Source organism: Dicentrarchus labrax, unplaced genomic scaffold (genome assembly GCF_905237075.1).
Source record: "Dicentrarchus labrax unplaced genomic scaffold, dlabrax2021, whole genome shotgun sequence".
Taxonomy (NCBI): domain Eukaryota; kingdom Metazoa; phylum Chordata; class Actinopteri; family Moronidae; genus Dicentrarchus; species Dicentrarchus labrax.
This window is the reverse complement of record NW_026136701.1, coordinates 2,812,644-2,949,548: the sequence shown is the minus strand read 5'-3', so window position 1 is coordinate 2,949,548 and position 136,905 is coordinate 2,812,644. Positions and strand designations below refer to the sequence as shown.

Sequence of the window (136,905 nt, the reverse complement as noted above, 5' to 3'; positions counted from 1 at the left end):
ACATGCAACAAAAGCAAACATCAAACAACACAACTTGTGAAATGGTTGGATTCTGTCAATCAGTCAATACACAATGAACTAAATACAGCTATCAGTATGAACTGCTTAACCTTCATTTGTGCTGTATGCCAGTGCCATTTGTTGACACCTCACATTGTTATAAGTGTTTGAAAAAGAAGACTTTACTGTTCTAAAAAGGTAAAGATCCATTTTCCAGCATGACTCAGTGTTCTGTCATACTATATATGGCCACAAGGTGTCACAATATCGCTGTTTACTGACTCAAAGAGCTCTAAAGCAGTCTTTATCAGGGAGGTAAAGTGATCATACACAGGAACCATCAACATGCCCGTATACACAGGGCTGTTAGTCAGAACTCATTTCTCTAATGGTAAGAAATGTGGTGAATCGCTACAATGCTCTCATCCTCACTGATTTACTGTAGATCCAAAACTCACTTTATGGCTGTCCAAAGTTTGTTTTCTTTGGTTCTGTACCATTGGGTTTGCAACAGAGAGGAACCATACAGCTGCGATCACTACGGGAAGACCTTCAGTGCTCTGTCTGCATACAGAGAACACACATTCATTCACACCGGAAAGAAGTTGTACCCCAAATGTAAGAGTACTTTCAGTTCTGCTGCTTCTTTTAGACAACACCAACGTCTCCACAGCAGGGAGAAACCATTCAAGTGCCAACGCTGTGAGAAAACCTTTGTTTCTGCGGCCGAGCACTCAACCATACAGCTGTGACCGCTGTGGGACCTTCAACAATCCGTCCACATGCAGGATGTTCACACTGCAGACTCCAAAAGTGGCCCAAATCTGATTTATTTTTTCTCCAGGTAAAAGCACAACTCACATAGACTCTGATCTGTTCAATTCTGATTTGGGCCTCTCTTATACGTGGTCCAAATCAGATGCAGTTCTGACTTTGTCAACAGTCCTATCTGAATTCATGTGACTTTTACGTCACTCAGTAGTGATGGAGGTAGTCAGTGGAGGGACAGTGAGGTGTTAGACCTCTGAAGTATTCGGGGTGACACTTATGTGAGAGGTCGAATATGGTATGGTGACCTGTTCACACTGGAGACTGATATGGGACACATTTAAAATGAAAGTAAATCTACCTTTCCTAAATACAACCATCAAACGACATCCCTGCTTCAAAAACACAGTAATCTCCACAACTCTGACAGCCTGGTGGAAAGTCATCAAGATCTTCAATTCCACTCCAGCGCCATGTAAATACACGCCAATATGGCACAACCCTGACTTTCAACTGTACAACAATCCTCTTCACTATCACACATCTCCGCCATCTTTTGAACAATAATCAGTTTATAGATTTCAAGGACCTCATACAGAACCACGGGACTTGAACCTTCTGAAATAATTTACAATCTATACAGACTAATATTAGCTTCAGATGATTCAATAACACTCCCAATAGCACACTGGAACGCTGATTTGAACATCTCTCATCTCACATCAGACTCTTGGATAGATATAAATAAAATATATTTGCCATGACATCCAATACAAACCTTCAGTTAATCCAATACAAAACCATCCACCGAACACATATCTCACAATATAAAATGGACAAAATGGGACTATTAACCACAGACATTTTTAATTACTTTCACGCACTCTGGGCTTGTCAACCGGTTCACTCTTTTTGGAACTCTGTCACAAAAACCTCTCCACCATACTGGACTGCAGAATCCCTTCATCCCCACAGCTCTGCTTACTAGGAGACACTTCAGTACTCACCATACCAAACAAATACAAGAAGAAGAAGAAGCTTGCTCATTTCTCTAACTGTCGCCAAGAAAACAATTCTCCTAAATTGGAAATCAAAAAACTCAATAAACATCAATCACTGGATCAATCTTCTCTTGGAACACATCTCTATGGAAAAAATCATTCCTCTCCTCGATGGACCTGTACCTGCACCAGTGCCGCACACATTCCTAACACCTCAAAACACATCAGTTTTTTTTCCTTTTTCTCCTGGTTTCTTATTTCCCTTAATTAAAATATTCTCTCTTCCTGTTTTTCTTTTGCTCTTCCTTTATTATTATTACTATTATTATTATTATTACTATATTATCACTATTTTCATTATTACTATGTCTGTGATAATTATTATTATGATGCTCATTTTGTTGATTGTGTTTATGAATATTATTAGTACGAATATGCTTATGACTGAAAATTATGATTATGATTATGATTGTTATGATTGTTGTTGCTATTATCGTCCTGTCACTGCTGTCTTGTCTGTCTCCCGCTGGGGCTCCCGACTGGGCCACTTAATATATTAGTCTTATGATAGTCATTGTCATGATATATTGGTTTACATTAGGTTATGTTTACATATGTGTATATATGTATGTCTGTTATACCATATGATCTTATATTATGTTATTATATATTACATTGTGCTATATGACATCATGATATATTATATTATAATGTCTCGTATTGCCCTGTATTACATTATTATATCTCACATTATCCCGTCACACTATATGAGGTTAAATCATACTGCATATTATATTATAATGTCTTGTATTGCCCTATATTATCTTATCTTATCTCACATTATCTTGTCACATTATATTAGGTTAAATTACATTGCACTATACTATGTTAATATATGCCATATCGTATTGCAGATTATTATTATTTATTTATTTATTCTTCTTCTTCTTCCTTCTCTTCTCATATTTATACTTTATTTACTTATTTATTTTTATTGTATCATCTATCTATGCCATATTATATCTGTATATAATACCATACCATCTGCCTCTCATCCACATGCACGCATACATGCACGCACACACACATACACACACCTATACTACCTATATACAGTACATATCATTGTAACTTTACGTTGTCTTCTGTTATCTGCACTGTATGTCCACTGTCTGTACTTGTAGTCCACGTGGTGTGATGTATTTGTCCCTCATGTCACCTTGTCTGTCACTTAATTTCACCAATAAATAAATAAATAAATGAAAGTAAATATACAAAAGAATCTGACTTGAGCAATAAATCTGAATTAAGCACTCTCAGATAGAACATTGTTATTATTATTATTATATATTATTTCTAGAGATTGGATTGAAGCAGCACAACTGTGAGAGGGGGATGAAGTGGAAGAAGACCAAAAGAGAAACATCCTGTTGTTTAACGGATGGCTTTTGCTGCCATCTAGTCACAAATGAAAATAATTACAACACTATGAGATCCTGATAGCAATGATACTGTTAATACTACAGACAGGAAGGAATGTCAACATTATTACTGTCATCACACCTGATACAATCTATAGAGCCTGGTCTCATTTATTTTTATAGTAAGTATGAAGTAAGTTATGTTTATGAATAATGGCACCTAAAGGAAGTACAGTAAGAATTTATGATTATATTTATTCATTTATTTGTTTTTTTCTGATAGAAAGAACCAAACTGGTAAAATGGCTACAAAACCTCCGTTGCTGGTAGTTACATAAAGTCCCATATTAACACCATACAATACATCCAGTCCATTTAAAAAGGCCTATACTTTCTATCTGGTTCCATAACAAATAGGCAACACAGCAAAAGTAGCTAATTTAGGCTATTTAAATGATGTGATCAGAAGATTATCAATCAACGTAACCAGCACTACTTTCCTTCGTTGTGTAACGGGTAAAAACATATTTCTATAAACTCATGGGGCACGGGTAAAAATGTACTAAATGACTGAAGAGTTGTTGTGTTTTTCCCATCTACATGTATGGAACAAATGCAGCGCTAGGCACAGTGCAGCTTTCAGCTAACATCAGCTAACCTGTCTGCGTCAGATGGTTTGTTAAACAGAAACATCTGGGAAAACAGTTTGGAAAAAAATACTTGTCAGGTGATTGGAAGAACCATCTGTCTATCGCCATCTATCACAGGCGAATTTCAACCAATCAGAATGAACCACACATATACATACAACCATGCAGTACAACGTAGTCAAACTCTTCCTGAAGCCAGCTGTTCTTTGCTCTCCTTCAATAAAGAAATACTCTGCAAGGAGAGTTTATCACATGCTCCTTCAAGCCAGATTGATGAGTTACCTTGAGGACAACATGGAGTTCATGACATCACAAACATGTCAGTGCGCCTGAAGACGTCCACCAGCCCACTTAAATGATAATGAAGTTGGATATCAACCTACACCACACCTATTGGCCAACAGCAGCAACAGAAGCTGAGGAGCCTAGAGACCTTGCCTCCACAGGGAAATGCTAACCCTCTCAAAGATCATATGATTCAGCTTCCCAACACAGTAAAGCTACAACCCAGGTGAGTGCACATTCTTTATCCAGCTCCAAGGACCATGTGATTGTTTACTTTGAGATGCTGGCTTGAAAGCTCCTTTAAGGACAAGGATGAACGGAGGGCAGGGAGAGTTCAGTCCAAATAAACTTTAAAGAGCACTTGTTGGACGCACACATTCATACCCACACATCCATGGCCTGTATTTGCCCAACGAGTGATCATTAAAGTTTAGCTGGATTGAACTCTCCGTGCCTTCTCTCTCTCTCTCTCTCTCTCTCTCTCTCTCTCTCTCTCTCTCTCTCCCCAGAGTCTGTGTTCTTAAAGCCAGCAACCCAGAGTTTATAACTTTACCACACATGTAGTAGCTGCCAGGAGTCAAAGGGCTCTGACTGATCCAAACCACTGTGGACACAAGCACGTAGCATGAAGATTCTTGGATTCTTGCATGATTTTATTAAATGCTAGCATGCAAACTGTTCAACATAACAATGCAAACATAAGCAGGTATAATGTTTACTGGGTTCACCATGCTGACATTTACAAATTTGCAAAGGATGGAGGATGATGGAACTGTCGTTAGTATTGCAGGCATTTGGTCATAAACCAAAGTATTTGGTAAAAGCTTTATCTGATGATGATGCTAGAATCATCAAAGTGATTACAGTTCAACGAGGTGGACATGAGTGTGTATTCCAAACATTACAGTAATCCATCCAACAGTTGTCTCACAAAACTCAATGTCAACCTGCTGCTGGCTCTAGAACAAATGTCTGTAGGATTCAACCCTGTAGGGACCACAGAATGTTCGATGCAACCTATCGAACAGTTGTTAAAACATTTTTTTGTCTGGACCAAAGAGGCTGACTAACTGGCAGACCCACATTACCATAAGAGCCCTGATAATGGCTAAAAACAAAATCACATAAATAAATTTGTACTGTATGCTGGGAAACAGGATTATGTTGTCAGAGAGAGGTCCCTTGATCTGACAGCTGAGCATCCAATCTGTGCCGAGACAAAACTGTAACATGGACAATAACAGTGACACTACAAAAGGAACCACTGAGACGAAGACAAACAGAGTGCATCTCTGCGTCTGGCCTGTGTCTGAAAGAGAGGAGGACTGACAGCCACACACAGAAACAGAGCCACACTGAGCATGACTCATGCCCTCGGAGCACTGAGCCTTAATACTGATGGCAAACAACATGCAGCCCACACTGGGACACAGCAGCTATCTGCAGCAGTGCAGGCTGGGTTAAAGCAGGACAACAGTCTGTGTCACTGCTCAACAACATGGAGTCATGGTTGGGTTTTTCAACTTGGAACTTTAATGTCCCAGGAGTTGTTGGGTAAACAGTAAAGCCACTGTAAAGTTAACAGAAGATACTGCAGCGTCTAACTGAACCTAAATGTAATGTTCAGCAGACCTTCGTGGTTTGGTCAAAATTGGCGTTTTTTAATCCAGAACAGGTCATTTGTGGGGTTGATGTGGATCTGATGATGTTGACTGTGCCAGGACAGAGTGAAATGGAAACCACCCACACCTCTTGTGTTGTTGGTGGTTTCTCTTTTTGACTTTTTTTGCATGCAGTAAGGTAAGAATCTCTCGCAGTAGCGTTGGGATAACCTTAATTGGTGATGACATGTTAAGCTTGGGACTGTTAATGAGATATGGCTGAGTTGTTTTGATTTGGCAAACTCCAACGTTAGCCATCACAGTTTCGATGCAACATTAGCTAGCGTACTGATTATTCCAAACTCCACAACATTACTGAGTTAGGGCTCTGGGACTAATTGTTACCATTTTGAGACGACTACAACTTCCAATAACTCCTTAGACAAAGTGCTAATTTAATGTTAATGTTTGGCCCTGATGGTTCCATTTACTTTGTGGTACGATAATATTAGCAAGGCTAATGCTGTCATAACCACAACATAATAAAACACTTTGGTTTTGGATTTGTTTTGGAAGAACACAACCAGTTAAATTCTTCAGCAATTCCTCTGCAATCTTTTTTATTTTATGACTCAACTTACTATTTTTTCAAGGAGCACGAAGGGTACTATATCTAAATTTCATTCTACAACCTTGCAGTGTAAATGACAATAAAATAACCTTAAATTCTTGAGACTACACATCGGTGTAGACATTTAGCTAAAATGGAATGCTTTTTTACAGTAACCCCATATTTAGTTAAGGAGTTCGGTCTAGACCTGCTCTATTTGAAAAGTCTCCTGAGATTCTGTTATGAATTGGCGCTATACAAATAAAACTGAATTGCATTTATCAAAATGTATTCTCTCTCTAGAGGGATATCCATCTTTGTCATATAACCAAGGAAGGTAACACTTCTAATTTTTACCTGCTGTATGTTGGCTAAAGAATGGTTTATTTTATCAGCTGTAGCCAATAAACATTAGTTCCATGTTGTTGGACACTACAAAGTGAAAATGTTCAACTTTCTGCAACAGTATGGACTGGCCTGGACTTTTGTTGGGCCTTCTGGTTAGCCTAAGGGCCTGTCCTCACGAATACGCGGCCTCACCCAATACGATGTCGTTTCGAAAAAAATCATCGTCTCCAGAAATATCTGCGTCCACACGGATTCACTGACAATGACCCAAAACGCTGTAGAACATATGCCAGGCCTGTATGTGGCGCTGTGACGCCGCCACACCAATACACTAAAACAAGAAGAGAAGCCATGGAGCATGCGCTGTTTACAAACAAGTAGTAGTAGTCCGCCATTGTTGTTGTTGTTATGACGCGTCTAGCGGCGGTGGCTGAGGTTAAAGGCTAGAGAGGCGGGGCTAATACGTCACCGTTTTGGGAAAAGTCTGTTTCGTCGTCCTGACGACTCCGAGCAATCCGGCGTTTCTGGATTTTCCCACTCTGGGACCCGTTTCCAAAAAATACCATTTTCACACCCCGAAAACGCCGTATCCGTCTGGACGCGAGGCCAATACAATAAAGTATTTATCCGGATATTTTAAAAAATGTATTCGTGAGGACAGGCCCTAAGTGTCCCACTAGTTGCCAAAAGAGCTAGTTCAACTGCCTCCTAATGATGTGCGTGTGCCCTGATATGTGTTAACTCAGTTGGGGAACTAGTTGGAAAACTTTGATGCAGTCTTGCATTTAAGGCTTGTCACTATTTCTTACTTCACATCGTGGCACACTTGTTTTCCTACACAGTTTCAGCTGCAGCAGAGACGGTACACATCATCTATAGCCCACACACTCAAGCAACAGTCAGCCATCTCAGACCATACAAAGAGAAAAAGCCTCATCATAGTATGTGGATAGAATGATCACATCAGAGAGTAACTACTGAACAACCCACCACCACTGCACTGAGAAGGAAAAAGACATCAGGAAACTGGAAAACAGTGTCCCAGATGTCAAACAGGGTAACAACCAATACAAGATATTGGACCCAAGTATAGACTCTGAGGCTAAGCTTGTGCAGGTTCAACAGCAAGCAACAAAATACAGGCAGGAGATGGTCAAAACCAGATAATCAGTCCAAGGGAAACAGCCAGGCAACCCAGAGTCCTCGGGGACTCACACACACTGGGAAACATTTGACGAACTGACAAAAACGAATTAGCAAGTGAGACAAAGGAACACACAGACTTAATACACTGGTGAAGGGAGAATAGCTAGACACGAGTGAATATAATCTGGTCAGGGCAAATAATCTAGATTGATGGGAACACAGACAAAGGCCGGAGGTGAAGTTATACACAACACATGGAAGATTTTATATTTCCTGTCAATATAAAAATAACTGAACCAAAACCCAAAACAGAAACATTGCAAGTAACCGCCGTCCAGACAGACAGGCCTGTCTGTGGCCTCCTCGCCTGTTTAGTCCAATGCAAACTAACAACCTACAACATTTTCCTGACAATTGGCTTCTTGTGGTCGCATGAGTAATTTCTTTATCCAAAGCAAAGGTGGAATTAGCGTGATATCATACAGTAGCAAATTCTCTTTGTTTAGCATTGTTTGCATGACTTTGGGCCCAATGCACACAAATGGTACAGCAGTCAAACATAATGGCGGAGCGCTTCATTGAGCAATACCCTGCCATCCAGGCAGCTTCAATGGACCCACGACTAAAGAAAGCAATGGACAGAGACAGGAATAGATTATGGATTAAAATTTTTTTTACACTGAATTAGATTCGGAGACAAAGCATGAGTCATGTAGTTTTGATTTTCTGAGTGTCAGATGGTGACATCTGCAAGTGTGAGGACTTCACCAACACCATGAGGGTCCTTTACAAATCTACTGCCTGTGTATCTTTGGACACCACAGGGCAGATCCTCCCCATCCCAAACTAAAAGAAAAGTTTAAGGTGGAGGAAGATGGTTCTGCCTTCAAGATATATATAATGAGGCGAGCCCATGTTACACAGTATGTAGTTCATTGATAATCATGTAATAGTTCATTCACTTGTTAGTGCTGCCATCTATTTAAAATGTAAAATGCATTACCAAATATTTTGCAATATAATAATAATATTGTAGAAATGGTTAGTCTTAGGATGAAACAAAGTGATTCCTTGAGGAGGCTACTGCCCTGGATCCTCGATTTAAATCCAAGGTATGAGGCTGTTTGGACCCACTTGGACCCAGAAACAGTTTGTTCATGATGATAAAGTAGACTTATGTGTTTATACACATATATATACAGTTTTGATTTACTATTATTATTTTGTGTTGTTTAAAGGGTGGAGCTGTGACCCAGGAGGAAGGAGAGAAAGAAGAGCTGGTGCAGCAGCAGGAGGAGAAGTCTACAGAAGACAGTGGAAGATATCTAAGATATGGACAGTACTGCCATACTTGCTCTATATAACATAATAATGCTTAAATTAGTCATGAGGCCTTTTTCAGTTTTCAGCTATCACTGCATGAGTCAAAACTTTCAGTTCTTGGGGAGCTCTTTGAAGAGGAAGACCAGCCTGTGACGGAAACTGTGATGGTGGCTATCTGTGGCCCCTCAATTGCTGAAAAGGTGAGAAAGAGGAACAGGTTTACCGGAGCTTGTCCCGAGTTCATTCAGACCCTATCCTATGGTGGCGGCAGAGGAGGGCCAGATGCCAATACTGGCTAATTTGGCAAAACATTATTTATGTGTCCAGGCGTCTTCTACACCCTCAGAGCGGGTTTTCTGAAGAGCTGATATGCTGATCTTTCTAAAGAACAACTCCCTAGAGTAGTTGTTAAGTTGTTTAAGTTGTAAAATACAATTCCTTTGTTATTGTTACATTTTAATTTATTATTTATTTAGGTATACATTTATTTATTTATTTATTTTCACCCTGTCCATTGTTCAGCTGTTGTATTCTTTAAGCTACTACTTTTCCCTCAGGTCTGGGAGGGGACAGAAAGGTAGGGAGGAGGGGTTTTATTTTGTCTAAAATGTTCTAAATAAATAACATTTTCTAAACAAATAACAATGTTAAAATTGAGAAGTTTAGACTTATTTTTTTAAACTGAAATGACATATTTGTTAATATTTGTTTATTTGTTAATTTGTTGAGATCATCAACTTAACTTCCTTAAACACTAGTAAAGATACAAGAAATGTGTATTAAAGTCCACTAGCTGGAGGTTAGCACCCACCCTATTGAACCCAAAGTCTGCCAGCGACAGCTTTCAGTGGGACTGTTAGCTTTGCATTGGCCAAAACTCACACTAGACTGTGACTATCTGAAAACACTGTATTAACCCAAAATAGCAACAGTAGACACTCATGGTATTCACAACTTCAGTATTACCCATGGCAAGACACAGTGACCAAAGTAACGTCCAGGTTTACATTAAACAGGTAAAAACAAACTGCTGTCACACACTTGCTTCTGCTGTTCTCCCGCCCTCCAGACAATCAGCAACTGAGGAACTTGACATTGACTCATGACTGACTAATAGGAGGTAGAATACATCAAACAGCCAGCTAGGTCCAAACAGTGTTTTCAAGCTTACATTACATATTATATGACTGTACGTAAAAACTAAATATCCTAGGGGGTTACATAATATTCATAGCTATGTTTTCATTAGTGTATAATCGTTACTTTAGAATGAGCTGTTTTTATCTACTGAGGGAGCCGGTCCTCTTTTATGGAGTCCTCCATGTTGAACCACCATGTTTCTACAGTAGCCCAAAACGAACAAACCAAATACTGGCTCTAGATAGAGCCTTTCACCGCCACTGTAGTTTCTCCCACACACTTGGTTGAGTCAAGGGGTTTCCGTTGGTTGCAATCTGCAATCTCACCACTAGATGTCACACCTACCTACACAGTGGTCCTTTAAGGTAAACAAGCACTAGTTTGTCAAATAAGAGGGTTCCCCCTGTCCTCGGAGTGTCTGTGCACACCCCTGCCAGACAGTACAGAATCCTCTGCAGTCAGCTGTCAGCACTGATCACTGATTGGTTGAACTGCTGTCCTGAATCCTGACTGGATCTCACACTTCCATTGTGTGTGTGTGTGTGTGTGTGTGTGTGTGTGTGTGTGTGTGGCTCCAGTGTTCTGAACTCATACTGAGCTCTCTGGCATAGTTGCCATGGTGAATTTCTGACCAGCCAATCAAAGCTCTGTCTGCAGTGCGTGTGCAAACACAGAAAGTAACATGTAAGCACATACTATAAAAAGACACACAAATAAACACACAGATATTGCATTTCTGCTAAGAGACGTGTAATAACGCATATCTCTGTCTCCCTCCCCTCTCTCTACTTCCCACCACCACTCTTTTTGGTCTCTCTGCTCTCCTCCATGTTATTGCCATGGAAACTCAGCTGAGATTGCAGGGTTGCAGCAGCAATGAAGGGGAGTAGGTAGAGATTGAGGGTGAATGAGCAAAGCAGAGAGAGAGGAGGTAAACTGGGATAGAAAAAGATAGTAAGAATATTATAAAGGGGATGTAATATCTTTTGTTTTAAATCAACAACCCAGTGAATGTCTAAGTCATTATTACCACATCCCCTCTCTATCCCTTCCCTCCAAGTGTCTGCCTTTTCTTGAGTCTCTGTATTCAGGTCATCAGTTATCTGACTTTCCTGCTGAACACAAGTCTCTGTCCCCTCTGTCTGTTGCCATTTTACCCTGTATGCTTCTCTTTTCCAACCAAAAACCCGGATGCTGTTGCACTACTTTCACCTACAGTCTGAGTTTAGCCTCAGTAAACATCCCTGTGTTTCTCCCTCCCAGTAGTGATCAAGAGTGATCCAGATTTAAATGACCTTATAATATTATAACTAGGCCTTAACACTGTCACTCAAATTGCTATTAATAGTCTCAATTGCTCCTATTAACACAACCACTTCCTTTTCCCTCCTCCTCCTCCTCTGTCACAGTCTTCCTGGAGAAGATTTTTTGACATGGGAACTTTAACGTGAAAGCTTCACTACATCACTTTGAGAAGAACCAATGACATTTTTGCATTTTTATTATCCTTTTATCCCCTTTATTACACTATGTGATAAAATAGATTAAAGGTCTTCTTACTGTGTGATGACCTTTACTTATTAAAGCCCCCTCCAGTCAGAAATCAGTGTATCTTCTTGTTCCTACAGTGTGCTGTTTGAATAATGTCTGTGCAGAGTTTGACACTAGAAGGATGTTTTCACATTCATCTGCTGAAAGTGGAAAGCTCCCTGCTCACTGAAAAGCTGATTTGAAGGGGCGGGGCCTACCAGCAGGATTTGTGACATCATAAATAGTTAGGAAGTCAGTCCTGGTCCAGTATGCAACTTGTACAGTGGGATGTAGAAACTTGAATCCTCCAGTGCACATCCACTGAGAATGGACTTTACAGTGAAGAAGGAGACATCTTGTGTCCAGCAGGAAAACTTTAGAAATCAACATTTGCATATTCAGAGATTCTTTTTTGCAGAAAAGACTATTTGTGTATGTCTTTAAATTTGTGATTTAGATTTTTTTTTTTTTTTAGATGAGTGCTAGCTTGCTTCCAGACCTCTGAATCACTGTCTCTGATTCACATAAGTGTTGTGCTCAGTGACGAGGCCCTATTTAAAATAGAGACGTCATCCTCTTACAAGGCCCAGCGCATTAGCTTGTAGCACTGAGCTTCAGTCAACAGATTCATAACTTTACCAGTGGACCTATGACCGATTCATGGTACATCGACCCAGGGGTCAGCATACCGATGCGTCTATACTGTTAAAACGCAACTGTAGTCTTTACACCTCTAATACATATGCTTGGCTTTTGAGGCTAATATTTGTTTCAACTTGAGAATAAAACTAAGTAAAGGTGCATTTCCTACTTGCGTCTAATTGCTAAAATGTCTGGTTAAGACAAGAAGTCAGCAAACGTGACTGAATGGAATGTGGATAAAATGTTAATACATGACCTCAATCATATCAAATAGTCAGCAATGGTGGTTGTTTAACAATGGTGACAACAACTCCCATGACCCCATGCTACTTCACAACATCATCAAACCATGTCTTTTATTATTGTTTTGACGTGAGAAAAAGAAATTCAAAGTGAAAATCTACTATGAATTTGGTCTGAGCACATTTTTTTTGGTGGCTTTTCAAAATGTTCTTAGGTGGGTTTAGTTTTGCTGGCAGGGGACTCTGTACTGGAGCTTTGATTCTCGGCCCAAACCCAAACCCGACCTGACTCGTCGTGTTTGGGCCCAAAACCACTGCTGTATATTGGGCTCGAGTACTTTGTACTCTTGACCTCATTATTTTAAAAATCCTTCCTGGCTACATCCATGAAAAGTAGTGACAAAAATGGAGTCAGTTTGGATGAGAACAGTGCAGTTGTACTTGTTGCTGTAAGGTGACTTTTTTTTTAATCATTTATTGTGAAAAACATAAAGTTATTTCTCCTACAAAATGCCACTGCAGCTTCTGTGAAATTTGTGGAATAGATACTGCTGACTGGTTAGAGAAAAACAAAACAAAATACCCCCAAACAAAAATGAGCTAACATAAACACAGTGGCTTGAGTGTATGCAGTTGAAACCAGAAGTTTACATACACTGTATAAAAAGACACATACGCTTTTTTTTCTCACTCTCTGACATGAAATCAGACAATCACTTTTCCTGTTTTAGGTCCGTTAGGATTACCAAAATTATTTCTATTTGCTAAATGCCAGAATAATGAGAGAAGGATTCTTTTTAGACAATCAGAAGTTTACATACACTAAGATTACTATGCCTTTAAACAATTTGGGAAAGCCCAGATGATGATGTCATATCTTCTGATTCGTCTGATCTGACAACATTTGAGTTAATTAGAGACACACCTGTGGATGTATTTTAAGGCACACCTGAAACACACTGCTTCTTTGTGTAACATCATGGGAAAGTCAAAAGAAATGAGCCAAGATATTATACGCAAGTATAAACACCATGGGAGTGTCCAGCCATCATACCGCTCAGGAAGGAGACGGGTTCTGTGTCCCAGAGTTGAACGTGCTTTGGTCCGAAATGTGCATATCAACCCAAGAACAAAAGCAAAAGACCTTGTGAAGATGCTGGCTGAAGCTGGTAAGAGTGTGTCATTATCCACAGTGAAACGAGTACTGTACTGACATGGGCTGAAAGGCCACTCTGCCAGGAAGAAGCCATTAATCCAAAAGAAACATAAAAAAGCCAGATTACAGTTTGCAAACGCACACAGGGACAAAGACCGTAATTTTTGGAGACATGTCCTGTGGTCTGACAAAACGAAAATCGAACTGTTTGGCCATAATGACCATCGTTACGTTTGGAGGAAAAAGGGGGAAGCTTGCAAGCCTGAGAACACCATCCCAACTGTGAAATACTGGGGTGGCAGCATCATGTTGTGGGGTTGTTTTGCTGCAGGAGGGACTGGTGCACTTCACAAAATAGATGGCATCATGAGGAAAGAACATTATGTGGAAATACTGAAGCAACATCTCAAGACATCAGTCAGGAAGTTAAAGCTTGGGCGCAAATGGGTCTTCCAAATGGACAATGACCTGAAGCATACTGCCAAAATGGTTACAAAGCGGCTTAAGGACAACAAAGTCAATGTTTTGGAGTGGCCATCACAAAGCCCTGATCTCAATCCTATTGAACATTTATGGGCAGAGCTGAAATGGCATGTGCAAGCAAGGCGGCCTACAAACCTGGCTCAGTTACACCAGTTCTGTCTGGAGGAATGGGCCAAAAGTCCTGCCAACTATTGTGTGAAGCTTGTGGAAGGATATCCAAAACGTTTGACCCAAGTCATACAGTTTAAAGGTAATGGTACCAAATACTAATGAAATGTATGTAAACTTCTGACTTTCAAGAAAGTAATAAAAACATTGTCTAAAAGATTCTCTCTCTCATTATTCTGGCATTTAGCAAATAGAAATAATTTTGGTAATCCTAATTGACAGGAAAAGTTTAATCTGGTTTAATGTCAGTGTACGTAAACTTCTGGTTTCAACTGTATGTAACTTCATCAAAACTACTTCATGTTAATCCCAAAGACACATATAACAATGCAAAAGGAACACTCTTTCACTGCTTATGGAAATGTAATGTGGTCGCTTTTGGATGGAGGTTCTGGACATGATCTGAAAATCCCTTGTCTGTTATGGATCCTGGGAATCTATCTAATAATGTCATTTCTAAGAAGAGTTACTCTGCATTAATAGACTTACAAACTAAGAGAGCAATAGCTGCAGAGTGAAAAAATGTCAACAAATCAAGTATGAATCCTTATATTAAAGGTCCAGTGTGTAGGAATAAGATTACAAAGTGTATTAACCCATCTGTAATTACTGTAACATCTGTATATTCACCTCTGTTTTAATTACTGTTTTTATTGACTTGCCATTTCATTTTATAATAACTATCTGCTGCCAAGATTGACCATTACATTTTATTAATAGCCAAAGGTTGTTATAATCAAAAGCCTCAATAAAATATAATTAAATAATATGAACAAAGTGTGAGGCTGAGGGGAAATAAAAAGGAAGTTGAGGGCAGGTTTATATTAAAAGCTAAAAGTAATTTAAATCCAAGGAAAATTGTTGTAGCTTCTGGAATGAAAATCCGAATCAAAACCCAGTCTTAGATGATAGACTTTTCGTATTTTTAAATTTTTTTTTCTCAGTACTTTGGAACCTATTTCATTAAAAAACGTAATGTAGTTCATATCCATAGCTGCATTAATCCCTGGATTCTTGTAAATTCCATTAGCACTAGGAGGAGCCAGTACTACTTGTACTACTGTCAGCATATATTTAATATTTATAAAATGTACCTACTGCAGCTTTAAAGCCGTTACTATGTCATGCCCAACAGAGTTTCAAGTAAATGAGCCCAAACCAGTTAACACCCAGTAAACCCAGAGCTTTCAGGGCCCCTAGAGTTCTGTTGGTTCCCAGTTGGTTATCCAGCCATGCACAATTTCAAAATCCCATGCTAAATTCTAATCACTGGACCATAACATTTTTAGGCTTCCATGTCTCTCTCTTCCAAACCTTTTCAGCCTTTTGACATTTTGTCTTTCTCCAGACAACTAGTCATATACAACAGAACCAGGAGCCAGATATGTGACAGTGACAGGGATATAAAAGGTCAAACAGGTACAAATTGAGACAGACACATTTGATATCAAACTTTTATTTTGTTACAGAGACACCACTGGAAAACAGATACTTGTTGGATGTCTGTCATTATCAGTACACTGTCACTCTTGTACGTGTCAGTCAGTTCAAATGTAACAGTTATCAGTCACACTGCAGTCAGCCCTCAACGTAGCCCAAATATGATGTGATAGCACAAAATAATCCCAGTCCCAATGCAAGTCAATATTACTTATAAAACATGCCTCGATTCAACACTTCTGTTGTCCACACATGATGAGCGGACTGTGTTTTCTTGTGAAATGTAGAGCGTTACAGTCAGAATGTATGAGACGACTTCATTTCAGTAGCTATCGTTACATGTACATATTATCTGGATCCCAGTTACGGCCAGGATTCCCTCTGATTCCAGGCTTTATGCTGAATAAGGCTAGCTTATATACACTATATCCTATAGAAAGCTGCAGGGATAGCGTGTTTTTGTAGGCCAACTCAGAAGTTAACATCGTCCTGTTTACTTCAACAACATTTTTCCATTGGATTTTGGTTGTTGCAGAAAAAAATCTGATTCTTACATGTTTTGTTCAGCAAGATAATCTTGACAGATGAACATGACTTTTATGATTTTGAAGCGTAAATGCGATTGCCAGAAGTAAAAAGGAACTTTTTTTGGGGGGGGTTAGTTTCATTGATTTCAAGGGAAATTCAACTGTATAAAGGCACTAAGAATAACTGTATATAAATGCCAATCTTCTCTCTGATGGTTGTGTTTGTTAATGTAGTTCATATAGAGACATCAGTATTCAACTGAGACTGTCATAACCAGTTAAAAATTGAAAAAAGTGTTCAGCGTACTGACGTTTAATATCATCATCAGCCTCTGTAGTGTCATTTAGCCACTTGTTACCAACTGCCTTTTTTTAGACATGTAAAAGCTTCAAAATTGACAGGTGGGGTATTTACTGACATTTTTTATGTTGTAGAACAAAACGTGAAAATCTCGTCAGTTGTGTTAACTCTAGGTCACTTAACTAGGACTCATTCCTGCAGCACTCTATTAGAGTAACTCTCTAAAAGGGTATGGTGCATATAAGAGAACCAACAATGCCAATACATTTACTGTACAACACAATAAAATATACAGAATAGTGTGAACAGTGTACATGTAAACATAGCAGCTGACAGTGACCACACGGATACTGAATTCCATAAATACTCACTGAATATAAGTTGTGACATTTTATCTCCATCAAGTGACATTTCCTCTTGGCCTCACTTATCAGGCTGATTTACTCATTTCTGGGTCTCGCAGCAAAGCCTGTCTAAGCTATACTGAAGACCATAGCTATAACTGCAGTGTGTATCAATGTTTCCTACAACTATCGGCATGATCTATAACTTTGATAGGTTTATAACCACGTTCCAAAACTTTAAAAACTTCAAACTTCCAAAAAAGAATACTTGTCAGGACTAACATAGACAGCTGTCTTTCAGGATAACCAGGCTTGCGTTTATACTAGGGCTGTCACTTTTTCCAGAAATCATGTTCAAACGACTTTTGAATGACGCGCAATTCGTTTGAATGAAGTTAAAAAAATATCTTAAAACACAAAGTACTGTACGACACCACTTGGGAAAACATAATGTAAAGACTGTACTAAAGGATAAAACATTTGGTCTTACCACACCAATGGGCCACATATCTTTGCATATAAATTGTGCTATTTCATGGCATTTTTACGAGCCTCTGGCACAGCTCTGCTGAAGCGAGTGTGCCAAATAGTAGCAGTCAGACGAGGTTTTACACTTGACATTGCTCCGCTCGTCTGCGGCTCCAATGCCTCACTTGGGTGAGGATTTGTTGTAGTTGTAGAGTTAGACAGCTGCATTGTATGCAAAGTCAGAAGCACACTGCTTCTCAGATACTTTGGTGTCGCGAGTGTCTGCTCTGAACAGCTTTGCTCGCTACTGTCCTCCATATTTGTAGTAAACAACATAACATTATTGGCTTAGTTTACTGAGAGGTCAACAGGGCAATGCCATAGGTCGAGCTGATTGAAGCTGTGTGAAGGTCATCACACTTTGAAAATTAACCATGTTGAAACAAATTTTCTAATTTCTAATAAAAAGTGACAGCCCTGATGAATACAAACAGGCATTTTTAAATGAAACACCGGATTATGAAACAAAGTGGAAAATTACACCTAAATAGGAGTTCCAAGGCATTCACATGACAGCAGCTTTTTTTGTAATAAACGCTTTCTATTAAAATGTTAGAAGTCTTGTAGTGTACCAAACAGATGTGAGGCCTGGGTTCAATCCACTGAACGCTAGAATTGGAATTCAAAATGTAATTACAGTAACATTTGTGGCATGAGACAGCCATATAGCCAACTAAACAGTACATAAAAATCAGTGGGCTATAGACTGGACACTAGTATCTGTTCAGGTTGTGGATGGATGGACTTGAATTGGCTCCAGGCCTGGTTGAAAATGTCTTTTAGTCTATGCTAAACATTAGCATTTCCCACCGAGCTAACGACCCAAACCATCAGTCTGGGTTCACGCACAAGATATACTGATGAGTATAAAGATACAAATGTCTATTTACAGCAATAGAAACAGCAAACCATTACTGTTGTTGATCATTATAAACAGATAGTAGCTCATGTCAACTGATTATAAATCTGATAGAAAAAAAATACAACAACAAACCTAAACCTACACCAAGAATTCAATTGGACAGTTTTACAGAATCAGTTCTGTATAATATTTTGTAACCACTGATGATATATAATAGTATTGTTTTACATTTCAGTAACATGGTTACAGTCTTGCTGGATGGCAGATTGTATTAAAGAAATAGTGCCACACTGTCGGATATACGCTAATTTACTTTCTTTCCAAGAGAACTGTTGTTGCGTGTAACTCTCCTAAAAACTACACATTTTCACATTTCTCTTTGTGTTTGGAGTTACGTAATCTGGTAGGTGTGTTTTTGAAATCTAGACGGTCCCAGGCTAGCTGTTTCCCTGTGCTTTTAGTCTTTATACTAATCTAGGCTAATAACAACCTGACTCCCTCCTTGCTGTGTCACTACACTCAAATTCTGCTGCCTGCCCTTTCGGGCTGCCTCTTTCTGGAGTTCTCTCTCCGGATTGGGACACGAGAACATTTATTCTGTTTACTGCAGAAATTAGGGTCTTGGAGATCCATCTTACTGACACACTCTTTTTTACTTTAACAAAAAGTATCTACCCATATTACTCTCAAAGAGAACACAAATAAGTGTATTTCCCTGAATGTTGAACTATTCCTTAACATTCTTTACATGTATCTTATTCCACAATGGATCTCTTCGTAGTGGCGGAATCCTTTGTCTGATGAGAAAAACCAAACTGCTCTCTCGTGTATCAGTGTGTTTTAAGAGCATGCAAGACCTACAGCTGATCTGACCTGTCTGCTGTGAGGCAACAGTGGTGAGTCACAGAAAGTCATAGAAAATGAACTGAATTCCAGCAGCTGGTTTCCTGACTGACTTGCAATAGAAATGCAAAGTGTCAATCATGTTTAACTGCTTTCAGGATCCTCAAATGACAGTTGCAGAATAGTACCATCAGTGTTAAGATTTCCTTCTCGGCTGGCTATAGCACTAACTGTAAGGTTTAACCGACCATGCGCTCATATGAGTGCAACTGGTTGCCATGGCAATTAGCAATACATTTGACAAGCAGATATAAAAAGTTCTCTTTCACATATACTAATCAAAAATATCTATATATATATATATATATGTCATATCAATAGAGATTCAATGAAAGAAAAGACAAAAATAGCTGATTATTAGTAATAAGACATTAACTGTGGATCATTCACATTCATTCTGATTTATTTTTTATAACAAACTTTCACCAGCTGGTTAAATCTTTGAACACCAGGAGGCCATTAAAGCTGCAGTAGGTTACTTTTATAAAAATAACTTCAGGTTCCTCTGGCTCCTCCTAGTGCTCCTAACGGCATTTACAAGAATCTAATGGACCTTGACAAAAACAACCAATCAGAGTCTGGAAAAATATAAAGACGCTTTGGGTTGGTGGCTTGAAGATAGTTGATTGTTGAGTCTCATTCCCAGAGTCCCAAAGCGTCTGTATTTGATGCCCTGGGAATGAGACTCAACAATCAACAATCTTTCTTGGCTCTGATTGGTTGTTTTTGTTCGGTCCTGGTGGATTCTTGCAAATTAGGAACCAGATTTTTTCACCGATTATCCGTCTCAAGTACTGCTGTCAGGATATAGTGAAAGTTGCAGCAAATATATGATATAAAAATGATCTACTGCAGCTTTATTGTGTAACAATAGGTAGTATGAAGGCTAGCTATGTAGCTGCTAGCGTAACAATCCAGGTACCCTTAATATGCAAGTAAGCTAATAAACTGCTACCCCCATTCAACTAGTTCATTATCAGTACCATTTCCAAACTAAAGACTTCAACATCAGATAGTTCAATCCCTTATCATATAATAGTAACAAGGGCTAAATTGAAATTTGATAAGTTAAGGCTGCAAACATTTTTTACTGGAGTTCCAGGGTGCACAAGCTGCAGTTAATAAAACAGCCGGCTAACGACAATGTGAGCTTCAGAGATATATACAATATCATCTGAATTTCACAGAATATATTTCTGTAATAGCAAATTGCACAATACAACTAGATCTCATTACTATACACTCAAAAGCCAAAGTAAGAGGACGGAGCAGAAGTGGTTTTCCTCTGCCCCTGATTTCAGCTGCTGGGCCTTACTTTGGTGGCAGTAATGATCAGGTGCAGTGACATTCTTTCAACAAAAAGCTAATTCTTGGGCTCACCATGTCATCATGTGCCGGGAGCTGGGCAGATTGCACATTAAAGGGGAGTTTCAATGCAATCACTGTACTTGAAACTTTTCCATTTCCATTTTGGTATCCACAAATTTGCTTGGATTCTGGGGTTGCAATGTACATCCTCTTACTCAAACCATCAAATCCAGCCATCTTTCATGTAAGTTGTACTTCCCATTATCTTCATTCAAAACACATTAGTTAGCAACCATGATTTTAAACATACCAACGCTGAAACTGCAATTAGGTAACAATGTCCACAATGAAAATGGCAAAAAATACCATACTAAAAAAAGGAATTCAGATGAGAACCATAGCTTAAGGACATTACAACATAAGAACATAAACATGCTGTTAGCTTTTGCTGCCAATACTCTGACTATTGATGGTTTGCCTTTCTTAATAAGCTATAATTCAAAGGTTTCCCTTGCAAACACAATCAGACACATCAGTATACCAAAATCAACTTCTCATTTCCACTACACCAAGCTCATTCAATTTTCCTATCAAATTAATATTTGTTCCTCTTGCTAAAAGCACACAAAACCATACTCAAAATGCAAAATTTTGAAACTAAATATGAGTAAGGGTAGCTTATTGAACTGAAATTATACTCCACTGACATGCCTTTCACATCAAATTAGATAAAATGTTTTGCGTTTGATCACAAACCACATTCCACAACATCTATCATATCAAAATATACTTCTCTCTCCAAGGCTATACACAGGGATAAATAACACATTTGTGGATGTGATTAGTAATTTTTAAGGGGACTGTTTTACTGTCTATCTCAGTATTCATGTTAAACAGTCTCACTGCAAAACATGAATTGCTGGAAATGGACTGGAATCGAACATATAGGCCTCACAGAATGTATGCACAGATTAGTGCAAAAATAATGAACTTTTATGGGAGTATCAGATTCATTACATTCCTCCGGGCTGTGTTAGAATAATAATACAACTGTATCCTACCATTTACATGTGTCAGAAGAGAAGTGCAAGAGTTTGTAAATGATTTAGGCAGGTAAATCAGCTTTGGATAAGGGGTGCATTATGTGTAGACAATTTAGACTGTTAAATGGTTAAGACTTTCTACTACATGACAACTAAACAACATCTGTTTCTAAAGTCAGCCTGAGGGGTGAGAACCAGAGGGTCATGAACCAAAAATTGACCACACTTTGTCCTGCTCATTAAAGGTCCAAGTGTGTAACATTTAGGAGGATCTATAGGCGGAAATAGAATATAATATTCATAGGCATGTTTTCATTAGTGTATAATCATCTGAAAATAAGAATTGTGTTTTTATTAGCATGAGCTGTTTTTATCTACAGAGGGAGCGAGTCCACCATATTGAACCACCATGTTTCTACAGTAGCCCAGAATGGAAAAACCAAACACTGGCTCTAGATAGGGTCATTTGTGTTTTTCGTGAGTTACGTGGCCACCTTAATTTCTCTTACAAATTTCTCAGCCCTCATTCCAAGGTCGTCGAATACATGACGTGAGCAGTGTTCAGTTAGGTGTAATTACAGGTGATACACAATTTTTCCAAAACAATTCCAAATTGTCTGCCTGTTCTCTCCAAACCTCCAGCTAAAAAGAATAATGACAGCAAGAGAACCAAAAATCCAAGAACACACCAAACTAGATCAATGCAAGAACGAGCACAGAAACCTTCTTGAATGCTTTCTTCAAACATTGACAACGTTTCTTGTTGACCAATCTGTGTCCATTCTTTCATGTTAAAGGGAACAGAATGTAAAGGAGTTGAGTTGCCAATAAAACGCATTTGTCACATTCAAACATATACCTATATCAGCTTGTTTAACCAAATTACTCCCTATAATAAATGTTGAACCATTAGAATAAGTCCTGTCCTGTTAACTATCGTGCATTCCATTAAAAACAACACAGCTCTTTACAACGCCATTTGCAGGGCCATCATCATCTCCAGAAACATCATCATGTGGCAGCTTACAGAAATGATACAGATATGTACACAGCTATAAATATCCACTGTCATCGAGCTGCAGCAATTGTGCTTTCTCAAATTCTTCAAACTCTATGCCCAAGGCAGTTTTACATTATCCATTACAGCCCTGCACTAACACAGTATATCTATGTGACTAGCCCACAGTCACATGACTTTTCTTTTGATGGCACTTGGGCACTAAGTTAAACAGAATGTAAACACTGGGCTCAGAAAATGATAAGTAATGTGTGTTAAATAGTCCGAATCGTGTGTTGTGTCTGCTAATCACTAAACATAACATTTTAAGGTTATTCTTCTCCAATATTCATGAGTGGAAATGTCAGAATGGTTTGTACTTCATAATATCAACCACTCATGCAAAATACCAAGGCAAAGTTAGTGAGGAATATTATGCTCCCACTGATTTTCAGAATAAATTGGTGAGAAAAAAAGTCATAATGTTAGAAAAAAAGGTCATAAGAGTATGAGTATTAAGGTGTAATTTCGCAAAAACCTTATAATTTGAGTAAAGTCCAGAAAAGAAAGCCACAATATTATGAAAAAAATATTATTTTCTAAGAAGAAATATAAATATGAATCATATTTCGAGATTGAAATTGTAAAATTATATATTTTGATATTCATATTCTATTGTAGAAAACAGGTGAGTTGTTGAGGATCTGAAGTTATAATATGCACCAAAGATTTTAGTACAGACATGTCAAGTCTGCAACAACATGGACAGCTGGGCAATGCTAAAAAAAGCTAGTAGACATTTTGTTGCTCTTGAAATATCACAAAATGTTCTCAAAATAATGACTTTATTCTTATAATGACTTTCATGTACAATTGCAACTTAGTTCTTTTCTCATATGATTAAGAAATGATTCTTGTTATATTATGACTTTTAATGTACAGTTACACTTGTGTACATTTTGTTTTCTTAAACTTTATCTTGTAGTGTTATCCTATTTTGTAAAATTGTATTGTATCATACATTCTTGTAGAATTACACTTTATTCTTGTAAATTATAAAAATGTTTAAACTATTTTGACTAAAATTAAAGCATTGTCTTGTAATGTCATTACAATAAAACTTTTGTATTGTAGTATACATTTTCGTAAAATTACACTTTATTATTTAAATATTTTTTCAAAACTACAATCTTTCTTCCTGTTTGTTAGGACTGTATTCTTGTAATATTGTACTGTGGCGTTGAAATACATTTTATTATTATAATATTGCAACCTTTTCCTCAAAATATCATGACTTTATTCTATAAATATTAGATGTATTTTTTCCCAAAAGTTTCCCTAAAACTCAACTGCAGTAACACCCACTCTGTAATGCTGGGAGACATGATAACTTCATAAAATTAACCAAAATGAAGAAAACAAAACACTTCACTTCCTTCAGTCTTTGGACGTGTGTATAGTCTAAGTTTGTTCAGATGATTAACATGCTGCTTGTGTCGGTGTACAGTACAGCTACTACACAGTAAGGATAACTGATATACTGCACATCATTAAAACACAGCATGTAAAAAACAGAGCGCTTGTTTTACTATATTTAAACACAATGTATGCCCCATCATATTGTTCGTATCCAACACAAACACAATACCACCATGAAGTAAGAGATACCATTATTGCCCAAAAGGGACTCCTTGTAGCCCAGACACAATCAAGACCGTGGGTTTTAATTTCCACCGTGGCAACCCACAATCATATGTACAAACACAGCACAGTTATGGGCTTTGAGTTCAAATTTCCATCTAATGTGGTTACACTGTAAAGGTTTACATATCAGTCCCTGTGTTTGACACCAGGATAAAAGCTGAGAATATACTGTGTGTATGAATGTTGTGATAAGAATGTGATCCCATTTACAGCTGACCTAGCAGTCAGAGGAGTCATTAGGCTGAATCCATCCTCGCTGGCAGGGAGCTATGGGACAGACTGAGGAGGCTGGAATCTCTCCTTCAGAGTGAGTCAAAGGACAATCAGTTTATTTAGCCCATTTTCCTTGTGCCTATGAAGCAAGTGCACTCAATTTATCACATTTACAAAAAAATTGGTGTACACAGCAGTCCAAGATAAAAAAAAACCCATAATGTTGAATCAAACTCACCCCAAATATGTTAAGCCTTAACTATAGTCCTTTCTTATTGGCCAGTTGGAGACTGGGGATGGGGATAATTGTGTTTGTACTTTCTATGGCTTGTGACTCAAACTAGATGGTGAACCTATTGCTAGTAGGTTTTATGAGCCTTCAGTACGTCTCCTAGTAAGACAACATTTATCCAGCTGGGGTGCTGGGGCGGGGAGACACACATATTGTGCCCTGATTGGTCAGGTGAGAGGTTGTGGGTAGGATTTGTGGCCACCCCTTATAAGACAGATTTAACCCAATTTCCCTTCATTTCTGAAGTTCTGAATGGCCCAAGCAGTATCTCCGTTGAAAGTAGCACACATTGTTATCACAGGTGTCGATGGATGAACTTAACTCTGTCATTCTTTATAGGCCAGGCCCAGAGTAGGAGGTGGAGTGTGAGTCAGGATGGGGCGGGGTAAGGTAGGGGGAGGGGTTGGACTGGGACGACCAAACATCCCCTGCATCTGCCTGTTGGGGTGGTTTGGCAGGTTAGGGTGGATGGGGTTTTCCTGAAAACTTCGAAGGTTTTCGTGGAAACGGTTGCTGCTTTCATTGTCGGGGCGGTTACCGTCATCACTGTGGCGGTAGTTGTTGTGGAGGTCGGGGGTGGGCCCTCGCTCAGGGACATGGACAATGTGGGAGCCGCTCTTCCTCCTCAGGGTGGACTCACGGCTGGACGAGGCGACCGACTGGCAATCTGAGCCGCCGTCGCTGCTGGCGGCCGTTCCCTCCACCGGGGTGACCCTGATGGTGGTGATGGCCTGAGGGTGGGGGTGGAAGGGAGGAGCAAAGCTGGCAGGGGGGGTGAACGGCATGTTGGAGTTAGGAGAGTTGGGGTTGAAGTTGAAGTGAGCGTTATTAAAGTTGGGATTATTGGGATTGTTGGGGTTAAAATTGTGATGTAAAGGGTGTACAACATGTGGATGGTTTATGTATACACCTCCTCCTACCCCTCCCCCTCCTCCTATTCCTCCTCCCCCTCCGTCTCCTCCCCCTTCGCTCTCTGTTTCAGTCCCTGTCACACTCCTCCGCCCATCCACTGACCCTCCATCCCTTAGAGAATCACAGCTGTCCGTGTGTCTGTTCAGGTCATTGAGGGCGAAAGCTGACTGTCGAAGTGAAGGTCGTTGTTCTGGGGGCTTCCATCGCCAGGAGCCACTTCCATCGGTGCTCGGGGGTTTCACCACGGGTTTGTGTGATCTGGACTCTGGGTGAGCTTCAACACGGACTATACTGCCAGATCTTTCCAAACCTCCTCCTGAGAGAACAAGACCAAATAAATCAATAATAATCTTATTATCTCTGTAAGGATAAGGCTGGCCATATTCTTCATTTTTGAAAAAAGTGAGTATTTGAGTATTTGGGGCAGCAGGACGGTGTGTGTAGAATTAAGTCAAAATAAAACTAGTGTGTGTTTTCGTGGTAATAAAGGAAACTGTCACCCAGTGCAACAGTGTGGCTCATTGATGTTTGTATATATTACTCTATTAGAAGCACAGACCTCCTCCTCCCACTGCTCCGGTGGTGGAGGCCGGCGGTGATGGATCCTGGTCCGTCAGAGCTCTGTACCGAATGGATCCGGTGCAGCTGACAGTGCTGCCACCATCCTCCGACCGAGGAGAGTGCAGCAGGCCCTGCTGTTTGGATAAGGTTATCACCTGGAACAGGAGGATGACGGTGAAATGTGAGCTATTCCAAATGTTGCTGCTGGGACACTTACTCATTACGGACTAACCTGCTCTTCTTGTACGTGGGGTGCTACTGCTCCAATTAAGGTTTCAGCAAAAGGCTATGACTGCAGCTGTCCACAAAACATACAGCCTGCATTGAAATTATACAAATTTTACAGTGACAAGAATAAATTGCTGATCTTATCACATAAATTGTTGAATAAGCCTTTGAAGCATATTGACTTTAAGAGTTCAAGGATATAGGTGACATCTTGTAGTACTGCAGCACTAAAGCTCTGTTTATTTGCACTACTCCATTTGCAACAAAATCCAACTGAAGATGCCAGTTCAGTGACTGAGCATTCCATCTGCTGATGAAGACTGCAGAGTATGATCAACCATCAGAACTGTCTACTGTTCGACACAGTAAACCACCAGATCCTCCTCTCAACCCATAAAATGTTGGGGCTCTGCACTTTCTCTGTTTGTATTCAACCTGACAAGTCACTCTTAGTAGAAAGGATCAGCGCCTAAATGATGCAGGAACAGGTGTTCCCCAAGGTTCCATCCCGGGCCCTCTTCTCTTCTCCTTCTACATAAGGATGTCTGGTGTTTTCACGTGGCTTCTCCTACCCCTATGCTGACGATGTATGTATGACATCTTGCCTGGCACGTAGTGTATGTCAAGGCATTACCTTTAGCTCAACCTGGACAAACCTGTGTTCCTTCAGGTGAAAGGAAGCCTCTGCTGAGACCTGTCCATCACCACGGATAAAAGTGTGCTAGCCTGAAAACCCAACGTCTCAGACTTCACCTCGACCTTGACCTGCTAGCACTTAAAATAAAAATAAAAATTGTTGAACTCCAATACTCTGGACATGTTTTTGGTTGTTTGAGAGGGATACACTTAGGATTTTAGATGACATCTAGCTCTTGTACTAGTAATGCTATGAAAAAAGCATCTTCTAAATCAGGTAATGTAACAAAAACTTGAATTGCTTTATTAATTTAATTTGTTTCTACAAATAAAGTTTATCATCATTACGCAGAGTGGAGAGAAAAGTATGACATGCAACGAGGATCCGAGCCAGATTGAATCGGGACGCAGTTATGTGGTATGCATCCTAACCATACAGCTACCAAGGAAGGTAAAGAAAAGAATGATTAACCTGCATTAGACGAGGCTGTCCTCCAGCACTGAGCGGCCTACAGGGGATGGTGGTCTTCTCAGCCACTCTCAGCCACTTTTCCCTCACTGACCCGCCCCCATCCATAATACTGTCCTCTGATTCACTCTCCTGATCTCTGCTGGTGAAGTTTTCCTCTTCAGGAATGTGAACCAGCTGGGAAGACCCAGGTCGTGATTGGATAGACACTCTGGCCCCACCAGCCAACCCGGTGCTGCCATTATGTGCCAGGTGATTATGATTGGCCATAGGAACAGAGCTTGCTGCTAGTTTCATGTACTGAGCTGGGATGTGGGCCCCAGCACGCAGCTCTGCTTCCTGACCAGTGACTGAAGGCAGGTGTGTTCCACCACGGAGCTCTGCCTCTAGGCCCATGGCAGAAGGTTCAGAGGAGCAGCGTAGCTCCATGTTCCTCTGAGGAGATGAGGAGGAGGTTGGTCTTATTCCATCCATCACCTGCAGGGACAGCTTCCTGTTATCATTTTTATTCTTCCATTGGCTGAGCAGCTGTTTGGATCGAGTGGAGTCCATTGAGGTGTGGATGGAGGCGTGACGCCGAGGAATGCGTCCCTCCTCAAATGAGGAGCCTCCGTGGGATCTGGGGGAAGGGGCAAAGAAACGTAATGAACAATAAAGAATATGAGAGTGATTTGCTCACTGTTGACCACAGATAGCTAGCTTACCAGTATGCTAACCACAACAACATGATTAGCTAAAATGAAAGGTTCTATTATGTAACTTTCAGAAAACTGTGCAGCCAAGTCACAGCCAGCCAGCCAGCAGCAACCAGTTCAGCTTAGGCTACATAGCTGGAGACCTTGCATCGCTCTTGGCTAGTAAATTGTTAGCTTTGTACCATTACATCACCTTTTGGCTAAAATCAACACTGTTTGTCATAATACATAAGTCATCATGGACATTAGCTGGTCAAGTAATTTTGCAAGCTAACGTTAGCCTATCCACTCAGATTGTATTTTACTAGCGAGCAAGCAAGGAAAGGTTAGCCAGTCAGCCGCAATCCAGCTAAAACCATAATATCCCATTATATTTCACAAGCAATGCAATAATGTGAGCTCAGACTGTGGACGTTGTTTTGTGGTGGATGTTTGCCGTATGTGTACGTTAGCTGACTTCTTTTGTAAGCTAACATCAGCTAGTATTGCACACTGTTGACATTGTAGGGAAGTGGAGAGAGAACACTGTGGAACCCGCATAATTGTAGCATCCTTTGGATTTTCATGTAAAATCCACCCCACATCCTTACATAGAAACACAAATCAATCCACAGGCAACCAGGAAGGTTCGGTCTTATGTTCTGAGTTACATTCACTCATATGGAACCTTTAAATGGTAAATGGACCTGTACTTGTATAGCGCCTTTCTAGTCTTTACACTATATGAGACATTCGCCCTTTCACACACATTCACTCAGTGATGGCAAAGCCCATCGAACAGAAACTAACACTCATACACATTCACACACCGATGCACAGCATAGGGAGCTCTTCAGGGTTCAGTATCTTGCTCAAGGATACTTTGACATGTGGCACCAGGAGCCAAGGATTGAACCCACAACCTTCCAATTAAGGAACGACCCTCTCTGCCTCTAAGCCACAGCCGCCCTAGCAACAACCACAATAGAAGATTAGTACAGAACCTGGTGGTTGTTGTGGCGAAAATAAAATAAATCATCTGTGCACATAAATGACTAATTCATGCTCTGACATTAATAAATGTTCTCTCGACTTAATAAACTTACAACTGACAGAAACTGACTGAAATGAATTTTTGATCTCAAATAAATCAACATTCTGTAGCCTTTCATTCCTTAAACATATGATAAAAGGTTAATAATATTGTTTAAAGTTATGTTATGGTAATTCCTAATTCTAATTAAATTAAGATTTTTTTGTTTTCCATGTGTGAAAAGAAACAAACACACTGTAGTCAAGTCCAGTTTCTTATCCACATCTGTTGTAGTCTGTTAGTGTCTGTGAAGAGCTAGTACCCAACACTTAGTATTAGCTCTAGTAGTAGATCAGTGCCGCTCAATGCGCTCATGCTGTGAGTTGCTGAATTTTTTACAGGCTTTTGGCAATTTTGAGGCCAGTGGCAACTACAACACAGTTAGAAACAGAGCAGGGTATGGAGTGTGGTAGAAGGCCAGTCATGACAAATCAAATCCGCTCTTACCCTCTCTTTCAAAATCAGTGCACAATGTACCAGAGCACTTCAAAATTTGAGAAAATTACCCAGCATTAAAGCCATTTCCTCTGATTCCAGACTATGTGCTAGTATAGAGATTTTACATCTATTTATTAAAAAAGTAATTTGATGATGGAGCCAAACAGGACCACAGGGACACCAGAGGCATGATATCCTCCCGCCTATCACTACTGACAATGTCCGGCAAGTGTTGAGGATGAAGCCACTGCAACAACTCTCCAGTCTTCACCACTTTGTACCTCTCTTTTTCTCTCTTTGTGTGCTCCAGGAGAATGCCAGAAACCCTACCACCCTCCATAGAGCTCTTCAAGTTTCTATCAGTGCAGCTCTAGTGTGGTGCTTTCCAAGTATTTCAAATTAGTTGTCTTCTCAGTTACACCCACACAGATACTTTATTTTCCTTCCTCAGTTGAACAGGCAATTCTATCACATCTCAAATCTCTTTTCCTACCGGTTCCTACCACAGACAAAGATGATGGGTGAACAGACAGATTGCTCGTGGTAATAGAAGAGCTGAAAAAAGCTGTGAAAATATGATGCATGTTCAGTGTGTAACATTAAGGAAAGAAGATCTATTGGTAGGCTCTGTCAACTAAACTTGATTTCTAATACCAACCCTGTCTCCTAGAAATAATACCTGCCTGGATTATGTTCAGAGACAACGTTTAGAGTTGCAAGGAGGTGGTTGGGACGATACCAGGAGCACAAACCACATTCCAATTTAGACTCCTGCAACAAAAGCACTTTGGTTAAGGTCTAGGAAAGACTGTTATTTTGGTTAAATGTTAATGAAAGATCTTATGTCTCAAGTCACTGCTGACTTTTTAATAATGCTGCTACTACGAATGGATAGAATTGCAAGATTGCCTATTTCGGTGGAAAACAAATGAAATACTTTGTAAGTATACTTTTTTTTTTTTTTTTTTTTTTTTTTTTTTTTTTTTTTTTTTTAAAATTTTTTAAAAAATTTTTTTTTTTTTTTTTAAAAAATTTTTATTTTTTTTGTTTTTTTTTTTCCCTCAAAATATATTTGCTGATTGCAAATCAGTTGTATATAAATGTAATTTCTATGGAGACAGTGCCAATACTAGTTGACTTAGCCACTGTGTGGGATATTGCTAATAAATGAACAGGTTAGCTGAAAGGACTCATCATCATGAGTTAGCTTTTCACCCGCCCATATGCTAAGGTACAAGGCTGGTTCTCCCATTCCATCAGGAAGTCAGGGCCTTAAAGTCAGTCTCCAATTCACATCATTAAAAGTCACAAAACTGAAGAGAAGTTGTTCTGCAGCCCTGCAGTATAATCTAATTAACCGCTATCTGCTCATATGCCCAGTAAATCCAAAACACATACATACTTTTACTCCACTATTTCTAATTGAAACACTTCTGTAAAATCCTCTCAGGCCTCCAGCTCTTTCACTTGCCAAAAGTCTGGCTGTGGTGTATGCTCCCCAAATGAACCACCTGATAAATCCTTGGATTATCCTGGCTGTAGACCCCTACAAACCCCACAATCTACTTGAACACACCTCTGAATGTATTGTATCCTGTTATATTACCAAATCCGTGCTGGGAGACACCTACAGGATCCCAGGACTTTTAAAGTATGTACACCATATGTATTGAAATATGGATAATTTCTCCAAACCTCATTAATGACATTCAACACAACTGTCATATATATATGGTCTGATCTTAAAGGTCCAGTGTGTAACATTTAGAGAATATAATATTCACAGGTATGTTTTCATCAGTGTATAATCACCTGAAAATAAGAATTGTTGTGTTTTTTTTAACCTTAGAATGAGTTGTTTTTATCTACAGAGGGAGTGGATCCTCTTCTACAGAGTCCGCCATGTTTCAAACAAAACACTGGCTCTAGATAGGACCATTTTTCAGCAGTCTCACAGCCACCATAGTTACATGCTAGGAAGGTGAGTACTATTTTATTTATTGCAATCTGCAACTTTACGACTGGATGCCACTTAGACGTACACAGTGGTCCTTTAAACTGCCATTACTGCAGTAAACTGGATCAACTTATTACCTGCAGTGGTCTCTTCCAATTGCTGTTGATGCTAAAAAGGTATGCGAAATGCAGTCTTCTATCCCTAACATAGAGCAGTAAAGTCTATTGCAAGATTTAACAGGTGGAGCAATATGTTACAGTTAAACATTTTGTATTATGTGTAAGCAAAGTTCTAGCACCTTGTTTTCTCACCCCCAACCAAAACCTTGATGGATAAAGAATTCGCTAAAAATATTTACCTTGGTAATGTGCTGCTGCTGAAGGTCATCATGTTGTCATGGTTGCCCATGGGACTAGACGGAGTTATCACCTCCACCTCAGCACTTGCTCTCTTCAGATTGGACATAGAGGGCTCTCGGTAGGAGGAGCTTCGTGTCAGGATGGGTTCTGGCCGGTGGGGGGACAAAGTGTGGGAAGAGGTCCTCGTGATGATGGGCTCTGGTTGGCTTGGAGCAAGGGTGTGGTGACCTATAATTGGATAACAGGGGAGGGTATAAACTGCTAATCCATTCATCCATCCATTTTCTTCCCATTATCAGAGACCGTGTCGCACAGGCAGTAAGATAAGTATCCGCAATCTTCTTCATTCATTACCCAAAGCTCATGACCACAGACGAGGGTTAGAACATAGAGCCACTGGTTAACTGAAAGCTTTGGTTTCCGGCTATGGTCTGGTTCAACGCCTGTGTTAATGCTGATGCCACACCAGGATCCCAAAGTAAGACTTTATAGTAAGCTTCATTAATAAATGGTATATCTCTCTATAAAAGCAAGAAATCTCTGTCTGTGTGTGTGTGTGTGCCTCAAGTATCTCTGCAGATCAGGATCAGACTGACCTGAGAGTTTCAACATGGCTGCTGTGTGGTTTAAGGGTGTGCAGCGTCTGGTTTGTTTGGACTACAAAGATACCATTAAAAAATGATTTCATAAATGATTTACGAATTCCACTAACATTGTCAACCATAGCCACCATAGCCACGTGCGCACCAGAGCCAATCACTGCAGAGCCCACCCCCAAGACACACCTTAAGAAACACGCTGGTCTACAGCGGATTTTGCTGCCTGTTTGGTCCCGTTCTGTGCATCTAAACTGACTGTTGTGGATTACTGACACTGAACGAGACTGAACGAGTCCGGACCGAGTCTTTTCCGGTCTGAGGAGATCCGGATACGCGAGGACAACAAACTGGAATCGGAATCTGTGGATGTTCGTCTGTAGCTAGCTGCTACACCTTCAAACACAACCTCATTTGGCCATCCATGAAAAAGCTACTTAACCTCCCACTTTTCTATAGCAATACATACTTCCTACGGTCACTGCACTAGTTAATAGTTAAATAAACTAGTTAATAGTTTTATTATTCAGTTCAATAAAATTTTATTTTTAGTGCCATTTCATGATCTTAGGACACTTTTTAAATAGAGTAGGTCTAGAGTCCCAACAATTCCCATCATGAGCAAGCACTTGGCTGTGGTGCAGAGGCAGAGCGGGTTGTCCCCTAATCGGAAGGTTGTTGGATCCCCGGCTCCTGCACGCATGTCGAAGTATCCTTGAGCAAGATACTGAACCCCAAATTGCTCCCGATTCTGTGCATCGGTGTGTGAATGTGTATGAATGCATTAGTTTCGATGGACTTTGCCATCACTGAGTGAATGTGTGTGAAAGGGTGAATGTGGCACGTAGTGTAAAAGCGCTTTAAGTGGTCGGAAGACTAGAAAGGCGCTATACAAGTACAGGTCCATTTACCATTTACCATTACTTGGTGACAGCGGCAAGGAAAGGGAAAAAAAAGTCCTTTTTACTGTTAACAAACAATTAAATTGATAATGAATAATGTTTACTAACTATTAGTAATGCTATAATTGATGCTATTTTATCATTAGTATGTTTAATATAAAACAATTAGTTCAGGATTTATATATTTTATTATTGCTGATAAGAGATGATAATTACATTAGTAGAAAATGTATTGACAGTTGCACACATTATAAAATTTTACATAGTATATAAAGTATATAAAGTATATAAATACCAAATGATTTGTCAACCTTTAAGAAACTGCTTGTAAAACATCTATAAACATTAAATAGATGGATGGGCCAAATATTTCTTTGTTAATGGTTAGTAATTAGCTTGTTCAAAACATAGATCTTCAGATGCACTGGAACACATCAATGATGTATCCTGGGGATTAGTCAGAATGAATGATAAAAATGTTTTAGCATAGGAATATATATAAAAGAAAAGTAAATGCACTCTTGTTAGCACATTTATTTTAGTCCTCAATGACCTACAATTTGATGTCTTGTTCTCTGTGCTTAGCTTTGTCCAGATTAATTGCAAGGCAAACATTTATTTTCTCCTTGGAGTTGTTGTTCATGGCATTTCACCTTGTTCAAAGTCAGTGCATTGTTGGTACACAGTGTGACTATGCTCATTAGCATGCCCAAACTCAGACATCTGGGACTGAACAAAGCTGAACCACAAGATTCTCCGTTCATATCATAATATGGGTTATGAGTAGCATTTTTTTTCTGGAAATGTATTGCAGTAGTTGACATATCAGGGTGATGTAATGTGTAATTCTAAGAGACATCTGGCAGGCATGGTTTTACCTTGGTGGCTGTTGCTAATTGCTGATTGGCTGACATTGGGCAGGGAGGAGAGGGGGGGCTCCCTCAGGGTAGGGGCAGGTGGTCGACTTCTGGACCGATCTTCACTGGGCTGGAAATTCCCCACTGCATACACACCCTGCATACCACCACACACACACACACACACAGTGAAGTCAGAGGAGCATGCAGCAAAGTCATAAGCATACAAAAGAGTTTGACAAATCCTGTTTCAGGTGGCTGCCATGTCAGCTCCTCAGTCCTACACCACAGCCTTTTCACAGTGAATTGACAGTTAGAACCTCTTTGTCTTCAGTCAAGTGATGTATCTGGATGTGAAATTGAATAAGTGAGTGGAGTTACTGAAAGGATATTTTCAAAGCGGGCGTGGATAAGCAAATACGTCAATGAGATATAGAGCTGAAGTCATACACATCCATGAGAGAGATATGGAGATAGTGAGCTGCAGAAGACTGTTGGCCTCCTTACACACCTTCCACAGCTGCCTTGGTAGTCCAAGAGAAGGGGGTATGGGTTAAATTAAAAAATAATACCTAAACCACATCCTCTGTTTTCAGAATCAGTCGGAATTAGGTTTATTGCCAGGTAGGTTTTTACACATACGAGTAATTTGTCTTGGTGCATTGGTGCATAACATATACAAATCACACAAAAATCACACAAGATTAAAGTACTTTTTAAATATAAATAAATAAAGATAAGAAAGATAAGAAAACTGTACAGAAGATGGGAGTGCATTAATGTAACACATATATACAGGGTGGGTTTAAGAGTCAGTGGGGGTTCCGGGCCTTGTTAATGAGGCCAGCTGCAGACTGGAAGAAACTGTTCTTTCTCCTGATGGACCGCAGCCTCCTACCAGAGGGAAGTGTTTCAAAGAGTTTGTGTCCAGGGTGGGAGGGGTCAGTCACAATCTTGCCTGCACGCCTCAGGGTCCTGGAGGCATTCAAGTCCTGGAGGGATGGCAGATGGCAGCCAATCACCTTCTCAGCAGATCGAATGATACGCTGCAGTCTGCTGTCCTTGGCTGTGGCAGCAGCTTACCAGATGGTGATAGAAGAGGTGAGGATGGAGTCGATGATGGCGGTGTAGAAGTGCACCATCATCTTTGGCCGGTTGAAATTCCTCAGCTGCCGCAGGAAGTACATCCTCTGCTGGGCTTTCTTGGTGAGGGAGCTGATGTTTAGCTCCCACTTGAGGTCCTGGGTAATGATGGTACCCAGGAAGCGGAAGGACTCCACAGAGTCAACTGGGGAGACACACAGGATGATGGGGGCGGGTGGGTCTGGGTTCTTTCTGAAGTCCACAACCATCTTTACTGTTTTCAGAGCCAGGTTGTTCTGGCTGAACCAGGTCACCAGATGGTCAATCTCCCATCTGTAGGAGGACTCATCTCCAACAGAGATGAGCCCAATGAGGGAGGTGTCATCCGTGAACTTCAGGAGCCTGAAGGACTGGTGACTGGAGGTGCAGCTGTTTGTGTACAGGGAGAAGAGCAGAGAAGAAAGAACGCAGCCCTGGGGAGATCCGATGCTGATGGTCTGATGGTCGTCCACAAACAGGATCCTGGCATAGGTTCCTGGGAAATCCAGATGCTGGAGGGTGAAGTGCAGGGCCATGTTTACTGCATCGTCTACAGACCTGTTGGCTCTGTAGGCGAACTGCAGGGGGTCCAGGAGTGGGTCCGTAATGGCGTTGAGGTGGGAGAGCACAAGGCACTTAAAGGACTTCATGACCACAGAGGTGAGGGCAACAGGTCTGTAGTCATTGAGTCCTGTGGACCTTGGTTTTGTGGGGACAGGGATGATGGTGGATGCTTTGAAGCAGGCTGGCACATGACATGTCTCCAGTGAAGTGTTGAAGATGTCGTTTTTGTTTTACAAGCTACTGTTATACTACGTTTTAAAGATGCAGTGTGTAACATTTAGGAGGATCTTTTGGCAGAAATGCAATATAATATTTAGAGGTATGTTTTCATTAGTGTATAATCACCTGAATATAAGGATTGTTGTGTAAACCTAACCAAGTGCCACTTGGTTAGGTTTTAACCTAACCAAGTGCTTTTAAAATTAGTCAAGTAAGTTTAAAAAACTTCTCACAGGGGATTCAAACCTCAGGGTCTCTTACTTAATCCATTTAACCACCACTACTTTCTTCCTTTCCTTAGACTTTGGTGCTATTTATGCTACGTTTAAAGCTTTTTTAATCCGTTTTTTGTATGTCACATGACAAGCATGCGCACCTGGCCAACCCTAGCGCTTGAATGCTCCGCAGGGCGTGTCTTGGCTAGAAAAGCAGTGCAAATCATAGTTCCGCTCCACAGACGGGGCAGGTCCTCTTCCACAAAGGCCGCCATACTGAACCACCACACTGGCTCTAAATAGGGACTTAAGCATTTTTCATGGCAACTGTAGTATCCTCTACATGCTTGGGAGGCTATTGGTATTCAGTTGGTTGCAATCTGTAATTTAACCGCTAGATGCCATTAAATCCTACACACTGGTCCTTTAATGTAACAATACAAGTGAAAGGGTTAATTCAAGTAGCATGATGACTACTTTTTGAATAAAATTTAGTAATAGAGAATTTTAAATTAAAAAAATCTCCCCCAAGAATTATATGTAGTTGACATACTGTTAGAACTGTCTTACTAAAATAAAAAGTGTTCACTGACAGAATAAGAAAATATTTGCAATCAGCAGCTTTCCTGCCAAACCTGACCCAGTACAGTACTGATGCACTGCAGCACAGAAACAAGTGGAGCCTGCCAATCAGCCTCAATTTATCTACTTTACATTTCATTTCTCCTTTGATGATAGATGATACGCCAAACAAAGAACCTAAAAATAGCCCAATAAGTCCTGTACTGTGCAAAATTATTGCCTGGAGAACAAATGTGAATAATCATCATCTCAACAAAAATCACATCATCTTAAGTTAATCACAGAGATCCTTTCACTCAGGTAAATAATTCTCTATTTACATAAAAATAAGGGACTACTGGTGAAATGTGACTTCTTTAAACTGCGTTAAGTAACTGGTGATTCTGCATCATCTGATGGAGGGTTGATGTATCGGAGCACTACCTCACATATCTGTAGCCAACGTTTCTCCCTGCAGGAGAAGGCAGAACAACAAAAGTGTAGGCAGCTGAAGAGGGCTCTGTTGGTGTGTGTCTACTCAATAGTGTAACTGCTCATGTCCGTTTGTGTGCATGCCGGACTTGTCTATCTGAGTGTGTGTGGGCTTGAGGGTGATAGTGTGTGGGAGGTATCAAATATACTGTGTGAATATCCACCAGTTTCTACACAAGAGCTGAACATCCTCATCTCCTTTCAGCCCATAAAACTGTATTGAATAATACACTGAACCATGTGTACTGCAATCATCTGCCTAACATGCCTTCCATAAGAACCTGTTATCTCTTTCAAGGGCAACCTAGCACAAGATGAGCAATATATTGCGATATACTGCAACGCTGTAAGCAAGGCGATACATTACGATAAAAAAGAAGCATAAAATCTGAGTAAAAAAAGGTTGCAACCAAAACAATCGGATCTGTATTTATCACAGTCCCTGTAACATCCAACACCATAGCCCACAGTTTACAACACTGCTATCTAGCAGTTGGTGGCTTAAATACAAAAACTGAGATACTGTCTTTGAGAATAGATTTCTCCTACATGGCAGAGCCCACTAAAACCTACTTACTGGTCCTTTAACGCTACTCACTGGTTGCAGAATAAAGTTAATGCATAAGGTACATTTTTTGCTCGGTTTTGCTGATGTTATGCTTCTATTATTGGCATTTCAACACAATGGAAAAGATTATTTCTAAGAGTTACTACAATATGTCTTCTCACAGTTTAAACTAGACAAGAAACCTTCAAAAGTATCAAAATGCTTGTAACTGTGTTACCAGGTAAACAGCGATGGCAGCTCCCAGTAACCATCCGCAATAGACGTCGACAGGGTGGTTTCTGAACTGGATGATCCTGGTCAGCCCGGCCAGGATGGCCAGCATGACGAAGGAGAACACTAGGAGAGGCTTCAGCAGCTTGGCCGAGTCTGTCAGCACTGTGTTGAAGTACATCTGAAACACACACAATTTCACATGAGCTAGTCATTATCTGTCAATCCTGTGAGGGTCAACTCAGATTATTAGATTAACCATTCTAAATGATTTAGAACTGAAACTGACAACAACTTTAGCTTCCGTGGCAAAATTTTAGGTGGCAGCTACAAGTCTCTTTCTACATGATAGAGTATATTAACCACTTACTGAGATGTAGACAGCAGCAAAGGCAGCCAGAGTTGCATGCTGGGAGGGAAAAGACTTCCTATAAAGAAAGAAAGACAGAGTGTTCTTTCTGCTAATTATCATGTTCAGACAGATAAGGACAATGCTGAATATTCATCTGCAACAGAGAAGTGACTTTCAAAGAAACTTGGACGTGTGTGTGTGTGTGTGTGTGTGTGTATCTGGTGGTAACTCTGCCCTAGCAGGTGTTTAATAAATGCAGTGTATGACTGACACAGGTAGGCCAACACCTCCAGGCATCTGACGTATGCTGTGCTACTTCATAGCTCAAGTATTACAAAAGTATATCCTGGTAATAAACTAAGGTTTTTTATATTATGCTGATGCTGCAGTGTATGATGCACAATTATCATTGTTTTTGATTATTAATTATAATGAAGCATTAATTAATAATTAATTACACATTATTGAATGAACTACTACTTACAAACAGTAATATTTAATAATATTTTTTTGGTGAGTTTTCACGTCTACTGTAGTTTCTCTTACACACTTCACAGCCCTTTCTCATTCCCAAATCGTCAAATACAGACACCAGCGGTATTCAGTTAGTTGCAGTCTGCAACCTCACCGCTAGATGCCACTTAATCCTACATGCTGGACCTTCAAGTTGTATTCATGTTGCAGGAGACACTGACATGTTACTCTGGAAGATAAGGATATATGTTCAGTTAGGCTACAACTACACCTACACTAACCTGTACTACAATAAAATGTCTTTCAACATCTTTGACTCCCATTATTTTGTTTACTATAATGATTAAACAGGTTACATTCGGCAAGCCATATCTAATTACATATGCACAATAATGTCACAACAGCATGAAGAAAAGCAACAACTGTCTAATCTATTTACACATTTGCATAAAGAAAGCTCCCTTTAAAAATACTGTTACATGACAGGAAGAAATCTAATTTAATTATGCAGAGGACATGGAGTTTTGAGATTTAATAAAAAAATATCCTGAGATTTTTGAAGAGCTCAGAATGTATCCTGAGGACGCCTGCTACACTACAAACTAAGAATCAGTGTGGAACAGCTCACCAGTCTGGCGTGGAGAGAAGCACAGAACATTCTGTGCCATTTGGCTAAAGCCTGCTGTCAGAAGGTTTAATTGAAGCATTCACACTGTTTAGGTTGTGCACAATTGTGCAGTGTTTCAGTAAAGTGTGCTTGTGCCTCTGCCATCTAATGCTATGAAACTGCTCCGTTCACTTTACGATAAGAGGTCATTTAGTAGGCGGTAACACAAGCAGCAATGGATGACAAAATTGCACTGTGCTTCTTGATCTCTATATGCAGCTGTAGCACTCAATCCACCTTAGTGCAAGTAGGTCATCTGATGGCACAAAATTAGCCCACATCCACATGTTCTAGACTTGTCTATGTTGAAAAGACAACCACATTTTGAAGATAGTTAAAAGATAAAAGCAACAGCATGGTCTCATCCTCAGCTCTTCATCACTCAAAATAGTATTTTTTTAATGAGTTATTAATTTATTAATTAATCAATTTTACTGTGAATTCATATATACATATATATAAATATATAAACACCAATCAGCCATAACATTGGGAGCACTTACTGGTGAAGTGAATAACACTGTTTATCATACCACCTGTCAGTGGGTGGGGTATATTAGGCAGCAAGTGAACATTTTGTCCTCAATGTTGATGTTAGAAACTGGAAAAAAGCGGGATTTGAGCGACTTTGACAAGGGCCACATTGTGATGGCTAGACGACTGGGTCAGAGCATCTCCAAACCTGCAGCTCTTGTGGGGTGTTCCCGGTCTGTAGAGGTCAGTGCCTATCAAAAGTGCTCCAAGGAAGACAGGGTCATGGGGGGCCAAGGCTCATTGATGCACGTGGGGAGTAAAGGCTGGCCCGTGTGGTCCGATCCAACAGACCAGCTACTGTAGCTCAAACTGCTGAAACAGTTAATGCTGGTTCTGATAGAAAGGGGTCAGAACACACAGTGCAACACAGTCTGTTGGTATGGGACTGCAGAACATTATGACCACCAGGGTGCCCAGTGGGTCGGAATGTTATGGCTGATCGGTGTTTATATATTATGAGTAGCATAAAGGAAACTACCTGAATGTCATCTACAACCCTGCGTTGTAAACAAGTGTGAACCTATCGTGACGTCACCCATTAGTTGGTGGAGTGTTTGTGGAGCACTCATTGGCTGTGCCATTTTGACTCATCCGTTGCGGGAAACAACGGCAGCTCGCCTGGTCACACAAAAGCTTGTATTACAGCTAAACAGTACACTAAAATATGTTTCTGAAATGATTTTAAGCGAGAAAAAGGCAACGCAGTAACAGAATCTAGCTTCGTATTTGATCAGCACTGTTTGACAGTTTGATCTGAGTTTTGTGCACTGAGCTGGACAGAGTCACTGAGAGTGACCTGTCAATCACAAGGTAGCCATGCCCTACAGCATACCCTGCTTTAGGGTCTATTTTACCTATAATTTACTAAATGAACATCATGCTGTATGGAAGAAGACAAAAAACGAGAGAAAATTGAGACCATAAACTCATTAGAAGTTCATAAATCAAGCCAGAAGTCGGCTCATTCTCCATTAGAGTGAATGGTATCAGTATTTTATTGCAGCCAATCGAGCGCCCTACTCTGCATCTGATTGATACCCTAAACGTAACTAATCTCACTCCTCATGCCTAACCCTTAACAACCAAACCAATGAAGGCAACAAGTAACCAATCAGAGCCAGAGTAAAGCATGTCATGATTATGCCAGCTTGGGGAAAAATAAACTGGCGTACAGGAAAAGAGAAAGGTGACCAAGGCAACTGTGATTGGAGCACAGAGCAAAAAGGAAAAAGAGACTTCAAATGCAAGAATGCATTAACTCAAAAATGAACTGAAGTAATAACTCAATTGTTTTAGTGAACTTAAATGCAGCTTAGTATTGGTGATACAATACCTCATTTTATAATTGTATTTTTTTGCAAATGAACCCTTATAATATTGTCACCCATACAAGTTTTTTTTTTTACGAGATGCATAATGGGAACTATCTGTGTATTATTATACAACCTTGCGCTGTAAATGACAATTAAATAACCTTGAATTCTTGAACATCTCTTATTTTTATTGCTAACATTTAGCTAATTAGCCCACTAATGACTGATGTAAATTAACTAGCTATCAACCAATGTAGATTAGCTAGCTAGTTAGCAAAAGGTTTGCTAAGATTAGCTAGTTTAAGATGTGGCTTTATATGTCGCTTTTATCTTTTAATCAACTTGAAAACGTCGGTCTTTTCAACGTTAGACGAGCGTATAGTATACCTACAGGAAGTAGTGCAGGAAGTGAGGAAAGCAATATTTTTTTCCCCAGATTGGCAAAATCATGAGCCGCCCTACTCTGCCTCTGATTGGCTTACCCTGACATTGTTACCCTAACCAGTCTCACTCCGCATGCCTAAACCTTACCAACCAAACCATTAAAGACAACAGATAGTAGTAACCAATCAGAGCCAGACCAGGGTATGTCATGATATCACCACCCTAGGGGGATAAAAACTGTATTGTAACCTGTATCCATAGATTATATCGGATAATACCAGAAGTTTGTCCTGGATATTGTCTGGTCTGATCCGCTTCATTTTCTACATTCAGTTGTTTCCTACTCTACTCCTTATGCATACAGTACATCTATGAGTTTAGCTTCCAACAAAATAATTCAATATTAGATTAATAATAAAATTCTAAAATTCCATCATTTATTAGCGAGTGGGGCCAGTGGGAGAAGCACTACTGTACATATCCAATGGACCGCATAACCAGGAAGTAAACCCCAAAACTAGAAAACTACTTCTAGCTTCTTTTCTAGCTTTTCTTTTTCTCATTTGATTGAATAGGCTCCATTTTATTACTTCTAAATATATATTCATGGTGCATTAAGTAAGCTAGTTACTACATGTCCTACATGTAACATTAAAGTCTGTGTAAAGGAAATTCTGAGATTTCTCTCTAAACATTATACATTTCATAAAATAATTGCTGAAAGCATTACAAAAGACTGTTACGATGTAGTACTGAATTGTTAGACCGTTAAAGTCGTTTTCACCTGTTTTGGGTTCAGGATGATTTGTATGGGGCTAAAACTATGGTTCGATGACGCACTGGAGTCATACAGAGTATAACCACTCCCCTAACGCTGTAACGGTATATAAACAGGCTGTGCTTTAGCATTGGTGGTTCTTCTCATTTTCAACTGTTTCTTCAGTTTTGTTACTAGCCACAGCCTTTGCTAACTAGCTAAAGCCTTCAAAATCCCGCAAATGCATCTTCCCTGAAAGCAGCTCGGTCACTTTATATCCAAGGGATGATGCTATGAGGAAGAATATTTCCTTTGGAATTTGGTCATGGTAGAGCAGCCATGTTGTAGCACATGACCTTGGCAAATGCGTGATGTGCAGTGTCCTACTATCAAGCTCCTATTTTCTATGTTTCAGTATTTGTCCCAAGAGCAGCTTTGTCACCATAACAACAGCAGAGAACTAGTCTAGGACCGCAAGCTACAAGATTATAGCCTGTGCGTGTGTGAGTGTGTGTGCTAAAACTAAACATTAAAAATGACTCCATAAAGACACACTCACAAACACCCACACACATCCTCTGGCACACTCACTAGTTCACTCCCACACTGACTCGCTCGGTAGAACAAAGCCTTGTACCTCCCAGCGTTGATGAGCCCCATGTCTTGTCCAGAGCAGATATCCTCCAGAATAAAAGCCTCATCACAGGTGGACATGTTAATGTGGGTCAAGTTGGGTTTGCACACGTCCAACCAGTAGGGGGTGTGTTGACCGGTGGACAGCTGGAGAATATCCGTTATCAGAGCAGTCACACACAGGCCAAAGATATGGACACCTGTGAAAAACAACACGTTTTACAACAGCAGACAATGGATTAGTAGAACATGTCACCTTCTTGTCACATGCTTTTGTTTTTATTCTGTACCCACCAATATTTTGACAGCACATTTTTTACAGTTATGTTACTATTACACTTGTTGTCATTTGCGTGTTTCAGTCACTGAAAACATGCATGTACCGTAAAATTCCAATAGTCCAGGCTTTTATTTGCTTTGATCACTGAACTCAACCTGCCATTTGGAACAGACCTTTAATTCCTTTTGCACAAAACTCTTGCTCAACAAATATGGCAAATACGATCAAATTGTTTATTAAAACCAGTATGAATAATACATGTATAAAAATGAGGCTATCGAATAACATATCAATTGCCAATCCTTCATTTGCTGCTCATGGTTTCTGTAAAATGACCTGGACAATTGAATTGTGGAGAATTTAACTGATCTAATGATGTTGAGCAGTCTATAGCAGTTTGTATTTGTGTAGGCGATCTAAGCAAACAACATTCAACCTTTATTAATACATCCAAAGCATCTCTAAAAATCTACACTAGGCGTCTAATTGAGACCTGTGTTTATCCAAATGTGTAGCCACACCAGGCTAGTAAGAGAGACCTGTGTCCATTTGGCACCCTGCTTTTAATTAAGGTTTTACAGTAATCACTTGTGGGTATGATGCATGTGTCCTCCCACCTATGAAGCGCACAGCCCTGCGAATGTAGGAGTTGAAATTACACCCTGCAGCGTTGATGTTGGCCTCAGTCTGCGTGGCTGATGACCTCCTGGACAGATAGCAGTACAGAATGGCCTCTCCTATCAGAATCTACACAGGAAGGCAAAGAAAAGACTGTTGGCAACGCTGATTTGTTTATTTATAAAGATATAACATAAAAAGATATAAAAGAAAAAGAAAAATCCAGATGAGGAAGATACGGTTGAAAAAAGCTAGTAGTACATTTTTCAACCTACTGCTAGAAGGACTTCTCAAAATGTGAAAAGTCGTGGCAAAATTAAGTTCAAATGCAAAGAAGTTAAGATGTGCTGAATGCGAAGAGGGTCTAAGGCTTGCAGAATCTGTGACATCTTATCAAATAAATACTGATTTTCCTGCAAGACTACAATCAGGCAAAATAAACCTACCGTTTGGCGGCTGTAGCACCAAAAACATTTTAAGTTACCTTCTTGTTAGAGAGGACCTCCTACAGGGGCCATCCAGCAAAGTCAAGCAGCACTACTTGTTCACAGTGGAACTAAAGCTTCTTCCATTTAAAGGGCCAATATCTGTTACCAGACAAGAAATCATGTAAATGTCTGGTTCTCAAACTACGGTACACATACTACTGCTGGTACACAAGCTCCCCCTAGAGTTACGTGTAGGAATCTCCAAAATATATATCTTAATGAAATACATCTATTTAAAAACAACACTGTCAAAATACAAAATTTAGAATGAAAATACTTAAAGGACCAGTGTGTAAGATTTTGTGGCATCTAGTAGATTACAATCCTCTCGCCTCACCCTCCTGTTCCAAGTGTGTAGAAGAAACTAGTGGCTGAGAAACTAGGGAAAAAGGCGAAAGGCCCAATCTAGAGCCAGTGTTTGGTTTGTCCGTTCTGGGTACTGTACAAACATGGCAGTTCAACATGGAGGACTCTGCCAGAAGAGGACCCGCTCCCTCTGTAGATAAAAACAGCTAATTCTAAAGTAACGAAAACACTACAATACCTATAATCAGGTGATTATACACTCATGACAATAAATACATACTATGAATATTATATTACATTTCTGACAATAGTGCCTCCTAAATGGTACATACTGGACGTTTTAACTATAATATGTAATTTCAAATCCTGTAATGTTTTGTTGTTGTTTTTTAACCAGTTACGTGGTCACGTTCATGCATGTAGCGCACACATACATGTAGCATACATGTCTGTGGCTGAAAACAGTCGAAGATAAATAATCTTATTAGGAATAAATCTTCCTCCAACGCAGGCTTGGATAGGATTACATGTAAGTGAGTTGCGTAATCAGGATACAAAAAAGCTAACTGTAATCCATTTCACTAAAAATGGGGATTATACAACAGCATATATCAGTGTTTCTATCAAAATACACAGAGCAGAGGACACATTTTTTATGATAAAAATCTTGGTTTTCATGTTATTTTCTAAGGTTGCCTAATATTTGGTACGTAGTGTAAAAAGATTGTGAAGCACTGATGTAAAGAATGGAAATAATAATGGACTATGACACACCATTGAACTGGTTTATTGGCTACTATATTGTTTGTAGACATATCATGAGAGTTGCCAGCCCTCCAATTGTGTTTTGATATGAATAAAAAAAAAACATAATTTCTTTATTATAAAGTCTTTATTATGATTTAAATGTATTTAATTATTTTGATATGATTTTGCATTTTAATGGGAACAGATTGACAGAATTTAGAATTAGAATTTTGTGAGGTATTAAAGCACATGTGAGGTTGCAACACTCTGGAAACATTGTGAGAAGACACTTACAGGACAAAGACAGGAGAAAACCAAGTTATTTGGCATTTCAACGGTGAACCATTACTGTTCAAGAGTCATGGCTTCCAAATCATGGCCTACAAAAAGCGTTGTTCAGTGTTGTGCCTCCAGCAGACACCTGGGTGAGTAGTGAGGGCCAAATCCTAGCAAAGACCACAGTCTCTCTTACTTTTCTTAATCCATATGATTTAGCTGGTAGGCCAATGCTTATTAATGCTGGTTCTTGCTTGAATCACTCAGACAGTAGATAATGTATCAGATTATGTTCAACACATACAGCAAACCAAATGATCTTTTTCTGTTCTTGCAGGACGCCACACTGAACCTGTTATCTCTGCAGTGGAAGACTGCAAATCAGATGGAAGGAAGGCAAGCTTCAAGAGAAACTCAGAAGAAAGACTTGAAAGAGAAAACAAGAGGAGCAGACACAGCCACGCAGTCAGTGGACTTACATCAAGTAAAGGTTAGATGAGATAGAAATCATAGAAATATTTATATATATATATATTATGTCTGTTTTCTGTCAAATAAATGCTAAACTAAAAGGAGACATTCAGTCAAACCTCCGTATGAGTGCATTTTGTTAAGCTGAGCCCACTAACCAAAGGCTGAGGTCTAAGTGGTCCATATATTTATGTGTCTGATTGGTCTGAATACCACTGTGCACAGTTCGGTATTAACTCCTCGTATCTCAACTCTGAATCCAGTAAAGCAAACATGCTAGTTTTTCTTGGCTTTTTTCTATTTTTGTAGATTGTAGAGAAACCCAGAGTCTCTCCGGACCTTGCAATGCGGCTGCAGCGGGTACTTCGGAGAAAAAGACCAGCAGCGAGAGGATGTCAACCGCCAATGAGAGCGAGCAACGTCCAAGGAAGAGAAGCAGCGGGAGCTCCAGTTCTGCTGAGGACCACACTCAGACCGTCAGCAGCTCTTCCCTCACTGAGGATGCCCTGACAACCACACCCATCGACGTCAGCGGTGAAGCGGAAGTGAGGAAGAGGAAGTCTGAGGAGACAGAAGGACCCAACAAGAGGAGCAGAAGGACCCCTAGTCCGGGTGAAGGTCCCAGCCACCTGGCCACCAATGAGGTCCCCTCCTCCACTGGCAACCCTGGTACCTCATCGTCAGCAAACACTGTCCCGCCTGACAGCAGAGGTTAGATGTGATCGATATACTTACTTTTGTTACCTTTGGACAGATTCAGGCAAGCTGTTTCCAGTCTTTGTGCTAAGATAAGCTAATCAGCAGCTGGTCTAAATGTCAAAAAGGTCAAGTTATTCTTAAGGTTAAGAGTTAAGGTTCACCCTTGGGCTTTAATAGGATTCAATTTTAAATCATTAGGGGTTATTATTGGGGGTTAGTTTATGTTTGTGATCAATTAAAGTTGTGAACAAGTCTAATCAAACTGTTTTGGTTTGTATATGTTTCTGCAGCTGCCTTTGAGGCCAAGTACACAGAGGGGGTAATGCTGGGCGAAGGAGGCTTCGGGTCAGTCTATGCTGGCTACCGCAAAGACGACAATCTGCCTGTAAGACTCATAAACACACACAATGATTCTTGTATCCTCTCTGTGCATAGCATAAGCTAACCAAATTGTCTGTTTCTGTACTGTAGGTGGCCATAAAATATATCCCACAGATATCGGTTGGCCGCACATCAATGGTAAGTGTTTTGTTCTTTGTCCTGAAGTTAGTTTAACTGAAATTTAATTTACAAAATTTTGTTTAACTCAAAAAATTTGGGTCAGGTTTTGAGTTTTAAAACAATTTGGTTTTATACTGAAGTTGCGATGTTGCAATTGCAACAATTAACCTAAATTCAACCAATCCGTGTGTATTCTGCACAACCTTCCAATTTGATCCTATCAATGTAGTCTCCAGCATAAAACATTGAGTAGAGACATTCCTATACCATTTTTTTCTTTCCTCATACTGATTCCTATACCTGAACTTTGCGTATTGGCCGATACTGAGTACCGATACGATATGTGTTACTATTGTTTAACAAGCATATACTACTAAGCCTGTATGATTTCTATCATTGTATGGCCTGGCTCAAGTTAAATCCTTTGTCAAAGTCAGAATCAGAGTAGGTAGGACATGACTTTGTTACGTTGGAAAAAAATGGGGAATGGGATACTGCGGTGAAGTAGCAGGGTCTAATAAAATACATGGTAACTGATCTGTGCACAGACACCTGTACTACCTTGTTTCTATTTCAGTCAGACAACTCACGTTTGAAATGTTTATTACAACGGTATAGGATAGGTAGATTTTGATGTCTAGGCTCCGACCTCATCATTCCCCACAGATATGTTTACATAGAGATATTGAGGAGTGATGAGCAAATACCTTAAACCCCTAGCTGGAGCCTACAGGTGGATGCTGGGGTGGTGGTGGGGCTTACAGCGCAGCAGCAGCAATGCCGATGCAGGGCAACAGCAGCATTGACAGAGCAGAGGGAGAGCTGGGAAATTGTGCAGTTTAAATAGACCGCCAGATTGGAAGGGTGCGCTTGGTTAGTGATTATGGAGTGAGGCATGTGATGGGAGTATATCAGTGCAGCACGAGTTGACTGCCTGAACTAGCTCGCAAGCTTCGCTCCATTTTTGAAAATGCAGACCATGCAGACATGTGCGGCACAAACGTCTCATATTTACCCTCATAATCCTACCCTTTGGACAGATTTTTGAACACTCCAAATGGGTACACGTGTCACAATTTTTTAGAAAAGCTTCTGTGAAATCAGGCATTTTAGGCCGCAACAATCCCAAAAAAACACAGCAAAATCCTGAAGGGACTGAGTACAAAGGGAACATATGGACATGTTCATGTTCCTTTTGTACCTCATACAGACTAAGAGTTAGAAACTTTTGCATGCATGAAGGTTTTAGTAATTGTTATCTTTTGCTCCTCTTTTACTATGTATAAAGTATCTGGGTGGGAGACATTGCAGGATCCCTATGGAGGTGGCACTGCTGCTGAAACTCAGACCAGCAGCAGCAGAGACCAGTGCAGCTGTGACACTATTGGACTGGTATGATCTGGACGATGAGCTGATTCTTGTCCTAGAGAGACCAGACCCCTGCATGGACCTGGTAGACTATATGAACTCTAGAGGGTCCGCTCTGCCAGAGCAGGAGGCTAAAGTAAGTAGCTGACGTCCGTCATGTCTTGCGCTTCTTTGCACAAACTTTACCTTGTAATAATTTCACATGCACAGTTATTGTCATGCACTGTTTAAAATATTCTTGCACACCTTATTTCTTGCTGCATACTGCATATAGTGTATATATTTTCATTATAGTCTTTATATTTTCTGCTATATCTTTTATTGTATTTTTATACTTTTGCACTACATTTCCCCTGTGCTGCTGTGTGAACTTGAATATCACCCACAGGGGATCAATAAAGGAGCATCTCATCTTATGTCACACAATTTACATGTCTCTTTCTCTCTCCCTCAGATAATAGTAAAACAGCTGGTTGATGCTCTCATTGAGATCCACTCCAGAGGTGTGTTCCACAGGGACATCAAGATGGACAACATCCTCATTGAAATCGGCAATGATGTCCCACGTGTCAGGCTTATTGACTTTGGCTGTGGCACATATCTGTCAGAGGGGATTTACATTAAGGAACAAGGTAGGTTGTCTTTCCTATAGTCCTATGTTCTCTGAGCCAACCTAGCATCTTTGCTGTCTCTGTCCTCTACGTGTGTCCCTCACCATTAAACTTTTGTCTCTGTGTGTATTGTAGGAACCTACATCTACGGTTCCCCTGAGTGGTTCCTTAATGGGTTGTACAGGGCCGGACCGACTACAGTATGGCAGCTCGGTGTAGTGCTGTATGGAATTCTGCATAGAGCTCTCCCCTTCCAAAACAGCACTGAGATCATCTATGAAAACCCTCCCATCAGAGACGGTCTTTCCTTAGGTAAGTCACAAAACATACAGTAGAATCAAGCACACACAGAAAGACACAGAGAGCACAGTGTTTATATTAAAAACTGACTGACTGTTTGTCTGTCCAGACTGCCAGGGTTTTCTATTGAGCTGTCTGGTCAAGAGTTCAACGGCCCGACCCACCCTGAACACACTGAAGCACCACCCCTGGCTGATGTGATTCAGGCTGTGCCTCCAAGGACAACAAATTGACCTCCCAGGACCACAGATAGAGAGCCGGGACCACAAACAGACCGCCCAGGACTGCAGATGGACTTCCAGCACCCCTTCATCCAGGATCAATGCTGCTGTAGTTCCCATGTGTGGTTCCCTCTTTGAAGCAGAAGAGTGAGACCGAGGCTGGTGGCCACAATGTGTATGTTGTTATCAGTTCAACGTGGACACAGCTACTGTTGTGTCAGTCTCCCTCTCTGACAACGCTTCAAGCACACAGCTGTCCGTGGAGAGGGGATCACTCTTTGAATTGCCTCTCCCAAGGTTTCTCCATTTTTCCTTATGTACGAAGAATTTTAGGAGTTTTTCCTCGTCTTCTTAGAGAGCTTGGGCTGGGAGCTTACTGATAGCGGCCTTAATGATTCTCAGGGATGCAAACACACAGGGGCATCACCATGCATGCATGTAGATTACTATGGCAAAAAACCATAACGCGATGCATATAGTTAGAGCTACCGCAATTAGACGACTTTGTTCAGTGACATTACTAACCTGTGACTTATCAAGTTTGCATAATCAACATATTATATTATTAGGAAAAGAAGTAACATTAGTGAAAGAGTTTCTCTCTCCAGATATTCATGTGTGGTACGCCACACACACATGAATATACACGAATCCTGAAACTGGTCTGTGTGTCCCGCCATCTAGTGGCAAGTTGTGATGAATTTGTGACTGTTGCTGAGAGTGACAGCAGCATGGGTCGTTAGATTGATGACGTTACGCAGTGACCCCAGTTTCTGATGAAGGTACCTTATATGGATGGTGATCCAAGGAAAGGTTCAAATTTGAGGTTATTATATTTGTTGTAAAATACCCAACACAAGATGGAGTCATCACACAATGAGGGTGATTTTGTGGTCCTCTCACTCAAAAGTAGAAAAAGAAAGGTCCTATAAAGGGTCCAAGGGGTCATATTTTTTTTTGTTTTTCAATGAAAAGAATAGTAAAACCCAACAGAGTTAGTGTGCAAGGTTTCTGTGTGTAGCAAGTTTAATATGATGATGGATAAAAAAACGCATACAAAATGCACCATGCCTTTGCTTTTAAATTTCCTTAATTGATATTTTGTGAGTTTATTTGTTAATTAAAGCTTAAAGAGCTTGTGAAATGTAGCACACATACATGTGCAAATATATTGGCAGTTGCTGGTTGGTGGGCTGATGGTTGCAAGATTTTAACTTATTTTAACTTAACTTAGAGCTAATGATGTTAAAAGTCATGGCTATATAAACTAAATAATAGTAATAAAAAGATTTTCTGAATTACCAACTGAATGCATGTAGATTTACATGTCAAAAAACCAACACAGTTCATAAAGTTTGCGCTACTGTAATTACACAGCTTTGTTAGGTGACTTATTTGCGTAACGTATTCCCTCAGCTGAGAGTCGATGTGATTAGCGAAAAAAACTTTTTGGATTTGGATGATTCACTCACGATTGATGTAAAAAATGTGACATTCACAGAAATATGAGTTGTTTGCATCCCTGTAGTCTATACATGGGGCTACAAAAAATAGACCCTGGATGAGAGGATTCAGCACTGAGCCCCACTGGATGAATCTGATGGCTACTGGATAAAGACCGGAAGAAAAGTTAATTTACCTGAGCACAGCACAGGAAGAAGCTGAACCTGCTGACCAGCCCTTCTGTCTGGACTTTACATTTTCTATAAGTATAAAATATAAATAAATCTATAATAATTTTCTTCTTGCCTCATTATGCCATGGAAACTTGATACAATTATATTTTCTGTACTATTACATCTTAATGTTACCATATTGGATTGCATGAGACTGTACAGGTATTCATGATATTGCATCTGTTGTAGTAGTTAAGCTGAAGAGGACACTCCAGAGCAGTGACCATTTGCAAATCACGTCTTTATAAGACAAACTACTGGAAATGTATAAACAATGATAAACAAAAATTGTGTATGGACATGTTCCCACCAGACTCAAGGTGTGGCTAGATTATCCCTTCCAATATTTTTTGTTTTACAAAAAAGTTTTCCTTTTTGACTCCATGTTGTATTTTTGATAATTATTTTTATTAAGGTGGAAAAATGTTCTTTGTATTTTTATATCCAAATCCTATTATTTTTTCTTCCTGTTAAACACAGTGTGATGTTTTCTTCTGTAAATGTGATCCAATCAATTTCAACAAATAATATTGTGACATCCACCTGTCAATCAATCTTCAAATGTTAGTGACACAGAGCTGAGATTTGTTAGCTAGCTAGCTATCTAGCTAGAGTGTTTATTAGCGCCAGGCCTCAGTGATTAATGTGAAGAAAAAAAAACTGGGTCATATTGTTTGGAAAAAATAGTCTGGTTTCCCCTCTGACGTCCTCTTAAGCTCTGTTTGTGTTGCGCCTGGGTGTAACTTCTACACCTAGTATGGAGCAGGCGTAAGCTGGAAGAGTCAGACCTAGTATCCGTGGTAATAAAAGCAGGAAAAAATTTGATCACAAAACCAGGAAAGAAAATCAACTATGGCAGTGTGTGAAAGGGCATTAAGATACCAAAGAGTCTTCCGTGATCACTCACACCCGCTGGACATCTATTCAGAGAGTGAGCCGACTGAAATGTTGTGCTTTGGCAGACAAGCCCTCTTCCAGTTAATTGAAGAGACAAGAGCATGCCACTCATAAGCTTTAGTGAGAAAAGATTATTTAGAGTATGTTACCATGGTAACTGTGAAAACATAAGGACACTGAATAGCAAAATTTGTCACAATCACATAGCAATAGTAATCATAGTTTGCTAGCGAACAGCGTTTCACTAAATACTTCTCAAACAGGCAAAAACTTCTCTCCCACACATCAGTAGTCAATAAGTCCGCTGCTAATAACAGTCACATCCACTGGCTTTCTGTAGCTCCGTCTAACTGTCATGGCATTTTCAACTGAAAATAAGAATCGTGTTTTACCTTAGAATGAGCTGTTTTTTATCTACAGAGGGAGCAGGTCCTCTTCTACAGAGTCCGCCATGTTTCTACAGTAATGATTTAAATAATAGATTTGATGTCTGACTTATACTGTTTTTATTTTTGTTAAAGTAAACATTAGAAAAACATTAATATAACAGGTGACCTCAAACTCTTGAGCATGTGTCACACTTAAATTTGTTCATAAATGTAATTTGTTGTTGTGTAAATATTTGCTGTTATCAATTAAAACAATGAAATGACAGGTTTAAGGGATTCATGCCATTTATTTTAAATAAACAAACCTATAATTCATAATACAACTTGTAAGCCTTACAAAATTACAATTATTTCTAATTGTCTTATTTCTTTTTGTGAAAAAAGAAATAAATAGTAGTTAATTTTATGTAAAAAATAAAATAATGGTAAACATATGCACTTTACAAAATCACAGATCGGTACAGTCCCGGATGTGTTTGGGGAGAGAGTTCCAGAAGGAGGGGACAGCTATGGAGAATGCTCGGTCGCCCCAGGTACAATGCTTGGTCCTCAGTAGTGCAGACAGGAGGTTGGCGTTGGAAAAGCTTCAGGAAGAAGTGTGGCGATGGAGAAGGTCTGCGAGGTAGGAGGGGGCCAGGAATGGTCAACTTTACCCCAACCTGAAGCCACGATCAGGAATCACCTCATCACCTGGAACCCTGTTGAGGAACCCTGAGTCAGAGGTCATGAGAACTTGTCGCTACTCCTTCCTCCATATGCTGGAGGGATGAACATTATCAAGCCACAAGGTGCAATGGCAACCATGAACTTCACTGTGTTCTGCCCATAGTAATGACTAAAGGACTCTCCCCTGGAGGCAAGGTTTTGGGGCTTCTGCGGGCTGGTTTCTGAACGGTCAATTTATTCAGGTTGTGCCTGGATAATGGTCTTTGAAACACTCGGGCATTGTTTCAACTATTGTCTCCTTGGGCAGCCATGGGATGTAGCTCCTCATGTGGTTCTCCATCAGGTACAACATTAAAGTTCTCTACCAGGTATTCCTGGAGCGAGTTGAGCTTGAGCTTCATCAGTGTCATCAGAAGCTGATCAGTTGGGTTGAGCTGAAAGCTGGCACTGTACGAAGGCAAAAGGTTTTGTGCCAACAAATGAAAAGTTGAAAGGGGCAAGCAGTATGGAGAAGACAAGTGCATCTGTGTGCAGCAAGCCTTTGTAAAGGGGTTCCTTGCAACACTGTGTCCCTTTGTCACATGTGGTGGATCTCAGTGGCATTAGGCACTAATTGTGGTTGCTAATTGTGGAATCTTCCCACTGGGTCAGCGCATCTTTAAATCTGGGTTCCTCAACTTCCACAGCTACTGGTTTTGCTGTGGCTGGCTGTACATCATCATCTGTGATGAAGAAAAGTACAAAAAATACAATGTAAAACAAATATGTTTAAAATTGTATGATGGAACATTTGCTCATAGTTTTTGGATGTTAAAGATAAAAAAAGTCAAGACAAATAATAAAAACTAATTTAGTATAATAATAATAGTACATTAGCATCACCATCCTCATCGGTTTAAATGTTCAACATTAACAGAAAAGAAAACAATAGGAACATGTGGGCCAAAGTAATGGTCAGTATTATCATCACCTGTTTTTACACATTTAATTTGTAATATTGTAAGTTTGTTGTATTGTAATAAGTTTGCATAGGAATTATATAATTACATAATAATATAACTTATATTGCTCTTTATCAATACACCATTGTACATCCTCAAATCATTTTACCTGTATTTGCTAATGTTATACTGTGGAATTACTGTTCTTTAGTAGTAGTTCAGTCAAGTCTTTTTTATTAACTCAGTTGACCTGTATGAAAGTATTAACAGTAGTACACTGACAACTCCAAAATAAGATCAGATTATTTTCGTGAATTATAATTGTATCTCTAGGTAACAGTGTTCTGTTTGAGGCAGCATTACATTTTCCGGACCATGGACAGCTGCTAGAAGATGCACTTGCTAACGGTACATAAATAAACATCCATAAAGCAGACTCACGTGTTGCCTGCTCCAAAACCCTCCACGGCTTCTTAACGGCTACTTTGTAGTCCAGGAACTTTTCGGGAAGGGGGTGTTGGTCTGTTGGTTCAACTGTTCTTTGTCCCTCGGTGGTGGATGTAAATTGTACGGGGGACCACAACATTGTGAACGGATCAGAGGACGATGAACAAAACATTCCTGATTTAAAAACTCCTTTCTCTTCCTAAAGTTCTTGTAGCATCCTTTCAAAGAACAAGCTTCTGGCAACTAAACGGTGAGAAACTCAGAACAAGGCTAGCGTTGCTAAACAGTAACAGCACTTCCACTCTAAAACGGAAGTACAAATACAAAGCGCCATAATGTGAAAGTACCCTGGTTTATTCACAGCATAAGGTGAATAGTAACAATAAATAGTTTTCCCTACAGGTGAATGACACATTGTCTTGTTCTGACAATTTGTATCTGCTCTGCTGACTCTGGAGAAGTTTAATTTCTAGTTTCTGTCTTGAGTTTCCTTTTCAACTAGGATGCACTGCAGCTCAGAAAAATCCTTCTCTCATTTGGGGGGTGTGGGCCTAATTTGGGATTCCTTGTGCGTCATCATCCAGGTTGTGGGGCTTGCCTCCTCTCTTGGCAGTCACTTAATAACAATGTAGTAAAAAAGTCATTTACGGTAATGTTACTCTATTAATGACCTACCACAGCTGTCACTTCTGCACAGGACTGGTCCAAGTCCTCCACTTCAACCGTCAAGGCTGACTCTGAACGGTCAATGCCGTTCAGTGACATAAAAGTGGGGGAATTAATAGAAATGTCATGACATAAAGTCCCAATCCGACAACTCTATCAGCATTGGCCTTACAAGATTCAGCGTGATTTAAAACAGGAGATAGTGTGTTCAAGAAATGAAATGCAGATTTTTAGAAATTAGATGAGAATGTCAATATTAATGCCGTTATTGATGTGTTTCGTCACTGTTCAGTCAATTTAGTTTACAGCTCAAAAAACATGTTTAAGTGTGCAGAACAGTGACTGTTGCTGATACATGTTGCTACTGCTTGATGACAGAACAGTGGTTTAAACTTTTCTAGTCTTTTCCCCATTTATTCAACAAGTTTTGTAGAACCAGTGACCATAACATTGTATTTCTTAGTGTGTAGGGGTGCTCCATATCACACCGCTCATGATAAGACCGCTCTTAAGCTTAATGTCATAAAGAAATGTCATATCATGACGACACTGTAGCTTGTTTTGATATTCACATCATGACAATGTTTTGTAAAGTAATTCTGGTATAGATGCTAGATATAAAACATTTATTGAATGGTACTAAATGTTTTTTAAGAAGCCCTGTAGGAAAAAATACAAAACTAGCAGAAACTGAATCAGATTCTACGACCTCTGTGAAATCATGGAAATTCTAATAAATTAATTCTCATCTGAAGAACATGATTTGAAACATTTCATGGCTGTATTTTTATGCTGCATACCACAAGTGAATTGAAATCAGAGAAGAAATTATGACTGAGAACTGCACTAGGCAATTTCACTCAACAAATGGCAGTTGGCTGAAAAGAAATCTAGTCAACATGGTTAAAATGGCTGGCTTATTCCCATCGAATGTTAGTGTTGCATGGAAACCACTTAGTGCTTTCACTCAGACTCCCACAGGCTCTGGTCAGACTCCCACAGCATTATGGGCACATTTTTAAATCTGCAATGTGCAGGAGACCACTTCATTCGGAAAGATGCTTTTCCCATTGAAACATAATTTACTACATATATAAGATAAGATAAAATAAGATAAGATATTCCTTTATTTGTCCCACAATGAGGAAATTCCAATGTTACAGCAGCAAAGTGGATAGAGAAAATCAAACAGTATAAAAAACAGTAAGAGTAGGGAAATAATAAATAAAATAAAATTACTGGGAGCAGTGCTGGTTGTTTAACAGTCTGACAGCAGCAGGAAGGAGGAAGGACCTACGATATCTCTCCTTCACACATTTGGGGTGAAGGAGTCTGTCGCTGAAGGAGCTGCTCAGTGTACTGATGGTGTCCTGCATGGGGTGGGAGACATTGTCCATCAGTGATGATAGCTTTGCTATTATCCTCCTCTCTCCCACCACCTGCACTGAGTCGAGGGGGCAACCCAGGAATATATATATATATATATATATGTCTATAAATGTCTCTACACATTTATTCGCCAGGGGAGGAATAGATAGTCATCTGGGGTTATCATAAAGGTTTATTTATGGTAACAGAGTAGTTCATAGAAACAAACTGGGTCACTAACATGTATAACCACAGTCTCTGAAATCAGACAGAGACAGGGCGTGTTAGCCACATGTACATACATACACATGCCGAGGTCCAGTGTGGAGTCCGAAGAGGCTTAGAGGTTTACTTACGGTGGCGGTGGGAGCGGCAAACGCCAAGCTGAAGAGTAAAGGCAGCGGGCAGACTTCCTGTCTGGGCAGGATGTAGGGCAGAGACAGACTGCGGTCATTACAAGTGTACCCAGAATGCACCGGCTGGAAAATATCCGTCAGTTCCAGGAAATAAAGACTGACAACCGAGGAGGCCAGGATAGGGAGCTGCAGTAAAGAAACAGCAACACAAAACGATTAAGAAAATTCTTCAATAAATCAAATGTAGTTCATCTAAAGCAGGGGTCTCAAACTCATATTAGCTTGGGGCCACTGCTGGTGTTGCCACTTCAACATTTAAGTACAAAAAGAAACTGCAGTATAACAATGTATATTTTTAAAAGTTTTCTAGCGCACCTTAAAATCAAGAAGGCCTGACGGACCACCTATGAAGCTTTGGCTATAATATAAATTAAATATTCTAATTTATTGAGAAAGTGTTTGGTCGAAGAACAAGTAAAAACTATGGATGCACTGATACTGAATAACAATATGGCCAATAACCAGTGCCATTGTTTTTTGGTTGTATCATCTCTGCCTTGTTGCAGCTTAGTCTGTTTCTCTTCCCATCAGAGATGTGAGACTCCACCCACTCACTTGAATGGAAAGACGTGCATTAGAAACAGTGAACTCAGGTAACAAAGTATTAGTTAGGCAAGAAAGGTGCTCAACTACTACTAAGCCGATATAACATAGTATTTTTTAAGTTTTAAAAACTTAAATGACAAATAAATGACCTTGATTCCTTGAATGTCTATTGAAACACTTTTACATTTAGATATTTGAGTTTTTTTCCAGTTCACTTCAACATAGTTAAAGTGTTCATGGAGAAGGGAGCATCTAGTGGCCATTAGAGGAACTACCTGGAGCACTTAGATGGCTTCAACACTTTACCAAGGTAGCTGGTGGTTGAAATCATCACTATCACGTGAAATCCAAATGTCTGATTTAGAGCAGGTTAAGGACTTTCCATACAGCGACTACACAATATAGTCTTTCATATCAAGGATGGACCACACTGACAGCAGTGTGTCTTGCTCTCAGATTTTTCAAAAGGAATGACACATCTCTCTCCGCTTCAATCCATCTTACACTTGTCAGGTAAGCAGCACAGACACACAGACAGAAGGACACACAGCTGCAGTGCAGATTGAGGATTACGAATTTAAAGTCTGAACTTTCCGCACAAGGCCAAATATTCACACTGCAAACCGATGATATGAGCAGAAAGAATTTTATTTACTGCACTTTGATACAAGACGATACCAAGCCAGTGCTGTAATGATCTTGCTAGGACGCTAGACTCGCGAGATCATGGGAGAATTCATCTTGCAAGGTCTCAAGCTAAGCGCTTGTGTCCAACCACAGTGGTTTGGACCAGTTAGTGTCCTGTGAGAATCATCGGCCATCGGAGAAAAAAAAAGGTATTTGTCCCCGATGTTAGCACTAATGAGTCTACACAGGATGTCCTCAGGGTCTTAAACAGTTTAAAATCCAATTATCTGCATTTTAGGCCTTTAAATGTCTTAAATATAATTTTGAGATATAGATAATTTTTGATATCCTTTATAGTTGTTTTTCCAGTATTGACGTAAAATACAAGTATGTCTTAATTTGCCTTTATAATAGACTTAAATAAATAAAAAAAAGTAATGTCTTAAATTTAAACAGTTGAAATCTGTGAAACCCTGCTACAATACAACACTTCACCAAGGTAAACAGCACCATACACTGTAACGTGCTGTTAGAAACACACACTAATTACAGCACTGCACAAACACAGCGTTGCCATTTCAGTGTCGTACCTTTATCCTGAAGTAGTACGTCCTTCCACAAGTCAATTATCTCAACAACCTTGTGTGACAACCTTAAGGCAATAATGCACAGTTGGTAATTTGCTTATCTAAAAGCTGCTAAGTAATGTCACGTCTACCCTTGAAAAATATGTAATCCGAAATTTCTTACCCAGTAGAGCTGAAAAGATTAAATTAATAAATTAATTTGATCGAGTCAGTTATCAAGAGAAAAGGCGGAACATTGCCTGGTCCCAGCTGCTCAGGTTTTTCTTAATATGTTATTGTAACTTGAATATCTTTGGGTAGGACTGTTGGTCAGACAAAGGAAGCAGTTAGAGGATGTGACCTCAGGCTCTTTTTTTTTTCTTTTACTATTTTTTGTCATTTCTTAGATAAACAACTTAAATTTTTTATGTAAAAAAATGTCTTTAAATATATAAACATATTTTAAAATAAAGAAAATAATTGTTTAGGTGCAGCCCTAATTTGTGGCACTGAAAGCAGAATGATTGCTTATTTCCAAACTCTTCCCTGGACCCCTGCACAGATGTTCACTTTATTGCTCTGTACTAGCACGATTACAAATTGCAAAATGATGGATAAACGATGGATGTATGACGGATATTGCCTAAACGTGTCTGTTTCTGGAGTTAGAGACTGCATCCTGCCTTGCTTCCCTGCTGTTCAAATTATCAACTACATGATCTGCCTTTTCGCCTGAGGCGCCCACATTTCCCACTGCAAGAGTTATGTAAAGACCTGTCATTGACTATTTGCACATCCTACAAGCCAGGATTACCCATCAGGGATGCTATGAGTTTCTCTTCAGTCCTACCATTACACATTTACCAACTCTTACCTTTCAACAGCATGGCAACACCACACATTTAAAGTCAGTGTGCCCGAGAGTCAAACAAAATCTCAAAGTAAAGATGTAAATTTGCTTTGACAATGTCATAACCAGACAATAGTCTACAGCCATGCTAGCAGCTCTGTGAGGTTGTGCTCAGGCAAACTGGCGGTTTGAGCGAAATGTAAAAGGTCCAGTGTGTAACATTTAGGAGGATCTATTGTCAGAAATGGAATATAATATTCAAAGTTGTCTTTTCATTTGTGAACAATCACCTGAATATAGGAATCATTGTGTTTTTGTTACCTTAAAATGAACTGTTTTATCTACAAAGGGAGTGGGTCCTCTTCTACAGAGTCCGCCATGTTGGACTACCATGTTCCTACAGTTGAGCTGCAACTAATAATTTTTTTCATTATCGATTCATCTGCCAACTATTTTCTAGATTATTCATTAATCAGACAATAATAAAAATGTCCACCCCAGTTTCTCAATGTCCCGGATGAGGTCTTTTGTCTTGTTTTGCCAGTTCAAAGATATTCAGTGTAATATGATATAAAACAGCGAAAAGCAGGAAATCTAGCTTGAAAAATGACTAACAATAAATCCATTGTCAAGATAATTCAAGATTATTTTTCATTGATCGCTTAATCGATTAGTTGACTAATCGTTGCAGCTCTAGGTAGGAACTTTTTTTGCTGAAGGGGAGGGTGAGGCAAGGGCATTGGTGTTTAAAAAGTATAACGTTTACCATGTTCAACATCTTATTTTAGTGAGGTGCTAACATTTGCAAATTAGCAAGAAATACAATACAAATACAGCTGAGGCTGATGGGAATGACATAAGTTTTTTATTTGGTCATAACCCGAAGTATTGGGAAATACTTTTTAAATCATGGTGGCGATAGAATAGTCAGTAGATCACCAAAGTGATTCCAATTCTTCCTGAGGGGAACATGAATGTCTGACACAAATTTCAAGGCAATCCATCTAGAGCTCTGACAAATTGACTAATTCATTAGTAGACTGAAAGAAAATTAGCTGCCAACTATTTTAATAATCCCTTAATCATTTAGCAAAAATTCAAACATTTCCTTGTTCCGACTGCTTGAATGTGAGGATTTCCTGCTTTTTTTTTTTGGCATTTATGATAGTAAACTTTGACAAACAAAAAGGGCAATCTGAAGATGTCACTTTGGGCTCTGGGATTTTTTCACACTGTGTAGACTAAACGATTAAACGTTTAACTGGTAATTGTAGCCCTAAATCCATCCAGTAGTTGTCGAAATACTTCACTCAAAACTGCAGCCATTGGGATTCATCCTCTGGGGACCATGAATGTTAGTAAATGGCAATTCAAATAATATTTCAGTCTGGACCAAAGTGGTGGGCCCAGCACCCAACTGTAAGACCACCAAAAACTAGGGGTGTAAGATTCTCGAGAACACTATTGATTTTTACCCTGGGACTGATTTTACATTTTTTATAAGAACTGTCATTCTCCAATACATTATTTTTGACATTTCTGTATTTATTCCCAGTGAGAAATGAAAAAAATCATTCAAGTGTAGGAGGCTTTACAAAACAGTTGGTTGTCAGTCAGTAATACCTGCAGTAAAGCTTGCTTCCTGCCCCGAGGAGCTGCTCACCCACCTACGAGAATTTCAATACTCTGCCTTTGACAACTCTGGGGGAACACTTCATACTTGCCATTTCTTCATGGAAATAGCAAAAAACCTGTAATTGTTGCTACTGTTGTTGCTGTGCACCTGTGTCTCTCTCTCTCTCTCACCCCAACTGGTCGAGACAGACGACCACCCACCTAGAGCCGAAGGGTCTGCCCTAGGTTTCTGCCTTTCAACAGGCAGTTTTTCCTTGCCCCCGTTGCCAAGGTCTAGCTCATGGTGGTACTCTTGGGTCTCTGTCAATAATGTTATAAAGAGTTCGGTCTAGACCTGCTCTATTTGAAAAAGTGTCCTGAGATAACTTCTGTTATGAATTGGCGTTATACAAATAAAATTTAATTGAATTGAATTGAACAACCTGAACATGATGACAGTTTGGACACGACAGTCTCTAGCTTGTCGGAAGTAAACATCGTTTATCAGCAACGTTTCAAAAAATTCTTGTTCATGTTCTATATCTCAAATTATGCTTAAACGATTTAGTATCATCTTTCAGCTTTTGAACAAAAGAAAGATAAGAAACGAAAAATAACAACTGAAAGCTAGTGGGAAGCTACCCAGGAAGTGGGGCAGCACTGTGGCTCTGTATTCCACAGCTTCAGTTCATTTCAAGCCAAACAGATGTGTGCAGCAACGAGCCAACAGAAGACAGCAGACTTCCCTGGTGTTATCAAGGTCAATGATGGGACTCAGCCCTTTCACTCTCGCTGAATGACCATGTTTATCTAGGCTTACCAATAGGTCTTTGCCCTCTTAATATCAAATGAATAGGTAGGTGCTAGTATTCCATCCAAGCAAAAGAAGCCAGAAAGCATCAGGTTGTGAGCATTGAACAATACTAAAAAAAATTTTTTTAATAATAAATAGTCAGATAGAAGCCTGAAAGATTTCAAACATTCTGTCAACATCATTAAGTTGTTCTATACATTGACTGAAGTTGAATCTTAGAAATGATAAAAAGGAAAATAATCTATGGCAAAATACATATATGAAATCTGGAAGCTATCCTGGGAATGTGGCAGCGCTTACATTAGCTGTCTACTACATAGACTCAACGAATGTTATGATCAACACGTGTTGGAATCCAACTGAACTGAAGACCCACAGGACAGTAATGTCACTGCATTAACAGTCATGCAGTCGCTAATGTTTACTGACGTATGTTTGAAAAGCTCCGGGATGTAAATCCTCTGGGGTTTACTGTGTCATGCATAGCTGATGAAATGAATGCATCGCAATGATAATTTTAAAGACATATTAACCAAAGCCTTAGTGGACTCTGAACACACAGAAGAAACTAGGCTGCAGTAGGGATGTTTTTCTCCTCTTAAACGTCTCTAGCCCTGAACACACAGATATAAAAATACACCCCATTCAGAGGGCCATGTTGCCTAGCAGCCAGTTAGTGGGTAGGATGGTGTGACAGCGTGCGAGATAGAAAATGTAGGAGACATGGAGCATCTCTGTCAGGAAGAGAAAGAAGAAAGGAGTAATAATTACGATAGATTCAGGATGTTTTTTTTAACCCAGAGCAAGGAAAATCCAGCCTGTGATCACCCAACACTAATAAATACTGATGTGCAATTTCGTGTTCTCGCCAGACAATATTGTTGATTGTGGAAAAACAAGCCAGGCTGAAACTATCTTTAATCCAATGCTCTGTTTACAGTTAACATGGCAAATTTTCAAGGAAATCATAAAATCAGCAAAAACTACGTGCCAACAGGCTTTTCCCTCATTAGGCAGTTATCCATAATTCACTGTGCCGAACACATAATATACTGCCCTGCCTGTGGCTCAGTGGGATCATGGTTGGTTGATCTAGAGCTTTAATCAAATAAAATATTACACTGTTATACATACATTGTATATATATATATATACATTATATTTCAATCTAATTCTGTCCGAGCCCAACCTACGGCAGCATTAGTGGTGCTAATGAGCAGGCTAATAAAAAGCTCCAGGGAGGCCAGAGAGACACTCCACCATCCATCGACACGTCAGACTGTAAACATATACTGTGGCACAAAAACATGACAATGTGCATCATGCAGCTGAGAACATTAAGAGTGGCGTGGAGCGGGGTCACCTGTCAGTGTTCTCCCGTCCCACCTGACCAAGATGCAATCAGATTTAGCCTGCTTTGACCACTGTTTTTTTTTCTTATAGCCACAAGCAGCCAGTTCCTGACTGATGGTGCAGACACTGGAGATTACATCAAATAACGACTCTGTCTGTGACAGCTCAGACAGTCTGATTCCCAGACTTACCCAGAAACTCCAGTTCCACTTATTGTCCCCAAGACCCTCCTTGCCACTCCAGTTTTTGCATAGTCATGAAACTCAGGACAGAATTTTATAAATTTCCCTACCATGTTGAATTATTATCAACAACTATTAACTGTCATTTAAATATCTAAAGTGACAGTAATGGTGCTTTTAAACTGTCTGCTACATCTGATAGTAATGCTAAACATGTACTGTTGTTCTGCCACCAGCAGTTGATTTTAGAACAGTAGCAACCACTACTACTGCAGCTGTTGCCTTAACTGACATTGTCAGCTTCCATCCCTTTTGTCACATCAATGTGCAGGCAAACACTGACAGGCAGCTCTTATCTACTCCCCAAATGCCCTTGCTGTTGCATTATCTGTAGGTATTCTCCGTATTACAGCTGTTTTGTTTCTGCTTTTGTTTCATTTAGTAGAGTTTTTCTAAGATCAGTTTACCATTAACGATGTTAGCCACTATACATGTTGTATAGGTGTATGACTGTATGCTTGTTGTCTTAGCTAATGGGTCGCTAATGCAACATTCTAAAGTCTAAAACACATCACTACACAGCACGACATATGACGTGAGTCAAGCGCCACTACTAGCACAGATAGGAAGCGTTGCACTGCCACTATTACTACTATTATTACGACTACTATTATTGCTATTGCTATCATACTAAAACTGATGGCACTAAACTAATAAAATGACATTAGCTTAAAATCATGTGTGGACACCTCTATGTAAACTCACCTGGAGAGCCAATCTCCAGATCTGTGCCTCGCTACGCAATGAATGTCCTGGAGAGCCAATCTCCAGATCTGTGCCTCGCTACGCAATGAATGTCTTTTATGCCAATGTCTATATAATGACAGGATTGTGGGTCATATGACTCAGGATATTTCTAGATCTCAGTAACTAATCTCTCCTCATACACTGTTATACACATGAGCATGAGATGAGCAGAGGGCGGGAGCATCGACACAGGCCTGATGACCTGGTGAGCTATGGTGGCAAACCAAAGAAAGTTGAGCCATTATCAACTCAGACAGCAGCATGAAACAGTCACCTCTCTCCATGCTACTGCCTTGGCACATTCACATTGGACATAAAGGTGGCCGCGGTAGGAACTGCTCGCTGTTCAAAAGTGTCTTTGTAATTTCATCAAAAAGAAAATCAGCTAACATGTACAAAACCCCTCCATTTTGCTATTGTTTTCTGTTAGCTTGTAGACTACTGCAAAATCCACCCAGGCATTAAAGAGTGGCACGATTTTAAATGTCATTGCCAATTTTCTAGTCACTGCAAGTACTACTTAGGCTGTATAATTTCTTCTGCAGCTTTGTAGGGAGAACATCAAAGACAAATCAGAGAAAATACACAAGAAACACAGAAAGTCTGCACTACTAACCAGGGGCGTGGATACTGAACTTACTAAGCATTAAAATAGAGCTAGATTATTTGATAGAAATTTGTCAACCCTCAGAGATTTCTCTATGCCTTTTACACAAAGATAGCGTTTTCCCTTAATATATTTGGTAAGGCCATTGTGGCCAACGTTGCACATCAGTGAGTAGAAGTGCTTTAAGGCGATATTTGATTGACTGGATTGTTGTATCTAGGTCTGTTGTGTATATAAGTCACTGGATAAGACAAAACACAGACATTCCCATCTGTTTATTTTTCTGTTAATAGTTTCTTGAGGATTATTTAGGGGAAAGGGGAAATATATTCACTTTGAACCACATAAATGCTTAAATTTACATATATCACATTAATGTATGTTGCCTGGTAAATCAGTTATTTGTCAGTCCTATCTTGGACAAATAATTTGGGCAACGGCCAATGTTTCGGGGCTTCTAGTGGAAGTTTGGGCCAAGACTTCTGTCATCATTTACTCTCCAATTAGCAATCAGAATGGAGTTCCATTACATTACATTTTGGGTAAGCTCTACAAACAGATATCTGAATATGAATGCAGATACATTTTTAAAAAGCTAACTCATCGTCAGGCGACAGCCGACATGTTCTGAGATTGCATTTCAGCCAATGTGTTTGGCCTCTTTTGCTTTTCACACCAAAGCCTGCTCAAATGTGATCAATACCACTTGGACTACAACAGAAACCGGAGCGCAGAGCTTCTGCATTCATATTGGCATGACCAAAAGAGTGCTGTGTCCTGAACCATCCCTTAGTTATGCTGCCATAAGCCTTGACTGCTGGGGGACTTTCCTTGCCACTGTCGCCAAGTGTTTGCTCATGATGGGAACTGTCGGGTCTCTGTGAATAACTTTATAAGGAAAACATTAACAATTGCCTTCTAACAATCAAGAGTTAATATTAGTCACTAGTATAGTAGTTAATATTAATAGTAACAGTAGTAATAGTATAGTTGTGTAGACTTTACCCAATTTCTTTTAGAGTGTCATAGCTGGTAAACGTGCTGAAATCTACCCAAACAAACAAAGTGAGTGCAAATTGTTACCTCACGTTTACTCAGTACATTCTATGGGTTGTTATCGACAGTGCAGATATCTGTTTAAAGAGATTATTTATTTGTACCTAAAGCTCTTGTTTTGTATTTGTCACAGTATGTCCTGCCAGTATATTTTCAGTACACTCTGTTGCCTGTACCAAGACTCTATAACAGTAACCAATTTCAACCTTCAGCACCTGATGATGCAAGCAGGGGCTGAGCAGTAGCAAGCAAGACTCAATAAAGTCTTTTGAACATCCATACCATTTAAAACTGTCCCGATGCTGCTCAGCCCACAGTTGCCAACAGAATTTGAGTGGTCTGCCACTGACTTACGTTCTGTAGTACACTGCATAAGCATTCAGTCTGAGACAAGGGTAAGAATTAGGCTGACACTTGTTGAAATGGTCCATAAGTAACACAGAATAATAGCAATAATAACAGAACTTTATACAGAAGTTAGAGAGATATTTCACCTCTATAAAATAGAGGCAGCAGAGTGACGATGTCCTTGGTCTCATTCCCAACTTTCTTTAACAAGGTAAATACTGCAAAATCACAGGATTTTAATCATGCTTGCCGTCACACATCAGGGCAGTAACTCTGCAGTGATACAGAACCTTCTGATACTGTGTTCATATTTCATTGTACTATCATGGTATTGGAAATGTAGCTACAAGGACATGCCATTTTAGCCTGTCAGTCACCAGTCAGTCAGTTGGTCAGTCAGTGACACCCAAGCAGCCTGCCAGCCAGTCAGTTCCCTGACATACAATGCACCTCGACAAAATAATGGTATTTTAATGTAGATAGATAGATAGATAGATAGATAGATAGATAGATAGATAGATAGATAGATAGAAATTCCATGTTTTTTATTAGGCTTGCTGTCACACTCCAGGGTAGTAGCTCGGCAGTGATACAGAACCTTCAGATACTGTGTTCATATTTTATTATACTATCATGGTACAGGAAATGTAGCTTGCAGCCTTGTCCAAACTAAGGTGATCCTAATGTGTCACTACTACCACGACTATTACTATCGTAATAATAATAATTCAAACGTTGAAAGAGGTGCACTTGTCGAGCCTACGGGAAGGCTGCTCCATAGTCAGTCTGGGGGCGTATGAACCAAATGCAGCATCACTGCGAGGCTTTAGTCCTGGGGCGAGGAACAATTACTGTGAGAGAATCAGTGGAACACAGTGATCTGACAGGGACAGGCTGAACTGGGGCCATTCATTTCCTAATAGTGATGATTAAATGGATATTGTGTCTAAATTGTGTTAGCATTGAAGCACATGCTCATATTTGGGTAGTTGTCATTCACTGACATCTATAAACACCGTGGCTCTCCTCACTCTTTCATTATCAACGTGTTTGACTGATGATACACGGACGATGAAGCTGTATGAATCTTTGCATACAGCCCCACAAAACTGCCGTACACACAGGCATTATAATATCCTGTGGAGACTGCAGTGTCTGTGGCTGCAAAAAAAGAACAGGGTAAACAGGGTGAGGTGAATACAGATTCTTAATATCAAAGTGCATGGGTTTGTTCAGGATTACAGGCTGCCTGGCTCATTGTTGTGTGGCATCTCAATATCTCTGATTATTATGATTATGATCAATGATAATATTTATTTGCATCATTAGTTTAAACTGATTGTGGTAGTCGGTGTGTTTGCTTGCTCCCAGGCCACAAGGAGTTTACATGTTCCCCAGAAAAAGAGCTGCCAGATGCCTGACCATCATCTGTCAGCAACATCCACCTCTCTGTGCTGCCCCTACTTCAAAACCAGACGCACCAACAACAGATACAACCTGACTGACTGAGAGCATTGATTCATCGGCTCTAATAAATGTTATTTTAGACAGTCAGTCAGTGGCAGCAATAACCAGCTGACCAGTCAATCAATATATCAGTCAACCAATATAATCAATCAAATAACACAATGCCAGCCAGTCAGTTCCCTGACATACATTTGCACCTCTACAAAATAATGGTATTTTAATGTAGTCGACAGTCAGACATAGACAGACAGACAGACAGACAGACAGATAGATAGATAGATAGATAGATAGATAGATAGATAGATTTTCACCTCTACAAAATAAAAGCACGGCAGCAAAGTGACGCTGTCCTTGGTCTCATTCCCGCCTTTCAGCCGCTCCTTGGCACGAGACATCACGAGCGGCCGGTGGTCTCTCCCGTTACCGGGAGACAGGGAGCTGTACTTGATTCCCGTCGTAATTTTGGCGAAATTTTGACCGAGTCCGGTTCCCCCCCTTAAAAAGCCCTTTAACGGTGGACCTCCATCCCCTCGGCGAGGTGAGCTCGAACTGTCGTCGCCTGTTACCGTGAACTGTCCGCGGTCGCCCCTAAAATGCGGTTTTTTGGGGGGGCTTCAGAAAAAGGTGCAGGCGCAGGACTGCCACTGTCTCCCCCAGAAGCGTTCGCCCTGTGTGCTGACATTAAAGCGGGAGCGAGAATTCATCCGGGCCATGAAGATGTGTGGTGCGTTCAGGGGGGAAGATTTACTCCAGTCACCCCCGGGAGCCTCACTCACTGATGTTCGTCCTCTCACTCTCTCCTCCAGCTCCGCTCTGCTGCAGCAGGTGACTGCCGCCAAGTTGGCCAATGGAACCACTACCATTTCCTGTCGCGGTTTCCAAAATAAAACACGTTTTTACTATATCTATTTCTCTCTTGTTTCCTGTTCAATCAAACATTCGGACGGACGTTTGAAACAACAGTTGTGCGAACCTAGCTATCCTTTTCTAGAGGAGTTTTGAGTTTTTATTTTAATACTAGAATTACACTACAAAAATAATAACACAAACATCTGGTCTGTTACGGTTAATTTCCGCTAACTTGACGCATATCAGCAGATGCAGGCGGCGGAGGAGAAAACTAAGAAGAGATAAATTTAAAGACGTCTCACTCTGTTCCTATTTCAGTTTCATATGGCGACTTGCATTCACACACTTTGTTGTGAAGCCTTTTAATTGGGAAGGCTTTTTGCTAAAGTACATGGGTGGATGGAAGAAAAATCTACCGATAATGTGACAGTTATATTATTATAAATGTTGGGGATAATTAAATTACAGCCAATACATTATCTGTCCCTAATAATAATAATTTATTTTGAATTCTTATGCAAGATAATTGATATACTTTATGTTCTATGAAAACCAAAGTCTGTCTGTGAAGTTTTTTAAAAGAACTTTACTAGAAAAAAAATGGAACATTTGAAGAGTTAGATTTGGTTAAGTCAGAGCTGTGGAATATGAAATCATCCATCTATGCTCTCCGTATCTTAGCTTTTCTTACCATCAGGTGTGTAAAACTAGAGGTTATAAACTACTTTTTGAAATCCAAAAAATCTGAAATTATCAGCCATGAGAAGCAGGTAATTATCGGTTATCGTATCAGCTGAAAATAAAATCAGTATTGTGCATACACTTGTTATCTTGTTCATTTGTTCTTTAATGAGATATTTCAAAACAAATTCCTAATTTAGACAATATTAGACCATTTTATTTTGGCAAATCCCTGTTTGGCTCTTTGTGTTGAGGCAAACAAATGAATAACTTGGGTTTCTTTTGTTAAATTGGTAAATTTAACTAAACAACAGTACCAAACATTAAAAAGTATTGTTGTCTTATCAGTACTGAAACTCAGGAATCAGCATTTATTGGCTCAACTAAAGAATTGTAATGATTTGCTGTAGTGTGGACATGAGTTGAGAGCAGTCACTGAGTGGTGTCTCAGATTCATTTGGGTTATTTTCAGAAGGACGCAGTGGTGAAAGTATCCAATACTAGAATATAATATAAGGAAAAGGTCCCTTTAATCAGCCCTCCTGGCCCCAACAGTAAGAACCACCAATAAAAGCTACATTATGGACCTCGCTGTGAACAGTAATATCTATATTTTTTATTTTTCCCAAGATAAACAATGACTGTATATGAATATACAAACAAAAGGCGGATATAACAGTAATAAAGTTAAGAAAAATAATGATGGTATTTAAATAAATAGAATATATTTATATTTATTTGATAGAATTTTTTTAGAAAGGTGTGTGGATGTTTCAATGTTTACAAATTCATTTTTTGGGGGTGAACTGTTCCTTTAACACCCACCTCTTCAACCTGGCATTTAAGGTATGGATTTCACTTACAGAGTGATTCATCTTCTCAATATACAATCTTTGGAGGAAAACCAAAACCGATCGATGGGCGTGACGTCACACGTGTGCTAAAAACCTATTTTCCGCACGGGTAGCGCGCGTGAGTGTGTGTGAACGCCCCCTTTCAGCACAGCGGAGCGGGGACGGTATGTGGGGACGGTATGTGGGGCAGCAGCCCTCAGGACACAGAAAGCACTGTGCCATGTTACGGCCCTGGGCCACTGCCTGCAATATGTTGTCGGTGTGTTGATATGCTGCAAACATACATGTGATCGGTCCTGTCAGTTACCCTCACCTCCTCCGGTCATGAAGAAATAGCGAACAAGGGATGAATATGGTCAGCCTATGTAAGTTATCATTGTGTTTTTATATGTAATGTATGTATGTATAATGTTATCAGTGGGACTAAATGCCAAATATAGCCTATCGAAAAGCTTAAGAAATTAAATGAATAGATATTACCATATAATAATAATAATAATAATAATAATATACACTTTATATAGCACCTTTCATAATTAAAATGCAGTAAGTTATTTACAGGAGAAAATAAAATCAATAACATAAAACAATAGGCAACAGGTGATAAAAAATAAATAAAAACAAGTTAGTAATGATGAAAACATTCTTAAAGTACTAAAATACTTTTAGCCCTATTTTCTATAAATATATATAAATATAAAAACTATATAGACACATGAAAATAGACATTTCTTAATCATCAGCATCCAATATTTCAAACAGCTGCAGTAGGTAACTTTTATTAAAATAACTTTTTGTCATAAAACAATTCAGTTCCTCTGGTTCCTCGTAGTGCTCCAAATGGTATTTACAAGAACCCACCGGGCCTGAACGAAAACAACCAATCAGAGCTGAGAAAGATGGAAAGATGCTTTGGGTTGGAGGCCTGAACATAGTTAATTACTGAGTCTCATCTCCAGGTTGTAAAATATTGATGCTGGGAATGAGACTCAATAATCAACTCTTTCGTGGCTCTGATTGGTTGTTTTTTATTCAGGTCCAGTAATGTTTTGGTTAGGGTTATGTTTGTTTAGGGTTAGGGTTCTGATTGTTTAGGGTTAGGGTTCTGTTTGTTTAGGGTTAGGGTTCTGATTGTTTAGGGTTAGGGTTCTGTTTGTTTAGGGTTAGGGTTCTGATTGTTTAGGGTTAGGGTTCTGTTTGTTTAGGGTTAGGGTTCTGATTGTTTAGGGTTAGGGTTCTGATTGTTTAGGGTTAGGGTTCTGATTGTTTAGGGTTAGGGTTAGGGTTGGGCTGAATTAGGGTACTGGCAACTTTTTTGGTCCAGTTCAGGCACTGGTGTAAACGAATTATATCTTGTGCGCACGCAATAGCATTTTAACCATTCAATGTAGTAAAACATTCTCTCTATGGCCACTTTGGGGCTCTATATAACATATAGTAGGAGCATAACACTACCAATAGCACCAGAAAATTAGCATGTTACTGCAATGATCTATAATGATTTTTAATGTCACATTTAATTGATTTGATATAATCATCACTATCTGGTTTGATTTATTCATTTTATGTGGAACTGCAAACTTTCACTTCGGTGTACCACCTTGTGTATAATGATGAATAAAGGCTCCTGATTCCTTGAAGAGCAGCTCCTGTGTTGGTACAAAATGATACAGAATGTGGTAGAGCTGTCTGGGTAATTGTAGACAAATGTCGGTGTGTGCGTGGGGGGAGGGACACTTCCTAATTATATTGAATTATTCATCAAATATGAATAAATCCCTTCTGGCAACAAATGACAGGCTCTACACCAGCTGGAACATATGAACCATGTGGTCCATGTTTTGCAAAAAGATACAGATGGACTGAATTTCCTTTGATGTCGTTTTGTGGTATCACATTTTCTACATGTTGGTCAGCTGTTAGAAAGACTCAGGGTTTGTATTAAATACCTGGTGACACTGCAGGCACAAGTGACTCAGATCTGATGTTTTCATGACAGTGTGAACAGCACAAATCACACTGAATCTGATCTTTTTTATTCGGATTTGGGCCACTTTCGGTACGTTTAGATTGCGGGTCAAAAGTGGCAATCTGAACACCACAAATTAGATTTTTCGGATCCGATCCAGGCCACTTTCATATGTGGTCCTAAATCGAATACATATCTGATGTTTTTCAAAGTGACCTCAGTCTGAAGGGTCATGTCGCATTTCATCCAACTTTTACATCATTGAAGTGAGACAGACGTCACAATTCTGCACCGGAGGAGGAGGAACGTGGCAATATCATAATCATCATTATAATTTTGTCGGCTTCGATCGCACAAATAATTCAAAATTGATTGTGTGACGTCACGTCTTCTTCTGCGCATGCGGGTCACTTCGGGGCCATAGACTGTTCACACTGGAGTCTGATGGCGGTCACATTTAAATTATAATGTGAACAACCACGCAAAAAACACGGATCTCAGCTAAAAATCTGAATTGAGTGTTAAGACCTGCAGCTTGACCATAGCCTTTCATATCTGGTCTTTGCAATGTGACCTCATTATGAACAGTCATATCAGAATTCATAAGACTGTTACATCACTCTACATCTACCAACAGACCTGTTCACACTGGAATCTGATACGGGCCACATTTGAATATAAACAGGTTTGTGCAATAAATCAGGTTTGCAGGGTGAATGCAGTCTTCGGGGCCAATCACACAAAGATGCTAGAAACACGTCGCCTACAAAACCTTTGCATTTATTTTGTCTTGCACCATGCAGCGCCGTTTTCTAGCGGTTTTTAGACGTGCATAAAAGTTCAAATAGTCACAATTTTTCAGCACATGGTGCAGTCCCGCTACTCGTCAGTGTCACACTTGGCCCAGACAGCCGGTGAAATCAAGAAAATGGTGGGCTTTACTACTTCCTTCCTGTTTTGATGGCAGTAAATAGGTTAGCTAGTTAGCTGCTGGAATGTGAGAGTGCTACAGAGCAGGGGTGTAGTGGGGGGTAAATCCAAGTAAACTCAGTTATCAGTTATTAACATTATATTTGATTGCATCCATACTTGTAATAATGATAATGCATGGTAAATCAATCCATCCATAATTATTACACACAGTTTGATGGTTATGGTGTACTTTAAATCAGACCTGTTGTCCTCTTCTGACATTTATGAGCATTAGATTGTAGTTGCCAGTGTTGTCCAAAAACAATTCAAAACACGTCAGTGAGCCACACAGTTGCACTGGCTGACCATGATCACACACACACAACAGTAATTTATTTGGACTCAGTCACACTTACACCGTCCTGCTGACCCAAATACTTACTGGAGCACCAAATGGAAATGAATCTGCGAGTGAAAATAGTCCCCCAACAAATACAACAAATTGCTCCTGTTTGAGTAACGTTTGTTAAAAACTTTTTTACGAATGAACTTATATATATTTGTCTTTTATGTTTTCAGTTGGAAAAAATGGGCTTGGAGCCGAGAGCCACAGACAGAGAAGTCAGAAAGTATTTAGAGATGGACTAACACGTTGTTGTTTTTAGTATTTTCATGGGATTTGTTTATAATATGGAAATATAGAGTAATGTTATTCTTATCCTTCATTCCTCTCTCTGGTGTGGTACTGAATGAATGAAACAGATTTCAACTAAAGTCTAAATGAATATAATGAAAACTTTCTCTAGTTTTTGCCTGCAAAATTATCACACTAGTTATCAGTCCTAAAAAAAACCATCAAACAGATGATTAGAAATCAATTCAGTGAAGCAATCTGAAGGACAGGCATGTAAATCCATCTGAACACATTTTCTCTGTAAGTATCGCTCTTATGCTATACTATTGAAGGGAGCTGTAAACTGTGTACACTGCAACCTTTAAGCCTCCAAACACTAAAACCTGATGAGTTAGTTCAACTCAAACTGTTTGAGGAAACCAGTTGCCTTAAGCTGTTTAAATTTGATTTGAAAACAAGTAACTAATTTATTGTTAAGGAAAGGTAAATTAAGTTAATTGTATTAAAAGTAGTAAGTATATTACACTGATATGCAGCATTTCTCCAAACTTATTTAAAATGTGTTAACAGAATTTATCTGAATAAAGTAACATAAATGCATCTTCTTTATACAAATGTTACCACTTAAATTTACTACGTTTTCTTACACCTAAGCAAATCATTACATTACCTGTGAAAATAGCTGACATAAGATTTAAAAAAAAACAATTTACAATTAATTAATAATTATTAAAATGGTAGCAATTTAATTTTGGGACTTTGGGGTTTACATTTTGTAATGATATAAAGTCAACTTAAAGAAAATGAGTCAATGGAACAAACCAATACTTAAAATAGTGCACAATTTAAGTTCACTCAAAAGAGCTCACAGTTCATTTTTGAGGTGGGAATGAGTGACTCAATTTTTCTTTGAGGATTAACTTATGTTAGCTTACTTCTTATATTAAGATATGCTGTTAGGATGATTTATAGTGCAGGAATATTCTATGTATCAGCTGTATCTATAGTGCCGGGGTCATGTCATATTTATGATGGGATGCAGAGTTAATAATAATTCCACAATCTCCCACAATAACTGAATAAGAAGAAACTGCTTCCAGTCTTCATTGTCCTGTTGTGGTTTGCTTCCCAACACTCTGATTTGAGCCCTCTGTGATCTGTGCTGTGACTGTGTTCATACTGCTGGGCATTCGTTATGTCAGTGAGCTACAGAAGGTTTGTACTGGCACACATTACAGGTCAATACAACATGTATATGGAGTGAGAGAAGAAGAGTGAGACTGACCTGTGGTCTGATCCTCATAATGTCTTCATGGTAGAGATCCTGTACTCCTACTGTGTCACTGTATTCGGGTCTGCTTCAGCTGTTTTTCTGACTACTGCTCTGTTGTCACTTATAGATTCTGGGCCAGCAAATTCGTGCCAGTCCAATAGGGGATAATGCTCTCTCTCTCTCTCTCTCTCTCTCTCTCTCTCTCTCTCTCTCCTCATCCTTATCTTCCTCTGATTTACAGACACTTAAAGATCGGTATTACTGACGTTATCTCTGTCCTAAAAAAAGCATCTGCAGTGTTGCCTGTGGTAGGAATTGACCCCCGGCCATCAGGGCTGATTGACAAGCAGGTGCCATAAAGAAATATAATTTATAAATATATAAATATAAATAAATAAATAAGTAAATATACCATCCTGCTTTGCAAAACGTTGGAGGACTATCTTGATCTGTTAAACACTGAGTTAGCAGCTGGTTTTCACAGACTTCCTAAGTGTAAGTATGTTGGTGAATTGTTCCAGGTTCTCGCTCTTTTTAACAAATCATTTTTCTTGACAATACAGGACAACACTTGCTTACAAAGGGTCATATAAGCTGTGATTTTGGATAAGTTGACTACATTCATGTATCCTCAGCCCATAATTAACAGTTCAAATCTGGTATCATTTATCTTATTTAAGAGAAAATCCATCTTCTTGACAGTTAAAGTGTTCATTCACATACAGTGTTCATACACGTACAATTAACATCAGTGTGTAAATATGAGAATTTTGCTCACAGCTCTTGAAAAAATATACTTGGTGACGGAAAGATCACTGCAAGTGAGTTCCACTTTGCATGTCATCCAGTTTATCCTACCAACAGTAGAGTTACAAACTAAATACACACCCAGGTTTACATAGGCAAGCTGAGTGACGGGCTAAAATAGAAAAAAATTCCAGGACAACAGAGATTATTTCCAGGATATTTAGTCATTTTAATCAATTTCCAGGTGTTTCCATGACTTAGGAATGACTTATCTGTTTCACAAGTAAATAAAATCTCCTCAGAGCAATTACATAAATGGACTTCTCCTCCAGTTAATTTTACAGAACCTGTGAGCACCAATGTATCAAATGATCAAATTTATGATTCGTACTTGATATGTTATTCGATAGCCTAATTTTTCAAGTAATATTCATACTGGTTTAAATAGACCATTTTAAAATATATATTCTATTGCCCTTTAATCGATAGAAACAGCTGAAGAGTGACAGGAAAGGGGGAAGAGAGGGGATGACACGCAACAAAGGGACACAGGTCGGATTCGAACCCGGGGCCACTGCAGCAATCTGGGCGCCCCAAATAGACAATTTGATAGCATTTCCCATCTTTGCTGAGCAAGAGTTTTGTGGAGAAGGAATTAAACGCCTGTTCCATACAGAGGCCTGTTCCAAATAATGGCAGGTTGAGTTCAGTGATTGAAACAAATAAAAGCCCAGGCTATTCATTGATAGATAGAAAGTTGTATGGTATACATATGGAAGATAAATGGATATAGCTATGAGAATAAATGACTTTGTAGAAATTAATCAATTGTAATTTTAAAAAAAAGCTGAAATTGAATTGAACTGCCAAAAAGATAATAATAATAATAATAATAATAATAATAATAATAAATAACAATAACAAACTTTATTTCTATAGCTCTCTTATCTTATCTCTAATACAATACCATACAATACAATATGCGCAAAGATAGCATATGAAACCCCACAGTATCTTGTTTACTTATGTAATCAATTCAGGGAAATGTATACCCTTTATTTCATTTTATAATTATTTATGTTATTCCCAATTATCAGCTTTCCTTTATTAGTTTTTTTGTATAATTTTGTCACATTTTGTCTTCCCACTGTATATGAATGTGCCAGTATACTAGCAGCCTCAAAGCTCAACAGCGTTGAAATACAATGCTTCTAAATCAAACATGAACGTTTTTCAACTTCTTTGTATCGCCTCCGGTACCGCAGGGGGCAGTGTGGGCTGTTGGCGCGTATCTCGGCCGTCATATATACCACAGAAGAAGAAACAGCACTGGAGCCTGCTGGAGTGCTAGCAGCTAGCCTAGCTAACATATTAAAGTAACGTTAGAGTATTTAAAGGTTCTGAGCTTTTGGACTCGAACACCACACTAACGACAGCAATGGAGAAAACGTTCAGCCAGTGGAAGAAGCAGTGTCTGAACAAGCTGGACCTGAGTAAGAAGGGCAGTGTGGACGCGGACATTGGACATGTAGTGTCTCTGCTCAACAGCCGTGAGGAGTACTTCACCACCAGCTCCTGCTCCGGGAGAGTCATCCTCCTCGACGGGGTGAGAGAGACTCCACTCCGTTAACAGTTAGCACTGTGGCACTGTGGCACTGTGTGTGAGTGAGCTCGGGGCTGGATGCAGACATTAACGTGCAGGGATTCCCAGAGTGTGGGAATGAGACACATTACTGCTCCACTCCACAGCTAAAGTTGCATATCAGAACCAAACTAATACATTTGTTATTACACTTGTTATCCTTTCATTTTAATTGAATTAATCATCAGTAATCACTTCATGTGGCTAAACGTATTCAACATTTCAATACATGAAGGTATTGTGGAGGAAGTGAATCAGCAACATCCCATTACCAATCTTACTCCACCCTCTGAGTGCAGTTCACATCAGATGTCTCTAAAAAGGCCTGTATGATTCAAAAGGTTACCGTTGCAATCCGGTAAATCATTTTTCAAACAGAACGCCTTCCTCATACCAATCCCTCCTAAATATTGATTATTATAATGGTAATCACTCTATTGTTCCATGAGGAGAATAATTCTGAGGAAATATCATCTGTGGAGTTCTCCTTTGGCGTGAAAAATATAATAACATAATTATTTAAAATGATTGAAAGAGATTGTGTATTACCACAGCAGTAGTGTGGTATATTGGCACTGGTCTGAGTTCCCCGTCCTGTCTCCTCCCCTCCAGGCTCCAGAGAGCAGTGATGTCCAGAAACAGAACTGTGTTTGGCTGTTTGTCTCACACCAGAAATGCACATCTGATGACCTGGTGAGATTCAGTGGACCTATATACTAGTGAAACTTCATCTGATGATATGGGTTTAATGTTAAGAAGAGTGCATTGTGTTTGCTGTCCAGGTGTCCGGTCTGGCCAGGTCCAGCGGGGATGCAGTGTTGAAGTTCGAGCCCTTTGTGCTCCATGTTCAGTGTAGGCGACTGGAAGACGCACAGCTGATGGTGAGAATGACAGTTTCTGTGTCTGCCTGCATGGAGTGCTGAACTACTGCAGTGCTGATTTATGCACTGTGCACTCACACAACATAGCTCTACACTGCCAGTGGGAGTTCATGTCTGCTCTCTCACTGGCTATCATACAAAGCAATGTGCTACAGTCTGCCCCATTCATCCGTATAAGGGTTCATTCTTACTGATTGAGTTCAAAGCACCGTACCAGTGATTTTAACATCTTTAATCAGCCGTTACATGCACTTGACATTATGGTGAGCTATCTCTTAAACCCTACCATTCTGTTTATGTGTAGGCTGATGTCCTTCCTTCCTTCCAGTGAGCCATTGATTTCAGTGCAGTATGAACATGAACTTGCAGAGACTTGTAAGAATGACGCCATTATAAAACTAGAGATGTTCCAATACCATTTCTTCCTCGCTGATACAGATTCCTGAGCTTTGCAAATCAGCCGATGCAGAGTACTGGTCTGACACGTGTGTGCTAAAAAATAGATGCGTATACTACTAACCCTGTATGATTGCTGTCGGCGCTGTATGGCCTGGCTCAGGTTACACTTTGTTATTTTTTTTTAAAAAACACCTTTTTGCCCAAACCCCCAAAAAAAAAAAAAAAAGGGGGGGCCCCAAACCTTTTGGTTAAGATTTGTTTAAGTTACATTGGTTTTTTTAGGAAACTCCTGTTTAGCATGCCTTCAAATACACCTCATTAATTGTCTTATCTCCCCTCTAGCACTCAGTGGCCATCAACTCAGGCTTCAGGAACTCTGGTCTCACTGTCAGCAAGACAGGAAAAATCATCTCGGTAAGCTTTGTGACACCAACGACATTTCAGGGATTGTGGCAAAAATCAGTGGCGTTAGATTCCATTAAACAGTAAACTGTAAGGATGGGAGATACAAACTTTTTAATTTGATTGTTGTCCGATTGTTACAATTATAATGATACCATCTACAGTACTAGTCTAATACTAAAATGATTGATATTTTTAGTTTTTTTTAAAGATCACAAATGCAAGTATCAAAGTATGAATCCTGCAGGATCGATCCAACCATCTCTAGTAAACTGAACTTTGGACAGTCCATGCAGTAGAAATAGCCCTGTGCTTTGCTGCATGTGTTGCTTGCATATACTGTGTAAAAGGTGTATCCTTGCTGTGTTTTGTCCCCATAGGCAGTCCGTAGCACCCATGGCCTGGAAGTTCCTCTCAGTCATGAAGGAAAGCTCCTGGTTGAACACGAATACATACATTTCCTGGCTCAGATAGCCAATGAGAAGATGGAGGAGAACCTCAGACGGATCCACAGGTCAGTTTGCTATATGCTATCTCTCCTATTCATTAGCCACTGCACAAATACCCCTGCTGCAGGAAGCTCTGATTTAAATGTTTTTATTTTTCGGTCACCTCCAGGTTCTACCAGAATCTCCAGTCAGCTCTGCCTACAGAGAAGCTCCAAAGACTACAAATCCCAGATCCCCCCGTGTCCCAGGAACTACAAGATCCCCCTCACAGACTGGAGACAGAAAAGGAGAAGAACAAAACAACTGTGTATAAGCGGAGGCGGAAGAGAGAACAACACCAGCGGACTGACTGTTGCCATGGCGATGGGTCCAGCAGCCAGGTGCCAGACCTCGATGACTGTCTGGATCTGTTCACGTGAAGCAGTGGCTCTGCTAACACACTCCATCACTGACTGGATATTAGTGCCGCTGTCTTGTGGGTGTTTGAGTCATTATTCATTTTATTTGAGAGAGCTGTCACTAAGAAGATCACCATGGTAACCTACACTGCACTAACCTCTCTGCTCTGCAGCAGGTTTAAGTCAATAGATACTGACGAAACAGCTCACTGGAATAATGGATGTATCATTTCTACAGGATCCCAACATGGACAGAAGTACTGAGGCTACAATAAAAAGACAAGTAATAAAGACAACATAACAACAGGAGAATCACTCACTAAAAGAAACGTTCTGTCTCTTTTTAAAGGTTCACTGTGTAACATTTAGGAGGATCTAATGTCAGAAATGGAATATAATATTCATAGCTATGTTTCCGTTAGCATATCATCACAAATCAAAATAAAATAGTTTTCGTTTGTTTAGAATGAGCTGTTTTAGCCACAAGTTGCCTTCCGTCGAGTCGGCCATGTTGGAGTGCCATGTTTCTGCAGTAGCCCAGAGGAACAACACTGGCTCCAGATCGTGCCTTTTGCATTTTTCATGCATTGTGCGGCCACCGTAGTTTCTCGTTTGTGGTTGGAAAGGGCAAGGTGAAACGAGTGAGTCGCAATCTGCAGTTGCACTGCTAGATGCCACTAAATCCTACACACTGGACGGACAGAGTACAAGCTAAAACAGCAATAAACCGAGTGTCCACCTCTGTATTGAAGTAGATGAGTTTTGTTGCCATACAACAACTACAGCTCCCATGAGGCTTTGACAGTGCTTCTGTGGCTCATGGGTATGCTGCTGTTGGATGCTAACAACATAGTTTATCTCTTAAAATGACATGGTGCATACGTCAGACTGTTCCAAACAGGTTCTCATTTAGACATTAAACAAAACAATACCGTTTCTTTTTCCAGACCTGATATTAATTTACATGTGTTTCTTTTTTTCACCAATGGTTTCTAGGACTATATATTGGCAAGAGTCTCGCGATACGATATGTATCATGATAAAGGGGTTACGATTCAGTATATTGTGATATATTCACGTCACTGTAAGCAGGGTGATACATAGCTATTTAGAAACTGTAGGAAAACTGTCAAGAAAAGGTTAACAACACTGCTATCTAGTGTTTGGTGGTTTAAACACAAAAATCTATAGTGTTTTCGAGAATCAATAAAATATCACAAAACAAAATTTTGCCATACGATATTTTTTTTTATATTTTCTTACACCCTAATAGTTTCTATTGAGAGTATTTCAGAAATTATTCTCTTTCCACTTCAAAGACCTTTCTTGTCATTACTCATTATTTTATTGTAGATACATGCGCACATGATCTGTAAGAAGCAAGGAAAAAAATACAAAACAAAATAAAACTTGAATATAAAAAAATAGTACAGGGATGTTGGGAACGGACTGGAATAAAGACATGTTGTTAACAGCCCAAATAGAGATCACATTCATTGATTTCCTTTAGGTGACAATGGTAGGGAGGTTATTTAGCCTAGAAATATATAGAGATATCCGTCACAGTTTTAAGAAAGTCTTCCAAGTTATATAGGCAGTTCAGTTTGTAACCACTTTCTTGTTATTTGTCGGTACATTATCATGTTTCGTCTCAGAGATAACAATGTATGGGAACATACAGCGTCTGGCTGAGCTAGAGGAACAGAGGGAAACTTAAAGAGCAGCAGGGACTGCCACATATCAGACATTAGCTATGATATCAAAATGTGTAATCCTTGTTTCAGGAACAGCAGAACAAGATCAATCATGGCTAATGAAATATTGGTGATACATGGGCAAAGGTTACACAATTTTCATGTTTTCATCAGATGGCCCTCACTGATTGGCCCTGCCTATTGGCTCAGCTTCCATGTATGTAGATACAAAACAAAAATGTTGTAGCTGTCACACAAATTGTTTTCAGACGTCCCCCCCAACTGTACAATCTGAGACACAATAATATGGTAGTCTTATTAGGTGTGTGCCTAAATGTGTCTCACAGCGTGTAATGTCATAAAATAGGCTGCCACCAGAGGGCAGCAGTGCTTATTGTATTAGAGCTCACTGCAAGCTGTGTGGTTTCTCTGTGGATTCATTTTGTATTTAGTGATGTTCACTGGGATTGAACTGATCTGTAGTGTACCTGTAACAGAGGTAGTGGAGGGTGATCCCAAGACGTGTCAGATCACAAACTCAGTATCTGACAGACATTTAAAGTGACATTTAAACTTTTTTTCTTTTTTTTTTTAGAATTATGCACACTCCAAACAAATACGGAGCAACGTATCACTAGAAAGTTGGTTTGTCCACCCCTAACATAAGAAACAAGAATGCACAGTCCATAGGTCTCTCTTTCAACAAACAGCTAACCTAACCAACATATTAAAGGTCCAGTGTGTAACATTGAGGAGGCTCTGTTGTCAGAAATGGAATATAATGTTCATAGCTATGTTTTCATTAGTGAATAACCACCTGAGATAAGAACTGTGGTCTTTTTCTTACATTAGAATGAGCTGTTTGTATTTACAGATGCAGCGTGTCGTCTTGCTTGGAAGCCGCCATGTTGAACCGCCATGTTTCTACAGTAGCCCAGAACGGACAAACCAAACACTCTAAATAGGGCCGTTTTTTTGCAGCTACCATAGTTTGTGCTGTTTGCACTTGGAAGGGGAGGCAAGCAGTTGCTATCTGTAACTACACTGCTAGATTCCACTAAATCCTCCACACTGCTCCTCTAACACAATGTGTGACATTATGCAGTTAGCTGGTCCGTGTATGTTTTGGTCATTGGATTTTCCTTTCAGAAACGGGTATTAAAAAACAGAAAACGAGAGGTTATTTGATTTTCGTTTTAAAATACAAAAATTCAAATTGAAATACAAGGCGTTTTTCTTTTTCATGGTCAAAAAGGGATGAGCGAAATTAAAAAAATGATTCAATTTTCATTTTCTATTTCATATAACAAAAAATAAAATCACTAGAAAACAGAAACATGCGGAGAAACAGCGTATTTACTTCCGGTTTTCAAAATAAAGGTATTTAGAGCCGTACGCTATAATTAAAATATGTTACATTAAAGTGTTGTGCCCCTGATGAATAAAAAAACACTTTATATCAAGTATCTTCACTGCACCAGTGTGGAGAAATGCCGAAAATAAAAGTCTCATATTTATGCCTCCAGAGATTGCATATTTGACCATATTTGAGGTACTGTAAAAACATATTGCTCAGTGTTTCCTGGCTACCGATGGTATATTTGACTTTTACACATATGAGACTACAAACACACTTAATATCAAGCATTTTTACTGTACAAATTTGGAGAAATTCAACAATAAAAGTCCCATATTTATACTTCCAGATTCCATATTTTCTTATATTTGAGCTACGTATTTTCTTATATTTGAGCTATGTAACATATTAAAATATGTTACATATGAAAAAGAAAAACGCCTTGTATTTCAATTTTCATTTTTGTATTTTAAAACGAAAATCAAATAACCACTCGTTTTCTGTTTTTTAATACCCGTTTCTGAAAGGAAAATCCAATGACCAAAACATACACGGACCTTAGCTAAGGGGTATGAGATAGGATGGACCGGGTTGATTAGCCTGCTAACTTCAATAACACAATACATAGAAAGTCTGTGATAATGTCAAAAGTGTCATTTTTGTTCATCTTTCACAAATTGACATTTTCTAAATATACATATTATATATTAAATATAACTGACCGTTAAATATTCATTTTCATTCATTTTACTAAGATCCTCCTAAATGTTACACACTGGACCTTTAATGTAAAACTAGAGGTAAAACCCCCTGACCCAATCTCTAAAGTCCACTTCCTCTTACATTCACAGATTCTGCAGAATGCTGATGTGAGTTTGTGGTCAAACTGCAAGTGGCTCTTTAGAGATTGTTCAGTGAAATAGAATGAATTCCCTGGTTCACTGCTGTCGGATGATTCAGGAAATTCACAGGAGCGGAAAGACAAGGTTTCCCTCCCACAGAATCACAGGAAAAGGCAAAGAAAAAGGACATTTTCTGTCTCTGAGGGGAAAATCATCATCTTTAGTATAGTCACCACCATCTGTTGTTTCATACTTGCACTGGCGTATTCTTCAAGTCTCCAAATTTGGATTATAAAGCATTAACCAGGATTAAGTAAAACTGGATTATTCACCAGGGAGACACAAAATAGAAATTGGCAAAAATCGGATGTGAGTCAACAGCAGTTAGAGGTTGCTATAGTTACATATTAATCACTGTGATAGCAGGATCCAGGACCTTCAGGTTCCACCATGCTGTACTTCCAGGTGGTGATCCTGGCAGCTACAGTGATGCTGGTTTACTACTGTGAGTTCACGGACACTTTCAGTCCGGCAGAGCAGGGCTTCATCTGCAGAGACCCGACTTTGACTAAACCAGATCCCGGACCTGAGCAGGACAGCCGCATCCAGCCTGTAATACTGTACTCTGTGGTGGGCGGGCTGCCTGTTGTACTGGTGAGTCTAACTGTAAGCACAACTGAAGGTGTGACTTTTCATTGTTGGGATAAAGATAATGATGCTTCTGGAAAGACAGCTACAGAGAGGCATACATGGCATACATGTTAAAGAGGAACTAAGTTCTTTTTATATATATATTTTTATATTTATCATATCATATATTATATCATTCTGGCCTGTTCTCTCTCATTAATGATGAATTGAAAGACACTACCACTCATTTTAAACTCTGTGCTCGAGGCAGCTACGTGACGTCTCCCATTAGGGCATTTTAGCGCTTCCGCTTCCCTCACTGTGAAGTCAGTGGGTCTATTGAATGGGTTTAGATGCCTGAAATAAGGTCTGTGGTTAACACAGCTTAAACCCCTTTTGTTCTTCAACATAAATCCCACCTGTGAATTCTGAAGCTTTTACGCGTTTTTGAAAAAGGCAATTGCTAACAAGTGGCTAAATGAGACTACAGAGGTGACATTAAACAGCACACCACATCCATCACTAGTCAGCCTTCACAGCCACATTTTGTTCATAGTCGTACTCTTGCACGCTATTATAACTCAAACTTTACAACTTGTAGATTTTAATTACACACTATAATTACAGCGTTTACTGTGGAGACATTGAAGTTATGCAATCCCATTGGCTTTTTGTTGAAGGAACCTAGTGACGCTGACTTCCAGGTTGGACTACAAAAATACATCATCCCTGAAGCACTCTATAGCAAAAGTGATAAAATGTTACTGTTGTGTTTACATTTTATTACGCTGCCCCCGCGCGGCTCATTTTTTTATTAATTATTGCTGCTTTAAGAACATTACAGATAATAAATATATGATAAATATTAAAGAGGCCCACTTTTTTTCAGACCAAATAATAATAGTAAGAAGTGCAAGTACTTACATTTAGCTACTTGCATATACAGAGTACCGACATGATTACAGTTCTAACAATGATCTTAAAAACATCTTCATCAGATGTTCCTCACTTTCTGGCTGTAACAAACTAAAGTAAATGCTGCTATTGTTGTAAAAAGTGCTTAAAATACCTCCAAACTGGCCACACTGCTTCCTACTTGCTCAACTACCGAGAGGTTACGTAACATCATGCGTCTGTAAAGTGGTGTTGTGTGCAGTATCGTTTTATGATTACAATTCTGAGTACATGAGCTCAGTATTGGACCTGATACCTGATACTGGTATTAATATCGGTCCATCTCTAATAAATTATATCTTGAGTTCCTCCAAAAGCCATGGTATAATTCACACACTGGGTAAGATACACTGACTGACACACTGAATTATAAATGTTGTTTTTTTTCCATTTTCCTTTGCAGATCTCAGGTGTAGAGCTAGTTATCTTTCTTCTTCACTACAACTCCAACAACCTGTACGACCAAGAGAAGGTTGTTGTCATGGGTGACTGTTGCTATGTGAACCCCATGGTGCGCAGGACCTTCCGTTTCCTTGGTAATCTAACTACAAGGCGCTTTTCTAGTTAGGAGTATGTGTACAAAATTGGATCTGGGATGCTTCGTCACCTCTTCATTGTAACAGGCTACTGACACTGAAGGATCTGTGCAGTACGGTGGCGGCAACGCTGCTATGAATGTTGCAACGATAAAAACCTTCCTCTCATTATAACGAGGAAGTGTTGTCGTTGTAACAAACCATTTTGTCATCCTAACAAATCTTCGTTATATCAAGTTATTTTAAAAGCAGGACAAATGGAAAAGGGAGAGTTTAAGATGACTTTCTTCCTTAAGTGTCCTGGCAAGCCATGCCTATAAAGAAACATGAACAATAGCAAAGCCTGCTGACATGTCACAATGCCTGCTGTGAAAAGGGCCTGTTCCCTACATAATAAACACTCAGTAAACACTCTATAACAAGGAGTAAATTGTGATTTTTTTTCTTGCACAACTGTAATCTTTGCATTTGCAACAGCGAATTATTGGAAAGTAGGTACTGAGGTACTTTGAGGTACTTGTACTGCACTTGGATATTTCCATTTTACTTTATACTTCTACTTAGCCTGCTTTACTTAAACCTACTACAAGGAGTTTTTAACTGGTTATAAAACAATCTCAGTTTATTACTGATGCCTGACCTACATAAACAAACAAGACCATCAGTGAGGAGATTGGCTGTTTCTTCAGGGGTCGTATTCAGTTGTATTCCCCTTGAAATCAGTGGAAATGGAAGTGGAAGAGACTTTTGGAGAGTTGTCATGCCGTCTGTCTTCATATATGTTCATAACCAGTTAGTTGGAATACTGTTGATGTGAATGATTTATTTCAATTACCTAAAGCTTCAGTCTGCTGTCTTACTATATGTATATATATATATATATATATATATACATATACATATACATATACAATTTGCAAAAATTTCTACATTTCTGTTTTTTTCTGTCAAGATGGGGTGCTGAGTGTACATTAATGAGAAATAAAATGAACTTTTTTGATTTTAGCAAATGGCTGCAATGAAACAAAGTGTGAAAATTTTAAAGGGGTCTGAATACTTTCCGTACCCATTGTATATATGCTTTTAAGCATTTGAATTTGCATACAAATGTATATAATCTAACCTGTGTGTGTTTCTCTGTAGGTGTGTACGTTTTCGGTCTGTTTACAACAGACATCTTCGTCAACGCGGGTCAGTTTATCACAGGAAGTCTGGCTCCTCACTTCCTTTCTGTTTGCCAGCCCAATTACACTGCCCTCGGCTGCCAGGACACAACACACTTTGTCAGCCAATCAGACGCTTGCACTGGAGATCCCGAAGACATCATGAGAGCTAGAAAGACCTTCCCGTCCAAAGAGGCAGCGCTGAGTCTGTATACAGCTGTTTACCTGGCAGTGAGTAGCTCTGTTTAATGTAAAAAAAAGTTTCAACGCAACTAAACTAAAGTCTTCAATCAAACTCAAACTTCTAAGTTATAAATTAAACTAATAATGATTAATGCTCATTTACTTCTCTTCTTGAGAAACAATTTGAATCATTATGTTTTAGAAACAAAGTAATCTGTATTTCAGAAAAGTGAAAAACAATACTTTAATATTTTCAGTTTTACGGCTCACTGTTAACATTTTAATACAGAATTTTCTGTTTTGTATAACTTTAGTTTTTGTAAAGAAAAAAAGTCAATTACCTCAACAAAATATTATAGGTCAGCAAACTCTTTTAGTTTATTTCAAAACTTGAAAGTTTCCGTTTGAAAGTTTGAAAATAAGTCAAGACAATGGCCTTGAAATTATGAGTTTTCTCAACTTTAAATGACATAAATGACAAGTTTATCTTCACCACTGATAAGCGCAGTAGAAGCCTTACATCACCATATGACGCTGGCTTTGACTCATCTTCCTTTTCAGATGTACGTCATGTCTTGTGTCGGTTCAAAAGGAGGTCGTCTGACTGGCCCCCTCCTTAGTCTCTCATTGGTCAGTCTGGCTGTGCTGACAGGCGTCAACAGAGTGGCAGAGTACCGAAACCACTGGAGTGATGTCATTGCGGGACAAACCATCGGGGGAGCTATTGCTGTCTTTCTGGTCAGTTACTATTCAGCTTCAGTGTACATTGCATTGTAATATAGGATGTAGTAGTCATCTAACGACCATTATACGATTTTTTTCAGTGGTTCATTATGTTCAGTGCTTTTAACAATGCGATTGATTGTGCGTTTCCGTGTGTGTATCTGTCCGCAGCTAATCTTGCACATTACTGGACAGATCAGCCTCATATTTTTTGTGCACATTTATGACTGTATGCGTAAGGACCTCTCGTGGTTGCAGTGATTGACATTTTTTGAAAAATAATTTTTATGACTGTTTTGTTTTATACCGACTGCTCACTGCCCTTAACCGGCCAGTAGGGTTCACAACTGCTTCAGAGTCTAGGAACAACATACATGGCGAATCTTTAGTTTTCACTTTGAAATTGACATTTTCCATTGCTTAACTGTCCAAAGTTTGTCTACATATAGCTTGTCTACTCTGGATACACCTTGATAATGTAATCTGCATATTATCTCCCATTCATTCCACTGCTCTCATTCATACACACTGGACACACAGCCTGCTCTGGACTTTCTCCAAGACACACCTGCCAGTGAGCTGCACTCTATTGAGCGCCATTACAGATAGTGTAATGTTAATGATCTAAATATTTTAATCACGTTGTAAAAGGATTTAATCGCTTTAAAGTGATTAAATAATAAACATTTGTGAGGTGACACTGTGAATGATCTAATTCGATGTCATTTCCTTCATCTGTCACTCAGGGATGAATATAGTTCTCAATTCAGGCTCATAAATGATCTTCACAGGCCATTCAGATTTCCCTCATAATGTCTCGTGCAGTCTGTAGACAGGTAGTATATTGCTAAAGTTAACTCTTTGGATCCCACACCAAACCGAAACATAGCTATTCAACTTTATACCACAGTCCACCCTGAAGAGTATTTTCACCAACGTTGTTTGATCAGAATAGTTGATTTTTGATTGCACTTTTGATTTTAGATAAATTACATTTTAAAATAACCAGAGCCACACAGAGCCTCTTTTCAGAGAGTCAGACCACCTCTCTGCCACTGTCCTTCCTACATAATAGAAAACTGGTCTAATGGACAAAGTGGCTGCAGGACACACATACACAAAGCGCACAAGTCGTCATTGCTTGAATGAACCTGAATTCGTCTTTTGTGTAAAAGCCATGCACGGCAGTCTTGGCTGGGACAAAAAGCTGGGTCACAGAAACAATCTAAACAAACATTATTAAGCTCCATCTCCCTCAGTCACAAAAATCATTCCTCAAGAGCAGAGGTCCCCAAATACAGTTCTCTGTGTTAGACCTAATCATTTGTTGCATGACTGTGTTTGTCTACATATTCTTCCTTGGGATATACAAATCACAATTTTTGGTCTGAACAGAATAATTTCATATGATTAGAATGTTTACAGGGCCGTCTCTTCTTCTTTCTTTCCTTCCAGGTTGTGTTTGTGGTCCAGTATTTTAAAAAGAGACCTGTGATTTCTCGGAGTTCCTCAGATACAGGCACAGCTAACACTGATGAGGCTTCACCCCAGATAAATCACACTATGGGAACCAGTGACCAATACATTGTCACACAGGTAAAGCATACAGTACACATTACACTTTTACACATGTAGGTTTTGGTTTTCATTTTCATAAATGACACATGTAAGAGGGCACGATTTACCATATCATTTATGAAAACCATTATTTCCATATTTACTTCCTGGGAGTGGGAGTGTCAATTGTCACAGCGTCTTGATAACTGACCCTTCCTCAGTCCCGCCCCTTTTTGCTCTGTGCTCCAATAACAGTTGAGCAAGTCTCGGTCAGAATCTCTGTCAACTTTCTCCTTTCCTGTTTGTAGATATGCTATGTGCTATGCTAATCTATGTTGAAATGACAACGACAGTTTGAAGATGATTAAAAGATAAATGTGACATATATAGTCACATATCAAGTTAGCTAATGTAAGCAAAATGTTAGCTAACTAGCCAACTAACGATTGATGTAAAAAAGTATTTGCTTATATTAGCTTGAAAGGGTGATATCAGCTAAATTGAGCCATCAGGTAAAATGAGCCATTTAAGGTTTGAGCCTCCTAGCTCTTTAAATTCTAATAGCCAATGGCTGCAAATCATTTCAAATTGTTGCTACAACTGTACTTGATACAAAACAATTGATTTAATTGGTCTATGGTTGCTCTGGTGGGCGGGGCAAAGCCTCACTTCCAGACTGCTGAGGAGAACTGTGAGGTGAGTGGCCTGGCAGACAAATCTTACTTGAACATTATAAGGTTGATAAATCACTAAAAAACAGATGTACAGCTATAAAAAATTGGGTATAATGCATGTTGTGATAGCCTTCATCAGATATAATGCCAAATTTTTGCTTAGCTATATTATTTTTTTATGGAAAAAAAATTTTTTTGGGTGGCTCAATTTACCTTAATGTACTGGAGTAAACTGAGCCATGCATTTCAGCTAAAATGAGTCACCTTCAGAGTTAGTTTTAGCAAATATTTTGATGGTTCCTCTTATTAAACAGTGTTAATATATGACTATATGAATGTGTTACAGCATATATTCCACGCCTCTTCACATTTCCCTTCTATTTATCCCTCCTGAATTTCCCTTCAAGGATTACTAAAGTACATTCTATTCTATTCTATTCTATTCAGGTCCAGTGTGTGTGTGTGTGTGTGTGTGTGTGTGTGTGTGTGTGTGTGTGTGTGTGTGTGTGTGTTTAGCTTTGGTGCAGGCTGCATTGTGAAATATACACAAACACACACACACACACACACACACACACACACACACACACTTGACAGGAAAAGGTGAAAGAGGCATGATGTAGGCCTAACCTAGAAGTAATAGGCTAGTGGTAGCTTATAAAAAAATTAATTAATTAATTAATTAATTAATGTATGTATGTAACGTGTATATAAATAACATGAAAGTATGATATGCCCAGATTATGGCAAACAAGAAAGAACAGTGAGGAGAGGAGAGGAGGAGACAGGAAGAGAGACAAAAGGAGAGGGGGAGAAAGGAATGGAGGGGAGACAAGAGCAGGAGAAAACAAGAGAGAGGAGAGGAGAGATTTTACTTACATTTGAATGTCATTATTCATGAATTGTTGTATGTAATGTAATGTTATATTGTGTCTTTATAAAGTTAATCAGATTGTTTCATCATAAATGACTCTGGTTCGCAGTTTCAGTGACTCATTTTAGCTGAACACTGATTATCTCAAACATGTTGTTGACAGCTGATGTTTCAAAAGCTGAAAGACCTAAACGATTATATTTTATTACATCAATTCAACACAAAAATATTAAAAACAGTCCTTATTAACTATAAAAACGCATTCCAGTGTCATACATTGCTTTTTCTTAGTTTCGTAAGCAATTAACCAAAAAGTGGCTCAGTTTAGCTGATATCACCCTAAATAGCTAGCTAACTTAAGATGTGTTGAAAAGACAACCACATTTTGAAGATAATTAAAAGATAAAAGCAACTTATATATAGTCGCAAACTAGGTAAGCTAGCTAATGGTTGCAAAATGCTAGCTAACAAGATAATCTGCATCAATCATTAGCTAGCTATTTACATCAACTAATATTAGCAAAACTAGCTAGCTAGTTCATATTAACTGTTAGTTAGCTTGTTAGCTAACATTAGCTAACTTAAGACTATTATATTACTGACTATTATTACTTTTATCTTTGAACCATCTTCAAAATATGGTTTTCTTTTCAACACAGACAAGCCTAGCAAATAGCATATCTAAATACATAATTATTTTTTTTTTTTGAAAATACTGAAATTGAAGTATTTCAAGAAAATTGTTTTTGGTTATTTTTTGAAGAAATTCAGTTTTAGAGGCAATTTTTAATTTAAATGTTTTCTTTTCTGCTCCTGCAGAGCCCAGGATCCTTCACAGAAGTCACATGACTATGACCCCCGTCCCCCCCCCCACATGACCAAGGGGCAATGGAAGTTATTCATTCTACATCACACATATTTTGAGACTGTAGCCTCTTTAATTTATTTATACAAATGTAGATGATATATTGATGCCATATTGTAAATGATGTAGCACCTTTACCGTATCCAGAGGCAGCAAACTACAAACATTGCAAACAGCATGACTAATATGACAAGTAGTAAAACGGTGTAAAATAATTCGTATTATACATCATAGTATATAGCAGTAATCCATACATTAGTGTCCTTAAAGGTCCAGTGTGTAACATTTAGGAGGATCTATTGGCAGAAATGGAATATAATATTCACAGCTATGTTTTCACGAGTGTATAATCACCTGAATATAGGAAACATGTTTTCATTACCTTAGAGTGAGAATTCTTTATCTACAGAGGGTGCACATCAGAAGCGCCTTGTTTCTACAGTAGCCCAGAACAGACAAACCAAACACTGGCGCTAGATAGGGCCTTTCTTGTTTTTTTTTTAGAGTTTCGTGGCCACTGTAGTTTCTCTGACATGCTTAGTTAAGTCAAGGAGTTTCAGTTAGAATCTGCAACTTCACTGCTTGATGCAACTTAATCCGACTCACTGGATCTTTAAGGTAAAACTGTGTAAAATAATGTAAGTCAGTTTGCATTGATTAACTCTTGTTAGTGGTCGTAGGATGTGCAATGGCACCGTTTAAGACAGGGTCTTCCCAAGCAACAATATTCGTGGCCATTCTTTGTTCCAGTAGCTTCTGTCAGTAGCTTTATTTTGATTGTTTTTGTGAAAAAAACATTATCAATACCAAAGATACTTTACTTCCTGTGTGTTCAAATTGTTTGATTTGTATTCCACATGAATATGTGTCATGTTTGAAAGTACAGTGTTGTGTGTTACTTCAAACTCACAGGCCAGCAAAGAGATTATTTATTATTTTATACACTCACTGTTTTGTCCCTCACACCCTGCTAGTCATCCTACTATTCTAATAAATGTGACCATTTATCCCATACTTTGTCCTTTGTAGGTTGAAAACTGAAAACTACTTTGGGCCACGGGCCAAAAGCAAAGTGTCACTCTGCCCGGCATGCTTTGATAATTAAGGATCCTACATATTTAAAAGGCATTTTTACCTCACAAATAATAACATTTGACATTTCAAAATTACTATATGAGACACTACTGATCAAAGTGCTGATGGAACCTGCATGTCAGGTTGTATGATGTGTTTTATTCCTGAGAGGGCCAGTGGGCGTTGTTTCATTCTGTAAAAAAAGAAATCATAAAATAACCTGATACTGTATATATGAACACATATTTGCTGCTGTAAATATACTCTTTATTTAGTGTCACAGTGAAGTACCTTGACTCAAGTTGCTCTGTAGCTGCCATGTTGATTTCTGCTCAAACTGATGGTGAATTTCTTTGTATGTACTTTTTATGATACATAGATACATGGTGTTTCAAGGTGTTTCAGTAACTGCCTTACCTGAGATAACTTTTGAAATAGTATGTCTATGTATGCTCTGTGGCAGGGGCGTTTCCAGACTTTTTGGACTGGGGTGGTGGCACCGACTTATGCAGGGGTAGCATCAAGTATGTGTCTCAGCTTTACAGTCATTCCCAATTTATATAGTTCCAACACTGTTCACGGACCCCGGTATGCAGAAATATTCAAATACACTATACAAAAAAAAAAATGTATACCACATGCAATAAAAAAAAGCATGTGATTAGCATAAAGTGGGCATGTCTGCAAAGAGGAGACTTGTGGGTACCCATAGAACCCATTTTTATTCAGATATCTTAAGGTCAGAGGTCAAGGGACCCCTTTGAAAATGGCCATGCTAGTTTTTCTTTCGCCACAATTTAGCCGTTGCTTTGGAGAATTATTTAGCCCCTATCCCGACATACTAGCATGACATAGTTGGTACCAATGCATCTTCACTCTAGCTTTAAATCACAGCCCATTACAGCCTCTAAAAGACAGAATGGAAGAGGGGAAGGATAATGGGGTGGCACTTGCGGTGGCCAATTAGTTTACCAATGCCACCCCAGCCACCCCCCTCTGTACACAACCTCTGCTCAGTGAAACAAGAGTAGGAAAGTAACAGATTATGAAAATAAAGAGTCACACAGGTTGGTGACTTCACCTCAGTAGAGATCTACACTCTTCACCATAAAGTTGTTCTTAAGGATTGTACAGTAGCAGAAGTCCCCCTCCAAATGCTTCAAATATTAAACTAAAATTTTCATTACTGTGCTGTCTTGATTCTGTATTCATCACATTATGGTTTCTGATATAGCCACTACATTTATCAAAGGACCGTGTGAATAATGATAGTTATAACCTATATAACTATAATACTGATACTTACACAAATAAGTCGCTTAACGCTGCAGTAGGTAATTTTTATTAAAACTTTTTTTACTCATTATTGTGAAAACTTTCACTATATCCTGACAGTACATAAGACAGATTTAAAGAAACCTTGGGACTTGGAGATAGTTGATTGTTGAGACTCATTCCCAGCGTCTGTATATGACACCCTGGGAATGAGACTAAACAATCAACTATCTTTCTTGGCTCTGATTGGTTGTTTTCGTTCAGGCCCGGTGGATTCTTGTAAATGCCATTAGAAGCACTAGGAGGAACCAGAGGAACAAAAAATTATTGTTTCACAGATTATCTGTTTCATGTACTTCTGTCAGGATATAGTGAAAGTTTCCGCAAATATGACAAAAAATATTATTTTATAAGAATTACCAATGCAGCTTTAAAGGACCATTCTGGGTGATGCAGATCAGGTACATTTTTAATTTAATTAATTAATTTTTTTAATTTAAATCAAACCATTCAAAATGCTTGAGGACCAGACAGTCCAGGTTTGTCCATTAAATGATACAAGACCCCCATCTGCTGCACAGTGGTTTAACTGCAGCTAACAGACAAAGTGAGCAACTCCAATAGCTGAAAGATGACTGAAATATCAGGCTTGGGTAAAAGCCAAGAGATCATGACCAGGCAACATAAAAAATTTATGGTGATGGTCACAATTATCACAACATCATCACGAATGAAACTATTCAAGTGCCATGACTTCCTATTTCTAATTATTTTAAACCATATGTAAATATTTGTTTTGGTCATTACAATAATGAGTTTATCAGAGAATTTAGATATTTAGACATAAACATTTCGACATATTATAAGCCATTGAGCACTCATTTCAATTTCAAAACATGTAGTTTTCCAAACATCAGATGTTTCTAGCAAGTACCAGAACATATTTAGGATGCAACAATTGACTTTAGATCACCAATAAAACCTGTGAAGTACTGCTAAAGAGATAAGTAGTAGATACCTCAGGCTTTCAATTGGACTTCACTGCAATGAAAGTGTCAAAAATTCACTAAATCAAAACAATTATAACTGCTTAATTCTCTAAACTAAAACCTTAAAAAATATTTTATTTAACAATTATAATAAAAAATGAAATAAAAACATACAGGAAATGTCTTTAGTTTTAGTCTTTGTCGACTAAGGAGAGAATAAGGCACTTTTAAACAATTCAAATTAAACTGAAACAAGCAAACCCACTCAGTGAAACGAAAACAAAAAGTAAAAACAAAATAAAAATTAAAGCTGCAAGCAGCGATGGATGGGACCTCGCACTCCACGCAACTCGGGGCGTGCTGCGGCCGCGTTACATGCTGTCGGGGCGTGCTGCGGCCGCGCCACGTGCCGTCGTAACACGTGCGGACCACGACATGAAAATCTCACGTAAATCAGCTCAAAATCGCCACGCAGCACTTACTTCCTGTTGCCACTAGGTGGCGCTATCACTATGTGTTCAGGGTGGGACTCTTATCAGACATGTGAAGTTTGGAGCCGATTGGACAATGTAAACTCAAGTTATAGCAACTTTGTGTGTTCTGGCGGTACATCAAAGTTTGACGCCACGCCACGGACACGCCCTGTAACAAAAACTCACCACAATCAAGAAATATCATCAAGAACATGTTTTCCATTTTCTGACTAGATTTCAGCTTGATCTGATCATCCTACTAGGAGTACAACATGGAAGTATAAAAAAATGACATTTCCTTTCACCACTAGGTGGCGCTCTCACTTTTACTGAATATTATCACCTAGACGTGTTCAGGGCGGGACTCTTATCAGACATGTGAAGTTTGGAGCCGATTGGACAATGTACACTAGAGTTATAGCAAATTCGTGTTTTGTGGCGGTACATCAAAATTTCATCACATATCATCAACAATGTGTTTTGCATTTTATAAGTAAATTTCAGCTGGATCTGATCATCCTGCTAGGAGTAGAACATGAAAGTATAAAATGTGATACTTCCTGTTGCCACTAGGTGGCGCTCTCACTATTAACGAATATTATCACATAGACGTGTTCAGGGCGGGACTCTTATCAAACATGTGAAGTTTCGTTGCAGTCGGATCATGTACGCAGAAGTTATGAAGAATCCCTCTTTCATGGTGAAGGTTTGAAATTGGATGCCACGGGACGCCACGGGCACAATGTTGGACGAAAAAAACTGACTGCACTGACCAATTCTGAAGTAGATCCAATAGAACCTGTAGGAGGAGTTAGTTAAAACAGAAGCCCTGAAATGCCAAAAATGACATCACAGTGTGACATTCGTTCAAAATGGCCAACTTTGACGGCACGCCACGGACACGTTCTTCAACGTACAGTTACAAATTGAACAGCGTTCATTCAGCACCATGTTTTGACTGTACTGACCAATTTTGAAGCAGATCCGATAAATTCCCTAAGAGGAGATCGTTCAAATACAAGCCCAAAAAGTCAAAATGACCACAAAATGATGAAAATTAAAATTTTAATATCAGACTTCCTGTGGGTTTTGGGGCTTGGGTCCAAGAGGCTTTTCTGCTTCTTTTATCATGATACACATGCATAGCAATTTTCGTACATGTGGGCCTTACCTGTCTTGGGGGCTGATTCCGGGGGGCGTGGCTTAGACGTTTGGCGGCGCCCGTGCACGGGGACAATGTCATATCGGTATTTTTGCTACGTTTGAATTTTGTGGAAATTTTCATGCCATTTTGAGGATGTTGCGGGGGCCAAATATGCGGTCGAACTTCCAAAGGTATAATAATAATAATTCCTAGAGGAACAATTGGGTCTTGCACTTTCAGTGCTGATCCCTAATAAATACAAAACTATAATCAATCTAATTGGGAGATAATTGATGGGTTTTTTTGGAGGATTTGTTTCTAACAAATAATCTGTCAACAGGACGCATCCTGTCTGTTTATTGTCACAGGACTCAACAGAGGATTTAAATAGACTTTCTTACCTCAGTGCTATTGGCTGCTTGAGGAGGACAGCCAACTGTCAATCAGCTCGCCGCACACATAGCCCCGCCCCCCGCCCCCGCCCCCCGCACCTGCAGCCCGGGTCGCCTGGAGCTTCACGCGGGACAGGCAGAGGCACAACCGAGCACGAGACAGAAGTGGGCTAACTGCCAGGTAGGCTAACTTTAAACCTTTCCTGCATGGTTTTCTTTTATAGCACTTCTAGTCCAGCATTAAAGAATGAAGTGTCCTGTTCTGTTCTACTAAGATATAATATATACAATATAATACAACCAACTGCTACAATTACTTTGTCATTAACGAGTCCGGTTTCTGAATTTGCAGCTAAAACGTTCATAATAAGTTAGCTAACAGTTAAGTTACTTGTCAAGCACAGTGCAAACAGCAGTTTTAGAGGTATTAATGTAATGTTACAAGTGTTGAGCTTATTATCCCCACTGCCCAGCAAACTTTTACTGGAGTCATGTAGACAGTCAGGGCAGGTTTAAAATAGGAAAATGTTGACATGAATGGAGACACAGAAAGACAACCAGAGAGAGGTGGAGGTAATTCCTTAATTCTGTTTAAGCTTCAGTTTCTCCGTGCTGCTGCTCCCTGTAGGAGTCTGCACACTGCCAGGTCCAACAAGGCAGAGCTACACTGCCCGAGTCTATATACAGGGAAATTATTATTTGGAGACATTTGTAAATTTCCTTAACACACTCAGTTTATCCTACTGTATTGCATACATATATGTTACAGATACTGTGCCAGAGTGTAGTACTCTTAAGTACTGGGGTACTGTAGCTCTGGAGCAAGGGTCTGAGCCAGTGCATTAATTCCCTTTAAACTTAAAAGACTATTACTCAGTAAAGTACAAAGTTTTCCTTGCACAGCTTCCAGCTTTCATTAGCTGGTCTTGACACTGGTTGGTAGTAACTGTTACATGTGTAACTGTGCTGCATTGCTGTCAAGTGAATGACATTATCTCCAATTTGGTGATTCTTATGTTTTCAGATCAGTTGAAGGACTGTATTACTTCAGGGATTCATTGTTACCAAACCTAAAGTTGATTCTGAAAAGCTGAGATTTTGAAGGTACGTGATTTGCACTGTATAAAATCCCTTTCTCAAATTCACATTGTTACAACCGACTGGCCCCACATCCAAGATCACCACCTCCAGCCCTGCTATGTGAGATATTTCTCTACGCTGGGGAAGGGTTGAATCCTCAGTGAAATAAGACATATATCTTCCTAAATGTTTCTTTTTTTTTTTTTGGAAGAGATGCATTAATGTTAATTATTTCAAAGAACATCTGTGACCATAAACGTTTTCATTCAGATAAATATGAGTGTAGAGCTGTGTAAAATATTTACATGACGACATAAAGTTAATGCTTTTGAAACCACTTGGTAAAAGAATGTATGTAGGTGTTGAACACATGGTTTTCACACTGATCAGCCCACATGGTCTCTCTGTCTACAGTATAGCTGGCAAGCAGATGGCTTACACAGATTATCAGCCTCATGAGCAGATTAGCTCAGTGTGCCCACTGCTTTACTGCCTGCTTACCTGACTGACAGGCTGATAGAAACTCTACTCAGCTTTTATTTTGTAGAAAATTAATTGATTACTGACAGGCTGGCTGGCAAATGTGTTTTCCATTCATGTAGGAGATGATGTGACAGCTGACTGGATAAATAGAGAACAGTCTGACTGACAGTACGTGTGACTGGAGGTGGGTCAGATTAAGCCCACGCCTCAGGCTGACAGGCTGGACACCTTGTTTGAGGGAGTTAGGGCAGAATAACCCCTCTCCTTCAGCGTGGATGGACTCGTTTGTTAAGATGACTTGGAGCAAAATTAATCCAAGACCCTTTTCTCCCAGCTGACCTGAGGCAGTGGGTCAATAACATGTTAGGGTACTGTTTGTTTAGCTGCTGGTCTTACATGCAAGTGGTTAAAATACCTGCAACATTCAACTATCCAATCAAATACATTGCAGTAGAGAAGTATACACCAGCCACCTGGATGTTCACTCAAAGTTCTGCAAACGGTGACCTGGGAATAGAAGCAGTAAACGTGTATCTCTTTTTCTAAGAATACCCTCCTCCCCTGTGACCCCCATATACATGTTTGAACCCCGCTATTAACTCTCCTGACACACATCTATATTAAACACACAGCCTCCTTGCCTGCATACCTACAGCTGAATCTGCTGGGTGAGAAATAAAGCAAAAGACGTTGACGGTGTATTTCACATGCATCTTTATTTTGTAATAAATAACACATCAACCTTGGAATTCCTGTGATACACAGATGTTTTGTATTAAAGATCCCTGAATTTGGTTATCAAATTGCTGTTACAGTTCTGTGTCTGAGGCAGGGTGTTTTACAGTTGAACTCATTTTTATGATGGTTTAAGTTTGAACACTTAGTTAGTTGGGTATAGGGAAAAATGGCTTTCACAGGCTGAGCAGTGCTCCCTCAAGATGCGTACACTGACTTTCATGTGAATTGATGGAGTGCCCCTTTAACAAAATGAGGATGTAAACTGGGCAATATCTGATCAAAGAATAAGTTAACAAGTTTAAGAATTGTAGAATTTGGTGCCAATTTTCAGTGTACGTTTTCATATGCATTATCTTGCTGTATGAAAGTTAATACCAGCCTGAATAATATACATCAGAATCACAGTGGGATTTAAAGAATGACTTCATTAAATATATCTATTTTTAAGGTGATTTATTGTTTGCTGTAAGTTATCTAAAGCATAGCCGGCTGAAAAAACAACAACAACAAAAACAACATTTAAAACCACAACAAGGCAGATACAGGGTACACGCTGTGGACAGCTGGACCAGCAGGACTCCCCCAGCAGACAGCCCACTGACCTGCTGGATAAAAATAAAAGATTTGACCCCGTAGTATATAAAAAGCCAGAGTGCTGTAGTTCTGAATGGGAAGTCACAGATATATTCTATCTAGGTCCTGATATAGCGGCTGAATAAACATAAAAACACCATGTGATCACATTGACAGTATACTTAATATATACTGTAAACACAATACCACTTGATATATGATCACTTAAACATGTCAGCAGGAAGATTTAGGCTAAAACATGATACAGGGTTGCTTCCAAAATTATCAAAAGACTGATTGAGATTCTATATGGCAGACTGCCAGTCTGGGAGGGAAACACACACACACAGCAGCAGCTGTAGTTAAAGGAGAGTCTTGTAAATTAGGGGGTCCTGTCAGACAGTCGTCTCTTGATTTAATAGATTGACAGAGTGAGGACACGCTGCAGAGGCAGCCTTAGCAACAGTTAGCAGTAAGAATAAGTGACCACCTCCGTTGTTGTTAGAAGCTCCTCCAGGTGTTGAGCTGGGAGCAGCAGTGACAGCAACAGCTGAGGGAAGATGGAGGAGGACAGAGCAGAGAGAGAGGAGAATCAGTCAGAGTGGACAAAGGTGTGAGGCAGCATTTAGACCAGTATGACATGCTGAAACTCACTGCATGATAGTGATCATTCTCTCCTGATATCCAGTGTCCAATAGATTTAAAGGTCATTTTTTGACACAGATTTGGACTTAATTTCGTGCTCCTTCTTCTCTGGGAGATTGTTGGATCCAAAGTGCACCCCAACACGGGACTGCTGCTCCATTTTAGATAGGATGCAAGAGCTAACGTTAGCACTAGCCAGTAGTCACACTGCTTGCTGCATCTGTGTATTCCAGAAGCAGAAAGAAGAATGGATTTTTGAAAGTTGTGAATCATTTCAGAATTGTAGAAGATAAGAATTGTGAATTTTATGTGAATGTTTAAGCTGGCAGTACATTTGAAAAGCTCTGGACTCACTTATCACATGAACTAATGTTTTCTGTTAAATCCATTTGTACTGCTAGCTGTTATTATTTTTACAGTGCTGGCTGGGGGGTTAACTTTGATCGATTAATTCCTTAGTTCAACTCAGTAGTATGTCAATGTGGAACTGGAAAAAGGTGTCTGACACATTTCTCTGCTTTCTCCTTGCTCTCATTTTCTCTCTCTCTCTCTCTCTCTCCCCCCCCATTGTCTGTCCTGGAGCAGGATGGAGGAGTCTGACCTGCTGAAAGAGAGGCTACAGGCCATCACGGTAATGCTTTATCCTACTGTGCTCAAGTGAAAAACCAGTGTAGGAATTTTGCATCTCTCTGTTAATTTCACCTGTAACCCCATTTTATCGGAAACTATGGTAACAAATTTAACCGTTTGTCTTTAATGTAACAGGAGAAGCATCGCATTCAGGAACACATTAGGCGGAAGAAACTGGATCTGGACCAAGAGAAACTCAAACTGCAGCATCTAAAGGTCCACTGCACTCAGTTACACTAAAACACTGTTTATTGTGTGAATAAATCTGACAACAACACCAGATGAAGTATGTGGTAAACGGTTTAGATTATCTCATATTAGCACAAAGAATCACTGTCCATCTGTTTGTCCGCACATTATTATTCTTCCCATCACCTCTGCAGGCACTGTTACAGCACTGATTAGCTGCCATTAACGTGTACTCAGAATGAGAACAACAATCCGTTACTGAACCCTGTCTTCTGTCTTTTGAAAATCATTAGAAAAAAGCTCTGAGAGAGCAGTGGCTGCTACAGGACTCAGCTTCCCACAATGCAACAGACTCCCCACGGCAACAGAGCCTTCTCTATGACCAGCAGCAGACCAGAGCACTGCAGCTCAACATCCACAGGTAGAGAACACACAGACACACACAAACCAATGTGGGCCTGTTGCTAACCCGCACTTTCTGACCTTTAGGATAGAGATGGAGGTGGAGGCTCTGGAGAGAGAGGAGTCTATGGTTTCCACCAACGAGAGCTTCATCCTCAACAGACTGAAGGCTGTAGAGAAAAGTTCAGAGGACATTATCAAGGTACACACACACACACACACACACACACACACAGAGTCTGTCACAGCTGTATTTTTGTGCTCCCATTATGATGCTCACTGGATTGTGTCTGTCGTCTAGGAGGCCCAGGACAGCTTTGTTCCTGGTAAGTCATGGCATACTTTTTTGGATGTTTTAACCAACACCAAAGATGAATCTATGTTAAAACATTTTTACATTTCTTGTCCCACAGAGCCATTACAGGTCACCACAATGATCCCTGATGTCCCAGAATCCCCCTCTCTACCATCTAGCAAAGACTCTGAACCAAGCACACCAAGAAAGAGTGAGTTGCTTATTCCTGTAAAGTCATCCAAAGCACATTGGACCTTGCAGTTTATGGGTTTTGATGTACAAGGTTTCACATGTTTAGGGTTCACATAGTCCTGTAGTTGGATGGCAAATGGCTTAAATAAGTGAGTTGGTGAATGTTAGAAGGGGTTTCCAAGGAGATTGGTTTGCAGTTGCAAGTTTGGCTCACATCAGTGCATAGATCATTTAATTTGTCTATTTGCATCAGTGCTTATTGCTTAAGATAGAAGTAACCTGGACTGATGTTATAATGTATGCAGATATGAAATTTGGCCAACATAAACTAATATTAACATAGACTCTGTCTTCCTTCTGTGTCTCAGCTCTGTTTGCCATGGAGATCAATGTGACTAAAAACCTGTTGACAGGGGAGAGCACAGTACTTTCTACTGCAACAGTTTCTCCTGAGGAGTTGAACCAACACGCTGGGCTCAAGGTGTACGATGACGGCAGGAAGTGTGTCTATGCCATGAATTCACAAGAGGTATAATCATTGATAATAATAATACACTTCCTTTGTAGGGGTGTGATGCTCGGGTATCTCAATATTATTTTTTTTGATATTGTATTGATTTTTGTGTTTAAACCCCCAACCACTAGCATAAACCGAGGGCTATGATGTTGGATGGACATTGCATTTTATGCATATGGTGGTGTGTTCTTTATACTATAGTACACAACAGTTTTCCTAAAATGTTAGTTTTTTTAAATCGGATTTGTCAAATATAGTGTCTTGCTTACAGTATTCCAATATATTGCAGTATATTGAATCGTAAGGACCAAGTAATGCAAAAATGCAAGTTTATAAAAATTAGTTTTTAGTAGAGAAACAAAGGAAGTCACTGAGGTGGCAACTGCTCTAGAGATTGGGGGCCCTGACAGCAAATCATAGCAAGCATAGTAATGAAAAGAAATATTAACTGTCTGTCATCTACTTTTGTGTTTTCCCAGACTTTCTGCTTTTTCCATTGACTTCATATTGTGTTCTTTTCCACTTTTAGGGCTCACATGACCAGAGCCGTGCGTCTGAGCTGTCAGCCAACGAGGTGGAACAGTTGCTGAGAAGCGCAACTGTGCATCGCCAAGTAAATCACCAAAATCCCAGCAGAAGGGAGGAGCATTGCTTTTACAACCGCCAAGGTGAGAGAGACAGAATGGAGGAATGTGACCTCAGACAGCAGGGAGGACATTACGGTCGCAACCTCCTCAGGAACAACTTAACAGAGAAATACTTTAGTCGTAGGGAGAACTGGCAGAGAAAACCAGGGGCAGAGCATCACTACGGTCACCAGGAAAGCCATTACAGAGGGCAGGAAGAAAGAAATAACCAAAGCAACCTGAGGGAAGGTCATCGCCTTGGAAACCACAAGGGTTTGGAACATCACCATAGTAACCAGAAAGCTTGTCACTACAGTTCCTACCAGGCGAGAAACTGTCACAGTGTTCAAGAAGATCGGCTTGCTAGCCAACACGCCAATGGCATCATCCGAAGCAATAGTAGGGTTAATGGAAGCAGAGCCAATGGCTGCCCTCCTCCCAGATCACATGACCAGGAAGTTGTGTCTGCCTACCAACCACAGCTCTGCTACACTCCAGCCAATTATATTCCTCTTAGGGATTACATCAGCGTGGATGAAGAAGAAGTTTATTGTCCACCTTCCTATCACAGCCACGATGGAAACCAACCCACTGCTCTATACAGTGGCCCCACCCACTCTGACAGAGTCCCCTCCCCCATTTATGGAGACGACAGCCCCTACACCATTCTCAACGCCATCGAGACCACCGAGCCAATCACAGCCATCTTCATGGGTTTCCAGACGGCGCAGGACGACAGCAGGCCAGGTCAGGAGTTTGAGGGCTCCCTGAAGGCCGAGCTGGTCATCATTGAGGACAATGAAGTCAACGGCAACAACAACAGCATGAAGGAAAAGAAGAGCCACACCCAGCTCAGGGTCAATGGTTATCCAACGCAATGTTCAGCCAATGGAAACATAGGACGTGTGGAGGGAGATGGAGACAGACGGATCGAGAGACCGGTTGGACCAGGTATCAGAAAGATCCAAAAAAAACACAAAGCATGCTGTACTGTCTGCTAACTGGACTAACTAATGTTTGTGTGTCCAACACAGTAACCAGCTGTATCCGTCTGATGACTAACAAACAAAAACTGCTCTATGTCACAAGTAAAACAGTTACCATGGGGAATCATGGAGAACGCAGCTATTTAGTGTTGCAGGGGGCAACCACGGTTTGGTTCTGTGATTCATGCGTCTTCGAATCCCACGAGAGCATTTGAGAAGCAGAGCCTCTTTATAGCGTGTTGACTGCCACACGTTGATTACTTGTGTATTTTGTACTTAAAAAGTAATCTCCTCTAACCTGCTTCTGACTGATCGACTTCTGGCCTGGTGCCACAATGTTGATCTAGGGTGAAATTCTATATGGAGTCTGCATGCAGTATTTTATTTTGAAATTGACCGGCTTCTCTAAACTGTTTCTGTGTCTGACTTCCTGCCTGTGCTGTTTGACCCAAGTGGGTCGTGGCTTACATCAAAAATAGACCAAGTAGCCTCTTTGAGCTAATTGTTTTTAGTTTCATCCAACATTTTAACTTAAAGCTCACTGTATGTCTGTAAGTGTCACCACGGACATCAGCCTGACAATGCTAGCAGGCAGCTGTTTCCAGTGAGAAAGCTCTGATAAACCCACTGTACACTACCTGCTCACAACAGCACACAGACACATTTAGAGACCAGCTGGCAGAGGTGTGGGCTCGAGTCACATGACTTAAGCGCTTGGTATACTCGCCGTTCCCGACCTGTCGTGCGACAACGTGACGTCAAAATGACGTAGATTTCGCTGGCGCGCCAGGATTTTGGCCCGGTCGCTCCAGGCCGCGCACCACTCTTTTTTTTCCAGCTGAGAGTGCCAAAGCGGAAACAGGAAGATGGACGATCTGTACGATCCTTCAATGAAGGAACACAGAGATGCCCAGAGGTGCCATGAATGTTGGAAAAGAGGAGGCCATATGCCGGAAAATTTGGAACACGAACCTACGCGACCGATTTGGAAAATAAAGAAAAAAAAAAAAGTTTTTCTTCTTCTTCTAGTGCCTAGAAATAGCAAAGTCGGTAGCCTTTCCCCAGTAGCGACGCCTCTGTTCAGGAGAAGACTGCAACTAGTGTCGCGACCACAGTGCAAGTATAAATAGTTCCGGCGCTCCTGTGACGCCACATTGTCGCGCGACAGGTCGGCAACGGCGAGTATACCGAGCGCTTTAGATTTGAGTCCACTAGACTGGACTTCCCACCTCCACTTGGACTTTAACACAAATAACTCTGACCTCACTTGGACTCTTTTGACTTGAAAACATTTGATATCTTCCCCCAAACCTTATTTAGAGTGTGCCACGCATACAGCCATTTCTCCAGTCCACACTTCACTCCCAAGATCCAGTTTGTTTGAACCAATCTGACAGTTTGTTTCGTTAAATGGCATTAGATTTGGGGAAGAGCACACTATGACTTGTTTAGGACTCGGAACTCAAAGTTCCAAAGACTTGATTTGGAACCTGACTTGGGACTTGCAAAACAATGGCTTGGTTCCTCCTCTGCCTGCTGTTGAACAGGGGAGCATTTAGCAGCGAAAGAGACTGATATATTTCTCAGGTGTTCGCAGTGCTGTGAGGCGAGTGAATGTTGGACTTACATTCAGCACGTGGACAGAATCACTGCTCCGAATAAATGCTTGTGTTGCATATGTGCAGTACAATATGACAAGTACTAACTTTCTGCAGGATATAGACCTTATTTAGAACATTGTCTTAAGTAATTATGCAACACAAAATAATGAGAAGGATTTGTGTAAATATATAAAACGGTTAGTTATTAAACGTGCTCAGGGTTAGATTCCAGAGAGCTGCTGTCCTGTAGCTCCCTCTGCTGGTGTAAAGGTGCTGATGTGACCTAGTTCACAGTAATAAGCAGCTATAATAAGAAACGATGAAAACCTCTATATGCCAGCCAATGGTAAGCTCAACAGTGATTTAAAATAAGTGCTTTTGTAGTATTGTATAGCACTGTATACTGTAGTACACTGGTTTCCAAAGTAGGTTTCAGAGGCACAGAGTAGTACCCAGAAAAAAGAAAGCAAACTCATCTCAGCTGCCTGATACTGCCTCATGTTAGCCCCATAACAATATACAGGTGTGATCATTGGTTTGATTTAGCTGCACAAAACTCTTTAAATGTGGTCTGACTTTGGATCAACACAGTGTCAGACTTACAATGAAAGCCAGCAATAATGTAATGTGACACACTGTATACCTAAAACATTTGTATTCCAGTGACACGTGGTGGAAAAACTGAGGCACACTAAAATATTTACAGATTAAAAATATCTTACTGTATCATATTTAGAGAGCCTTTTATCAAATAGATTTAGTAAAGAACTTCAAATAACATGTTTGTTTTTGTTTGGACATTCTCATACTAACCTGGAGTGATTGAACTGTACATGTGTGTCTACAACATGTCAGATAATGAGCATGTGGAATGATGATGCTAATAAACCTTTGTTACTGATGGAAATGAACAGCTCGCTCTGTGTCTAATCCTCATCACAACATAACACTGTGTGACTAGGTGTGTGTGTGTGTGTGTGTGTGTGATATTAATCCTGCGTGATGTGAATCAGCTCAGATGTCCCTCACAGAGTCATGCTGGATATCAGTCTGCGTTACTTTATGTTGACACTGATGTCATCTCATTATAACACTGTACTGTGTGTGTGTGTGTGTGTGTGTGTGTGCGTGTGTGTGTGCGTGCGTGTGTGTGTGCAGGGTACATCCTGTAGCTGACAGCATCAGGTCCAATGACATTAATGACAGTACTTGTGTCATTGGCACTGACAGACAGCCAATATGAATTAGAGTACAGTGGTAGCGTTGTTGTTGTTGTGGCTGCAGGACAGAATGAGTGCACAGGTTACAGTAACACCTCCACTACCACCTCCAGCCTCCTCCAGGGAAACACACAGAGAAATCTCAACTAAAGGTCCACTCGCTTCATCAGCAGATGGATTAGCTCTGTGAGCTCAGGCTAATGAAAAGTTTGAACACTTACATTCTCAAGACAAAAGAGAAATGATGAGGACGGTGTTACTTGGTAGGAAGCTCTAGAATAAGGAAGTAACCTTGAGTTGCAGTCAGTCTCAATCTTTGTATAGTTCCATTATTCGTGTTTATGTACTTGAGTACAGTTTTGAGGTACTTTTACTTTACTTGAGTATTTCCATTTTATGCTACTTTGTACTTCTGCTCCACTACATTAAGTTTAAATCTTTAGTTACTTTACAGATTAAGATTATTGATGCAAAACCAAATCTGATGTATTATCATTGAACTGTCCAGCAGTCAATGTCAAAGTCATAAAAAAAAGTTATAAAAAAATAAACCTTTACCAGCTGCATCATTAAAGTGATGAACACTTTAATCCAATATCATCATCTTCCATCCAGATTCTGAAATAAGCCATTCTGCATAATAAGAACTTTTACTTTGGTAGCTTAAGCTTAACTTTGACTCAACATTTTAATGCAAGAATTTTACTATTATTAATTGTTTCCTGTGCAAAATGTCTCCCTAGTTTCTAGTTGTGAAGATACAGACCATGTAGAGATGTATGTGGTCTCAGTTTGGTAAGGTTACTTGGAACACTCCAAATGGTGCCATTATATACTCTGTTACACTTGATTTTTTTTTTCAATACAAACTAAAACATTGCAATATGCAACACAATGTTATAGAAAAGCTGCATTTCTACACCACAACACTCCCAAAAAAACCCAGTGAAATCACAGAGGGACTGATCAGCGTGGAAGACTAGAGCTGCAGTGTAATGCTGCTCTGCTGACTGTCGGTGTGTGTGTTGTGTGTGTCAGGTACAGAGGAATGAAGGAGGACGGCTGACCCATCTGACATGCTGGAGCTTTCAGTTGTCTCCTAGTTCTTTGTGTCCTGCTGTGATCCCTGACTGACTGCTTCAGCACCAGCCAGCTGCTCGGCCTCCACCGCTGCCTTCATATATCAGACCGTTCCAACCATTCTCTCCTCTTTCTGTGGTCCTGCTTCATTCACTGTCTCTGCCCCATTTCACAAACTGCCAAAGATAAACATTTTTCTAATATAGATGCTTTGTTCTGTGCAACCCACACTCTGTCTCTAAGATGCCTGTTGACCTTAAACATTTGACTCATTGTCTGCTTATTGATGTTGTTAAAGTTGGTGATTGTGATCTTATGAACATACCTTCAACAATAGTGATGCACTGTAGGGAAACTGGAGACATTGGAGGAGCTCGCTGGGGTCATACAGCCTGAGAGGAAGATCTGACAGACTCTACGTTGTATGTTGTTCAACTTAGCAGTAAGAGCCAGCTTTTCGGCTCCCAAACGGCTCAGCCAATAGCTGGATTTATAAATATTCTTACCTATGATTGGTATGTGTGAACATATATCACTTGAATTATTCAACGTACTAAACTGTATAAATGTTGAATAACATTAAATCATCATATGTTTATTGAACTTTCTTCTTTCTTTATATGTTTTTTTTTGTATGTTGTTGACTGGTGCAATATACAAATGTCTCACCATGCTTGAGTCTTAATGTTATTACCAAAGTGAGATTTTTCTAGATTGTATTTAACAAGGTACTGTGCGTTATATGATGATCTTGTTATTCTGTCTTGTATTAATATTAAAAGAAAGAAAAAAATAAATCAGCTCTCAGATGAGAGGTGGTTCCCATCATTCACTTAAAGCTGCAGTAGGTAACTTTTATAAAAAATAACTTGTTACATTTGGTGAAACTTTCACTATATCCCGACAGCAGTACACGAGACAGATAATCTGAAAATCCAATCCTCTGGCTCCTCCTAGTGCTCTAATGGCATTTATAAGAATCCAACAGGCCTGAACGAAAACAGCCAATCAGAGCTGAGAAAGATAGAAATACACTTTGGGTTGGTGGCTTGAAGATAGTTGATTGGTGAGTTTCATTCCCAGGGTGTCAGTACAATCGAAATGGCTGCCGACAAATAAACAGATCGTGAACACACACAGGAGGTTTCAGTAGTCAGGCTTTATTGAAGATGTCATTACCAGACCTTTCATTTGGCAAGAATAAATGACTGAAACTCAAGGCAAATAAACTAAGAAATCAACAGAAACAGAATAAATGACATTAGTGAGGAAAAGCTGTAATAGTCAGGACAGCTGTTTATACGAGTCCATACAGAAGATTCTAGCAAGTGTCACCCAGTGTTACATCTGGATTTATTGAGAAGTGGCCTGAACACAATCAGAAATGTTAAAATGACTAAATAGACTTTTCTTTTCAAAACTAAAAGCAGTGTAGTGGAGTAATAAAGTATCTTAGATAGTGAAGCTGATGTGAAAAACGGCACTAAGATTAAATCAGAAGCCAAACCAGGTGTGGATGTGAATACCACGCCCCGACTGCAATGAAATCACAGGGCAAACACTGAGTGTGCAGCAGTGTGTGCTATCATACAGTATATCTAACACAGTAACATAATGACATACTCAACTTTAAAGCGGCCCTGCTTTTGACACAGCAGTTATTATTGTGCATCCAATACAGCTCAGACTCTCATAGGACACTACAGCGCCAAGATTCTTGTTTTTAAAGAATCTGTTCAGATTTTTACAAGTCTACCCTAATACATTAGTTATTGTTCACTGTAATCATTCCTCATTTCCATACTGGCCCTGAAGAGATCCCTGCCTAGTGTAACTAAACATCATAAATTACATTATGTACCTGACGCACATTAAGTACATGAATTAAAAAAAATGTATTACGGTAAAAGGATATTAGTACTGTTGAGTTTTCATCCATATTTTACCACCACCAAGTTTTTACAATCAAAAGAAACAGTTTTGCTGTATGAAAATACCTTATGAATATTATGCCAGTGGTTGTCTGTGCAATTTACAGTCTGTAAGATAAAAAAAACAACTTTATTCCATAGAAATTCCTTTAAAAGTTTGTATGAATAAAGGTTTTGCAATGAGATATAAGAGCATTTTACTACTTTTTTACTTTAACTTTACTTTAAACCTATTTTGAGTTTACGGTCTGATGGTTTGCTGTGTAACTGACGAAACATACGTACGTTACCTAATATATTGTTTACTACTCAACTCATTTCTGACAGCAAAACTTTGGTAGAAACATCAACAACTCTAAAGATTTTTCCATTATGCAAAATTATAATTTTGGTGCAGAAGAAACAAAAGCAATAGAGACACAAGGAATTAACTTTATCTCATATAAATTCAGACAAGGCAAATAAACACTGTAAGGTTGGGCTGGGTAAGGGCAAACAGGAATTGATAATACTGGCAATATACCAACACCATTGCCTGGATTTTTTCACAGAATGAGAACTATTTTGTGCCTCATCTCTTACAGTATAATTACACGAAGGCAGGTTCATTTTACAGCCAGCACGAGGAAGAAAAAAACAGTAACCAACGACTTCATCAGCATACCAATGAAATGTATCAGTGTATTAAGATGGACTTGGAAAAATTAAACCTAGCCTCTCAACATTTAGGTCAGAAAATACAGATACAGGCTACATCATATGTATAGACACAGCTTCAGGTTCCACAGTGACTCACAGCTCAAATGTAGTTAGTTAGCTACCGAGGATCGTTTGTGGTATATCTTATACTGTAACAGTAGTGCAAACACATCACAGCTTAGAGCGCCATCAAAATGTAGTGATGATAAACTGAAACTGCTGCCGTTAGCGTTCCACTCGCCTGGTATTATTCCACCCTGGAAAGTTAAAATCATCCCATTTCTGAGTTGACTTGAATGCACCTTTACCCCACAGCCGAGTCAGGTTGAGTTTATTGGGAAACCAGTGAGTGAGCTGAGCTATAGAAGCCAAACTAAAGGTAGCTCCAGCTAGCTGATGTGTGAAGGATGGATTACTATAAAACACACACTCGTACACATGCACACCCCACACACAAAAGTCATCTCCTAAAAAACATTGCAGACTTCCAATTTCAAATAGTCATTCTGACATAATATATTATAAACCTTTTACAAATAAAAGCTTCAAGGATTAATACGCATTGCTCAATTCATAAATATATGCAGCAAAAATACAATACAATAAATCTCTTTTAGGAATCAAGACAGGACATAAAAATATGTAAAAATCTTCACTAAACTTTACGATTAGAACATCTGATTCTTTCAGAGGTGCTCGAGTTATTTTGCTGAAACAGCAGAGCCACAGATAGGCAGAGTTTGACCAGGTTGTATCAATCAACACACCCCAAACATTTGTCTGGACTTAACTGTACACACCATGCCTACGCTTATAAAGCTAAAACATTAGGGCTGCAAATATACCGCCATCCATAAAACCGACATGGTGACATGGAAGCTCATTTTAAAGGTGTGTACGACTGAATGTGAATTTTCGCCTCAAGGTAATCACATAAATTTGACAGCTGGAGGGTTTGGAGTGTGCCAGTGTGTGTCAGCTGACACTCTGGCCCCCAGGAAGAGTGCTGGGCTTTGAAGCCAATTGGACATAGTGGCTGAATCGTGTAAATACAGCAATGGCATCCAGCCCAAAAAGACGTTTTCCATAAGCTTACACTGTGAAAGAAGCGGATGTAAAACGTTGGATACATTATATTTGAGCGTCACTAACCGCTGCGAAATGACTCATTTTATCCCCATTCAAGTTAGCAGAGGGCTAAACCGGAAGTTAGCGGCTCGGCCGGTGGAAGTCTCTAGTCCTTCTGTTCTATGGGCCTCACAATGCGGAAGCATATGCGGGAGATTCGGAAAATGAATTAAGGAATTAAGGAAATCAAAGTTTTTAGGCACTGAGCAGCTTCCATAAGAATGTATCCAGTTCTTTTCCTTGTCGTTGTATGTTGATGAATTTTATGTGCTAAAGTTGGAACATTTTCAACTTGCACAAACATGACTTGCGTAACCTAGATTGAATTTGCACCCATTCGCTTAACATTCAGTCTGAACACAAGGGCTCTCAGGTCATTGTCTCTGGAATTTTTTTTTACATTGTTTTAAATATCTGTGGTCACCGGTTGTGACTGCTATACTTTAATGCAATATCAGAGTGTGTATCCACATGTACCCACATGTGGATGCTGCCTGTCTATTTGCCTTTTTTTTAAAAAACATTCTTATATCTTATATGATGTAGCAAAAACAGCTAACCAAACCTAGCTCACTGATAAATGTTACATTATTTTAGAACCTAGCTCAGGTTGAACTCAGTTTTGTTTAGAACGTCAACAGCTTTCAATAAAAATGTCCATGCCCCGTGCCGTACGCCTTCATTACATGCTAACGAAGGAGAAAAGAAAACTAGCAAGCTTTGGAACTTTGAGACTACAATATCCTCAAAGGAGAGTGTATATTTGCTCTTTAAGAAGCCCACAAAACTGGAACTCTGGTTTACAACCAGCTGCCTTCAAAGAGGAGGTAAAAACCAGTCTGTGCGAATGGTATTCAGTTAGCAGCTAGCACTGTTTAGCCAACATGGCTGACACAGAAACCTGGGACATCCAAACTCTCTTGATCAATGGCTCATTGTAACTTTCCACTAAGGCAGTGATTTTCAAAGTCTGGGTTGGCCCATTGAACACAACATGCTAGATTATTTTTGCATATACCTTTTCACATATCTGCTATGCATAGCTACAATATTTTCAGTCACTTTAAAATATATACTAAATTAATATCTGAAATTAAAATGTGCCAGCCCAGAAAAAGTTTGAAAATCACTGCAGTACAGTCAGTCAAAACAAAAAATCAATGAATACTCAATACTTGTACCATAATTCATTAACATCTAGAAATCAAAGTGCTGTAAATATGAAAAATTAAAGGAGAAAACCGCTAATTTTAACATGTGCATTTTATACTCATTATTGTGATACACCTCCAGGGAATGTGCCTTAGAAGTCTACAAAAGTTATTATATATAAACTGTGACATAACAGGTAGTTCCATTGTGTACTGTTTCAGACATCATGCAAAAGACCAGTTTGATTTTGAAAGACTCATTAAAACATTATGGGATCTCAAACCAGGTAAATTATCTTAATCTTTGAAACCAAAATTACTGAAAGAAACAGTCCTCAGTCCTCCTCATGTGGCATCCCGCAGGAAACAGATTGGTGACCCACTGGTTCATAGTTTAGACAAACATTACAGTAGACGTTGGATACTGACAAAGAAGGACTGCGTGAGTTTTCTAGACAGGAGGAGGAAGAAACGGAGGCGTTTTGGCTTTTAAATGGCTGACAGTTGAACGCTGACACTGCTTACTCCTTCTTCTGATTGGCTAGTAGGGAGGCCTCCCATCGCTGTGCCATGGTGTTCTGTCGTCGTGGCACAGAAGAGAGGGAGGGGGGGAACTGGAGGGAGGGGGAGATTCAGCTAAACCACTGGAGCCAAAATGGATGGATAGATGGATAGTTTCATGGTTGGATGGATTATCGGATGGATGGATGATGGATGGATGGGGCAAAAGAGAAATGAACAGAGGATGGGATAGTTGGAGGAATTATTAGATGGACGGATGAATGGAAGAGGAATGGGTAGATGAAAAAATGAGCCCAGTAATGAATATATTTGCTAAATTGTGAACTAATGGATTAAAAAATTAATCAGTCCAACTGATTAACAAATCAGAAAGTTCACAATTAAAAAAGGTAACAAATGAATGAATGAGTAAAGGAAGAAATCAATTACCCAACATGGAAATTGCAAAAGCAAAAATCTGAATATGAATCTCATGCCGAGTACTTATACACAGAGTAATATAATCATTCTAGTATCAGGAAGGACTAGGACTCTGCAATATGACCATTACATCATTACATGATAGATATCGTTTCGTTTTATGCTCTATTGCTTATTTCATTGTGTCGCAAGTAACAGTCTTTATGGCAAGATTTTTGCGTTCTTCAGCATGGCACAGATGCAAACACAAAATCTGCATGAAGGAAGATAAACAGAGTAATTCCAAACAGAAACAAACTCAGACTAAAGACAGCTTGTACCTAAAAGACGTTCTAAATCTGTCACATCGACATGGTTTGTGTATAAAAATAACATCAAATGTAATACCAAATAGGTCTTTCCAAGTGGTTATTCAACTATTCATTTATTGAATTTAAAGAAAATGTGCTATATCATAACACATATCATTATCTGACCTATATCAAGATATGGGATTTTGGTCATATCACACAGCCCTAGGAAGGACAATAAATGTTTGAATAAATATTACTGTAAGGGAATACATATATAAAATATCTAATATATATTTTATATATATATTATTATAATAAAATACAATTGCATTCGTGGACTCTATATGTACAGTATATGTGCTTAAAGCTGCACTCATCAATATATATAAAACAATGGATTAATATGGCCAGAGTTGGTGGAGACCAAAACAGAGCCAAAAGGAGAGCGAATATTGGTCAGGTGAGCTGAAACATGACTTCCAATAAATTATGTTGCTTTGTCTGCTGGATGTGTAACTGTTTGCTGACACATATGGCATAACAACATCACTCTTTAAAGTCAATATGATGTGTAATAAATCGTGTTGCTGGCTTACTACCTGCCCCTATGTGGTAGCAAAACATCAATTCAAGCAGCTTTAAGAGCGTTCAACAGATTTCTTAGTGCCTGACGAAGACGCTTCTAGAGGGTCTAAGGATAGAGGTTGCTGTATTCTGTACATATTGTTATGGCCCTTGAGGCTAATTTGTGATTTGTGATAGTAGGCTGTATAAATAAAATTCCCTTAGATTGACTTCTGCTGAAGCTGACTACTATCAGTGCCTTTAGACATACTTCATTAACTTGGCTACATTTGGCTTTGTCCAGTAAGCTGATTTCTGAAAGCTGCAGTATGTAACTTTAGAAAAATTACTTTTTTATTTGCTTTCACTGTATCCTGACAGTAGTAAATGAGACAGAAGATACTGGAGATAAGTCAAGCACATCTGAGTTTGAAACCTGTTTTGCATCATAATTTGCATTTTAGCCATGGTTATGTTCTTGGCTTAATAATTGTTTGGAATCTTCTTCTTCAGTAGATTTTGATTGATAAGTAGATCAAGTCCTCTTGTTCTAGGATTTCAGAGGCACCATACTGCTAATGTGGAGTACTTTTAAAACTATAATAAACTCCATTAAAGTCCATTAACTGGATATAGATATAAATCGTCAGAATTCCTGTTTACTTTGATACAAAGGCTGCAGCAGGCAACTGTGTCTCCAGATAAATAGATACTGTGTGTGTGTGTGTGTGTGTGTGTGTGTGTGTGTGTGTGTGTGTGTGTGTGTGTGTGTGTGCAGCCAACCTTGTGGTCACAAGACAAACTGGATCTTTCCATTTTGCGGGTCCTAGAGGGGGACGAAGGGGAGGAAACACATCTGTCTGGAACCTCTGGCACTGGAATACAATAAAATGCAACAAAAATACCAGAAAATCAAACCAGAAAAAATAATAGACCTTTTTCACAACAGCCATTTTTACATGAAATAGTTGGATAAACACAGGTGTTACTAACATTAATTAAGGCTCCATTCCATTTAGTGTAGCAGATCCTTTCCAGGAAGCCAACATTCACACTAGCAGCACCCTGACTATGTTTGACCTGAATGGAACCGTAATTAGTATCATTGGTGTTTACCTTACTATTTTGTGTCAAAATGGCTGCTGTAAAAAAGGTTGAGATTATCCCCAGACAGAAACCAAACAAAAATGATTTTCTCATCCCACACACTCTGTCATCCAGTATGGAATATTGTCCTGTACAGCATTGGTGAAAGCACACCATCATCTGCAAACCTTTGGATTATTACGGACACTATTTTGGTTTCACAGCTATAAATTCACAGTAGGGCCACAAAATGGCTGTCACTGATGGCGTGGAGGGGAGTATTAGCTGAATTACAACAGGAATGTTTCTAGGACTCTACGTACCGTTGTAACTGATGCTATCGCTCAGGGCCGGAGACACCAGCACAGTGTCATACCTCTCCCTCCCTCTCCTCCACTCCTCCTCCCTCCTCCTCCTCCACATCTCCTCCCTCTGCCTCCTCCACTCCTCCTCCCTCTGCCTCACCATGCGGATCTCTTGCTCCACCAGCGACTGGCTGCTGAGGGAGCGCAGCTTAAAGAACGGATTCGACGAGAAAGTGCTCTCCTGCGTTTCCACGGACACGGGGGCTGAGCTTAGGCAGAACTCGGAAGCACTGCGAATGATCAGGTTGGAGGTCTCCACGACGATGACGTTCGCGGAAGGCACCGTATCCAGGCTTATGGGCCAATCGGAGAGGCCCCCGATTGCAGAGGAGAGTAGGCGGTTCCTGGAGGTGGAGCTGGAGCAGTCAGGCTCCAGGATGATGACATTATTGGCTGTCATTTCATGGTAGACAGACCGGGGAAGGGAGGAGGAGCAGGAAGGGGATGGAGAGATGGATAAGGTAGGGGTGCGGCAGGCTGGAGGTCTAGGTGGAGATCGTCCTGTTTGCAGAGTGGATGGTCTGAACACAGAACAGAAAAATTGTGAATCTGTGAAAAAAAAAACCCTGAAACCTAAAAATAAGATTTGAAACTGTAAAAAAAAATACAATCTGCAACTGACAAAATTAAGGCCTCAAATATCAAAATATATGTGGAAAAATATTATTTATTCAAAAGAATTCAAGAATCGAATCAAAATCATATTTAAACTAACAAAACTTTTCCTACACTTGCTGTTTATATAGGTGACTGCTTGCAGTTTCCCTGCCATCAGGTGACCAAAAAACCAAACAAAAACTTGGTTAATGCAGCTTCAAATTTGACCATTTCCATTAAAGCTGCAACGATAAGCCGATTAATCAATTAGCAGCCAACTATTAAGTTAATCACCAACTATTTTGATAATTAATTAATCATTTTGAATTATTTATTATGACTAACAGTAAACTGAATATCTTTGGGTTGTGGACAAAACAAGACATTTGAGTAAGTCACCTTAACCCAATCTATTATACTCTTCTTAATGTACCACAAAGACTGCATTGTAGGATTCCACACTGGCACAAGCCTGAAGAGCTCATTTTTGCTACAAGCTCTAGGTGTAGCAGAAGAAAAGCACTGCCATTTCAGTACATTTTTTGTTACCTGGGTATAGTCAGACCCTGTGCAATCATCCCCCTCTCCCTGCGGTGGCGTTCCTCTCTCTCCAGAGTCAGGCGGATTTCTCTCTCCACTGCAGTCTCCGGCTCCTCCAAGGGGCTGCGGTATGACGAGTCATCCAGGCCTGAGTCCTCGGAACTGGGGGACAGGGTGGAGGACAGAGGGGGCTCCCTAGGCACTGGTGGATGGATCTCTCTTTGAGAGGACAGGAGGAAACCCGGCTTGTTAGGATTAACTAAAACTAAAAGACACAAGACTTGTGTTTCTATTTAATTTCATTTTAAATTTTTGGGGACTTTTTTATGGATAAAGTTGTCTCTTCTGAGTCACATGTAGACTATGCTCTTTTTATCTGCCAATTTGGTGATAGAGAGAGGGCTAAAATACAACAGGGGCCCCTATCTGGATACGAACTGAAGGCATTACAGTTGTGTACACCTCCAACACCCCTGTTCTGAGCAGATGGATGGAAATGTCTGACATGACTGCTTTGTACATTTAGGGGAAGTTATCAGCAATTCAGGGCTGCAACTCACAATTATTTTTATTATCAATTCATCTTCTGGACTGCAAAAATCTCCGAGCACTGTGAGAAATGACCATTGTAATCTCTATAAGCCCAATGAGACATTCTCAGATGTCTCGTTTTGTCCAACCAATTGTCCAAAATCCAAAGATATTCAGTTGACTATCACATAAGGCAAAGAATAGCCCTCACATTTGAGAAGCTGGAACCAGATGATATTTTCTAGTTTTGCTTGATAAATGGTGTTAATGATTGTACAATTATTAAAATATCACGTTGAATCACATAATCAACCACTTGATTCAGCTGCACAGCGACACGCTCTCTAATAAAGCAGGAACCCTTACAGGAACTACAGTTAACCCCTTGATTCCAACACACGTTTTCTTTAGAGGTTATGAGAAACAAGTGACCCTCCTGGAAACAAGACAGAAAGGCAGATGCCTTCACTAGTATTTAAAAAACGTTGAAACACAATCAGCTGTATACAAAACAAAAATTTTGCAGTGTAGCGGAATAACAACTTACAAACTTCTCATTTTTGTGTACAAACTTGCAATAGAAACGTATTGCTAAGTCTAAAAATGAGTGTCACTAAAAAGAATTTACTGTTATAAATAAGCAATTTGTATTTCTGTGCCGAGCTGTTTAATTGATTTATTTTTTTATTTGTTTAATTTAAATTACCTACCTGTGTTTGAGTCGAGGGCTGCGAGTTGGGGGGTACAGTGAAGTGTGGGTACCCTGGAAACTCCCCTGAGCTCTTAGCCCTGGTTTGGGGATTGGCTGACCTTTGACCTCCTCCTCCATCTTCTTCCACTGCTGGCGTGCCAACAGAAAGTCCACATGCTCAGTGGAGACATTTTCACTGCGGGTGTCTTGGTGGACACAGAAATCCACAGGAAGCTGATGGAAAACAGGAGGTTCAGGATTAGATTACTGAACATAGAGGTGACTGGGAGACACATACATCATTACAATTAAACAGAGACCAGACAGTCGGCTGTGGCTCAGAGGTAGAGCGGGTTGTCTATTAAGGTTGGCGGTTCGATCCTCTTGCTGCATGTCGAAGTGTCCTTGAGCAAGACACTGAACCCCAAATTGCTCCCGATGCTGTGCACCGATGTCTGACTGTATATGAATGATTAGTTTCCGTTCTGGTGAGCAGTTGCGATGTGTGACAATATGGAAACAATTTACACAGTCACAGTAAGAGAGAAGAAGCAGCTTCCAGCAATGTCAACTAGAACTGGTTGACAACTTATTTGTTGAATTAATTAATTTTGTTTAAATAGCGTTTATTTACTTGCGTTCTATTTGTGAGATGAAAAGATCATGAAAACAAACGACTCCAGCTCCAGACATGTGATTGATATCTATTTTCTCTTCTTACTCTTGGGTGCATAATTATATTTATCCAAAATAGGCCACAGTGTTTTGTTTGTACTTTAATTATGACAGCTTTGTGCACATGCAACATATTCAGTTCATTTTGCCGTAGACACCAATGTTATAAATGACCTTGCATTGCCTTTAATTGATAGTGACCCCTGAAGAGTGACAGGAAGGGGGCAGAAAGAGGGGACGACACGCAGCAAAGGGCCACAGGCCGGAATCAAACCCATGGCTCAACCTTGGAATATGGGGTACCAGCCCCATGTCTCACAATGTTTCACCAAGTTTCATACAAATCAAGAGTACTTCACCATAATCCTGCTGACAGACAGACAGACAGACAAACAAACGGCACCAAACAATAACTTGGCGGAAACCATTAATTGTGTGGCTGAGTGCGAGCTCTCCAGCATGAAAGTCGGATGCGTTCACCACACAACCTTCACACGCTGACTTTGCACCTTGCTACATAAAGGTCACACTACTTCCTGGACTGTGTGCTGCAGAATATCTTAATATGAAGTAATTCCTAGGGTTAGAGTTGACTAGAGTTGGGACTGATCCGATTAAATATCAGAATCAGGTGCTGATAATTCACTCATCGGATATCGACAGATCCAGATTCCATAGTCTAGTTTTAATGTTTTTATGAATTATAAATAACCATCTTGTTGTTAGCAGAAATGTATTTATTAATTTGTAATTAAACAGTTCTAGACGTACAGGCGGCACTTGTAACGTACTTGCGGTCATAATGTAACATGAGACAGTCTGCAACTGAGTGAGCAACAGTTGGCTAACTTAGTTCGGAGATCAAAACTGGGAAAAGCAAGGCAATGTCTTCAGCTCTACAAAAAAAGAGGGGAAAGTCTTACCCTCCTGTCGGGGTCTGTGGAGCTGGTTGTGGAGCTGACAGAAGGAGACCGCATGAAAAGCTCTTCCCTCGACTTCATCTGCTCTTCATCATCATCCCTGCGTCCCCTCCTCTCCTCCTGCTCCTTCTCTACCTCCACTTCTCTCTGCTCCTCTGTTCCAGTCTCTACTTTTCCCTTATCCTCCCCTCTCTCCTCCTTCTCTCCTCTTCTCTCCTCTTCCTTGCTCTCTCCATCACAGGCACTGTCATGGATTCCGCCACCTTCTTCTTCCTGGTTGATGACATCACAGGGCGTGAAGGCTGCCCATTGGTCCTCCCCGGCGTCGCTGTCCGAGTACACAATAGCCAGCTCGGCTTGGAGGCAGTCACTAAGGTGACTGTCGCTAAGGTCGTCTCTGTTGCCAGGGTCGTGACCCCAGGCCTCCTGCAACATGGCTGCTGCAGGCTGCTCTGAAGGGTCTGAGGTGAGGGGCTCTGATGATGAAGGACGCTCTGATGATGAAGGACACACTGGACTGTCACAGATGAAGAGGAGCTCTGCCAGATCGTCTTTCATCTCTCCCTCTGTCTCTCCTAGCCACCCATCCTCTTCTTTCGTGTCTCCTGTTCCAGCAACTTCTCCCTCTGTTTCTCCAATCCCTCCATCCTCACCTTTTATTTTTACTCCCCCTTCATCTTCTCCCTCAATTTCTCTTCTACCCCAATCTTCGCTCTCTGGGTCTGCTTTACTTGCATATTCTCCCTCTATTTTTCCTCTACTTTCATCTTCTATCTCTATTTCTTGTATCTCCATTTCTCCTGTCCCTTCATCCTCTCCTTCTGCCTCTCCTCTTCCCTCATCTCCTCCCTCCTCTCCTCCTCTCTCTGTCTCTTGTCCTCCCTCACTTTCACCTACTTCCTCCCCTCCCCTCTTCTCTCCTATCTCAAAAACAAGATAGTCACACTCATCTCTGTCTGTTTTTTCATTTTCTCTCTCTGCAGCCTCGTCTTCCTCCTGCTCGTCCCTGAACGGCCGCTGTACCCCGTGGACCTCTGGGTAATGTAGTTCCTCTACTTCCTGGCTGTGCCAGCTAACCACGTTTTCTCTTTCCAGTTCTGTAAGCGGTGGTGATGAGCTGATCTCCATGGTAACTGGATCTGTTGGTTGTGTTGGAGTGGGAGAGTCGTCAACTGGGTTATCGTTGTCAGAGCTACCGTTGTCGTGGTTACCGTCCGTTAGCTCAGCTGTTGCCCTCCTTAGCCCAGCTGTGGCTCTCTGTGGACACAAACAAATTTCCATTTTTTAAAATCATCATTGTATAACATGTGAAACAGCAGCAGGGAGCGACGGTTGGTGTGTGTGAGAAGGAGATTAGAGCAGAGAGCTAACGTGAGTCTGTCGTCATCATCTCAACACAAGATTTGGACAATTCTGCACGGGATGTCATGTCCCTGTGTCCGGTCCATACGTGTTCTTGCTTGGTCCTTTGGTGACAGTGGATCACTTTATTTTTCAATGTAAAAGATCATTCAGACTTAGACAGTCCCAAATTTCTGATGTGGTCAAGTCAGACAAGGAATCAGCAGGCCATCTTGTGTTGTAAAAAGGCAAAGACCCACTCTTTCTGACAGAGATGGCTTACGCCATGTATTGCATGTACTGCTCTTGGTGTGGCCTGACATTTGTGGGGAATACTAAAATCGGCAACTCGACCGCACACTTTAAAGATGAAACAATTGTAAAATCCAACAACAGCAATAAGCATGAACTTTGGAAGATTATTTTTGGTTGTTGAGAGTAGTGTACTAGGGCTGCCTCCTAATATTTGACTAAATCATCGATGAGAAGAGTTTAAGTCGACCCACTTTTCCTTAGTTGGATAGTGGCAGAAAACCAAAAACATCAACACTGTGCCTTGTCACAGGGACAAAGGGATCACAGGATTGTTGCAACATGGACCTTTTCTCTTATAAAACAAGACACAGCACTGTTTCATCTGCTAACTGTGCTAGCTGCCATTAGCTACTTAGCGGTCCTATATAACCTGACTCTACCCAGAAGGAAAGGGGGAGGTTTGTTTATTCTACTAGCACAGGAGCTCTGGATAGCCAGGAGCAGGTATTCAAGCCCGGAGCCTACCACAAGGAGCCGAACGAGCCCCCAAAACCAACAGAGGCCAGGTGATTTACAAGAGTTGGTCAGGCTTATGTTTAAAAAAAGAACTATTTAACTCTCTGATTTTTTCTATTTATTACCAAAGCATTTGTTAGTAACACAGTTAAGATGGGAAAATAAATATGAATGTGTTGCACGTCGATTTATGTAGAGCTCCTAAAATTTTCAGTAGGGAAGTTAGTCTGGAGACTAAAGTTCAAGGGGTACTAACATAACATTTTAACATTGAAATGATTACATTGTGACTATTTAAAGCTCCTACAAGGTACTTTCATTTTGTGTTGATTCTGGCAGCCTCTGTGGATAAAAGCGGAAGTGTTTCTACCGCCTTGTTTAATTGATTGTATGGGGAATCTGACCCGCTGGCAGGCATTAAGAATAGGCAATCTTCTCTCTGTTGGTCTTGTTTGTTCATGTGGTCATATAGAGGCATCAGTATTCAACTGAGACTGTTTCATAACCAGTTAAAAATTCCCTTTTCATAGGTTTAAGTCCAAAGTATAAGATTCTTTTATTTTAATTTTAATTTACATGACTTAGAATCTTACAATTTTGATGAAGAACGCCGACCTAGAACAAGGTTTGACAACTACTGGACTCAACGTGAGTATTTATTTTTAGCATTTGTGACTATTCATCATCTTTTCTTCTTGATGACAGGAACAGGCTTTCATAATGTTTTTTATTAACAATACTATGCATACAAATTGTTGTTTTATGCTTCTCTCTCATCACATATTGGTATAATAGAGATTCAACCTGAAAAAACCTGCTATATTGCCTTATGTAAGAAACATTTATTTGGAAATATATACGAAACAGGATCATTCGTGTAAGTTACACCCAACACACATACATTTCTGTGCGCATATAGACACACTCATATACACACACCCACACACTCTAGAGTAGATTAAAGCAGTGTTTATTCCCTGTAAGAGTTTGATAGGCTACAGTGAAGCCTTCATATCGTTACCATGGTGGCAATGCGTTGGCTGTGAGTGGGTTTGCAGATTATTATGGTCTGTCATTCCAGGCATGTGCTGGTGACAGACGGGAGGTGTTGCCATGGTAACACTAAGTATAGATGCAGAAGCAAGCTGGTAAAGTCACTTCTCTTTCAGTAAAGTCACAATGTGTGGAGAAAGATCAGATTCATCAGCAGTTCTCAGTTACACGTGCACTCCTTAAGCTGCATACGTTATATTAATGTGATGAGATAATAGATGTATATAAGTTTAACAACTAAAATGTGAAAAGTGTACAAATATTTATCCATGCTTGCTAACCTGAAAATATACTCACAAACCCAGGACCTAAAATGACTGCAGAACGCAGCACAGCCTCAGAACAGAGGACTAAAAGAAACCCTTTATCATTAGTAAAGTCTCATAAACAGAAACCCTGAATGATGCTTTTTAGAGAGTCTATGTAGAGTCTGACTGGTTTCTAAATGTACAAACTAGGAAACAAAATGTGTTATCTGTATTTATTCTTCACTAATCCAGCGTTAAATCATTTCACAGCAATTAAAGTTGTGCCACCATGGTCCCCCCATGTTTAAAAAAAATGCTGCAAAAGTGCCCTCTTGGATGCCCCTATGGTAGATAAAACATAATAAAGAGAAGTGAAGAAAATGCTACGAAGCATTTCTTCACTGGTACAAGTGCTCTCTAGGTTGTCCTTCCAGTGGACAAAACACAATAAAGTGCCCTCTAAGGTGCCCTTCTAGTGGAGAAAACATAGTAAAGTGCCCTCTAGCCCTCTAGCTGTTTCACCATAAACGTATCACATTTTATTTTTTCACCTCATGGCCAACATCATTATAGTGGACTTCCTACAGTTGGTTCTTCAAACTATGGAGGAAGGGTTCACCCAGCACTTTGTATAAATTGATTTTGCCTAGCACTGAATTTCTAGACCTCAGTTAGCTGTGACGGCATGGCACAATGGCTTCTTGGAACAGCCGTCATTTCGAGTACATGCACAGCCCATGATTAACCGTTCTCCACATCAGCATGAACCCTTTCTACAGTTGACTGGATGAAAGCACCACTCACTGGGCTGCCATAAGCCTTTGCTTGAACTTTGACATGAGTCATGAGCCACAATGCCCCAAAAAGTGGTCATACAAAAACCACAAAATCAATGTTTTTGTTCTTCTGTTCCAAAAAGACCCACATTTCAGATTCAACTCAATTCAATTTTAATTGTATAGCGCCAATTCATAACAGAAGTTATCTCAGGACACTTTTCAAATAGAGCAGGTCTAGACCGAACTCCTTATAACATTATTTACAGAGACCCAACAATACCACCATGAGCAAGACCTTGGCGACAAAGGCAAGGAAAAACTGGCGATCTGGCATCACTTTCACTAGGACGATTATATGTATGATTATTTCAAGTGTTCTAATCTCCCACATCAATGGTTAAGATCTATTTAGGTTTAAACAACTAAAACTACTTTGTCATGTTTCAGAAAAGACTGTGGTCATGGTTAAACGAAACCAACAACAACATTCCACAAGCTGAGAATCATGCACTTTTAGGTTAATATGTGAGAGTAAAAACGCTAATATAGCAGCCAAGAACTATAGCAATGTAAAGATATAGTATGTATATGTAGATATAGTGTTCTGAGCAGAGAAAAACATCACATTCCCTCTGCCTGTGTTGCTATCACAGCCTCTCTATGGTTTTTTTAAAAAGCCACTGGAGGCTGGTGGCGTGTGATAGTGATATTACGGCTGTTGGTGGTTAAACAAAAGGTCTGTCTCTGTAGGGATCCATTCCTTAATGTTGTCAGACACATAAAAATCTGAGCCTGTCTGAGCACTTTTAATAGATGTACTTTGTCAGAAGCATTTGTGTCCAAGGCTTAGCTAATGTTACATAGAAGCCTGTTTTGCAGGTATTTTCTCATCTAACTTGGTGAATTAAGCATTTATTTCAACTAAATAATTCTTGGTGATTTCTGGAAAGACAGTGGAAAGACAAAGACAGTTACAGTGAATTCCATTTTGTTTTCATCCAGTTTGAAGTGTGTTTTACAAGTCTGGTCTGCCGTAATGCCCATTGTTTTAGTCTGAGATGCTGGTGCTCCAGTGCGACATCTAGTGGCAGTTGAATTTCACCTTCAACAGTCACTCCCTTGTCCACTGACTTTCCCAAGTGAAACATACACTAAATAGGCCTCCCTCTCACATAACCTATAATTGCAGAAATAGTTGGTTGTGATTATCATTCTCACTTATACAGGTAGTGAAATAAATGACATTCAAAGCAAAAGTACATATGCAAACAGGATTGGTGAGCAGACATTCTGAGCATAAAACATGAAACATTCACATTTCCATCTCTAGATGTATGTCCAGACAGTGTGTTAGGTGCTTCTGCGGTCCTTCAATCAATTCATTCTCAACATAGCCTGATCTTCAATTCTTCAGATGAGTCAGCATATGTGGATGGATTGGAAAGTTATTAGTTGCGCAGCAGCTCTCAACTCTAATCCCTGTTTCTGATCACTGCCTGCCTGGATTTGAACCCGCGACCTTTTGGATTATTGGCAGACCTCTCTAACCTCTGTCCATCACACAACTTCATTTTGAACTTCATTTATTATGAAAGCCAGCCGAATGAAATAGCTTGTAAAGTGAATGGTCTCAAACCTCTGTTTGCCCCCCCCCCATCAACAGCTGGAAACAGCATCATTTAATCAGACACCTCTTAATGTGTGTGAGTGTGTGTGTGTGTGTGTGTGTGTGTGTGTGTGGGAGGATTACAGAGCAGCTTTAGGCATCATGTGTTTTATCAAAGATGAGGAATAAGTGAAGGCGTGCTGCCTCATCAGTAACATTCAACAATTCATTATTCTATTCTGTAATATTTTATTCTACGTTGTATTCAATCATATCTGCCGGCCTACATTTCTTTCTGTTCTGTTGTATTCTTTATCATCCAGTGTAGTTACATTGTAATGGTAATATTATATTCTGTTCTGACAGTTCTGTGCTATGACTACTGAGCCAAGTGTCTTATATAAGACAGCATCTTAAAATCGGGCAAAGCACCAAAATCGTGACAGATAAGCGCACATACAGAAGCCAAGAAAACCGGGCTCTGGTGGTAGCTCGAGCTAAGCCAAAAAGCCTCGCGCATATACACCTCGCGCGTAGGCTACGTGGTGGCCACCAAAACCCGTCCCCAAATCTCCACCGCACGAGGAGGAGGAGGCAATAAACCCGGGGGAAAAAAGTGTCCTTGTTTATTATTAAGACGTTGTTGACGTGTGTCGCTGATTTGTTTATTTACCTACCAACAGCTTCCAGCACAGCAGCCAAAACGAGATCATCTCCAGGCGGCCGCGGCGCGCGCATTCCTCTCCACCTCTCCCCAACGGTAGCGCGAGCAGCCAGGCGGCCACCCGCTGGCGCGAGGAGGGACGCATACGAGCTAGCTGACGGCTGCGGCGCGTGTGTGTGTTTGGTGGAGAGAGGTAGAGAGTGAGGAGAGAGTGAGGAGAGAGAGAGAGAGAGAGAGAGAGAGGAAGGATATATCGACCTGTGCTATTATGTTGCTGGTGAATTAGAGCAGAAGAGATAAATCTGTATTGGCAGACTGTTGTACATCTCTCTCTCTCTCTCTCTCTCTCTCTCTCTCTCTCTCTCTTTCTACTATATCCCTGCCTCTCCCACTCTCTCTCTATCTGCCATCCCTCTACCTGCACGCGCATGCTGCATCCGGTCGCCCCCCCTCCAGGCTCCAACATTGTGTAAATGATAGCTGTGTGGGCTAGGCCTATTGGGATGTAATATTCCATGAATTCATGGTTTGATTGGATGCTTTATGGTTACATCACAAGTTGGTACAACAATTTACAGTGGGTATCAGATTTAAAGCTGCAGTAGGTCACTTATAAAAAACCTTTCAGTAATATTTGCGGAAACTTTCACTATATCCTGACAGTAGCACATTAAACACATAATGTGGGAAAAGATCAGGTTCCTCTGGCTCCTCCTAGTGCTCCTAATGGTATTTGCGAGAATCAACCAGGTCTGAACAAAAACAACCAATCAGAGCCAAGAAAGACAAAAAGACACTTTGCATTGGAGGCTTGAAGAAAGTTGATTGTTGAGTCTCATTTCCAGCATCTGTATATGACACCCCAGGAATGAGACTCAACAATCAACTATCTTTCTTGTCTATGATTTGTTGTTTTCATTCAGGCCCGGTGGATTCTTACAAATAGGCTACCATTAGGAGCACTAGGAGGAACCAGAGGAACCTGCTTTTTTCACAGATTATCTGTCTCATGTGCTACTGTCAGGATATAGTGAAATATAATATCTCATATAAAGAGACTACTGCAGCTTTAAAGCAGTATTATATTTGAGACTCTGGAATGAAACAAGCTGTTTTCTGCGCCATATTAAAATCAAGAGAAATGTTGTATCTTCTGGCTGCACAATTCATCAGATTTAAATTTAGATTCCGACTAACAAATATAATATGTCAGCTGGTAAAAAAACCCAATAGAGCTCACATTGTTTGTTGAATCCAATACAGTAGGCTGTCATACAGGCCAATATCTGTCACTGTATAATTTGGCATGCTTTCAGTAAATATTGATGCATCAGTTTTTGTGCTTCTTCACTCATAGCCCAGGGTGCGCAGTTTTCCGGACAGCGGGTCAATAAGGCAGTCTGCTCACAGCATGCGACACAAAGCAAAGTCACTGCTCAGTGAAATGGAAAAAAAGCAGCAACATACTTCAGCTCAACAACCAGGACACTGTAATTTAAACAAATCATGCAGCAAAGTTCAATTTACCATATCCTACTGTATTTTACCTCTCTTGTTGAGTATGCAACCATAGAATCCTAAAAAAAAGAGAGAGTTCATTTTGTGCCAGATAAATAAGACAAAGACTTGTTTCTCACTTGTTATAAAGAGTTCGGTCTAGACCTGCTCTATTTGAAAAGTGTCCTGAAATAACTTCTGTTATGAATTGGCGCTATACAAATAAAATTGAATTGAATTGAATTGAACTTGTTTTACTAACGTTGGACGTTGATGAAAGAAAATAATGTGTATATATATATATATGTTAGTTACGCTAGAGCCTCTGAAATTCACTTTGATTCCTTATACGTAGTTAATAATTTTTTCATACAGGGATTCATTTTGTTACTTTAGAGCAATTCAAGACAGGTGCATGCTGGGATTGTAAAAACTACAAGATGTTAGTGCTTGTAGTGTGGTCCGCAAATTTGGCTCGTTTATTAACAAGGTCAGCATTGGAGCTGCAGCAGTGGCCCCTCCCCTCCCGTATGAGTAGCATATCCATAATATGCTTCTGACTGAGTACTGTATGCATAATTCTGATATTTTACACTATGTACTATTCATATAAATCAATAACAATAAGATTTTTTATACAACTCACCTATTTAAATTATATTAAGGCTTAACGTTATGCATAATTAGGCATGGCCGCTTTGAGTGACAGGTACGTCAACTTGTACGTCAAAGGTCTCTTCACCTCTGCCATTCGCCATGTCCATAGAAACTGCTGAGCCAGGCCGGTTACATTGACCACTCATTCCGCTCCAGTCCTCTGGTTCTAGCACAACTGGCACCACTCTCTGACAGCATTCCTCCCCCTGTTCCAGACCTAAAAACTTCTCCCACAGTCCAAAGCTCCGGTCCACCAATACTCCCCTGGTGTTCTGAGCACCCAGTCTCAGCCGTTAAGCTAACTTGTGTTAATGGCAAATGGGCTGCATTTATATAGAGCTTTTATCCAAAGTACTATGCCATTTGCAATTTGCTAACCATTCATACACACACACACCAATGGCAGTGAGTTACCATGCGAGGAGCTGGTCCGACCATCGGGAGCAATTTGGGGGTCAGTGTCCTACCCAAGGACACTTTGACATGGAGACAGGATGAGCAGAGATTTGCGATTAATGTTTGCGAACAAATTGCATCCTTGTCTCAGGCTCAATAAATCATTGGCCTTTACTGTATGAGACCTTTACCTTTTTCTTTCATACCTTCCTCTTTCACCCCTTCTCCCCCTCCTTTCCTACATCCTTTCATTTGTAGTTCCCCCTCCTCCACCTATGTCATTCCTTCCATCATTTGTAAAGGAACTATTTACAAAACATGTCAAAGCATTCTCGCCATTGTTGCAGTAGAGACGGATGAAATGAAATGACCCTGCTGGCGTTCGATTTGTGACCTTTCACATTGACTGACAGACTGTTATGTCATCTGTGTGTGAGCGAGAGTTTGTGAGCTAGGTGAGCTGAGGTAAGGTTCCAGTGTCTGAACACCAGCTCACATCTGGCTGAACAGACAAAACACACAAGCACACACGACAAAGCTCTGGGTGCCAGCCACCCTGAATAAGTACAACAGATTAGGGAGAGACAGACAGACAGATGAACGGGAGGAGATGGGGACATAGAGACAGACAGGAAGAGAGAGAGATGAGTGCTTCTGCCATCACTATGAGAAGCAAAACCCAGATTTGACCTTCAGATACAAAATCATTATTGAACTGCCTCCAAACTAGACTGTTGATGTAATGACTTTAATCTGGTGACAATCTGCCCTTAACCCTTCATAGTAAATCAAATCCTCACAGTGCACTGGGAAGATCTGGGACTGTCTTTAAATACTCTGTAGATTGAAATTTATAGCAAAGTAATACTCGGGATTGCAGTACATGGTATCATTATTGGACCAATTGTGAAAGTGAATTGTGTCCCTGAAGTGTGTCGTATAAGCAAGTCTAAAAAGACAAGGCTGTGCCAGGATCAGGACCAAGACATTTTTATTATGAAATAATAAATATTTAATTAGTTCAATGGTAAAAGTGGATTAAACCAGTGTGTAACATTTAGGAGGCTCTATTGTCAGAAATGGAATATAATATTCCTAGTTATGTTTTCATTAGTGTATAATCACCATATATAGGAATCATCGTGTTTTTGTTAGAATGAGATGCTTTTAGTAGGAATACACAATATGGATATTTTTTTGGTTTTCGATAACCGATAATTACTTGCTTAGCCAAATTTTCGTGCATCCCTAGTTTCTATCTACAGATGTGGTGCTGGTTTTTACCTGTCAAAAGGCAGAACACCTGTTGACTGATCGCTGATTAGAGCATGACTCAAACTAAATGAAAAAATATTGTATGATATTCTGATTTGCTGCTCTATCAACAGGATAATAATATTTGTCAGTGAAATATATGGTACTAGGACCTTGGTATTACTCACAGGGCTAGTTGGTAAACTAGTACAGCTGGTGAGCTTTCTGCTAACAGAAGCTAGTTGGGAATATGGTAGCATTATTCAGTCTCAATAGTTTTTTTTAAATTCTTTCAATTTTTTCAGTAATGGGCAGTTTACTCCCCCCCGCTCCATCAACCGCTGTCTCATAACTGTCTGTAAAACATTATTCTATAGCAGAATGAGTCTAAAACCCCAAAAGGAGTTAGCATTTTAGCATTTTGCCTCAAAGTCAGGTTTACAAGATTTGATTAAAAGTTGGAAGTTTAGTGGTGGTGACGTGGAAGTAATGCGACCCTGGTGTAGTTGGTTTATAGTTACGTTAGATTTTTACATTTACTCTTCAAAAATCATAAAAGTGGTGTTCATTTGTGAAGATTATCTTGCTGAGCAAAACATATAAATATCATAAACCTTTGTTGGCCACAGAGATTATTTTCTGCAGTAATCCAAAATCCAGGTTGGCCTACAAAAATACATCGTCCCTGAAGCACTCTACTGTGGAGCAGTTCAAAAAAGTGGATGCTGCAACACAGCCAATGAGCTACGATAGCTTACTAGATAGACTTTCTGGCTCTCCATTCCCTCAAAGGTCAGCACTGTAAAGACTGCTCACTATTGGTCAACAGCGTAACAAATCTTCAACTTAAGTAAAATTGACACAAATATTTGTTTCACCCAACCCAATGAGAAATCCACTGATTGCTGCGATTCCACTGACATGCAATGATTTTGCCACAAAGTTTTGGAGTTGTTGTTTAACACGACTTAATGCTGTTGTATTTTATGTGAGGACACAAAGAGAAACACAATAGGATGTTTCCTCAGCAGACATTTTAACGTGTTAAATAAAAACAAAATCAGGTTTTAAAAAATACTAATGGTGGCCATGCTAGTTAGCCCATATTCACAATACCATGGGCTTGAACTGGCACACCTGCATAGAATGGAGCTGTTATTTGTTACACTGATGCTTTTCTTATACTCTGAAATGCCTGCTGCTGGGGAAAGACCTATTTGAAGATAAATATCTGCATAAGTGGGAGAACAGACACAAACGTCATTGGGTGGTTGCTTTCCATTCTGAAAATTTTACTTCCTGCTTCCCTTGTCAAACGTTATGTAACAGCAGACTAAAGGGAGGACCTGAAAAAATACCATAATGATATAATGTGACTGATTCATATGCTATGGCTTTCAAAGTCACTTGATCTCAACCCAACTCAACATCTATAGGAGATTTTGGAGGGACGTGTTGGACAATTCTACGAGAATCTACGCTTTTTACATTTATCTTTCACCCATTGGTATGTCATTTCAGAGGTCACTTACTGGATCAGATTGCATTTTTAATAAAACAGCCCCATATATGGGTGTAAACCTGCCTTCATGTGATATACCAAAATGTCTTTACTGTGATTCCATCGCATGCAGTGGATTTTTCCAGTGTAAATCATTATGTGTTTTTCTCTTGACTGGTAGATGAAAGACAAGGTCACAGCTAGATGACACTGTGCTGTCAGCTCTATCACACGCACACACACACACACACACACACATGCTCACACATTCATTCCCTTCCTCTTCCTTTCAGCCTGTGTTAACATCACCAGTGTTTCCTGTAGTCCACACAAACAGATCAATGGCGCTATGAGATAAAATAATGCATGAAGTTATGCAATCAGTTAAAAAGGCTTTTCCCCACATGTTGTATTTAAATGACATATGGTGCCATCATGATAGATCTTCGTGCAATTACGTTTCTCCGAGGCGTTTCCATTATTCTTTTAGATTAGGATGTCCTGCTTAAATGTGAAGATAAATCAATCAACTTGAGATATATTACTAAACATTGTCTATTCCAGCATGTTCAGGTTTACTAAATCCATTAAAGTAAAACAAACAAACAAAACCAAAAAAACTTCTCCTCTCACTGATGTTCAATCTCTAGATTTCCCAGAATGCATTTTGATCACCACTACAGATGTTAGGGTATTATTAGCACCCAGTGTTAAGGGAAGACTAGCAGGGAGGATGTGGGGCTTATTTGTTTCTTATTTCTTTTTCTTTGTTAGTCCTTACCCTTTATTTTGGATTTAGATCTTCATTAATCTGTCATTTCTTTTTGATATGCCAATTATTTGGCTTCCTATTTACTTCAATGCCACATGCACAGTTGTACACTGTAATGCGATCCAAGTTAATTAAACTAAAAAACAATTGTTTTTATAGTGTATGGACTATGAAAATGAGCACTGAATGTACTAATGTAATGTACGTAATGTAAACATATCTGCTCAATAAAAAAATGTTTGTTATTTAGTACCTAGTATTACTCAGTGATTTGTTAATTTTTTTAAAAGGGAGGATGGTCCAATGGTTTAGGGTTAGTAACCCCCATAGGTCTGAGGTGTAATTTCAGTAGTGCAGACACTACTGAATGATAGAAACAGTATATATTATAGGAATATTACAAGCACAAGTGTGTCTTTATGAACCTCTCATTTTTCTGCGACTACACTTTGCTTGACACTACTCTATAGAGTACAGGCTAGTATATAACTGAGTATTTATACACAAAAAGTAGTTCAGTGGACCTTGTCACCACTTAAATAAATGCATGGTTGCAAGATGAAACTTTTTATTGATTTAGATAAATCCTTTAGGTTTCGAACATTATTTTGATGACTTGTGTTGACAAAAGGTAGAGACATTTTTATGAGTAGCCTAACCAACTTAAAAACATGTGTTTATGCTACCAATGATTAAGTCAGGAGTAATTAAATAAATTACTTTTAATTGTAGAGGAAAAGCTAATTCCCCTAACTCAATGTAGTACATTTGTTGAACATAATTTCATTAGAAGTTGCCATCACTCAAAAAGATTGCTGCAAAAATTTTGTTTTGTTGGGCCAAAACATTTGTTATTAGAGTATAGTTTAAAGAATATTATAGATCCCAGATGAAGCTGACAGAGACGTTGGACTGAAAGGAAAAAGTGCAATTACAAATCCATCTGCAGCTTCAGCACCACTGACAGCCCCATGGATTTATCAATATACAGCACCGTGATATTTCAGTCAGATAGTAGATCAATGAGTCAGGCAGACTAGACTAACATATTCAACATACCAGCCCCTCTAGCCCTGCACGCTCTCTGCTACAAGGGAATGGAGAGGGTGTATGGTAGGTTAACAAGGCAGATGGCATCCCCAATCTCAAATCGCCAACTGGTGTCACTATTGATCAAATTTGGCTATCAAGGTATTTTGCGAGTGGCAGTCCACCTGCACGGGCCAACAGGTGTGATTGGTTGGATTTTTTCCCGAGTGATAACTTCAGTTGGTGTTTTCAGAGATGCTGTACTGGGGCTACTGTTAGCACAGACATCTTTTATAGGGATTGTTGAACATAGAAAAAATCCTACATGAGCTACAGGCGTGGTTTAATTCTAAGTGTGGGAAAACATCTATGAGAAATGACTATTTGTTGGAAAACAACAATGCTGGCTGCTAAAGAGGTTAGGGTAGATGCTGCTAGCATCAGGTATATCAGAACTGAAAAGAGCAAAGAACGGCCCTGAAGGCTTGCGAATGGTTCTTTCTTCTCTCCCGACTGGCTTCAGTAAGACTTTGGCTACGTTATATGGTTCGTTGATCTGATTAGTTGAAGTTTGCCTGTGATAGACAGATGCTTCATCCAATCATCTGCCAAGTATTTTTTGCGTCTGCCCTCTTTCCAAACAGCTTCCAACGACATCTTCCCAGATGGTTCTGTGTAACAAACCATCTGGTGCAGTCTGGTTAGTTAATTTCATGTTTGGGGTCGAATGTCTGATAATTGGTGTCTATGCTTTCCAAAGTTCTATCCTTAATTTAGCTTGGGCTTCAGACTTCTCCATAATGAATAAATCACACACCTCGATGAGAATATTGCATAAAATACACACCACATTGTGTTATTTTTTTCTCCTACAGGTTGCATCCATACAGGTATCGTAACTGAATCAGAATCAGAATCAGAATCAGATTTATCAGTATAATGATGGATCCATATATAAAGCACACAGAAACAAACGTCCTGTTTGAACTAGGAATCATTACAGCAGTTATTGATTCCTAGTGGCCCTCAGCAAAACTTTCAAGGCAAGCAAAAGCACAGAAAACACAAGGAGAGTGGCCACGTCTTACCTGCTGTTCCAGCTGTTAAAGTGGTGTGATGTCAACTGGTTAGACTGGTATGAAAGCGAATTATTGTTCTGTTTCTGTCCCTATAGCACGGTGGTTCTCTTCTCCCTTATATTATTTCTGTCTTTCCCCTTTATAGCCCCCCCATCTCTCTCTCTCTCTCTCTCTCTCTCTCTCTCTCTCTCTCTCTCTCTCTCTCTCTCTCATGCACACATCTCAGTGCCAGCGGGGTGCTTATTGAGTGTGTGTGGGCAGCAGCCAATCAGAAAACAGCAGCTTTAGCGACATTTGCGACGCACACATGTTCAGCCTCACACTCTCACACTTATTATAGGACGGATACAGGCATTCACAATACTCTCTCTCTCTCTCTCACACACACACACACACACACACACACACACACACACACACACAGAGAGGAGAGGAGCACATCTGTCATCTCCGAGCGTCTTATCCAACCTTTCAGGATTAGTGCGTT

General features: G+C 39.7%; 5 protein-coding genes and 1 long non-coding RNA gene across 14 annotated transcripts; 3 read left to right on the top strand and 3 right to left on the bottom strand.

The window, feature by feature from the left end:
* Positions 1–15,954: 15,954 nt before the first annotated feature.
* Positions 15,955–69,752, bottom strand: LOC127369707 (phospholipid phosphatase-related protein type 4-like). 2 transcript variants are annotated; one of them, XR_007886109.1, is made up of 12 exons: positions 69,224–69,752; positions 58,016–58,201; positions 44,621–44,750; positions 43,728–43,923; positions 38,980–39,037; positions 38,617–38,790; positions 34,680–34,815; positions 32,303–32,531; positions 27,786–28,401; positions 26,448–26,604; positions 17,952–26,204; positions 15,955–17,858 (listed from the first exon to the last, which is right to left on the bottom strand). XR_007886109.1 is itself a non-coding variant. In XM_051411341.1 (11 exons), the coding sequence occupies exons 1-11, from the start codon at positions 69,305–69,307 to the stop codon at positions 25,303–25,305; spliced, it is 2,868 nt and encodes a 955-aa protein (XP_051267301.1). In that variant the 5' UTR covers positions 69,308–69,752; the 3' UTR covers positions 15,955–25,302. The 2 variants fall into 2 exon arrangements, 1 of the variants encoding a protein (XP_051267301.1); XM_051411341.1 differs by having other exon boundaries at positions 15,955–26,204.
* Positions 53,839–58,003, bottom strand: LOC127370330 (uncharacterized). The gene is made up of 2 exons (XR_007886199.1): positions 55,620–58,003; positions 53,839–54,959 (listed from the first exon to the last, which is right to left on the bottom strand). It is a non-coding gene; the product is annotated as an uncharacterized LOC127370330 (long non-coding RNA).
* Positions 69,753–78,129: 8,377 nt separating the features above from the next.
* On the top strand, positions 78,130–82,229 carry tyw3 (tRNA-yW synthesizing protein 3 homolog (S. cerevisiae)). The gene is made up of 6 exons (XM_051411936.1): positions 78,130–78,437; positions 79,086–79,166; positions 79,256–79,354; positions 80,096–80,167; positions 80,536–80,669; positions 80,774–82,229. Exons 1-6 carry the CDS (start codon positions 78,270–78,272, stop codon positions 81,021–81,023), a joined length of 804 nt encoding a protein of 267 aa, XP_051267896.1. The 5' UTR covers positions 78,130–78,269; the 3' UTR covers positions 81,024–82,229.
* Positions 82,230–82,374: 145 nt separating this feature from the next.
* Positions 82,375–95,314, top strand: LOC127370049 (phospholipid phosphatase-related protein type 5-like). Its single transcript, XM_051411751.1, has 6 exons — positions 82,375–85,549; positions 86,883–87,015; positions 88,159–88,409; positions 88,923–89,099; positions 90,540–90,680; positions 93,009–95,314. Exons 1-6 carry the CDS (start codon positions 85,346–85,348, stop codon positions 93,036–93,038), a joined length of 936 nt encoding a protein of 311 aa, XP_051267711.1. The 5' UTR covers positions 82,375–85,345; the 3' UTR covers positions 93,039–95,314.
* A 3,200-nt stretch (positions 95,315–98,514) lies between these two features.
* On the top strand, positions 98,515–110,261 carry palmda (palmdelphin a). 3 transcript variants are annotated; one of them, XM_051411570.1, is made up of 11 exons: positions 98,515–98,582; positions 99,426–99,505; positions 102,506–102,551; positions 102,686–102,766; positions 103,033–103,160; positions 103,229–103,343; positions 103,443–103,467; positions 103,555–103,647; positions 103,997–104,157; positions 104,675–105,722; positions 109,617–110,261. In XM_051411570.1, exons 3-11 carry the CDS (start codon positions 102,507–102,509, stop codon positions 109,628–109,630), a joined length of 1,710 nt encoding a protein of 569 aa, XP_051267530.1. In that variant the 5' UTR covers positions 98,515–98,582; positions 99,426–99,505; position 102,506; the 3' UTR covers positions 109,631–110,261. The 3 variants fall into 3 exon arrangements, with proteins under 3 accessions (XP_051267530.1, XP_051267531.1, XP_051267532.1); XM_051411571.1 differs by having other exon boundaries at positions 108,517–110,261; XM_051411572.1 differs by lacking the exon at positions 99,426–99,505 and having other exon boundaries at positions 98,534–98,582.
* A 536-nt stretch (positions 110,262–110,797) lies between these two features.
* On the bottom strand, positions 110,798–136,547 carry LOC127369718 (uncharacterized). 6 transcript variants are annotated; one of them, XM_051411400.1, is made up of 7 exons: positions 136,428–136,547; positions 121,775–123,028; positions 120,196–120,410; positions 118,964–119,173; positions 117,776–118,338; positions 117,150–117,241; positions 110,798–115,181 (listed from the first exon to the last, which is right to left on the bottom strand). In XM_051411400.1, exons 2-7 carry the CDS (start codon positions 122,897–122,899, stop codon positions 115,089–115,091), a joined length of 2,298 nt encoding a protein of 765 aa, XP_051267360.1. In that variant the 5' UTR covers positions 122,900–123,028; positions 136,428–136,547; the 3' UTR covers positions 110,798–115,088. The 6 variants fall into 6 exon arrangements, with proteins under 6 accessions (XP_051267360.1, XP_051267352.1, XP_051267315.1 ...); XM_051411392.1 differs by lacking the exon at positions 136,428–136,547 and adding an exon at positions 128,243–128,667; XM_051411355.1 differs by lacking the exon at positions 136,428–136,547 and adding an exon at positions 128,247–128,667.
* Positions 136,548–136,905: the final 358 nt, after the last annotated feature.

What these genes read in the sequence shown, in the direction of transcription:
- LOC127369707 (XM_051411341.1), bottom strand. Translation starts at nt 69,307, where the DNA reads ATGTCTCGTGCCAAGGAGCGGCTGAAAGGCGGGAATGAGACCAAGGAC. An exon ending in GACAGCCTCGTCTAATGCAG is followed by an intron (nt 26,605 to 27,785) that starts GTTAATCATTCT and finishes CTCCTGTTCCAG; the next exon opens with GTGATAACCTTATCCAAACA. An exon ending in CGGAGCAGTGGGAGGAGGAG is followed by an intron (nt 26,205 to 26,447) that starts GTCTGTGCTTCT and finishes TTGTTCTCTCAG; the next exon opens with GAGGAGGTTTGGAAAGATCT.
- tyw3 (XM_051411936.1), top strand. Translation starts at nt 78,270, where the DNA reads ATGGAGAAAACGTTCAGCCAGTGGAAGAAGCAGTGTCTGAACAAGCTG. An exon ending in GAGTCATCCTCCTCGACGGG is followed by an intron (nt 78,438 to 79,085) that starts GTGAGAGAGACT and finishes CCTCCCCTCCAG; the next exon opens with GCTCCAGAGAGCAGTGATGT. An exon ending in TGGAAGACGCACAGCTGATG is followed by an intron (nt 79,355 to 80,095) that starts GTGAGAATGACA and finishes TCTCCCCTCTAG; the next exon opens with CACTCAGTGGCCATCAACTC.
- LOC127370049 (XM_051411751.1), top strand. Translation starts at nt 85,346, where the DNA reads ATGCTGTACTTCCAGGTGGTGATCCTGGCAGCTACAGTGATGCTGGTT. An exon ending in ATACAGCTGTTTACCTGGCA is followed by an intron (nt 88,410 to 88,922) that starts GTGAGTAGCTCT and finishes CTTCCTTTTCAG; the next exon opens with ATGTACGTCATGTCTTGTGT. An exon ending in ACCAATACATTGTCACACAG is followed by an intron (nt 90,681 to 93,008) that starts GTAAAGCATACA and finishes CTGCTCCTGCAG; the next exon opens with AGCCCAGGATCCTTCACAGA.
- palmda (XM_051411570.1), top strand. Translation starts at nt 102,507, where the DNA reads ATGGAGGAGTCTGACCTGCTGAAAGAGAGGCTACAGGCCATCACG. An exon ending in GTTCAGAGGACATTATCAAG is followed by an intron (nt 103,344 to 103,442) that starts GTACACACACAC and finishes TCTGTCGTCTAG; the next exon opens with GAGGCCCAGGACAGCTTTGT. An exon ending in ATGCCATGAATTCACAAGAG is followed by an intron (nt 104,158 to 104,674) that starts GTATAATCATTG and finishes TTCCACTTTTAG; the next exon opens with GGCTCACATGACCAGAGCCG.
- LOC127369718 (XM_051411355.1), bottom strand. Translation starts at nt 128,663, where the DNA reads ATGCGCGTGCAGGTAGAGGGATGGCAGATAGAGAGAGAGTGGGAGAGG. An exon ending in TGCTGTGCTGGAAGCTGTTG is followed by an intron (nt 123,029 to 128,246) that starts GTAGGTAAATAA and finishes TTGTGTCCACAG; the next exon opens with AGAGCCACAGCTGGGCTAAG. An exon ending in AGCCCTCGACTCAAACACAG is followed by an intron (nt 119,174 to 120,195) that starts GTAGGTAATTTA and finishes GTCCTCTCAAAG; the next exon opens with AGAGATCCATCCACCAGTGC.